At 49.5% G+C, this 123,512-nt stretch overlaps 7 protein-coding genes and 1 pseudogene across 11 annotated transcripts; 5 read left to right on the top strand and 3 right to left on the bottom strand.

Moving 5' to 3' along the window:
• Window positions 1-34,795: 34,795 nt before the first annotated feature.
• LOC118904507 (HLA class II histocompatibility antigen, DO alpha chain) lies at window positions 34,796-37,864 on the bottom strand. Its single transcript, XM_036870717.1, has 5 exons — window positions 37,719-37,864; window positions 36,297-36,545; window positions 35,563-35,844; window positions 35,330-35,465; window positions 34,796-35,099 (listed from the first exon to the last, which is right to left on the bottom strand). Exons 1-5 carry the CDS (start codon window positions 37,798-37,800, stop codon window positions 35,096-35,098), a joined length of 753 nt encoding a protein of 250 aa, XP_036726612.1. The 5' UTR covers window positions 37,801-37,864; the 3' UTR covers window positions 34,796-35,095.
• Window positions 37,865-44,049: 6,185 nt separating this feature from the next.
• LOC118904242 (HLA class II histocompatibility antigen, DP beta 1 chain-like) lies at window positions 44,050-46,068 on the top strand. The gene is given in 4 exon segments (XM_036870156.1): window positions 44,050-44,148; window positions 44,784-44,862; window positions 44,865-44,897; window positions 45,788-46,068. Coding segments are annotated over 4 exon segments (492 nt in total).
• An 11,943-nt stretch (window positions 46,069-58,011) lies between these two features.
• Window positions 58,012-86,300, bottom strand: COL11A2 (collagen type XI alpha 2 chain). Its single transcript, XM_036870558.1, has 66 exons — window positions 86,022-86,300; window positions 83,193-83,342; window positions 82,848-83,058; window positions 82,210-82,372; window positions 80,560-80,751; window positions 79,676-79,753; window positions 78,996-79,058; window positions 78,135-78,314; window positions 75,962-76,021; window positions 75,820-75,861; window positions 75,526-75,588; window positions 75,168-75,242; window positions 74,613-74,699; window positions 74,295-74,351; window positions 74,075-74,128; window positions 73,934-73,987; window positions 73,773-73,826; window positions 73,541-73,594; window positions 73,302-73,355; window positions 73,165-73,209; window positions 72,988-73,041; window positions 72,513-72,557; window positions 72,272-72,325; window positions 72,034-72,078; window positions 71,878-71,931; window positions 71,591-71,635; window positions 71,305-71,358; window positions 71,131-71,175; window positions 70,955-71,008; window positions 70,485-70,592; window positions 69,402-69,455; window positions 69,073-69,126; window positions 68,929-68,973; window positions 68,791-68,844; window positions 68,624-68,668; window positions 68,432-68,485; window positions 68,279-68,332; window positions 67,999-68,052; window positions 67,499-67,606; window positions 67,263-67,352; window positions 67,041-67,094; window positions 66,727-66,834; window positions 66,488-66,595; window positions 66,292-66,345; window positions 66,136-66,189; window positions 65,845-65,952; window positions 65,574-65,627; window positions 65,269-65,322; window positions 64,987-65,040; window positions 64,790-64,843; window positions 64,338-64,445; window positions 63,891-63,944; window positions 63,675-63,728; window positions 63,505-63,558; window positions 62,916-62,969; window positions 62,537-62,644; window positions 62,389-62,442; window positions 62,191-62,244; window positions 61,852-61,959; window positions 61,645-61,698; window positions 61,302-61,337; window positions 61,047-61,100; window positions 60,667-60,934; window positions 59,994-60,106; window positions 59,421-59,627; window positions 58,012-58,688 (listed from the first exon to the last, which is right to left on the bottom strand). Exons 1-66 carry the CDS (start codon window positions 86,101-86,103, stop codon window positions 58,548-58,550), a joined length of 5,211 nt encoding a protein of 1,736 aa, XP_036726453.1. The 5' UTR covers window positions 86,104-86,300; the 3' UTR covers window positions 58,012-58,547.
• Window positions 86,301-87,491: 1,191 nt separating this feature from the next.
• RXRB (retinoid X receptor beta) lies at window positions 87,492-94,197 on the bottom strand. 4 transcript variants are annotated; one of them, XM_036868841.1, is made up of 11 exons: window positions 93,759-94,197; window positions 93,353-93,467; window positions 92,846-93,093; window positions 92,212-92,368; window positions 91,671-91,850; window positions 90,361-90,533; window positions 89,837-89,966; window positions 89,504-89,636; window positions 89,297-89,400; window positions 88,873-88,978; window positions 87,492-88,761 (listed from the first exon to the last, which is right to left on the bottom strand). In XM_036868841.1, the coding sequence occupies exons 1-11, from the start codon at window positions 93,951-93,953 to the stop codon at window positions 88,614-88,616; spliced, it is 1,689 nt and encodes a 562-aa protein (XP_036724736.1). In that variant the 5' UTR covers window positions 93,954-94,197; the 3' UTR covers window positions 87,492-88,613. The 4 variants fall into 4 exon arrangements, with proteins under 4 accessions (XP_036724736.1, XP_036724737.1, XP_036724738.1 ...); XM_036868842.1 differs by having other exon boundaries at window positions 89,297-89,388; XM_036868843.1 differs by lacking the exon at window positions 93,353-93,467.
• A 150-nt stretch (window positions 94,198-94,347) lies between these two features.
• Window positions 94,348-98,393, top strand: SLC39A7 (solute carrier family 39 member 7). Of its 2 annotated transcripts, XM_036868846.1 has the most exons (8): window positions 94,348-94,455; window positions 94,767-95,175; window positions 95,265-95,433; window positions 95,595-95,648; window positions 95,784-95,927; window positions 96,076-96,216; window positions 96,410-96,606; window positions 97,506-98,393. In XM_036868846.1, exons 2-8 carry the CDS (start codon window positions 94,771-94,773, stop codon window positions 97,776-97,778), a joined length of 1,383 nt encoding a protein of 460 aa, XP_036724741.1. In that variant the 5' UTR covers window positions 94,348-94,455; window positions 94,767-94,770; the 3' UTR covers window positions 97,779-98,393. The 2 variants fall into 2 exon arrangements, with proteins under 2 accessions (XP_036724741.1, XP_036724742.1); XM_036868847.1 differs by lacking the exon at window positions 94,348-94,455 and having other exon boundaries at window positions 94,862-94,913; window positions 95,281-95,433.
• A 206-nt stretch (window positions 98,394-98,599) lies between these two features.
• HSD17B8 (hydroxysteroid 17-beta dehydrogenase 8) lies at window positions 98,600-100,716 on the top strand. The gene is made up of 9 exons (XM_036869008.1): window positions 98,600-98,668; window positions 98,863-99,080; window positions 99,167-99,283; window positions 99,396-99,488; window positions 99,591-99,676; window positions 99,768-99,852; window positions 100,057-100,099; window positions 100,265-100,339; window positions 100,523-100,716. The coding sequence occupies exons 1-9, from the start codon at window positions 98,623-98,625 to the stop codon at window positions 100,537-100,539; spliced, it is 780 nt and encodes a 259-aa protein (XP_036724903.1). The 5' UTR covers window positions 98,600-98,622; the 3' UTR covers window positions 100,540-100,716.
• A 1,654-nt stretch (window positions 100,717-102,370) lies between these two features.
• On the top strand, window positions 102,371-106,226 carry RING1 (ring finger protein 1). The gene is made up of 7 exons (XM_036870442.1): window positions 102,371-102,524; window positions 102,647-102,781; window positions 103,494-103,654; window positions 103,755-103,970; window positions 104,680-105,069; window positions 105,252-105,525; window positions 105,807-106,226. The coding sequence occupies exons 2-7, from the start codon at window positions 102,704-102,706 to the stop codon at window positions 105,906-105,908; spliced, it is 1,221 nt and encodes a 406-aa protein (XP_036726337.1). The 5' UTR covers window positions 102,371-102,524; window positions 102,647-102,703; the 3' UTR covers window positions 105,909-106,226.
• An 11,036-nt stretch (window positions 106,227-117,262) lies between these two features.
• LOC118904241 lies at window positions 117,263-120,435 on the top strand (annotated as a pseudogene).
• Window positions 120,436-123,512: the final 3,077 nt, after the last annotated feature.

Here is a 123,512-nt window from a genome sequence, read left to right as displayed (position 1 = left end):
GAGGAGACCAGGCATACAATCTTGGAAGACTGTCTGTGGCTGCATACCCTTCTGTTCACGTCATTTAAGTATTTTTAAATTGTGGTTTGGGAAAATAAAGACTTCAACTCTCAAAAGGTGAGTTTCTGACATTGTACCTGTGGAGGCAATTTAATGTTCCCTATAGACTGAATCCAGAACAGTCTAAATGCTATAAAAGTAGGCGGCCTGGCTTATTCCCTTGACTGCAGAGCAGGCTGAGACTGGGCAAGAGTGGCTCTGGACCTGGTTTACACCTCCCTCTTTACCACCTTACTAGACAACTTACAAACGTTCATGGATTTCCTGATGGTAAGTCTGTTGGTGAAGAGTCCTTTCCCTGGTTCCTGACCCTTGAGGTTGCCATTTAGCCCTTTGATTTACTTTTTCCCTTAGTCGAAATTACTAGTCCAAACCTTAGCTCTATCCCATCCTCTCCTTGAGGCACTGTAATAGTTCCAGGAGTCTGATCCCCATTTTGGTTGGAATTACTGTCCTCCAAAGTAACAAGCACAGTCCCCAGCACAACCAGAAGGAACAATTATGGAGTCCTACCGTGGGCAGTATTTATTACCTCCCATGCTCTTTCCAGCTCTTGTAAGCATGGGTTCCACTGCTTCTTTTTTTTTTTTTTTTTTTTTTTTGCTACTTCTTGCCGTTTGCTCCTCTTTAATGTTTCCATAGTAATCATTTATTCAGAGTTTCTTTGATTGTCTTATTTTTCAATAAACACCATTACATCAATAGATCTAGATGTTGTCAAACTGCTCAATCAGGAGGTGTGGCGGTGAAGATAAAGACAAGGCCCTTGCCTTGTTTTTGAATCTTGCTTTATCAGTGCAGTTAACTCATGGTGCAGTTATTGGGCTGATTTGCTCTAAGATGAAGGCATGACAGTCTTCCAGATGATTCTAATTGCACCCAAATGTGTGCACCCCAGTCCAAGCCCTGCCAGCCTTGCTCTTGGATTCTCTCAGCACTATCCTGACTGAAAAGCCCTGCTTCCCTGAGGGGCTCCCAGGACAAGAACCAAAGCTGGTTGGAGTTACTCTCTGAGGCTTGCCAAGAATAACACGGGGGGAGGACTCGCTGATCAATGAGAAAAGGACTCCCAGAGAGCCAGGAAGGGGACTGGGAATGGTAGACGGAACTGATCTGATGATTCCATGATCTCCATCTTCTTTTCCCTTTCCTGGATCGTCACCCTAGTTCAAGCTCTGCAGAATCCCACTAGCAGGTCTTGCTGTCCCCGTAGTTTACATTCTGGGAGCAGGGAAAGGGGTGACAGACAACAGATCACAGTTTTTAATAAAAATTATAAGTTCTAGCAGTGCAATATGCAAAGATCTGTGAAGAATTTAGGAGGGTTCTGATCTGAGAGATTTCTGGGAACTGTTCAGACATATCTGGGAAGGATGAGTAGTGTTTGTCAGGAAGGGTGGGAGTAAGCACTGCCAGCAGAAGAAAGTGATGATAGTTTCCTGGTGGTCTAGTGGTTAGGATTCCAGGCTTCCACTGCCGTGGCCTGGTTCAATCACTGGTCAGGGAACTGAGATCCTGCAAGCCATGCAGCATGACTCAAAAAAAATTAACAGTGATGGTAACTGCCTGAGAGCAGGTGGTGCTGAGGCAGCAGAAAAGGATGCATGCTTCCAGATAAGGCCAGAAAGCCGGGCAAAGCTAGATCAAGGAGGTCACTTAGGCCACAGTAAGAATTTGAATTTTTATCCTGAAGACTTTTAGTAACAGCTCTCATCTATCAAGCACTTACTGTGTACCAAGCAGTGTAGTAAAAACAAACTGTAAACTCATTTGGTCCTCATTATGGTCCTTTGAGGTAAGTCTTTTTTTCTTTTAATTAATTTTTTATTTTTATTTTTGGCTGCATTGGGTCTTCGTTGCTGCGCACAGGCTTTCTCTAGTTGCAGTGAGCAGAGGCTACTCTTCATTGCGGTAGGCCGGCTTCTCATTGCAGTGGCTTCTCTTTGTTGCGGAGCACCAGCTCTAGGTGGGCAGGCTTAGTTGCTTCACCGCATGTGGGATCTCCCCGGACCGGGGATCAAACCCGTGTCCCCTGCATTGGCAAGCGGATTCTTAACCACTGCGCCACCAGGGAAGTCCCTGGGGTAAATCTTATCTCCATGTAACAGATGAAGACCTGAGGCAGAGAGGTGAAGGAACTTGCCCAAAATCGCAACACAGCCAGTGAGTGCTGGAACTGGCGTTTGAACCCAGCAATCTGGCTCCAGGAACTGCTACACTAGAATTCCAATACTGTGGGCTGGTGGGAAGCTAGGAGACATACCTACCTGGAAGAAATTGCAGTGGGAAGAGTCACATTGGGCTAGCGGGGCATTGAGAATGGATGCAGAGTGACAATTTAGAAAGCATCGGTGGTGGTGGGTCCCAGCAAGTGAGCATAGTGGTTTGGAATGGAGAGGTAGCAAAGCGCATGAAAAGACGTGGGTAGATTTGAAAACTATGTAGGAAATAAAATGGATGGGACTATTCTCTGAAAGTTCTTATTTTATCTTCACATACCAAAGGAAGAGCAGAGGTGTGTGTGTGTGTGTGTGTATCCCTCAGAGCTTTCCAGTACTGGAAGTTTGATGGTTCCTTGACTAAAAGAATGCCACCTGGCTGACTGTCAGGTTTGAATGCAACCGCCGCGAGGCTCGCCTAAGGGGCAGGAGTGCTAAGGCCCGTGTTAATCGCCACGGAGGGTCTTTGGCGCCACCTGGTGAGCATGTTACCAATGACATCCTCCTGAATCTCTGTTCCAGATATTTTTGTGCCCACCCTCCCATCTTTTGTTTTTCGTTTTTTTGTCCGCGCTGTAGGGCTTGTGGGATCTTAGTTCCCCTACCAGGGATCGAACCCGAGCCCTCGTCAGTGAAAGCGCAGAGTCCTAACCTCTGGACCACAAGGGAATTCCCCCCATCCTCCGACGTTTAGGTCTTTCTTGCCTTCTTACCTCCTATACTTCAGCTCTTGAAACATGAGCCTTCACTTTTCTGACCCAGAGACCCTTATCTCCCTTTACCTCTGAAACATCCCTGGTTCTTTGATACCCCAGTTCCTAGCGCTCATCCTCTGTAGACAGCCCCTCTTGGTCGGCTTCTCTGGAGTCCCTGCCTCAGCCTTCCATGAGATGTTGTCCATCATGTTACCGTCCTTGCCCTCTTCTCCTTATTTGCACAGTATTTCTAAGCAATTTCATCCTTTCCTCTGGAGGCAACTCCCACTCATAAAATCTATCTCTTGTCTAGACCTTGCTCCAGAGTTCCAAATCTGTTTTTTAGCGACCTCATAGCAATGTCCCATAGGCTCCTGGCACTCAATGCATACCCAGAAAAGATCCTGTCTTTTCTCCCACACATTTTCCTCTGTGAGTTACCCATTTATGTCACAAGCATTCGTACAGAACTCATTAATGTGCCAGACACTTAGAATGCCTTTAAAATTAAGTCCTCATAGGGAATTCCCTGGCGGTCCAGTGGTTAGGACTCCACGCTTTCACCACCTTGGGCCCGGGTTCGATCCCTGGTCGCAGAACTAAGATCCCGCAAGCTGTGCTGCGCAGCCAAAAAAAAAAAGTAAGTCCTCATAATAATCCTATGAAGTAGATACCCATCACCGCTTCACAGATGAGAAAACTGAAGCTCAGAACCATTCTGTTCTACAGCGGATAAGTAGCAGAACCAGTATTACTAAGGTATCATTACTTTCCCTGGTGAACTGCCTGCTGGTCTCGCCCTTGCTCTCCGCTTCTCTGTTTAGCCACTGAACCCTCCTGAGCCTTCTTCTTCTCTCCTTTCAGTGCGCCCCCCCCCACCCCTGGCTGGACTGTCACAACTCTCTTCTTCCTAGTCTTTTTTTTTTTTTTTTGCCATAGCGCGTGGCATGTGGGATCTTAGTTCCCCCAGCAGGGATCAACCCACGCCGAGTCCTAACCACTGGACCACTGGGGAATTCCCCTCTTCCTAGTCTTCTAGCCACAGTCCTATTTCCATGGAATCCATCCCCCACACTGTTGCTGCCAGGGAGATCCTTTAGAAAAGAAATCTGGTCATGTTGCTTATTACCTTTAAGGATTAAACTCCTTTGCAAGGCCTCTCTCTAGCCCTTGTCATCTCTATAAAGTTATATCTCTCATCCACCCTTCCTTGAACCCTGTGCTCAACTCAGAGCTGAAGAGAGGCCTTCCCAGATTCTCCCATACTGTTTATTGCCACTGGACCTTGGCACGTGCTGTTCTGTCTGCCTGAAATATGCTCCTTCCCCCATCAGCAAATCCTACACAATCTCCTACATAGTGTTAACTCCACTATGAAGACTTCTTTTTTCCTTAATTAATTTATTTATTTATTTATTTATTTATTTTTGCCTGCGTTGGGTCTTCGTTGTTCCCCTTGGGCTTTCTCTAGTTGTGGCGAGCAGGGGCTACTCTTCTTTGCGGTGCGCGGGCTTCTCATTGCAATGGCGGAGCACGGGCTCTAGGCGCATGGGCTCTAGGTGCACGGGCTTCAGTAGTTGTGGCTCGCGGGCTCTAGAGCTCAGGCTCAGTAGTTGTAGCACACGGGCTTAATTGCTCCACAGCATGTGGGAATCTTCCCGAACAAGGACTCAAACCAGTGTCCCCTGCATTGGCAGGCAGATTCTTAACCACTGCACCACCAGGGAAGTCCTATCATGGGCACTTTTCATAGTGATCTCTTTAGTCCACAGAACATCCCTATCACATATGTATTGTTCTTATTTTAGAGATGAGGAAATAATAACAATGTGTATAAGATCGTAGAGCTGGTGAGAAGGGGTAGTGCTGATTTCAAAGTTTATATTCTTTCTTCTATGCCCAGAGTTTCTGGTTATATTATAGATATGAGCAAAAAAGGAATTCAGAAGTGAAATTTTTGTTAACTCCACCAACCGGAACTGAAGAATAAGGCTGGAGATACACACACACACACACACACACACACACACACACACGTCTGTCTGTTTATTGATCTATCAACATCTTTTTTTTAAAAATAGATCTTTATTGGAGTATAATTGCCTCACAATACTGTTAGTTTCTGTTGCACTACAAAGCAAATCAGCCATATGCATACATATGTCTCCATATCCCCTCTCTCTTGAGCCTCCCTCCTATCTTCTCTATCCCACCTCTCTAGGTCATCGCAAAGCACCGAGCCGATCTCCCTGTGCTATGCTGCTGCTTCCCACCAGCCGACTATTTTACATTCGGCAGTGTGTATATGTCAATGCTACTCTGACTTCACCCCAGCTCCGCCCTCCCACCCCATGTCCTCAAGTCCATTTTCTATGTCTACCTCTTTATTCCTGCCCTGCAACTAGGTTCATCAGTACCTGTTTTTTGGGGGTTTTTTTTAGATTACATATATATATGGAATACGGTATTTGTTTTTCTTTCTGACTTACTTCACTCTGTATGAAAGACTCTAGGTCCATCCACCTCACTACAAATAACTCAATTCCATTTCTTTTTATGGCTGAGTAATATTCCACTGTAGATATGTGCCACATCTTCTTTATCCATTCATCTGTCAGTGGACATTTAGGTTGGTTCCATGTCTGTCTATTGTAAATAGTGCTGCAATGAACATTGTGGTGCATGTCTCTTTTTGAATTATGGTTTTCTCAGGGTATATTCCCAGTAGTGGGATTGCTGGGTCATATGGTTGTTCTATTTTTCGTTTTTTAAGGAAACTCCATACCGTTTTCCATAGTGGTTGTATCAATTTACATTCCTACCAACAGTGCAAGAGGGTTCCCTTTTCACCACACCCTTTCCAGCATTTATTGTTCCTAGATTTTTTGATAATGATGGAATGATAATGGCCATTCTGACCGGCATGAGGTGATACCTCATTGTAGTTTTGATTTGCATTTCTCTAATAATTAGTGATATTGAGCATCTTTTCATGTGCCTCTTGGCCATCTGTATGTCTTCCTTGGTGAAATGTCTATTTAGGTCTTCCACCCATTTTTTAACTGGATTGCTTGTTTTTTTGATATTGAGCTCCATAAGCTGTTTGTATATTTTGGAGATTAATCCTTCCTTGTTTCATTTGCAAATATTTTCTCCCATTCTGAGGGTTGTCTTTTTGTCTTGTTTATGGTTTCCTTTGCTGTGCAAAAGCTTTTTTAAGTTTCATTAGGTCCCATTTGTTTATTTTTGTTTTTATTTCCCTTTCTCTGGGAGGTGGGTCAAAAAGGATCTTGCTGTGATTTATGTCATAGAGTGTTCTGCCTATGTTTTCCTCTAAGAGTTTTATAGTGTCTGGTCTTACATTTAAGTCTTTAATCCATCTGGAGTTTATTTTTGTATATGGTGTTAGGTAGTGTTCTAATTTCATTCTTTTACATGTAGTTGTCTAGTTTTCCCAGCACCACTTATTGAAGAGGCTGTCTTTTCTCCGTTGTATGTTCTTGCCTCCTTTGTCATAAATTAGGTGCCCATATGTGTGTGGGTTTATCTCTGGGTATCCTATCCTGTACCAGTGTTCTATATTTCTGTTTTTGTGCCAGTACCATACTGTTTTGATTACTGTAGCTTTGTGGCATAGTTTGAAGTCAGGGAGCCTGATTCCTCCAGCTCCGTTTTTCTTTCTCAAGATTGCTTTAGCTATTCGGGATATTTTGTGTTTCCATACGAGTTGTAAAATTTTTTGTTCTAATTCTGTGAAAAATGCCATTGGTAGTTTGATAGGGATTGAATCTGTAGATTGCTTTGGGTAGTATAGTCATTTTCACAATATTGATTCTTCCAATCCAAGAACATGGTATATTTCTCCATCTGTTTATGTCATCTTTGATTTATTTCATCAGTGTTTTATAGTTTTCTGAGTACAAGTCTTTTGCCTCCTTAGGCAGGTTTATCCCTAGGTATTTTATTCTTTTTGTTGCAGTGGTAAATGGGAGTGTTTCCTTAATGTCTCTTTCTGAGTTTTCATTGTTGGTGTATAGGAATGCCAGAGATTTCTGTGAATTTTGTTTCCTGCAACCTTACCAAATTCATTGATTAGTTCTAGTAGTTTTCTGGTGGCATCTTTAGGATTTTCTATGTATAGTATCATGTCATCAGCAAACAGTGACAGTTTTACTTCTTTTCTGATTTGGATTCCTTTTATTTCTTTTTCTTCTCTGATTGCTGTGGCTAGGGCTTCCAAAACTATGTTGAATTAGAGTGGCAAGAGTGGACATCCTTGTCTTGTTCCTGATCTTAGCGGAAATACTTTCAGTTTTTCACCATTGAATATGATGCCTGCTGTGGGTTTGTCAAATATGGTCTTTATTATGTTGAGGAAGTTTCTCTCTAGGCCCATTTTCTGGAGAGTTTTTATCATAAATGGGTGTTGAATTTTGTCAAAAGGTTTTTCTGCCTCTATTGAGATTATCGTATGTTTTTTATTCCTTAATTTGTTAATGTGGTGTATCAATTTGATTGATTTGCGCATATTGAAGAATCCTTGCATCTCTGGGATAAATCCCCTTTGATCATGGTGTATGATCCTTTTAATGTGCTGTTGGATTCTGTTTGCTAGTATTTTGTTCAGGATTTTTGCATATATGTTCATCAGTGATATTGGTCTATAATTTTCCTTTTTTGTGTGATTTTTTTTTCTGGTTTTGGTATCAGGGTGATGGTGGCTTTGTAGAATGAATTTGGGAGTGTTTCTCCCTCTGCAATTTTTTGCAAGAGTTTGAGAAGGATCAGTGTTAGCTCTTCTCTAAATGTTTGATAGAATTCGCCTGTGAAGCCATCTGGTCCTGGACTTTCGTTTGTTGGAAGGTTTTTAATTACGGTTTCAATTTCATTACTTGTGACAGGTCTGTTTATATTTTCTAATTCTTCCTGGTTCAGTCTTGGAAAATTGTACCTTTCCAAGAATTTGTTCATTTCTTCGTGGTTGTCCATTTTATTGGCATCTAGTTGTTTGTAGTAGTCTCTTATAATCCTTTGTATTTCTGCAGTGTCAGCTGTGATTTCTCCTTTTTCATTTCTAATTTCATTGATTTGCGTCCTCTCCCTTTTTTTCTTGATGAGTCTGGCTAAGGGTTTATCAATTCTGTTTATCTTCTCAAAGGACCAGCTTTTAGTTTTATTGATCTTTGCTATTGTTTTCTTCATTTCTATTTCATTTATTTCTGCTCTGATTTTTATGATTTATTTCCTTCTACTGACTTTAGGTTTTCTTTGTTCTTCTTTCTCTAGTTTTTTTTTGGTTTTTTTTGTTTTTTTTTTTTTTATTCACACACACACACACTGTATTTTATTTTTACAAGACATAAATAGACTGACACCAAGCATTGTACATGGATGACCACAACAAAAGCAACAATGATTGCAATTACCAAACATGAAACACACTCATACTATGTCATAATATTGACATTCAGTCCAGTAATCCTCCACTGTAACAGCTCCTTTACTTTGCAGTGAAAATTGATTTGTATATTCTTTGCCTCTGAGTCCTTGTGGGATTTTTTTTTTTTTAAATTCAGACAGAAAGTCACAAAAATTATACTCATCCTCATCAGTTCACTCAGTCCCATGTAATTAATTTTTTTTTTTCATCTTGATCCTTTGTTAGCACTTTTATGAGTTCATCAGTTTTTCATTAGAGTTCTGAAAATGCTTATTCATTCAGTTCAGCAGTACAGTCAGTTACCAGAAACCTGTACTTGTCAGAGTCTTTTCCATGAATTTCTTGAAGATGAAACCCTTTTATAGGAACATATTTGCAAAATCATCAGAGTACACCCAGAACTGTCTGTAAATGACAAAAGACTTAAAAATGACCACGGTTAAAGATTTGATGAAAGTTCATAATAATGCAGTTGACAAGAAAATTAGTTATTTCTGAGATATACATTTTAAAGTAATAACTAGGATTATTACTTATAACATTATACCAGAACATATAAGATTTTTAGAAATTTCATGTAATGTCTGAAACATTTATATTAACATATTTCCATACATATTTCCATACAAATACAAATATAAGATTTTTAGAAATTTCATGTAATGTCTGAAACATTTATATTAACATATTTCCATACATATTTCCATAGAAATACAAATATAAGATTTTTAGAAATTTCATGTAATGTCTGAAACATTTATATTAACATATTTCCATACAAATAACCCAATGAAAGTTTAGTATTAGTTGTTTTGTTTGTTTTTTTATACTGCAGGTTCTTATTAGGCATCAGTTTTATACACATCAGTGTATTCATGTCAATCCCAATTGCCCAATTCAGCACACCACCATCCCCACCTCACCGCAGTTTTCCCCCCTTGGTGTCCATATGACCATTCTCTACATTTGTGTCTCAACTTCTGCCCTGCAAACTGGCTCATCTGTACCATTTTTCTAGGTTCCGCATACATGCATTAATATACGATATTTGTTTTTCTCTTTCTGACTTACTTCACTCTGTATGACAGTCTCTAGATCCATCCATGTCTCAACAAATGACTCAATTTCGTTCCTTTTTATGGCTGAGTAATATTCCATTGTATATATGTACCACAACTTCTTTATCCATTCGTCTGTTGATGGGCATTTAGGTTGCTTCCATGACCTGGCTATTGTAAATAGTGCTGCAATGAACATTCGGGTGCATGTGTCTTTTTGAGTTACGGTTTTCTCTGGGTATATGCCCAGTAGTGGGATTGCTGGGTCATATGGTAATTCTATTTTTAGTTTTTTAAGGAACCTCCATATTGTTCTCCATAGTGGCTGTATCAATTTACATTCCCACCAACAGTGCAAGAGGGTTCCCTTTTCTCCACACCCTCTCCAGCATTTGTTGTTTGTAGATTTTCTGATGATGCCCATTCTAACAGGAGTGAGGTGATACCTCATTGTAGTTTTGATTTGCATTTCTCTAATAATTAGTGATGTTGAGCATCTTTTCATGTGCTTCGTGGCCATCTGTATGTCTTCTTTGGAGAAATGTCTATTTAGGTCCTCTGCCCATTTTTGGATTGGGGTGTTTGTTTCTTTGATATTGAGCTGAATGAGCTGTTTATATATTTTGGAGATTAATCCTTTGTCCGTTGATTCATTTGCAAATATTTTCTCCCATTCTGAGGGTTGTCTTTTCGTCTTGTTTATGGTTTCCTTTGCTGTGCAAAAGCTTTGAAGTTTCATTAGGTCCCATTTGTTTATTTTTGTTTTTATTTCCATTACTCTAGGAGGTGGATCAAAAAAGATCTTGCTGTGATTTATGTCAAAGAGTGTTCTTCCTATGTTTTCCTCTAAGAGTTTTATAGTGTCCAGTCTTATATTTAGGTCTCTAATCCATTTTGAGTTTATTTTTGTGTATGGTGTTAGGGAGTATTCTAATTTCATTCTTTTACATGTAGCTGTCCAGTTTTCCCAGCACCACTTATTGAAGAGACTGTCTTTTCTCCATTGTATATCTTTGCCTCCTTTGTCATAGATTAGTTGACCATAGGTGCGTGGGTTAATCTCTGGGCTTTCTATCTTGTTCCATTGATCTATGTTTCTGTTTTTGTGCCAGTACCATACTGTCTTGATTACTGTAGCTTTGTAGTATAGTCTGAAGTCAGGGAGTCTGATTCCTCCAGCTCCATTTTTTTCCCTCAAGACTGCTTTGGCTATTCGGGGTCTTTTGTGTCTCCATACAAATTTTAAGATGATTTGTTCTAGCTCCGTAAAAAATGCCATTGGTAATTTGATAGGGATTGCATTGAATCTGTAGATTGCTTTGGGTAGTATACTCATTTTCACAATGTTGATTCTTCCAATCCAAGAACATGGTATATCTCTCCATCTGTTGGTATCATCTTTAATTTCTTTCATCAGTGTCTTATAGTTTTCTGCATACAGGTCTTTCGTCTCCCTAGGTAGGTTTATTCCTAGGTATTTTATTCTTTTTGTTGCAATGGTAAATGGGAGTGTTTCCATAATTTCTCTTTCAGATTTTTCATCATTAGTGTATAGGAATGCAAGAGATTTCTGTGCATTAATTTTGTATCCTGCAACTTTACCATATTCATTAATTAGCTCTAGCAGTTTTCTGGTGGCAGTTTTAGGATTCTCTATGTATAGTATCATGTCATCCGCAAACAGTGACAGTTTTACTTCTTCTTTTCCAATTTGTATTCCTTTTATTTCTTTTTCTTCTCTGATTGCCGTGGCTAGGACTTCCAGAACTATGTTGAATAATAGTGGTGAGAGTGGACATCCTTGTCTCGTTCCTGATCTTAGAGGAAATGCTTTCAGTTTTTCACCATTGAGAATGATGTTTGCTGTGGGTTTGTCATATATGGCCTTTATTATGTTGAGGTAGGTTCCCTCTATGCCCACTTTCTGGAGAGTTTTTATCAGAAATGGGTGTTGAATTTTGTCAAAAGCTTTTTCTGCATCTATTGAGATGATCATATGGTTTTTCTTCTTCAATTTGTTAATATGGTGTATCACATTGATTGATTTGCGTATATTGAAGAATCCTTGCATCCCTGGGATAAATCCCACTTGATCGTGGTGTATGATCCTTTTAATGTGTTGCTGGATTCTGTTTGCTAGTATTTTGTTGAGGATTTTTGCATCTATATTCATCAGTGATATTGGTCTGTAATTTTCTTTTTTTGTAGTGTCTTTGTCTGGTTTTGGTATCAGGGTGATGGTGGCCTCATAGAATGAGTTTGGGAGTGTTCCTTCCTCTGCAATTTTTTGGAAGAGTTTGAGAAGGATGGGTGTTAGCTCTTCTCTAAATGTTTGATAGAATTCACCTGTGAAGCCATCTGGTCCTGGACTTTTGTTTGTTGGAAGATTTTTAATCACAGTTTCAATTTCATTACTTGTGATTGGTCTGTTCATATTTTCTGTTTCTTCCTGATTCAGTCTGGGAAGGTTATACCTTTCTAAGAATTTGTCCATTTCTTCCAGGTTGTCCATTTTATTGGCATAAAGTTGCTTGTAGTAGTCTCTTAGGATGCTTTGTATTTCTGCGGTGTCTGTTGTAACTTCTCCTTTTTCATGTCTGATTTTATTGATTTGAGTCCTCTCCCTCTTTTTCTTGATGAGTCTGGCTAATGGCTTATCAATTTTGTTTATCTTCTCAAAGAACCAACTTTTAGTTTTATTGATCTTTGCTATTGTTTTCTTTGTTTCTATTTCATTTATTTCTGCTCTGATCTTTATGATTTCTTTCCTTCTGCTAACTTTGGGTTTTGTTTGTTCTTCTTTCTCTAGTTTCTTTAGGTGTAAGGTTAGATTGTTTACTTGAGATTTTTCTTGTTTCTTTAGGTAGGCTTGTATAGCTATAAACTTCCCTCTTAGAACCGCTTTTGCTGCATCCCATAGGTTTTGGGTCGTCGTGTTTTCATTGTCATTTGTCTCTAGGTATTTTTTGATTTCCTCTTTGATTTCTTCAGTGATCTCTTGGTTATTTAGTAACGTATTGTTTAGCCTCCATGTGTTTGTCCTTTTTACGTTTTTTTCCCTGTAATTCATTTCTAATCTCATAGCGTTGTGGTCAGAAAAGATGCTTGATATGATTTCAATTTTCTTAAATTTACTGAGGCTTGATTTGTGACCCAAGATGTGATCTATCCTGGAGAATGTTCCGTGCGCACTTGAGAAGAACGTGTAATCTGCTGTTTTTGGATGGAATGTCCTATATATATCAATTAAATCTATCTGGTCTATTGTGTCATTTAAAGCTTCTGTTTCCATATTTATTTTCATTTTGGATGATCTGTCCATTGGTGTAAGTGAGGTGTTAAAGTCCCCCACTATGATTGTGTTACTGTCGATTTCCTCTTTTATAGCTGTTAGCAGTTGCCTTATGTATTGAGGTGCTCCTATGTTGGGTGCATATATATTTATAATTGTTATATCTTCTTCTTGGATTGATCCCTGGATCATTATGTAGTGTCCTTCCTTGTCTCTTGTAACATTCTTTATTTTAAAGTCTATTTTATCTGATATGAGTATAGCTACTCCAGCTTTCTTTTGATTTCCATTTGCATGGAATATCTTTTTCCATCCCCTCACTTTCAGTCTGTATGTGTCCCTAGGTCTAAAGTGGGTCTCTTGTAGACAGCATATATATGGGTCTTGTTTTTGTATCCATTCAGCCAGTCTATGTCTTTTGGTTGGGGCATTTAATCCATTCACGTTTAAGGTAATTATCGACATGTATGTTCCTATGACCATTTTCTTAATTGTTTTGGGTTTATTTTTGTAGGTCCTTTTCTTCTGTTGTGTTTCCCACTTAGAGAAGTTCCTTTAGCATTTGTTGTAGAGCTGGTTTGGTGGTGCTGAATTCTCTTAGCTTTTGCTTGTCTGCAAAGCTTTTGATTTCTCCATCAAATCTAAATGAGATCCTTGCCGGGTAGAGTAATCTTGGTTGTAGGTTCTTCCCTTTCATCACTTTAAGTATATCATGCCACTCCCTTCTGGCTTGCAGAGTTTCTGCTGAGAAATCAGCTGTTAACCTTATGGGAGTTCCCTTGTATGTTATTTGTCGTTTTTCCCTTGCTGCTTTCAATAATTTTTCTTTGTCTTTAATTTTTGCCACTTTGATTACTATGTGTCTCGGCGTGTTTCTCCTTGGGTTTATTCTGTATGGGACTCTCTGCGCTTCCTGGACTTGGGTGGCTATTTCCTTTCCCATGTTAGGGAAGTTTTCGACTATAATCTCTTCAAATATTTTCTCTGGTCCTTTCTCTCTCTCTTCTCCTTCTGGGACCCCTATAATGCGAATGTTGTTGCGTTTAATGTTGTCCCAGAGGTCTCTTAGGCTGTCTTCATTTCTTTTCATTCTTTTTTCTTTAGTCTGTTCTGCAGCAGTGAATTCCACCATTCTGTCTTCCAGGTCACTTATCCGTTCTTCTGCCTCAGTTATTCTGCTATTGATTCCTTCTAGTGTAGTTTTCATTTCAGTTATTGTATTGGTGATCTCTGTTTGTTTGTTCTTTAATTCTTCTAGGTCTTTGTTAATCGTTTCTTGCATCTTCTCAATCTTTGCCTCCATTCTTATTCCGAGGTCCTGGATCATCTTCACTATCATTATTCTGAATTCTTTTTCTGGAAGGTTGCCTATCTCCACTTCATTTAGTTGTTTTTCTGGGGTTTTTTCTTGTTCCTTCATCTGGTACATAGCCCTCTGCCTTTTCATCTTCTCTATCTTTCTGTAACTGTGGTTTTTGGTCCACAGGCTGCAGGATCGTAGTTTTTCTTGCTTCTGTTGTCTGCCCTCTGGTGGTTGAGGCTATCTAAGAGGCTTGATGGGAGGCTCTGGTGGTGGGTAGAGCTGACTGTTGCTGTGGCGGTCAGAGCTCAGTAAAACCTTAATCCACTTGACTGTTGATGGGTGGGGCTGGGTTCCCTCCCTGTTGCTGTGGAGGTCAGAGCTCAGTAAAACCTTAATCCACTTGACTGTTGATGGGTGGGGCTGGGTTCCCTCCCTGTTGGTTGTTTTGCCTGAGGCAACCCAACACTGGAGCCTACCGGTGCTCTTTGGTGGGGTTAATGGCAGACTCTGGGAGGGCTCACGCCAAGGAGAACTTCCCAGAACCTCTGCTGCCAGTGTCCTTATCCCCACGGTGAAACAGAGCCACTACTCGCCTCTGCAGGAGACCCCCCAACACCAGCAGGTAGGTCTGGTTCAGTCTCCCCCAGGGTCACTGCTCCTTCCCCTGGGTCCCGATGCACACATTACTTTGTGTGTGCCCTCCAAGAGTGGGGTCTCTGTTTCCCCCAGTCCTGTCAAAGTCCTGCAATCAATTCCCACTAGGCTTCAAAGTCTGATTCTCTAGGAATTCCTCCTCCCGTTGCCGGACCCCCAGGTTGGGAAGCCTGACGTGGGGCTCAGAACCTTCACTCCAGTGGGTGGAATTCTGTGGTATAAGTGTTCGCCAGTCTGTGAGTCACCCACCCAGCAGTTATGGGATTTGATTTTACTCTGATTGCGCCCCTCCTACCGTCTCACTGTGGCTTCTCCTCTGTCCTTGGACGTGGGGTATCCTCCTTGGTGAAGTCCAGGGTCTTCCTGTCAATGATTGTCCAGCAGCCAGTGGTGATTCTGGTGCTCTCGCAAGAGGGAGTGAGAGCACGTCCTTCTACTCCGCCATCTTGGTTAATCTCAACACACCCATTCTCTCTCTAGTTTTTTTAAGTGCAGGGTTAGATTGTTTATTTGAGATTTTTCTTGTTTCTTTTTTTTTTAATATTTATTTATTTATTTATTTATTTATTTTTGGCTGTGTTGGGTCTTTGTTGCTGTGTGCGGGCTTTCTCTAGTTGCAGTGAGCGGGGGCTACTCTTCGTTGCAGTGCACGGGCTTCTCATTGCAGAGGCTTCTCTTGTCGCGGGGCACGGGCTCTAGGCGTGTGGGCTTCAGTAGTTGTGGCACGCAGGCTCAGTAGTTGTGGCTTGCGGGCTCTAGAGCGCAGGCTCAGTAGTTGTGGTGCACGGGCTTAGTTGCTCCGCGGCATGTGGGATCTTCCTGGACCAGGGCTTGAACCCATGTCCCCTGCATTGACAGGTGGATTCTTAACTACTGCGCCACCAGGGAAGCCCATTTTTCTTGTTTCTTGAGGTGAGATTGTACTGCTATAAACTTCCCTCTTAGAACTGCTTTTCCTGTCTCCCATAGGTTTTGGGTCGTTGTGTTTTCATTGTCATTTGTTTCCATGTATTTTTTAATTTCTTCTTTGATTTCTACAGTTACCTCTTCGTTATTTAGTAGCTCACTGTTTAGCCTCCATGTATTTGTGTTTTTTACTGTTTTTTTTTTCCTGTAATTGATTTCCAGTCTCATAGTGTTGTGGCCAGTAAAAATGCTTGATACAATTTCAATTTTCTTAAATTTACCAAGGCTTGATTTGTGACCCAAGATGTGATCTGTCCTGGAGAATGTTCCATGTGCACTTGAGAAGAAAGTGTATTTTGCCACTTCTGGGTGAAATGTTCTATAAATATCAGTTAGATCTATCTGGTCTATTGAGTCATTTAGAGCTTGTGTTTCCTTATTTATTTTCTGTTTGGATGATCTGGCCATTGGTGTAAGTGGGGTGTTAAAGTCCCCTACTATTATTGTGTTACTGTCGATTTCTCCTTTCATGGTTGTTAGCATTTGCCTTGTGTATTAAGGTGTTCCTATGTTGGGTGCATAAACATTTATAATTGTTATATCTTCTTCTTGGATTGATCCTTTGATCATTATGTAGTGTCTCTCCTTATCTCTTGTAACAGTCTTTATTTTAAAGTCTATTTTATCTGCTACAAGTATTGCTACTCCAGCTTTCTTTTGATTTCCATTTGCATGGAATATCTTTTTCCATCCCTTCACTTTCAGTCTGTATGTGTCCCTAGGTCTGAAGTGGGTCTCTTGTAGACAGCATATATATGGGTCTTGTTTTTGTATCCATTCAGCCAGTCTGTGTCTTTTGGTTGGGGCATTTAATCCATTTACATTCAAGGTTATTATCAATATGTATGTTTCTATTACCATTTTCTTAATTGTTTTGGGTTTGTTTTTGTGGGTCTTTTTCTTCTCTTGTGTTTCCCACTTAGAGAAGTTTCTTTAGCATTTGTTGTAAAGCTGGTTTGGTGGTGCTGAATTCTCTTAGCTTTTACTTGTCTGAAAAGCTTTTGACTTCTCCACTGAATCTGAATGAGATCCTTGCTGGGTAGAGTAATCTTGCTTGTAGGTTTTTCTTTCATCACTTTAAGTATATCCTGCCACTCTCTTCTGGCCTGTAGAGTTTCCACTGAAAAATCAGCTGATAACCTTATGAGGATTCCTTTGTATGTTAGTTTTTGGTTTTCCCTTGCTGCTTTTAATATTTTTTTCTTTGAATTTAATTTTTGTTAGTTTGATTAATGTGTGTCTTGGAGTGTTTTTCCTAAGGTTCATCCTGAATGGGAGTCTCTGTGCTTCCTGGACTTGGGTGACTATTTCCTTTCCCATGTTAGGGAAATTTTCAACTATAATCTCTTCAAATATTTTCTCAGACCCTTTCTTTTTCTCTTCTTTTTCTGGGACCCCTATAATTCAAATGTTGGTGCATTTAGTGTTGTCCCAGAGGTCTCTGAGATTGTCTTCAATTCTTCTCACTCTTTTTTCTTTATTCTGCTCCTCAGCAGTTATTTCCACCATTTTGTCTTCCAGCTCACTTATTCATTCTTCTGCCTCAGTTATTCTGTTATTGATTCCTTCTAGTGTATTTTTCATCTCAGTTATTGTGTTGTTCATCTCTGTTTCTTTGTTCTTTAGTTCTTCTAGATCTTTGTTAAACATTTCTTGTATTTTCTCAATCCATGTCTCCATTCTCTTTCCGAGATTCTGGATCATTTTTACTATCATTTCTCTGAATTCTTTTTCAAGTAAATTGACTATTTCTTCTTCATTTATTTGATCTTGTAGGTTTTTACCTTGCTCCTTCATCTGTCATATATTTTTTTGCTGTCTCTCTTTTTTTTTTTTTTTTATGAGTGGGATTGTGTTCCTGTCTTACTGAGGCTTCCAACACTGGAGTTTGTAGGCTGTTGGGTAGAGCTGGGTCTTGGTACTGAGATGAGGAACTCCGTGAGACCTCACTCTGATGAATATTCCCTGGGGTCTGAGGTTCTCTGTTAGTCCAGTGTTTGAACTTGGAGCTCCCACCACAGGAGCTTCCACCCAACCCCAGGCTCGTGAACCAAGATCCCGCAAGCCACCTGGGGCAGCAAAAAAAAAAGGGTGGGGGGGTAAGGCCTTGGCTGTGGAGGGCAGGGCCAAGCAAGGGTGAGGTTTGGGTGGTGGGTGGGGCCAATGCTCAAGACCTACAGGGCTGGAAAAAGCCCTGGGGGCTGTGGGGGGTGGGGCTTAGGCTCAAGGAACAGAAGGGGCCCAGGCGTGGCCCCCACCCCTCGTCTCAGAGGGCAGGGGATATCACTTGGGAGCCCAGCAGGCTTTGTGGGTTCGAGTGGGTGGGGCAAACACCCTCCTTTCCTCTCCTGCTCCTCCCATCTGGGATGGCCCCTCCCACCTCCCTCTCCTGATCTCCCCAGCCTTAGGTGCACCAATCCTGTCTGGCCTCCACTTCTCCTCCCCCCCTCAGTCCCCCTACGTCCTACCTATTCACTTTGGGGTTCCTCCCATCTCCTTGGGTGTCAGAGTCCCCCACCAGCAGCCGGCAGGTGCCCTAGTTGTGGGGAGATGCTAACTCTGCGTCTTCCCACACCTCCATCTTGACTCTGCCTCCTCAACATCTTTTTAAGTGTAGCTTTGCCCAAGATTTCACCATTCTGTAGAAAAATAATTTTTTTTCACCAAGCCCAACTAAATTGAGCTTAGCTGAAGAAATATTAGGAAGTGTGAAGACACAAAAGGAGAAATGAAACAACCTTGTTCCATCAGTACAGGTGAGGGAATCCCCAATGATGACTTTTGCTGCGTGAAGAGGAACCAAGATGAGTGGTAATTATTCACTTTGAGTGGTATTCACTCAGTAATATCACTGAGTAATATCTGAATGGTGACTATTCATACCTACCATCCTTCAGGCTTGGCTTAGAGACTGGGACCTTTGTGAAGGAAAAAGGCTGCCAGGGTATAGGTGGTGGATGTGAAGGAGATGGGGCTCTGACCAACTGGACAGGGTCCACAAGAGGAAAGTTGGGGAGGGGGATATCTCGCCTTGTATTGACTGTGTAAGAAGGAGTGAAAAAGGATGAAAAAATTATAGACCAGGGCTTCCCTGGTGGTGCAGTGGTTAAGAATCCTCCTGCCAATGCAGGGGACACAGGTTCAATCTCTGGTCCGGGAAGGTCCCACATGCCGCAGAGCAACTAAGCCCGTGCACCACAACTACTGAGCCTGAGCTCTAGAGCCTGTGTGCTGCAACTACTGAGCCCACGCACCACAACTACTGAAGCCCACGCACTCTAGGGCCCACATGCTGCAACTACTGAAGCCCACATGCCTAGAGCCCGTGCTCCACAACAAGAGAAGTCACCTCAATTAGAGAAGCACGAGCACCACAAGGAAGAGTAGTGCCTGCTCACTGAAACTAGAGAAAGTCCGCGAGCAGCAACAGAGACGCAGCCAAAAAATAAATTAAAAATAATAATAATTTAAAAAATTACATGAACTTTGTAAGATTTTGGAAATTTTGTATCTTCTTTTTTAAAATATTTTGATTAATCTTCTCTCTTTTCTGATTGGGATTGACAATAAAAATCTCAAACATGGATAAAAGTACAAAATTACAAACCATCTTAATTTTTTTTTTCACGCACACACACTGTATTTTATTTTTACAAGAGATAAATAGACTGACACCAAGCATTGTACATGGATGACCACAACAAAAGCAACAATGATTGCAATTACCAAACATGAAACACACTCATACTATGTCATAATATTGACATTCAGTCCAGTAATCCTCCACTGTAACAGCTCCTTTACTTTGCAGTGAAAATTGATTTCTATATTCTTTGCCTCTGAGTCCTTGTGGGATTTTTTTTTTAATTCAAACAGAAAGTCACAAAAATTATACTCATCCTCATCAGTTCACTCAGTCCCATGTAATTAATTTTTTTTTTCATCTTGATCTTTTGTTAGCACTTTTATGAGTTCATCAGTTTTTCGTTAGAGTTCTGAAAATGCTTATTCATTCAGTTCAGCAGTACAGTCAGTTACCAGAAACCTGTACTTGTCAGAGTCTTTTCCATGAATTTCTTGAAGATGACACCCTTTTATAGGAACATATTTGCAAAAGCATCAGAGTACACCCAGAACTGTCTGTAAATGACAAAAGACTTAAAAATGACCATGGTTAAAGATTTGATGAAAGTTCATAATAATGCAGTTGACAAGAAAATTAGTTATTTCTGAGATATACATTTTAAAGTAATAACTAGAATTATGACTTATAACATTATACCAGAACATATAAGATTTTTAGAAATTTCATGTAATGTCTGAAACACTTATATTAACATATTTCCATACAAATAACCCAATGAAAGTTTAGTATTAGTTGTTTTGTTTGTTTTTTTATACTGCAGGTTCTTATTAGTCATCAATTTTATACACATCAGTGTATACATGTCAATCCCAATCGCCCAATTCAGCACACCACCATCCCCGCCCCACCGCAGTTTTCCCCCCTTGGTGTCCATATGTCTGTTCTCTACGTCTGTGTCTCAACTTCTGCCCTGCAAACCAGCTCATCTGTACCATTTTTCTAGGTTCCACATACATGCATTAATATACGATATTTGTTTTTCTCTTTCTGACTTACTTCACTCTGTATGACAGTCTCTAGATCCATCCACGTCTCAACAAATGACTCAATTTCGTTCCTTTTTATGGCTGAGTAATATTCCATTGTATATATGTACCACATCTTCTTTATCCATTCGTCTGTTGATGGACATTTAGGTTGCTTCCATGACCTGGCTATTGTAAATAGTGCTGCAATGAACATTGGGGTGCATGTGTCTTTTTGAATTACGGTTTTCTCTGGGTATATGCCCAGTAGTGGGATTGCTGGGTCATATAGTAGTTCTATTTTTAGTTTTTTAAGGAACCTCCATATTGTTCTCCATAGTGGCTGTATCAATTTACATTCCCACCAACAGTGCAAGAGGGTTCCCTTTTCTCCACACCCTCTCCAGCATTTGTTGTTTGTAGATTTTCTGATGATGCCCGTTCTAACTGGTGTGAGGTGATACCTCATTGTAGTTTTGATTTGCATTTCTCTAATAATTAGTGATGTTGAGCATCTTTTCATGTGCTTCATGGCCGTCTGTATGTCTTCTTTGGAGAAATGTCTATTTAGGTCTTCTGCCCATTTTTGGATTGGGGTGTTTGTTTCTTTAATATTGAGCTGAATGAGCTGTTTATGTATTTTGGAGATTAATCCTTTGTCCGTTGATTCGTTTGCAAATATTTTCTCCCATTCTGAGGGTTGTCTTTTCGTCTTGTTTATGGTTTCCTTTGCTGTGCAAAAGCTTTGAAGTTTCATTAGGTCCCATTTGTTTATTTTTGTTTTTATTTCCATTACTCTAGGAGGTGGATCAAAAAAGATCTTGCGGGGCTTCCCTGGTGGCGCAGTGGTTGGGAGTCTGCCTGCCAATGCAGGGGACACGGGTTCGAGCCCTGGTCTGGGAAGATCCCACATGCCGTGGAGCGGCTGGGCCCGTGAGCCACAGTTGCTGAGCCTGCGCGTCTGGAGCCTGTGCTCCGCAACAAGAGAGGCCACGATAGTGAGAGGCCCGCGCACCGAGATGAAGAGTGGCCCACGCTTGCCACAACTAGAGAAAGCCCTCGCACAGAAACGAAGACCCAACACAGCCATTAAAAAAAAAAAAAAAAAAAAAAGATCTTGCTGTGATTTATGTCAAAGAGTGTTCTTCCTACGTTTTCCTCTAAGAGTTTTATAGTGTCCAGTCTTACATTTAGGTCTCTAATCCATTTTGAGTTTATTTTTGTGTATGGTGTTAGGGAGTATTCTAATTTCATTCTTTTATATGTAGCTGTCCAGTTTTCCCAGCACCACTTATTGAAGAGACTGTCTTTTCTCCATTGTATATCTTTGCCTCCTTTGTCATAGATTAGTTGACCATATGTGCGTGGGTTTATCTCTGGGCTTTCTATCTTGTTCCATTGATCTATGTTTCTGTTTTTGTGCCAGTACCATATTGTCTTGATTACTGTAGCTTTGTAGTATAGTCTGAAGTCAGGGAGTCTGATTCCTCCAGCTCCGTTTTTTTCCCTCAAGACTGCTTTGGCTATTCGGGGTCTTTTGTGTCTCCATACAAATTTTAAGATGATTTGTTCTAGCACAGTAAAAAATGCCATTGCTAATTTGATAGGGATTGCATTGAATCTGTAGATTGCTTTGGGTAGTATAGTCATTTTCACAATGTTGATTCTTCCAATCCAAGAACATGGTATATCTCTCCATCTGTTGGTATCATCTTTAATTTCTTTCATCAGTGTCTTATAGTTTTCTGCATACAGGTCTTTTGTCTCCCTAGGTAGGTTTATTCCTAGGTATTTTATTCTTTTTGTTGCAATGGTAAATGGGAGTGTTTCCATAATTTCTCTTTCAGATTTTCATCTTTAGTGTATAGGAATGCAAGAGATTTCTGCGCATTAATTTTGTATCCTGCAACTTTACCGTATTCATTAATTAGCTCTAGCAGTTTTCTGGTGGCAGTTTTAGGATTCTCTATGTATAGTATCATGTCATCTGCAAACAGTGACAGTTTTACTTCTTCTTTTCCAATTTGTATCCCTTTTATTTCTTTTTCTTCTCTGATTGCCATGGCTAGGACTTCCAGAACTATGTTGAATAATAGTGGTGAGAGTGGACATCCTTGTCTCGTTCCTGATCTTAGAGGAAATGCTTTCAGCTTTTCACCGTTGAGAATGATGTTTGCTGTGGGTTTCTCATATATGGCCTTTATTTTGTTGAGTTAGGTTCCCTCTATGCCCACTTTCTGGAGAGTTTTTATCATAAATGGGTGTTGAATTTTGTCAAAAGCTTTTTCTGCATCTATTGAGATGATCATATGGTTTTTCTTCTTCAATTTGTTAATATGGTGTATCACATTGATTGATTTGCGTATATTGAAGAATCCTTGCACCCCTGGGATAAATCCCACTTGATCGTGGTGTATGATCCTTTTAATGTGTTGTTGGATTCTATTTGTTAGTATTTTGTTGAGGATTTTTGCATCTATGTTCATCAGTGATATTGGTCTGTAATCTTCTTTTTTTGTAGTGTCTTTGTCTGGTTTTGGTATCAGGGTGATGGTGGCCTCATAGAATGAGTTTGGGAGTTTTCCTTCCTCTGCAATTTTTTGGAAGAGTTTGAGAAGGATAGGTGTTAGCTCTTCTCTAAATGTTTGATAGAATTCACCTGTGAAGCCGTCTGGTCCTTGACTTTTGTTTGTTGGAAGATTTTTAATCACAGTTTCAATGTCATTACTTGTGATTGGTCTGTTCATATTTTCTGTTTCTTCCTGGTTCAGTCTTGGAAGGTTACACCTTTCTAAGAATTTGTCCATTTCTTCCAGGTTGTCCATTTTATTGGCATAAAGTTGCTTGTAGTAGTCTCTTAGGATGCTTTGTATTTCTGCGGTGTCTGTTGTAACTTCTCCTTTTTCATGTCTGATTTTATTGATTTGAGTCCTCTCCCTCTTTTTCTTGATGAGTCTGGCTAACGGCTTATCAATTTTGTTTATCTTCTCAAAGAACCAGCTTTTAGTTTTATTGATCTTTGCTATTGTTTCCTTTGTTTCTATTTCATTTATTTCCACTCTGATCTTTATGATTTCTTTCCTTCTGCTAGTTTTGGGTTTTGTTTGTTCTTCTTTCTCTAGTTTCTTTAGGTGTAAGGTTAGACTGTTTACCTGAGATTTTTCTTGTTTCTTTAGGTAGGCTTGTATACCTATAAACTTCCCTCTTAGAACTGCTTTTGCTGCATCCCATAGGTTTAGGGTCGTCGTGTTTTCATTGTCATTTGTCTCTAGGTATTTTTTGATTTCCTCTTCGATTTCTTCAGTGATCTCTTGGTTATTTAGTAACGTATTGTTTAGCCTCCATGTGTTTGTGTTTTTTACGTTTTTTTCCCTGTAATTCATTTCTAATCTCATAGCATTGTGGTCAGAAAAGATGCTTGCTATGATTTCGATTTTCTTAAATTTACTGAGGCTTGATTTGTGACCCAAGATGTGATCTATCCTGGAGAATGTTCCGTGCGCACTTGAGAAGAACGTGTAATCTGCTGTTTTTGGATGGAATGTCCTATAAATATCAATTAAATCTGTCTGGTCTATTGTGTCATTTAAAGCTTCTGTTTCCTTATTTATTTTCATTTTGGATGATATGCCCATTGGTGTAAGTGAGGTGTTAAAGTCCCCCACTATGATTGTGTTACTGTCAATTTCCTCTTTTATAGCTGTTAGCAGTTGCCTTATGTATTGAGGTGCTCCTATGTTGGGTGCATATATATTTATAATTGTTATACCTTCTTCTTGGATTGATCCCTTGATCATTATGTAGTGTCCTTCCTTGTCTCTTGTAACATTCTTTATTTTAAAGTCTATTTTATCTGATATGAGTATAGCTACTCCAGCTTTCTTTTGATTTCCACTTGCATGGAATATCTTTTTCCATCCCCTCACTTTCAGTCTGTATGTGTCCCTAGGTCTAAAGTGGGTCTCTTGTAGACAGCGTATATATGGGTCTTGTTTTTGTATCCATTCAGCAAGCCTGTGTCTTTTGGTTGGAGCATTTAATCCATTCAAGTTTAAGGTAATTATCGATATGTATGCTCCTATTACCATTTTCTTAATTGTTTTGGGTTTGTTTTTATAGGTCCTTTTCTTCTCTTGTGTTTCCCACTTAGAGAAGTTCCTTTAGCATTTGTTGTAGAGCTGGTTTGGTGGTGCTGAATTCTCTTAGCTTTTGCTTGTCTGTAAAGCTTTTGATTTCTCCATCAAATCTAAATGAGATCCTTGCCGGGTAGAGTAATCTTGGTTGTAGGTTCTTCCCTTTCATCACTTTAAGTATATCATGCCACTCCCTTCTGGCTTGTAGAGTTTCTGCTGAGAAATCAGCTGTTAACCTTATGGGAGTTCCCTTGTATGTTATTTGTCGTTTTTCCCTTGCTGCTTTCAATAATTTTTCTTTGTCTTTAATTTTTGCCACTTTGATTACTATGTGTCTCGGCGTGTTTCTCCTTGGATTTATCCTGTATGGCACCCTCTGCGCTTCCTGGACTTGGGTGGCTATTTCCCTTCCCATGTTAGGGAAGTTTTTGACTATAATCTCTTCAAATATTTTCTCTGGTCCTTTCTCTCTCTCTTCTCCTTCTGAGACCCCTATAATGCAAATGTTGTTGCATTTAATGCTGTCCCAGAGGTCTCTTAGGCTGTCTTCATTTCTTTTCATTCTTTTTTCTTTATTCTGTTCTGCAGCAGTGAATTCCACCATTCTGTCTTCCAGGTCACTTATCCGTTCTTCTGCCTCAGTTATTCTGCTATTGATTCCTTCTAGTGTAGTTTTCATTTCAGTTATTGTATTGGTCATCTCTGTTTGTTTGTTCTTTAATTCTTCTAGGTCTGTGTTAATCATTTCTTGCATCTTCTTAATCTTTGCCTCCATTCTTATTCCAAGGTCCTGGATCATCTTCACTATCATTATTCTGAATTCTTTTTCTGGAAGGTTGCCTATCTCCACTTCATTTAGTTGTTTTTCTGGGGTTTTTTCTTGTTCCTTCATCTGGTATATAGCCCTCTGCCTTTTCATCTTGTCTATCTTTCTGTAAATGTGGTTTTTGTTCCACAGGCTGCAGGATTGTAGTTTTTCTTGCTTCTGCTGTCTGCCCTCTGGTGGTTGAGGCTATCTAAGAGGTTTGATGGGAGGCTCTGGTGGTGGGTAGAGCTGACTGTTGCTGTGTCGGTCAGAGCTCTGTAAAACTTTAATCCACTTGACTGTTGATGGGTGGGGCTGGGTTCCCTCCCTGTTGGTTGTTTTGCCTGAGGCAACCCAACACTGGAGCCTACCTGGGCTCTTTGGTGGGGCTAATGGCAGACTGTGGGGGGGCTCACGCCAAGGAATACTTCCCAGAACCTCTGCTGCCAGTGTCCTTGTCCCCACGGTGAAACAGAGCCAGCCCCCGCCTCTGCAGGAGACCCTCCAACACTAGCAGGTAGGTCTGGTTCAGTCTCCCCCAAGGTCACTGCTCCTTCCCCCAGGTCCCGATGCGCACACTATTCCGTGTGCACCCTCCAAGAGTGGGGTCTCTGTTTCCCCCAGTCCTGTCGAAGTCCTGCAATCAATTCCCACTAGGCTTCAAAGTCTGATTCTCTATGAATTCCTCCTCCCGTTGCCGGACCCCCAGGTTGGGAAGCCTGACGTGGGGCTCAGAACCTTCACTCCAGTGGGTGGACTTCTGTGGTATAAGTGTTCGCCAGTCTGTGAGTCACCCACCCAGCAGTTATGGGAGTTGATTTTACTCTGATTGCGCCCCTCCTACCGTCTCGCTGTGGCTTCTCCTCTGTCCTTGGACGTGGAGTATCCTCCTTGGTGAAGTCCAGTGTCTTCCTGTCGATGATTGTCCAGCAGACAGTTGTGATTCTGGTGCTCTCGCAAGAGGGAGTGAGAGCACGTCCTTCTACTCCGCCATCTTGGTTAATCTCTCATCCATCTTAATATTTTTACTGTTGAACTTATTCTTGATGTTCCTGAGATGACTATAGGCAGTGTGATAGTAACTTTTGACTACAGAACATTTTCTCAAAGGATAAGATATTGAGGAAGCAACTGTAGGGCTTCCAGGTTAAAATGAGGCTGTGCTTTGAACCTGGGGATGAAAAAGTTGCTGGAAGAAATGGCCAAATTTTATGTGTGTACTTAATAACCATGTAATGTAACAACAACGAAAAAGGCATTACATCATGCTTACTTTATTTTAATTTAAAAAAAGAACAAAAGATTAAAATTATTTATATTTAAAGTACAAAATATCTATTACAGAGGAGTAATTATTCAATCAGTAGCAGGTATCAACTCATGGGTTCAGGAATCCAATGATCTCTCATTTAATTTCCTGCTATTTTCAAAAACAGCACACAAACACACACACACACACGCTTTATTATGAAATATTATGAAAATTTCAAATGTAAAGAAAAGCTGGAAAAAGCACAAAGAATACTTGACTACCCGTAACATAGATTCAACAACTATCAAGATTTTGCCATATTTGTTGCAACTGCAAGTGTGTGTGTGTGTATCTGCATCCATTTCAAAATAAAGACATCATGGCATTTTATCTCTAAATACTTAAAGTTGTCTTGCTACATAACCACAGTACAGTAACCATATTGAAAAAAATTGAAAATAATTTCCAAATATCACTGGTTACCCAGTCTATTTTCCCATTTGTCTCAAAAGTGTCTTTATATCTGTTTTCCCCCAAAGATGTTGCCAAGAATCACCCACTAAATTTTTTTTTTAATTAATTAATTTATTTATTTATTTTTGGCTGTGTTGGGTCTTCGTTGCTGCATGCGGGCTTTCTCTAGTTGCGGCGAGTGGGGGCTACTCTTCCTTGCAGTGCGCGGGCTTCTCATTGCAGTGGCTTCTCTTGTTGTGGAGCACGGGCTCTAGGCACACGGGCTTCAGTAGTTGTGGCACGCGGGCTCAGTAGTTGTGGCTCGTGGGCTTAATTGCTCCACGGCATGTGGGATCTTCCCGGGCCAGGGCTCGAACCTGTGTCTCCTGCATTGGCAGGCGGATTCTTAACCACTGTGCCACCAGGGAAGCCCTCACCCACTAAATTTGATTGTAATGTCTCTCAAGTCTCTTTTAATCGCCCCCTCCTCTTTTTTTTTTAATGTTGTTTTTAAAGAGACCAGGTCAATTTTATTATAGAATATCTCACATTCTGAATTTGTATGATTATTTCTTCCTGGCTTCATTTGACTTATTCCTCTATCCAATGTATTTTCTATAAACTAGAACTTTGAACAGAAGGCTTGATCAGATTCAGATTAAAGATCTTTTTGACTATAATTCTTCATAGGTGATACTGTGTACTTTTCATCTCATCAAGAAGCATGTGATGACTGTGTTGTTGTCTCATTATTGGTGAAGCCAAGTTGGATTGCTGAGCTGAGGCAGTGACAGCCAGATCTTTCTCCTCTGTGAAGATATTTTCTCCCTTTCATCAATAGCAAACAATCTGTAGGCATGATACTTTGGTGTAATGGGACTCTCCCATTTCCAGTCATCTGTTCTCCTAACATCTAGACGCCTTCCCTGAAACAATTCTCATATTAGGGTTGCAAAATACTGATTTTATCATTCTATTTTTTCCCAGCTGGCCATCATCTGAAAGAAAGACATTTTCTCAACCAGGGAACTATAGCGTTCCTTCTGAAAAGTCAGGATATCTGCTTGTTTTGTTTAAGTACCAACTTTCTTTGTTGGAAATAGAATATTACACCCAGTGGTGATAGAAAAGTCTTGTTGTTGTTGCTTGTTTGCTTTATCTTTATTTGATTATTATTAGGGACTCATGCATTTTTATCCATTCAATGTGTTTAAGTTGATTATAGTAATTTTTTTTAATCCTCAAATTGTCCCAAATTTGGCCAGTGGGAGCCCCTTCAAGGTGGCTGCTCTTTTCTTTTGACATGACTCTGGTAGTCTTTGAGCACTTTCTTGTTTTCTGAAACAAGCTTGCTTTGTGATTTCCCTATCCTAGACTTGAAATAAGTCACTTCTCTAAGCAATTCCAGTTCCTTTTATTGGGTAATGGTATTAAGAAACAACAACCTGTGCTCTAAGGATGTCCATCGCTCCTGAAGGACCATTGCTTCCAGGTTCTTTCATTTGCTAGAGCTAGAAAATATATATATTTATAAATCATTAGTTTAAATTGATGTTTCTAATTCAAATTTAATATTAGGGTTTTAATTCAGCTACTTTTTTCTTTCCTTATATACACTAAAATCATGGTTCCCAAATACATTACATCATTCCTGAATTACTTTATCCTATAATATATATAAACATAGTTTCAAAATAACAATACAGGGCTTCCCTGGTGGCGCAGTGGTTAAGAATCTGCCTGCCAATGCAGGGGACACGGGTTCGAGCCCTGGTCCGGGAAGGTCCCACATGCGGCGGAGCAACTAAGCCCGTGCGCCACAACTACTGAGCCTGTGCTCTAGAGCCTGCGAGCCACAACTACTAAGCCTGTGCACCACAACTACTGAAGCCCGTGTGCCTAGAGCTGGTGCTCTGCAACAAGAGAAGCCACTGCAATGAGAAGCCCGCGCACTGCAATGAAGAGTAGCCCCCGCTCACCACAACTAGAGAAAGCCCGCGTGCAGCAACGAAGACCCAACGCAGCCAAAAATAAATAAATTAAATAAATTTTAAAAAAAAAATAACAATACAATACTATTACTAATGATAAAACTACTGAATGACTATCAACGTTTTTAGTACTTCTTTTTGTCCTTAGAATATAGTCCACTAAGAATATACAGTACTGTCTTCTAATAGGAGTTAAAATAAGTCTTCTCTCTTGGTTCAGTTGTTTATGTTTGTTTTTAATTTTAGGGCTTTTTGTTTCATGTTTATAAAAATTGTAAAGCATTTGTATATTTCAAAAGTCAATATTCACTTTTATCCCTGTTGCCTCAAACGCATTCCCTCAACTCTGCTCTTCCCCCCCACCATTTTTTTTAACAATTTCTGGTTTATCTTTTCAGTGTGGCTTTCTGCAAACATATATCTTCCCTCTTTCTTACCCCAAGGTAGCACACAGTATGTATATTCTTTTGTATCTTGCATTTTTCCACTGCACCCTAGGGATCCCTCCATATCAGCTTAAAGAGATCTTCCTCATTCTTTCTAACAGCTTAATGTTTCTCCTCCTCATGGATGTACCATAGCTCTTTCAACTTTTCCATTCTTGTTGGACATGTTTCCAATCTTTTGCTATTACCAAACATGGCATGTCATTTTTGAAAGGCAGATTGCTATATACTAAAACCTGCATACCTATGTTTGGCATTTCCTTACCCACATTAAAATATGTTTTAGGAAAAAAAAGTTACTTACATTGATTGGTTTTTAATTAAGTTATTAACATCCTTCAGAACATTTGAGTTCCATGGAACAATTTAGGAAACACCATGGTAGGTGTGCAAACTCATAGCTTTGACAGATGTAAGTGTTTAGTGCTTGGCACATTGGAGGTGCTCAATACATGAAAGCTAATAGTAATCATAAAAGCAATCATGTCAATAACAGCAGAAAGTTTTTAAATGTTTTCTTTATTTGGGTGTGTCATCAAGGAATTTGAGAGCTGAGCAGACTACATCTTACTCTTTGGTCAGTTACTGAGTAACTGCCATGTTCCAGGCATTATGGTAAAAACTTGTACCTGGAGCAGAGCATATACTGCAGGCCTGAGGGAAGGAATGAAGGAAAAGTGGAAATCCAACCGAGTCTCTGGAGTGGCACTGGGGCTCTAGGGACGGGGCAAAAGAAAGTCTCTGGGGGGCAGAAATGCCATGGAGTCTTCTCCTGGGAAGACGAGGTTTACTCAAATTTGGAGCCTCCACAGGAGGTGGAATCAAACCACGAGACAGAGCCAAACCACATTAGTGGAAATGACTGGAGATGAGGGGAGAGATGGAGAGAAGGGAGGAAGTGACATCTCTACATGATGGGTCACTCCCCCGAAGGAGGAAAGAAAGCCCGAGAGGAGGGCCTCCATTCCAGGAGAGATGTCTGTCCAGAAAGATAAATGGAGTCTTGCGATCGAGAAGGACTGGAGATGGGTGGTTTATTTAGCAAAGCTGATCAGGGAAGCCTCTGAATTTTTACCACATGTGTTGTGAATGAATGATGAGTTGGAAGCATTGATGTTAAGATCACAGGCAGGAGGATTCTAAGGAAAGAGGGCGTGGCTGTAACTTAATGAAAGAAGGAAGGCTGGAGTGGGGTGAGGTTGGAGAGCCTTAGCCAGTAAGGAATTGAGAGTCTCTCCTAAGTGAGAAAGTCTGAACAAGGGGAGTTGCATGAATGGTTGGGAGAAGTAACATCTCATCAGTAATTCCAAAACCTGGTCATTCTTCTAGTTGGATATAAGAAACAGAAGGTCCAACACAGAGGACAGGTAAATGTTGACAAGGATGGTAAAGGGTGGTCCCAGGAAGACAGCTGTCTCACTGAGAGCAACTAGTTAAGATCGAAGCCGACACAAGGCCTGGGAGTTTTATCTGACAATAAAATGGACAGAATACCCAGGGTAGCTGATTGTATTGTGAGGAAATTTGTAATTCATTTATGATAGGTACCAAGAAAACCAAGCAAAGAGAAAACAGGCCGATTATTCATCCCAGGGAAAACACAAAGTTGTCTAGGAAAGGAAGAGCAAGCATGGTTTACTCTGTAGTTTGGCTATGAATACCCTTCACAAGATCATAATAATATAAACACTGAACACCAACCTAGCCAAAATTACAACATAACTATATTAAAGGAAGAGGTGCATGTGTGTGGTGTGAGGATGAAAACATTTAAATCCTCTTCTTCCATAGCAGGAAGTAAAGAGAAAAGGCCTGAAGCTGAAAAATCAAGATATAGCAAAGCAAGCATACTATTTAGAGACAGAAGGTCAGTATCAACAGAATTAGTTAAAAACAGTTGAAAACTTATCAACTCTGGGGACAAGAACATGATAAGAGAAGGGGCTAGAGACTGGAATTTTTTTTAAGCAAATCTGGTAGAACTATTGGATTCTCTAAACTATGTGGATAAAATTACGTTGTTAAAAATTAAAATTTTAAGAAAGAAAGTAGATTAGAAGAGGGGATGTGGGTGCAGCCCATGCAGAATCCTCTTTCAGAGAAAGTGACTGGGAAGAGCTTGCGGGGAGTGGGTTATAGGACAGAGAGATTTAATGTTCTCAGTATATGAGAGTGATGATATGTTTATTATCTGTGGAGAGGGAACACTGCAAAGGGGGAGAGTTTGAAACTACAAAAGAGAAGGAGACTGTCTATTCTAAAAGAGACTGAAAGAAGTCAGATCAAGAATGCAGAACAGGGCTTCCCTGGTGGCTCAGTGGTTAAGAATCCGCCTGCCACTGTAGGGGACACGGGTTCGATCCCTGGTCTGGGAAGATTCCACATGCTGCGGAGCAGCTAAGCCTGTGCACCACAAATACTGAGCCTGCGCTCTAGAGCCCGCGAGCCACAGCTACCGAAGCCCGTATAACACAACTACTGAAGCCTGCGCACCTAGAGGCTGTGCTCCGCAGCAAGAGAAGCCACCGCGATAAGCCTGCGCACCACGACGAAGAGTAGCCCCGGCTCGCTGCAACTAGAGAAAGCCTGCACACAGCAACGAAGACCCAGCGCAGCCAAAAATAAAAAATAAATTAAAAACAAATAAATTTATTTAAGAAAAAAGAATGCAGGACAATTTTTTTTTTTAATGAGAGATAATTTACTTTGAGACTAGAAGAAAAAAAATGTGAGTGTGGAGGCAGATACATAAACCTAAAAGATTTGGAATTGCTCCATATTCCTTCCAAATTGTTTCTAGTGATTTCTGGGTAATATATGCATAGTGAAAAAAAGCACACTTCTGGTCAAAAGAGGACACTTTTTTTTTCTGAAGTATAGTTAATTAACAATGTTGTGTTAATTACTGCTGTACAGCAAAGTGATTCAGTTATACATATATATACATTCTTTTTTTTTAATATTCTTTTCCATTATGGTTTATCATGGGATTTTTTGTTTTTGTTTTTTTTAATTTTATTTATTTATTTATTTATTTATGGCTGTGTTGGGTCTTCGTTTCTGTGCGAGGGCTTTCTTTAGTTGCGGCAAGCGGGGGCCACTCTTCATCGCGGTGCGCGGGCCTCTCACTGTCGCGGCCTCTCTTGTGGCGCAGCACAAGCTCCAGACGCGCAGGCTCAGTAATTGTGGCTCACGGGCCTAGTTGCTCCGCGGCATGTGGGATCTTCCCAGACCAGGGCTCGAACCCGTGTCCCCTGCATTGGCAGGCAGATTCTCAACCACTGTGCCACCAGGGAAGCCCTATCATGGGATATTAAGTATAGTTCTCTGTGCTATGCAGTAGGACCTTGTTGTTTATCTAGTCTATATATGAGTTTACATCGGCTAACCCCAAACTCCCACTCCATCCCTTCCCCAACACCCCCCCTTAGCAACCACCAGTCTGTTCAAAACAGGACACTTTTAATGACTTTATTAAACATTAGGACAGAGATTAGAGAAACACTTTTCCAAGGATGCATCAAGTTAAGTTTTAAGTAAAAAATCAGCAGAGATCAGGGCACGATGGGGACAGACATCTCTTGTGGTGTCTTCTGAGATCTTCTTCTTTCTCTGAGAACGAACTGACTCCTCACCTCAGAGGTGGGTGCCAGCCCACCATGTTTGTACTATGGGATCTTGGTTCCCCGGTCACAGTACATTGGGCTGGGGTGGACACTTTCGCCAAGTTTGGGCAGTCGTTTGTTTTTTCAATAATTTAAAATTGTGACTGGGAGACACAGTCTCTGTGGGTGGCCACAGCTGAGGTGACGTACAAACACAGGACCTATACGGTTGACATGTCAGCTGAAAAGGACAGTCAGTCCATAGGGAGAGAATATGGCTGACGTACCGAGGGATCTAGAAAACAGGGACCATATGGCCCAGAGAGAGAGCAAGAGGGACTGCTCTGGATTCTGCTGGCTCTTCCGTTCTGAGTTCTCTTCCTTGCAGGGCCTGGCTCAAACCCACCCTTGGGTTCTGGATACCACTCTTGTGTCTATTGTAAATACCCTCTCCTTTTGTCTATAACCATTTTAATAGGGTTTCTGTGACTGGCAAGCAAAAACCTTGATTAGAACAATCTTCTCCCGCTTCCATCTGACTTCTCTTCTGGCCATCGATTTCCCCCCATTTATTCTCTCTTGGGAAATCCACAGAGTCCCCATAATCTCTTGGTTTCTCTCTTTTCTGGGACCAAATGCTCCCAATTCCAACCCCCATCTTGCCCCTACTCACCTGTATCTTGCTCAACTTTTTTTCTTTTTTTTTGGCTGTGTGGAACAGCATGTTCCCTGACCAGGGATCGAACCTTTGCCCCCGCATTAGAAGCACAGAGTTTTAACCACTGGGAAGTCCCTTCCTCAACTTTCATGCCCTAAAAAACCCAGGTTTTCCAGAAAGTCCTCCTGGACTACTCAGACCTCAGGGATCCCCTCTTCCCATGACCTCCAATAGCACCAGACTATGTCCATGGGTCCCCGTTCCCAGACCACAGCCTGGGTCCAGGATGGCTTCATTGGCACAATCTAGAGCATGTTAAAATATTACAGACTCCCTGTCACCACTCTCCCCAGCCCCGAGATTCTAACTCAGTAGATCTGGGAGAAGCCTGTACTTTTTAAAAGGCTCCCAAGTGACTCTTCCCTGTATTCCAGTTTGAAAACCACCAATCTGTATCACTCATTTGGTACTTGACATAAACTACTTTGTATAGTTAGTTACCGCTTTGTGTGCATTTTAAATTTTGTTCACAGTAAACTAAAACCTTCCAGGCCACAGATTTAGAGAGCATTCAGGTGGATCTCTCCTAGATCTCCCTCTTACCAGATACCTTGCTGATCTACTCTGCTACCCTCCTACCTGATATGATTGACCCCAGACAGAAGATATGGCCATCCTACCCAAGCCTTGGGCCTCTTTGTCATGCTTGGGACTCTAGGGAATGTAGAAAAAGGAGATGACATTGTAGATCATGGCTGGATACCAATGGCCTCTTCATGACAGAGTAAATCTGGACAAGACTGAAATTTCCATGAACGTTTCCTCTCCTGGTGCCCTGTAGAACTGTCATTTGTTGCGGGGAGTTGCAATGAACAGGATACTCTGCATCCCTTTTGGGGCAAATCTGAATTCAGGATGTTAATTTCATGATGTCCATGTGAAACGGTCCATTCACAAGTGACACACAAGGGGCCCCAAAGTGATGAGTCAAATGGAGCAAGACGTAGCTAGACTGGCCCGGGAATGACTGTCAATCCCCAGTAGCAGGTGGTCATGCTCAGTAGTCATCCCCAGAAGTCCCCACTTCCAGATCCCAGCATCCCTTACACACTGAAAGAATTGGCCAAGACCTGGTAAAATGAATACAATGTAAACACTGTTTAAAATTTTACTGCTGCTAGCCAGGGCTTTGGGTAGAGCAAGAAAGTGTGTGTGTGTGTGTGTGTGTGTGTGTGTTTTGGGGGTGGGAAAGGGAACTCCTTGGTGCCCCACAAGTCCCTGCCATGAGTACGGGAGCCAAAAAGGAGGAGACCTATAGGACAGAGGTTGATCCCATTCAAAGTCAGCACGGTGGGGATGAATGTGGTAGACTCTGGCACTGAGCATTCAAGGGCTGTCGACACTTGCCAGGAAGCTGTAGGGTGTCTCCCATACCTGTTTCTCTCAAAGGGCCATTACCTAAAGTAGCAAAAACCATATGACCAAGGTTGTCCCAGCTCACACTTCTGGGATCCCATCTCTGCCCACCTCCCCCAAACCTGATACCCTCGCCTCACCTCTGCTCTTCTATTCCCTGCCTACCACTCGTCCCTGACCCCACCCCTCCCCACAGAATCTCTCATCCTCCACCCTCGTCCCGTGCAGAGTCATCTGCTTTCCTCCCCACCAGACTCCCGGGTCCTGCGCACCTGGGGGTGCTGGACAGGCATGTGCCCGTGATGATGAGGGTGATGCCCACGAGGAAGCTGGCCAGGCCAAGGGCCAGGCCGAGGGTGCAGACCAGGGTCTCTGTGGTGTCAGGCAGCAGGGTAGGCACCTGGGGCTCTGGGAGAGAAAGGGAGGGTCAGGGGTCGGGCAAGGGGATTCCAGAGTGAAGGACACACGGGTGTGAGAAGGGGGGCCTGGGGAGGCGGCTTCGTACCCCAGTGCTTAAAGAGAGGCTCGTCCAGTCCCCAGTGCTCCACCTTGCAGTCATAGAAGTCGTCCACCGAGGGCACAAAGGGCAAGTAGTGGAACTTCCGGAACAGATGGTCGGGCTGGGCATAGAAGCTGGTCTGGGCCACCCCCTCGGTGATGGTCTGACCGTTGCGCAACCAGGTGATATTGATGACAGGGGGGAAGATGTTCTCCACGACGCAGATGAGGACGTTGGGCTGGCCCAGCTCCACGTGAGACTTGGGCAGCACAGTCACACTTGGGGGCACTAGGAGGAACCAGGCCCTGAATCCCACAGGCTCAGCCCTCCAGCTGGGCCTTATCAGGGCTGGGATTGAGGGGTGTTTCTTCCTATTAGCCTTCCGAGAGCAGGGAATGGTCTAGGATGGTGACACCAGGACAGAAGCAGGGGGACAGAGGGATGAGAGATTGTGGAGGGCAGAGGGGGCCCCAGGGAGTCCTGTATCTGCCAGGTCCCTGATGGGGAGTCCAGCGGGAGGGGTCATTTCTCAAGAGGAAGAGGTTGCTGAAGGAATCTGAGAAGATCTAGCACCTCCTGGGAAGGAAAGGGCCTGAGCACAACAGTCTCAGATTCCGAGAGTGGAGCCCAGGAGTCAATAGAGGCCTGTGGTGGGGGGGAGGGGGGGGAGGAGGCTTCTCTGGGCCTCCCCTGCCTGCCGGGGGCTTGGTGGAGGGGGGCACAGAGGAAAGGCCAGGTACCGTTGGCGGCTCTGGTACGGTTCGAGCGCTCCACCAAGACGTCCAGATGCGCTTTGATCATCGTGATACTGGCCAGCCCACTCTGCGGGTCAAAGTACGCGAAGTTGCCAAATTCAGGCAGACGCCACACAGCCTCCCTCTTCTTCAGGTCCACAGAGAACAGCTGCTCTCCATCGAAATCATGGGTGAACTGACCCGAGCCATCATAGGACTGGTAGAAGGCTGGTCCGTAGGAGCCCATGTGGTCAGCTGTATTGAGTGAGTTCAGGGTCGGGGGAGAAAAGAAAAGGTATCAATCTCATCCATCAGATGTGATGTATTGAGTCTCTGAGCTGTGCCCCATCCTTGGTTCTGTGTGGGGGCAGAGTCCCGTTCTGACGCTGAGCTGGTCCTTGGAGAGTAGAAGGGTTGCCCAGGGACGGAAGGGAGAGGATGGAGGGAATGGGCACATCCCCTGCACACTGGCCAGCACAGAGGCATGGATGCAGCCTGGCATACCGGGTTGGGAAGAGGAGAGGTTGCCTAAACTCAGGCTTGGGATCCCCAGAGTTAAATCTTGGCTCTGATGGTCTGCCCCAACTGTGCTACCACGTCCTGTGTGTGTGAGATAAGAGGTGAGTAGGGGGGTGATGAGGAGAAAATAAGTAAGGTTAAGAGCATCCGTGGAGCTTTGGTCACAGAGATGCAGTGTAAGTGGATGTGAGGGAAAACAGGTGATAGCTGGCAGGAGTAAGAATTAAGATTTGTGACTAGAGACTGAAGGGATAGAAAAAGGCAGCCCAAGGTATTGCAAAGAGCAATGGAAAAGGAGTCAGAAGTTCAGGGTTCATGTCCCAACTCTTCGGTCTCAGAGCATTATGATCAAATGTGCCTCTTCCCATGACTGAGGCTCAATTTTCTAGAAATTGGGAGTTAGGTGTTCGTTGATAAGATGCCTTTATAATTCTAGGAAATTATTTGTGCAATGATCGTGAGAAACCACCATGTGCCCAGCACGATACCAGGCCCCAAGGAAATACAGGCAAACCAGCTGTAGACCCTGCACACAAGGAACTCAAGTCTAGAGCAGGATAAAGACAGATAAACAGCTACCTATTGACCTGGTGATAAATACAGCAATAGAAAATGGGCTCGCCCCAAGCCAGGAAGTGGTACAGAAATCAGGATGCTGGGCAGCAGTAGGACGGAGGTTTGGGTCTCAGAGAGGAGGGAGGAATGAGGAGGCACCTGAATGTGATGCTGGGCTGAGCTGCACCTGTATTTTAGGTCCAGGACAGACCTGATAGAGGTGAGAGGGATGCGGGTAACAGAAGTTGCCCATAAATCAGAGGAAAGGAACTGTTCACTCTCTGTACCATCTGGCGTGTAACCCCACGCCCTTAATCTCCTCTCCTCTCCTCACCCAGCACCCTCTGCACTCACCCTTGATGGCCCCAGCTTCCTGGGGGCTCAGGAGGGTCATCAAGGCGTGGAGTCCCAGGACCAGCCCCCCACTGAGGACCATTGTCCCCTGGTGCTTTAACCAAATGAGTCCAAGTCAGTGTGGGGGGTAAAAGAAGAGAGGGAAGGTAAAGAGGAAGAAACAGATTCTAGGATGGGGGAGCCCCCTGCTGTATTCAGCCAATCAGAGAAATTCTCTGAGTTAGCGTAGCTGTTGCTGGGGAAAGAAGTATAGGAAAGAGCCTGGGTGAGAAGATGGAAGAATTCATTGGGCCCACGAGCACCAGGGAGGCTTGGTCCACAGGAAGTCAAAGGGATGGGAGGGGCTTAGATTAACTGTTTCTCCATCCTCCAAGAAGGGATCTTGCGAAGGGAGAGAAAAGGCCATCAGAGCACCGCACAGCTGAGCTCAAACAAATCCTCTATATTAATCCATAGTGTAGGGACTCCTACTCGTCCTATAAGTTTCTGTGGACCAATTTGGAGTTAAAAAATAAAATAAATTTGGGGATTCCTTGGCGGTCCAGTGGTTAGGACTCTACGCTTCCACTTCAGGGGACATGGGTTCAATCCCTGGTCGGGGAACTAAGATCCTGCAAACCACATGGCGCAGCCAAAAAAAAAAGGAAAAAAAATTTTTACTAAGAAACTTTAAAAGGGAAACGCTGGCTACACAGTAGAAAAAATCTTTTAAATCTTTAAATCATGTTTTAAAATATTACTTTATTTCATTACGTGAGGAAAACTGTATAATCGTTAGAGATATTTAGAGTGAAAAAGAGCCATAAGGAGTTCCAGTGGACCTTTCTGAGGAGGGCAGAGGGTGCTGGGTAACCTCCATGAGTCCCTCCATGTCCCCTATGCCCGTGTCTCAGCCTGGAGGTTGCCCTGTGTGGATTGCATCACCCTTACTTTTGGCTTCTAATTGGGAGGCATTGGCAGAATTTAGTCTAATGTAAAATATATATATAAAGTTAACTATCCTGGTAAAGAGAAGTCTAACCAAATATCGGAAGGCAATGTGTCAAAAGTGATGAAATAAATGATTTTCAACTTGGAAGGGATCTAAGAAATCATCTGAGTCTGTGTTTCCAAACCTGGCCACACAGGAGGATCAGCCACGAAGTGTGTTAAAAATACAGATTCCTAGGTTCCATCCTGACCTGAGTTAGAGTAGCTTTTCCAAAGTAGGGCCAGGGGACCTGTGTGTTTAGCGTGCTCCCTAGATGATTCTTGGGCAGCCAGTCTATGGACTGCTTTTTGGCACAAACAAACAAACAAACAAAAAACCACCTGCTCTGATGCTCTTTCCTACACTGAGTGGCGTTGATTTACAATATTGTGTTAATTTCTGTTCTACAGCAAAGTGAATCAGTTATACATATACATATCAACTCTTTTTAGATTTTTTTCCCATATAGGTCATTACAGAGTATTGAGTTCCCTGTGCTATACAATAGGTTCTTATTAGTTATCTATTTTATACATATTAGTGTGTATATGTCAATCCCAATCTCCCAATTTATCTCCCTCCTTTCCCTCTTGGTAACCATAAGTTTGTTTTCTACATCTGTGACTCTATTTCTGTTTTGTAAATAAGTTCATTTATACCATTTTTTAGATTCCACACATAAGTGATATCGTGATATATGTCTTTCTCTGTATGAGTTACTTCAATTAGTATAACAATCTCTAGGTCCATCCATGTCGTTGCAAATGGCATTATTTCATTCTTTTTTATGGCTGAGTAGTATTCCTTTGTATATATGTACCACAGCTTCTGCATCCATTCATCCGTCGATGGACATTTGGCTGCTTCCATGTCCTGGCTGTTGTAAATAGTACTGCAGTGAACATTGGGGTGCATGTGTTCCATCATTGTTTTTTTAAAAAGTGTTGTCTGTACCTCCCCCATCTTCCCTCTAACCAGATAAGCACCTTAGCATGCTTTCAAATACGTTCAAATACTTCTCCTTCACCAAGGTATTTGATCAGTCTTACTTCCCATACCTTTTTGGCACCTCCTGAAATTTTCTCTTATTGGAATACTTCCTCCAAAAGTGTTTTAAATGTATTTGTGTGGCAAACCTTCTGAAGCTTTGTATGCTTGAGAACATTTTTATTATATCATCACTTTGAATAACGTTTAGCTGTTGTATTAAATTCTAAGTTTGACTTTTTTCTCTTTAATATTTTAAATAATATTATCCCAATGACTTTTTTGCATCCAGTGTTGACATTAGGAAATCTGCTGTCAGTGTGTCTCTCCAGAATCTTTTAGAATTCTCTCATTGTCTGCTATTTTAAAATTTGTTATATTGTATCTAAAATGGGTTTGTCCATATCTTACTGTAGGCCATTATGGAGCCTCTTTATGTTTTTTTAAATTTTTTTTTTTTTTTAATTTATTTATTTTATTTTTGGCTGTGCTGGGTCTTCGGTTCGTGCGAGGGCTTTCTCTAGTTGCGGCAAGTGGGGGCCACTCTTCGTCGCGGTGCGGGGACCGCTCTTCATCGCGGTGCGCGGGCCTTTCACTATCGCGGCCCCTCCCGTTGCAGGGCACAGGCTCCAGACGCGCAGGCTCAGTAGTTGTGGCTCACGGGCCCAGCCGCTCCGTGGCATGTGGGATCTTCCCAGACCAGGGCTCGAACCCGTGTCCCCTGCATTAGCAGGCAGATTCTCAACCACTGCGCCACCAGGGAAGCCCCCTCTTTATGTTTTAATTCTAAGAATTTGTCTCTTTTATTTCTGCAACTATTTCTCCTCTCTATTTTTATTTTTATGAAATTCATATTACCCACATTGGGCACGTCTCTCTTTCATCTCTTTTGGCTTTTCTTCTCTGTTTTCAATTTCTTTATCCTTCCATCTTTTATTCTAAGAGAGTTCTTTAGTCTAGTCCTCCAGCTTACTAACTGTTTTTCAGTTGTATCTCTCCCAATATTTATTCTCATTAATGTGGTTTTTCTTCTGACTATTATATATATATACATATATATATATAGCTTGTTTGTTTTGTTTTGTTTTTGTTTGGCCGTGCCTCTTGGCATGCGGGATCCTAGTTCCCAGACCAGGAATCAAACCTGTGCCCCACCCCCATCCTCACCCCCCCACCCCCACCCCCATCCTCACCCCCCCACCCCCACCCCCCCGCAGTGGAAGCGCCGAGTCTTAACCACTGGACCACCAGGGAATTCCCGACTATTAAATATTTTTACACCTAGAACTTCTATATAGTTTTCCCTATATCCCCTAGGTTTTTTTTTTTTATACAATAGCTTCTCTTATTTTTGTAAATGCATTGTTTATGCTCATTTTAAGTGGCTAGTCTATATTTACTAATATTTCTTTTAAGGACACCTATGGGCCTGTTTGTTGTTTTTCTTTGGAGGTGGTGGTGCTCCCTGAAGTAAGGGAGTTACTATTTTGGCCTGTGAACCAGGACCGGACCAGAGGGGAAGTGAGAAACAGGAAATGGCCTCCTCCTCCGGCTGCCCCTTATATGTAATGTATAATAATATTATGACTTCAAGGTTCCTGTATCAAATCCTCATAGCACCTCTTAATTTCTAGTTCCAATTCACCACCAAGACCATGTGTAAGAGAACAGTGAAGTAGTTTATGTTAAAATTCCCCAAATTCAGACAGATACTCATCTGTATCTCCATACTTTGCTCTCGACCCTATGGGAGAGATCAGACCTTGATCCACAACTGCGATTCAGACATGAGTAAACTAGCTAACATATTGGGGTCTCCAAAGGTGCTCACAGATGCCCCTGAAAGAAGTTAAAGGGAATAAAGTAAAGCCTGGCGGGGTCGGGGGGGCAGGGCTGTCAGAAGAGTAGTGGCTACAGTGCAATATGACGTAGTATCAAAGATGACGTTGAATCACTAAGGGCTTAACAACGTTTCTATGGGAGATGCCTTCAAAACATTATGTCTGGGCTTCACTGGTGGCGCAGTGGTTGAGAATCTGCCTGCCAATGCAGGGGACACGGGTTCAAGCCCTGGTCTGGGAAGATCCCACATGCCACGGAGCAACTAGGCCCGTGAGCCACAACTACTGAGCCTGCGCGTCTGGAGCTTGTGCTCCGCAACAAGAGAGGCCGCGATAGTGAGAGGCCCGCGCACCGCGATGAAGAGTGGCCCCCACTCGCTGCAACTAGAGAAAGCCCTCGCACAGAAACGAAGACCCAACACAGCCAAAAATAAATAAATTAATTAATTAAACAAAAACAAACAAACAAAAAAAAAGTCTACTGCAGAGAAAGACAAATATCATACGATATTGCTTATATGTGGAATCTAAAGAAATGATGCCAATGAACTTATTTACAAAATGTAAATAGACTCATAGACATAGAAAACTAACTTATGGTTACCAAAGGGGAGTGGGGGAGGGATAAATTAGGAGTTTGAGATTAAAATATACACACTACTATATATAAAATAGATAAACAACAAGGACCTACTGTATAGCACAGGGAACTATACTCAATATCTTGTATATATGTTAAGGAATGTAAAAAAAAGAATATATATATAAAAAACTGAATCGCTTTGCTGTACCCCTGAAACTAACACAAAACTGTAAATCAACTATATTTCAATAAAAATTTTTTAAAAGTAGGTCTCCTAGAAGATGGGGCACCTAGAGTAGGAGGGGCACCCAGGGGGTCTAGAGGTGATCAGAATTCTGGGTGAAATAAAAGGGGTGTCAAAGGAGGTCAGCAGCAGCATAGAGACAATGTGAGGAATAGTTCAGGGTAAATCAGCCCCGTAGTGAAGAGCAGCCATCCTTGTTCCCTCCACCTCCTGCTCTCGGCTAAGGAAGGACGCAGGGCAGAGTGAACATTCTCAAGACCTACCTCCTGGCAGGTCACAGACTGCAGTATCTGTACCCACATTACGTGTCCGGGATACATGCTGCTAGGGACTTGAAAGTATAGCGAGACCAGGGACAGGCCCTGGAGTCGCAAAGAAGGCACCAGAGATGTCCTGCTCTGACACGCAGGTATTTATTGGTCTCTGGTATTTCTCAGGAAGGATGCTGTGTGGGAAGAAGTCCCAGAGGAGACCGGGGCTTATAGATCAGTGTGGGGATCACCTTGTCACCATACTTCAAATGTCGACATGTATTAAGTGCTTTCTATGTGTCAGGCCCTTTGCAAGGTGCTAAGTGTGAGTGGAATCACAGATGGGCAGGATTTGGAGGAGTCTTTGGAGACTCCCATCATTGGTGCTGAGGAGCACAGAGATTCAAAGGGACTGGAGGTTTAAAGTAGATCTGACAAAAATAAATAAATAAATTAGAATTCCCTGGCGATTCAGAAGTTAGGACTCTGTGCTTTCACTGCTGTGGCCCTGGGTTCAATCCCTGGTCGGAGAACTAAGATCCCGCAAGCCGCGCATGCAGACAGTAAATAAATACATAAAGTAGATCTGATGCTGGGGACTCCCCTCTGTCCTCTTCTGTCGCAGAAAGGTTGTCACCTGCAGTAGGACAAACAGTGTGGTTAGGACTCCCCGGTTAGCAGTGCATCCTTCATTCCTTTACACCTGCTCCCTGCTCCCTTCTATTTCTCCCCTCACAGGCCCCTAAGGAGAAGATGATCTTTCCAGCAGATGAGGACCAGTGAGAAGTCAAGAGGTACCCTAAGGAGATGCCATGTCACTCTCTCCAGCTCTCTCCACCTGTCCACCTGCTTGTTTTCCTCTTAGACCTGAAGGTTCTCTAGGGTAGGACTCTTTATGATTAATGCTGGAAAGGACCTCAGAGATGATTTAGTTAAATCCTCCATTTATGGGGTAGGAAAACTTTGGACCAGGGGGGTTCTGTGATTTCTCCAAGGTCACATGACCGAGTCCAAGAACATTGTATATTCTATCATTTCACACTGGGAGGTGACGGGTTTAGGGGTAGTCATCAAAATACCTTTACATCGACAGGAATAACACTGAATTGATGTGTCAATGCCTTGAGAGAGAACTACAAAGAGGTTGGAGGTGAGGTGAGGGGATAGAGAGAAAACACTGAACACAAAGTTGTAATTGTGACTCTGCTCTGGACAGAAGGCAGAGGGAGGCCTCTGAGTTCTCCAGTCGGACACTCTGCCGAAGGAGGATGGAGACTCAGGAGAAAAGAGGCAAAAGACCACTATGTGGTCCTGGATGCAGCCACTCGACGTCACAGGGAAAGTGGGCAGAGTCTCTTGGGGGCATGGGAGCTTCTCCCAGCCCAGCTCTGCCCTGGTCTCTACCTTCCGCAGAGCTGTACGTGTACAGAGGAGGAGTGACTGCTACTGGGAGTGATGGACCGCTACTGGAAGTGATACCTTTATAACAGAGTGGTGTACATCCAGTTTGACAGTGCCATGGGGGCATTTGTGGCTGTGACCAAGATGGGGCACATCACTGCATGTTCACAGCAGAGCTTTTTACAATAGCCAAGACTTGGAAGCAACCTAAATGTCCATTGACAGATGAATAGATAAAGAAGATGTGATATATATAAAATGGAATATTACTCAGCCATTAAAAAGAATGAAATAATGCCATTTGCAGCAACATGGGTGGACCTAGAGATGATCATACTAAGTGAAGTAAGCCAGACAGAGAAAGACAAATACCATTTGATATAGCTTATATGTGGAATCTAAAAATAATGATACAAATGAACTTATTTATAAAATAGAAACAGACTTAGAGAACTAACTTATGGTTACTGGTAGGGAAGGGGGCAGGGAGGGGTAGATCGGGAGTTTGGGATTGACATGTACACACTGGAATATTTAAAATAGATAACCAACAAGGACCTACTGTATAGAACAAAGATCTCTGCTCAATACTCTGTAATAACCTAAATGGGAAAAGAATTTGAAAAAGAATAGATACATGTATATGTATAACTGAAAAAAAATGGAAAAGAATATGAAAAAGGATATATATGTATAACTAAGTCACTTTGCTGTACAGCAGAAATTAACACAACATTGTAAATCAACTGTACTTCAATAAAATGTTTTTAAATGTAAAAAAAGAAAACCCTGCCAAGAATTGGAACATCCAGAGGGAGTTCCTGGGACTGAGACAGAGCGTGCGTGGACGTGATGTGCAAACAAACTACACCTGGACAAGGGTTTCACCCTGAAGCACGGAGGTGAAAGGGTGGGAGGGAGAGAGAAGACCCTGGAAGGGGTGGGCTCGGGCAGCAGAGGAGGGGAGCACTCTCCATCCCATCTCCAAGCCCCAGTGGGTCCCAGGCTGGGTGGCCTGAGCCCAGAAGGCTTCACAGTGCATGGGGGCCAGACCAGCATGGGAAAAGGCCAGACTCCCTGCTAATTAAACACACAAAAAAAGATTGGGTTTGTGGCTCTTGCTACAATTTTCTTTTTTTTTTTTTTTGGAGTTGGGGGGAGGTGGGTAGAGGAGACCAGGAAACATACATTAAATGAAGAATGAATCAAGCTACTTCTTTTCTTCTCTTTTTCTAATGAGGATATCAGACCAAGAGATCAAAAGAATGCTACTGGCTGAATATATTCTGATTCTAAGATCATGTTTGGCAGGATGATACATCCCTTTGAACAAGGTAGGAAAATGTCAATTTAGGTAGCTTCACAACTGGTTCAACATTTCTGTTCAAAAAATAGTAGTTACCAGCCTATACGTTTCTGGTGAAAGTGTTATAGAAAGTGTTATAGTGCTGACTTTGACCCTCTCCTGTTCCTCTCTGCTCTCTCTTTATTGTGTCTGACAAGGCCCTCCTTGGAAAAATTGAATGTTTTACTCTGTTTTTCCTACTCTGTCCCCCATCTTCTGCCTTCAAATAGCTTAATGGATGATATATTCATCTTTAACATCTAAAAGTCAATTTGGCTTAAAAATGGTGAATCACTGTATTGTACAACTGTAACTTATATAATCTTGTACGTTAACTATACTTCAATTTAAATTTTTTTTTTAAATGTCAATTTGGCAAGAAAATCACTCAACGCACTGCATTAGCTGTCTCCGTTGTCATAACAAGATTCTTTCCCGCACTCCTAGTCCAACCTAAAGTGAACGTCTCCCCCTCCAAGAAAGAGCCCCTGCAAGCCCACAACCTGCTCATCTGCCATGTGACTGATTTCCGTCCAGGCCACATGCAAGTCCGCTGGTTCCTGAATGGACAGAAGAAAACAGCTGGGGTTGCGTCCATCCACCTGATCTATGATGGAGACTGGACCTCCCAGCTCCTGATGATGTTGGAAATGACCCGTCAGCAGGGAGACGTCTACCCCTGCCACGTGGAGCACCCCAGTCTGGACAGGCCTGTCACCGTGAAGTGAGCTACTCCTTTATGACCCTCTGGACTCCAAGCTCTGGGGTCCACTCACTACGCCTCGGGGCCACACCACCCCGTGTTTTTCCTCCTCAACCCCCTGTGGTCTGGGCTGGGAGCAAAGGAGAGCTGGTAACTCTAGTGTGCGTTTATCCCTGCCCTGGGAAATCCTAAAGACTCTCTCCTTGTTAGAAAAACCTCAGAAAGTAACCACCTTCGTGACTGGCCCTCAGACATGAGAACCAGCCTCTCCCCTCGGTCTCCCTTCAGCCCCTGAAGCTGGGACCTGACGGGCTGACATTGGCTCCTGTGGAAGTCTCCACTCCAAGATCCAGAACTTTGGGGTGATTGCCACATTTTTAAAATTAATTTTTATTGGAGTATAGTTGATTTACAATGTTGTGTTCGTTTCTGCTGTACAACAAACTGAATCGATTATACATATACATATATCCCCTCTTATTTAGGTTCTTTTCCCATATAGGTCATTACAGAGGATTGAGTAGAGTTCCCTGTGCTGTACAGTAGTCCCTTATTAGTTATCTATTTTACATATAGTAGCGTGTATATGTCAATCCCAATCTCCCAATTTATCCCTCCCTCCCTTTCCCCCTTGGTAACCATAAGTTTGTTTTCTACACCTGTGACTCTATTTCTGTTTTGTAGCCACATTTTTAAACCTAGTTTAAAAATCATTTTGACTGTTACCTTAGAATACTGAACATTCCATCCTCTGCTTATAAGCAGAACCAATAGATTAATATAGGGTTTGACGAAAAGAAGACGGTCTCCCTGACTTTCTGTTTGGCCAAGAATTCCTCCTAATGTGGTGTCATCAGACTGCAGTCATAAAGCTGTAAGTTAACTCAGGATTCTAACCATCAAATCAGGTTTTGAACCTTGCCCTCTTGGGGATAGAGGGTTGTCCCAAGGAAACATGGAAGATAAATGATTTAGTACTTCTTTCCTTTCCCTGTTTTATTGGACAACTATAGGAAATTAAAACTGTGGATGGGAGAGGGAAGGACTGGGAGTCTGGGATGAGCAGATGTAAACTATTATCTATAGGATGGATAAACAACAAGGTTCTACTGTATAGCACAGGGAACTATATTCAATATCTGGGATAAACCATAATGGGAAATAATATGAAAAAGAATATATATATGTATAGCTGAATCACTTTGCTGTACAGCAGAGATTAACACAACATTGTAAATCAACTATACTTCAATAAAAAATAATAAAATTAGGGTCTTCCCTGGCTGTCCAGTGGTTAAGACTCTGTGCTTCCAATGCAGGGGGCACAGGTTTGATCCCTGGTCAGAGAACTAAGATCCCACATGCCACGCGATGCGGCCAAAATAATAATAGTAGTAAATAAATAAATAAATAAAAGTGAAAAATAACAATAAAATTTTAAAAATAAATAAATAAACATAAAACTTTAAAAGAAATAAATAAAACTGTGGGGTAATTTTTAATTTTTATGAGAAATGGTCTAAGATTTTTGAGGGAAAAGTCAGATTATCCATTGAAAAGAATCTGAATTTTACATGTTCTGTAAAGCTAGGGAATGTTCAATAGGCTCCCATCTCCACCTAGTGGCCGACAGTGGGATTTAGCCTTGGAGCAAGAAATCAAGGGATTTGTGAACAATTTGTTGGAATACTCCAACATTTTTTTAAATATATATACATTTTTTAAATTTTTATTTATTTGGCTGCGTTGTGTCTTCGTTGCTGCGCGCAGGCTTTCTCTAGTTGCGGTGAGCAGGGGCTACTCTTCGTTGTGGTGACTTCTCTTGTTGCAGAGCCATCAGGGAAGTCCCTACCCTGACTTTTATACGTGTAACCTTTTCTCTAACTTTTTCGTAAAGAATGTTGGAGTGGGACTTCCCTGGTGGCGCAGTGGTTAAGAATCCGCCTGCCAATGCAGCGGACACGGGTTCGAGCCCTGGTCTGGGAAGATCCCACATGCCGCGGAGCAACTAAGCCCGTGCGCCACAACTACTGAAGCCCACCTGCCCTAGAGCCCATGCTCTGCAACAAGAGAAGCCACCGCAGTGAGAAGCCTGCGCACCGCAACAAAGAGCAGACCCTGCTCGTGGCAACGAAGACCCAACGCAGCCAAAAGTTAAAAAAAAAAAAAAGTCGGGATAAATATGGCCAAATGTAGCGGCTTTGGCAGCACCAGCACTTCTGCAGTTTGGCTGTGCCTCGGACAGCAGCCATGAAAATATACTAATCATTGCTCTGTTGCAATATTTATATTTTTGTTAAATAATTGAATATAAAGAAATATACCAACAGAAGGCAACCCTTCAAAATTAACTTTAGAAAGAAGAAGGTCTACAAAAGTAGAGAGTCATAGTATCTATAAAGTGAGTGTGATCATCAGAGAACATCTAGAGCAGCCCTGCCCAATAGAACTTTCTGCTTTGATGGAAATGTTTATATCTGAGCTGCCCAATAGAGCAGCCACTAGCCACATGTACTCTTGAGCACTGAAAATGCCATTGGCTGGTGCAACTAATGGGCTGAAATTTTCATTTAATTCTAAACTAGTTAAATTTAAATTATAGCCATATGTGACTAGTGGCTACCATATTGGACAGGCAGAGTAGAGTTTACAATCTTTCTCTTAAAAAAAAATGTAGGCCCTCTCTTAGTAGCCTTTACTGGAGGCTGTAGGATAAGCTGCTAGAAAAATGAAAAATGAAAAAGAATTTGAGTGACTTCCCTGGTGGTCCAGTGGCTAAGACTCTGCGCTCCCAATGCAGGGGGCCCAGGTTCGATCCCTGGTCCGGGAACTAGACCCCACATGCATGCTGCAACTAAGAGTTTGTATGCTGCAACTAAAGATTCTGCATGCCGCAGCTAAAGATCCCACGTGTGGCAACGAAGATCCCGCGTGCCACAACTAGGACCTGGCGCGGCCAAAATAAATAATAAATAAATAAATATTAAATTTAAAAAAAAAGAATTTGAGAAGCCAGGGAAGGTAGAGATAAAGAGTCTTTTCTGGTTATGGATCATTAGATTTGGGGATAGCAAAATCTCAAAAACATAAGAGGCCCACTAGCAACTTAATACATTTACAAAAGAGATTAAAGAAGCATCAAAAACCGTCCAATTCTAGCAGACACAGAAGCTACAGCCATAGAAAGAATCTTGGCAAACCCTCAACTAATGCAGTTGAGAAGTGCTGGGAACGAAGCCAAAGGGAATCCCCAAGACAAAGAGCTTACAAAATTTTAAGAACATGTTTTCTCAGTACATACAGGAAAGGAAGCACTTCAACACACCTCCTCTGATTCACCCTCTGAGTTTAAAGAGCTTTGCCCTGAAAATCAAGCCAGATCCTCTCCCAGGACAGCACAAATAACTTCAATTTCCTTCCCTCCAGATCTGTTACAGTAGTAGATCTGTCTGGAAACACTACACTCTATTAAAACTTTGGACAAAGGACAATATTGCAGAATTCTAGGAACTTTGGGATACAGGATCAACAGGAACTTTTAATTAGGAAACTTAATCTAATAAGAGGGCTATTTTGACTGTTGGGGCATGTGGAGGAGAAAGTATCTAAAGGAATAAGTTGTGATAACATTAAATGAGGTTACAGAGAAACAAAAAAGTTCCTATGGTGATTTCACCTGCCCTTGGGTATGTTGAATTTACTACTGCAATTCCGGGAAATAGAAAAGCTCCCACTCTGAACCTCTGGAATTTCACTTCCCCACCAAAAAATGTAAATATGAAACAGTGCCAAGTCTCTAACAGAGTATGTAAAAAAACAATTATGATAAAATAGTTGGAGAAACTTGAGATAATCCATCCCACCAACAGAACTCTTTAACATCTCATTTTGGCCAGTCCAAAGGTAGGTGAATCTCAGAAGTTAATTGTGAATTATAGCAATATTAAGAATAATAGTTAGGGACTTCCCTGGTGGCACAGTGGTTAAGAATCCACCTGCCAATGCAGGGGACATGGGTTCGAGCCCTGGTCCAGGAAGATCCCACATGCCGTGGAGCAACTAAGCTGGTGCGCCACAACTACGGAGCCTGTGCTCTAGAGCCTGTGAACCACAACTACTGAAGCCACGCGCCTAGAGCCCGTGACCCACAACAAGAGAAGCCACCGCAATGAGAAGCCTGCGCACCTCAACGAAGAGTAGCCCCCCGCTCGCCACAACTAGAGAAAGCCCGCACACAGCAACAAAGACAATGCAGCCAAATAAATAAATATAATAAAAATGAAAAATACCATATAAAAATAATAGCTAATTCTTTTTTTTAATTTTTATTGAAGTATAGCTGATTTACAATGTTGTGTTAGTTTCAGGTGTACAGCAAAGTGAATCAGTTATACATATACATATATCCACTGTTTTTTTTTAGATTCTTTTCCCATATAGGCCATTACAGAGTACTGAGTAGAGTTCCCTGTGCTGTTCAGCAGGTTCTTACTAGTTATCTATTTTATTTAGAGTAGTGTGTATATGTCAATCCCAATCTCCCAATTTATCCCTCCCCCCAAATAGCTAATTCTAAATATTACTCAGTGATTAAAAAAAAGAATGAAATATTGGACAATAAGGTCCTACTTTATAGCACAGGGAAATATATTCAATGTCCTGGGACAAACCATAATGGAAAATAATATTAAGAAAATAATGTGTAGGGCTTCCTTGGTGGCACAGTTGTTAAGAATCCGTTTGCCAATGCAGGGGACACGGGTTCAAGCCCTGGTCTGGGAAGATCCCACATGCCGCAGAGCAACTAAGCCTGTGCGCCACAACTACTGAGCCCGCGTGCCACAACTACTGAAGCCCGCATGCCTAGAGCCCGTGCTCTGAAACAAGAGAAGCCACCGCAATGAGAAGCCCGCACACCGCAACAAAGAGTAGCCCCCGCTCGCCGCAACTAGAGAAAGCCTGCACACAGCAACAAGGACCCACAGAGCCAAAAATAACAAATAAAATAAAAAATAAAAATAAAAATTATAGTGACTGTTAAAAATAATAATAATGTGTATATATATATGTATAACTGAGTCACTTTGCTGTACAGCAGAAATTAACACAACACTAAATCAACTATACTTCAATTTTTAAAAAGTAAAACAAAAATTTTTTTAATTAAAAAATAAAGAATGCCATTTGCAGCAACCTGGATGGACCTAGAGAATATTATACCTAGTGAAGTCAGAGAAAGACAAATATTATATGATATCACTTATATACGGATTCTAAAAACTAATACAAATGAATCTGTATGCAAAACACACTCACAGACATAGAAAACAAATTTATGATTACCAAAGGGAAGAGGGAGGGAGAGACAAATTAGGAGTAGGGAGTTAACAGATACAAATTACTATACCTAAAATAGATAAGCAGCAAGGATTTACTGTATAGCACATGGAATTATGCTCAATATCTTATAATAACCTATAGTGGAATTTAATCTGAAAAAAATATATAACTGAATCACTTTACTGTACACCTGAAAGAAACACAATGTTGTAAATCAACTATCAATAAGTTTTTTTTAAAGAATAATAGCTAATTCTTTTTTTTTAATAGCTAATTCTTAAATCGTGCTTACTAGATGCCAGGGATTGTTCTAAGTACTTTTTATATATTTCACTCATCTAATTTTTTAAAAATAGGGCTTCCCTGCTGGTGCAGTGGTTAAGAATCCGCCTGCCAATGCAGGCGACACGGGTTCGAGCCCTGGTCCGGGAAGGTCCCACATGCCGCGGAGCAACTAAGCCCGTGCGCCACAACTACGGAGCCTGCGCTCTAGAGCCTGCGAGCCACAACTACTGAGCCTGTGAGCCACAACTACTGAAGCCCGCGCGCCTAGAGCCCGTGCTCCGCAGCAAGAGAAGCCCCCGCAGTTAGAAGCCCGCGCACTGCAACGAAGAGTAGCCCCGGCTCACCACAACTAGAGAAAGCCCATGCACAGCAACGAAGACCCAATGCAGCCAAAAATAAAATAAAATAAATTTTTAAAAAAGGTTTAAAAGAATAAATACACAAAAATAAACAAAATGTGGTTAGCATTGTACCTGATATTATTTCCTTAGTAAAAGATCTAAGTCAATCCTTGATTAGCGTGTATGCATTCATCTGGCTGTTATATTCTTCTCAATATCAATAAACTATGTCCATCACCAGTTTGCTTTCCCTTGGCTGCCCCAACAAGTCTCATTTATTATATGAGCTCAGTAGATTTTTTTTCCCCTGAGGCACAATCCAATAAAGCAGAAGTTAAAGAGATGACCTAAACCTAATGCGAGTATTAAAATTGTTCATTACACTTATGACACATTAACCAGGAGTGAATTGAAAACAATTATGCCTGTGAGGAACGTTATGGGGGTGGTAGAAATAGCCTTTATCTTGATAGTGGTGGTGATTACACAATGAATATGCTTGTTAAAACTCATAGGACAGTACAGCTAAGGAGGATGAATTTCATTGTATGTAAAATATATCTCAGTAAACCTGATTTTTTAAAAAGCAACTGCAACCCAAAACTATGTCTTCCCTTATTGATTTTACGATTAAAAGGAATGAACCATAAAACCATAAAATTTTCAGTAATTGGGGGAGAAAAAAATCTGCCTAAGATCAGGGAAAAGCCCTCGCCCTTGAAACACCCCTACCCCAAAAAAGAAGACCAGAAATTAATTGGCATGTGTGAATTCTGAAATCTGCATCTCCTACATCTGTATTAAACTTGGATCTCTTCATCATATTACTAAAAATGGATCCAAATCATATGGATCTTTAAACAGGATACCTTAGGGCTGTGCTCTCTGATATGGTAGCCACTAGCTACATGTGGCTATTTAGATTAATTAAAATTTAATAAAATTAAAAATACAATTCTTGTGGGACTTCCCTGGCAGTCCAGTGGTTAATACTCTGTTCTCCCAATACAGGGGACACAGGTTTGGTCCCTGGTTGGGGAACTAAGATCCCGCATGCCGTGTGGCCAAAAAACAAACAAAAAAATAAAATAAAATTCTTTAGATGCACTAACCACTTTTCAAGTGCTTGATAGCTACATGCAGCTAGTGGCTGCCATACTGGATCGCACAGATGCAGAATATTTCCTTCATCACAGAAAGTTCTAGTGGACAGCACTGCTCTAGAGGGCAAATAGACATATAGACCACTGGAGTTTAAGGATTGGAGTATTGAATACATATCTGTATGGCATGGGTCTCTGAAAATTCAAGTGGCTGACATTTCTAATTAAAACCATCTTGAGATGATACACAGTCTAACTATTCTACTTATACTCCAACAAGACCAATTATCTTCTCACTCAGAGGCAAGCACACCAATAGAGATAACTCATGGTGAAGTCAGGGAGGAAAGTGTGACACAGGAACAAGCTCTAGGTGCCTGTAACAGCCTGCAGAAACTTCAAGAAATCCCTAGAGGGAAGTTTGCCAGCAAAACAGAATACATAGCCTATTTGTTTTTAAATTTCTGCTTAATACTTTGCCTAGTGCTCGGGGGTAGATAATATTGGAAACCCCTCCCCTCAGGGCAAATACGTTCTTAAACGATTGATTTTTATGGAAATTGTGGGACTGCTTTATTGGTAAAAGCAGCCACTGGAGAATCCCCCCTTTCTGGATCTAAAGAAATTATTTAGAGACATGGCAGGCAGAGAATTGTTCCCCTATATCCATAATTCCACAGTTCCTAATAGAACTTTCTGTTTTATTTGGGCACATGGACTTCCAGAATAAGTCCTAGTTTCCCATCCTTCTTTCCAGTTATGTGTGGCCACACGTAAGTTCTGTCCAATGCTCTGTAAGGAGAACTGCTGTGTGCAACTTCTAGAAGGTGGCCTTATAAAGAGGGTGATGGGTCCTTCTTTCCCCTTCCTCTTTCCTGCTGATTTGAATGCAAACCTGAAAGCTGGAACTCAAGCAGTCATATTGGACCTGAGAAGGAAGAGCCATGTTGAGGCTGGTGGAACAAGAAGATGGAAAAAAGTCTGAATCTCTGACACTGTTAAACACCATACCAGCCCTGGAGCTCAACGTGAGAGAGAAATAAAAGTCTATCTTGGTTAAACCACGATTGTTCTCAGGGTATCTGTGTCTCACAGCTCAACCTAATCTGAACCAATATATACAGCATCTCTTGTTCGCAGCCAGGCTATAACAAGAGTAGATTCATGGAAATGTAAAATGGAGCTCTCAAAGTACATATCACCCTCAAGCATCAGATACAGTAAAATGATGGATTGGTTTCCTTCAGCCCCAGTGCAGGACTGTCACTAAAAACTCTCTCACAGCTGCTTATCTTCTTGGTAATCACACCTTACATGGTGCCTTGTCCAACATGGCACCCTCCACGGTGCTTGCCAGTAAAGAGCCCAAAAACTGTGACTGACAGGATGGAGAAGGAATCCCAGATGCTGTTGTGTGGGCCCATGAGCATCTGTTGAGTTTGCTGCCATATCAAAGGATTTCAGAAAGGAGCTGGTATAGATTTACTTATTGTAATAAATCAATAAGACAATACAGTGGCTGATATACTTTCCAATATCCATGTTGCATCCCGAGCTGCCAGGTAGGAGACTTAGTATCTTCAAAGCTTTTGCAATAGCCATAAAATCACTCTTTAGGGCTTCCCTGGTGGCTCAGTGGTTAAGAATCCGCCTGCCAATGCAGGGGACATGGGTTTGATCCCTGGCCCGGGAAGATCCCACATGCCCCGGAGCAACTAAGCCCATGCGCCACAACTACTGAGCCTGCGCTCTAGAGCCTGTGCTCTGCAGCAAGAGAGGCCACGACAATGAGAAGCCCATGCACCGCAGGAAGAGTAGCCCCTGCTTGCCTCAACTAGAGAAAGCCCATGCGCGGCAATGAAAACCCAACACAGCCAAAAAAAAAAAAAAAAAAAAAAAACACTCTTTAAAGACACAGCAAAGTGGAATTGAGCTTTTCTACCGCTAAGTGGTGTCAGGTATGTCTAATGAATGAATGTTGGTGAATGTCATGTTTGATAGTGACATAAACAGAACCACAACAGCTATAACCAAAGCATGTTCACGTACTTTAGGCAAAGAAAATGTGTAAGAATTCACGCAGTGGTGCCATATTTCACTGACTTGATGACCAAGGGAAGACAGAGATATGTAGGCCATGGCCCTCTGGGATATGTCGTGCTCCCAAGTACAGTTACCTAAGTTGTCCAAATTTTACAAGTTGTTTTTTGACCATAAGTCACAGACGCCACAAATATCAGCTCAAGGCTGAGAAGCAGCTCCAAGATGTGACAGGCTAGAGGACATGCCCCCAGCCTTCGTGCTATAATCTCATAGTCCTCCCCACTCCTAGTCCTCCCCTCCTAAGCCTCCCAACCTGTTGTTGGCTGTGTATGTGTCTAGGACCTTCACACCCTCCTCCAACCTGGGGGGCCCAAAGTCACTCCCCCAAGTCTCTATTTCTCTCTCCTTTATCTCCTTTATCTCCTCCCCATCCCATCTAGAAGCCTCCACTGTCCACAAGCCACTGGAGCCCCTGCCAGTACCCACATGTCCAGATTTCAGGACGCTTGCACTACCCACGCCCAGTCACACCCCAAAACTTCCACCTCTGGGTGCTTCCCCTCATCTTTCCTTAGAGCCAGGCCCCAGCTTGCTGGAGGAGGGGGCAGGAGATGCCCCACTGCAAGGAGAGGGCTGTGGTCCTGGCGTCCTTGGCTGCAGCTTGGCACAGAATTGCTCATAAAACCGTTATACGGGGTTGCTTGGCATACTAGTTAAATAGACTTTTGTGCATGGGCCTGGGGACCTAACCGCCGTGTATAAATGTTAGTTGAGTAAATGCATGGCTTTTTTTCCACGGAGAAAAGCTCTCTGAACTCAGAGCATCTGACCAAAAGTGACCTTTGGGAACACTCCCCTCTGTGCTCCAAGGGCGACCTCTGTGGGTTTGGCTCCAACTGCAAAGAGAGCTCCGGAGAAACCTCAGCTCTGGCCCGGCTTGTCTGGGAGTGGGTGCGGGCGAGCGGTGTGAGGAGCATCTATTTAGGTCTGATCTTCTGTTCAGCTGAGGCCTGGGATTGGGGGGAGAAGGGTGCCTGAAGCCATTGAGATGGAGGGGAGGGCGTGGCTGATCCCAGAAACCACATCCATCGCCTGATTCCATATAGACGAGGGCCAGGGGCTTCTGCTCCATTCGGCTTCCTCCTGGGTTGGGGGAGTGGGAATGAGGGTTCAGTTGGTGATGCAGGAGGGGCGGCGGTTTAGGGACGTCTTAGGGCGCGGAATCACTGCGCTTGCGCTTTAGCCGGGCGAGGTCTCCGCGCCGCCACCAGGGGGCCGCAGAGGCAGAGAGATGCGCGGAGCCCGAAGAGCAGGCGCGCGGAAGGGGGTTTTCACCTGCGCTCGGTTTTCCTGCCCAACCGCCGCCGATGCGAGGCCGGACTTCTAGATGCCCATAGGAGAGCTCCCTGGGATCGATACTGAGTTAGCTCCAACACTTCAGGGTTTCAAAGATCGGGGCTTTGTCCTTGCCGTCGGGGATCCGCCAGGAGGAAGAAGTACGGGGGCGCTGCCTACTGGGACTCCGGGTCTGGGGTGCAAAGCAGCCCCTCCCCGACCCGCACCGGGGGTTTGCGGAAGAGAAACAGGGACACACATACGTGCACACGCTCGTACACCGTCCCCCTCCCGCACCAGCAGCCCGAGGAAAGGGGCGTCGTAATCAGGAGGCCCTGAAAGAAGTCTTCATCTCCTGCCAGGACGGGCGGGAGGCAGGATGTGCTGTGTGAGGATGGGAAGCCCAGGAGCTGCCAAGAATGCCCGACTGTGCAGCCAGCCCTGAACAGAGGAGACACCTGACCCAGAGGGCTCAGAGCTGCTGCATAAACCCCGAGAGGGGCCGCCGGCGGGCGGCACGGAGTCGGAGGAGACACTGGGCGAGGATTATGCATCTTGACACGGCACAAAGCCTGGAGTAATGTAGACCCTAATACACACAAGCATGAGGGGCCCCAGCCGCAGCCCTGGCTTTTTATGGCAGGACATGCAAGCCTGTACCAAAGGGACTGGGGCGGTAAACGCTGTCGTGAAAGTGAGCCTCAGTCTCATCTGCAAACAGTTCAGGCTAAACATCTAAGGCTCCTTCCAGCCCTGAGGTCCCTAAAGCTGGGGGGTGATGGGGTGTTTGAGGTGAAACCAGGGAGGGCACGCACACCCTCACACCGAACCAATCCAGCGCCAGCGTCAGGCAGAACCCTGGACCCCCACCTGCTGTCACTGGGGGATCCGTTTGAGATTCTGAACTCATATGCCAGGCTTTATGAACTCTCTCTGCACCCTAACACCCCAGCTGGACAGGCCCTCCAGGAAATAGGGATTAAGCCATTCATTTCTGGTAACAGCTCAGCCGGGAAGAAGGGGCGCCGCTGGATGAGAGTGGGGGTGGGGATTGAAATAACAACACAAGCACCACACACATACACCCCAGCAGGAGACAATCACATTTTTTAACCGTCAGTCAGAATGGACGCAGGTCATAGTGCTAGACAAGGCCCTGGGAGTCCCATCCAGATGCTGCACATTAACCCTTTAATTGCAGGATCAGAGAAGGTGAGGGGGCACCCAGGGGAGGGATGGGGGTGGCCAGGATGGCAATGGTGTACTGGCGGGGCTCAGGGCCACGGCGATTTCCCAGCTAACGTGGAAGAATTTCAATAGTTCAACAGTCTGCTGACCGCAGGCCCTGCACACACCCCTCACTGTTCCATTTCTCCCCTGAGGGACTGGCCTGGTCCCCAAGTAGCAGGCATTCCTGCGAGCCCCAGACCAAGTGAAAGACAGCAGGCATGCGGGTCGCGGAGCCAAACACCTGGTAGGTAGAGATGAGCGAGCCCCACCCTGGGCAGAGAGAGGCAGAGCCCTGAGACAAAGGAGACCATGTATTACAACGTTCACAGTGGGTGCTGCAGGTGGGGTGTGAGGGAGGCGGGGTTCGGCCCCCAACCCCCCACAGTCTCTGAGGAGAGCCCTGAGGCAAAGATGAGGGTGCCAGGCTCACCCCTGGAGAGCCCTGTCTCCAAAGTCCGCTGATTTTTGTTGGCATTTCTCTCTTTATCTTTTTTGTCATTTTGTTTTCCACTCTTTAAATAATTAATATAATTACTTTTAAATACAAAATACACAGTGTCCTTTCTCTTCCACGTGTTTGGGGTGATTGGGAGGTAAATTTTAAATAAGGGTCTCAGCTGTCGAACAGGGCACAGGCTCCAAGTGGGAGGGCCGCGAGCCCTAGGTGCACCCCTCCCCTGCACTGCCCCTGACTGGGGGCTCTCGGTGCCCTGGCCCAAGGCCCCCTAGATGGCGAGGAGCCCTTCTGCGAGGTGGCACAGAGCCGATGCTGTGGGATTCCAGGTGGGCCTGGTGTCGATGCACAGGGTCAGACAGAGGAGAAAGTCTTAGCCCATGAAGCAGACAGGCCCCAGCAGCACCCCTCCCCGCCTCGGGGGGGCCCCCAGGTCTGAGAAGGAGGCGTCCAGCACTGGCAGCTGCTCCAGTACAGGTGTTCGAACCTCCAGCACCGTCCGGCCTTGCTGGGTCTTGAGGGGGAGACACCAGAATGAGAGTGAGCATGGGGGAGGCACACAGGGCCCGCGGACACCCCAACCTCAGGCCCAGGCTCTCCGCTCCTTCAAGTGCCCTGAGATGCTGTTCCTCTCATCTGTGTCCCATGTTCAGACTTTGCTAAATTTTCTTCCTAAAGTTTCTTCCAGAGAGTCAGGCTTGGGAAAGCTGGGAAGGTTGTGCATGTGTGTGTGCATGCACACGCATGCAGTCTTGAGCCAGTCTGAGCAGCTTTGGGTTTGTCTTTGAGATTATTTGTCTGTAGTGGTTGTGTGAGCCTGTGTGACTCCACGGGGACGTGTGTACATGTGCTTGTGGGTGTAAGTGTGTGATGACAGCTGACACAATTCCACGTGTGTGTACCTGTGTGACCCTTTCCAGGAGACTCTGGGGATGTATATACGGATTGGGGGTGTCCATGTGCCCTTCCATGGGGAGGGGGCATTGTTTATACCCCGTGTGTGCAGAGGGCAACCTGTGTAACTGTGCTTACAAGCCTGCATGACCCACTCTGGAGACACTGCCATGTGCACACAGGTGACACCCACCTTCCATCCTTCCATCCTTCCATCCTTCCTGCCCTTCCTGACACCAGGAAGCTGGCCTCCTCCTGCTCTCCCCGAGCGCCCCTGCCCAAAGGGTCTTCCTACCGCCTCCTCCAGCCTGAGTCTGGGACCCGCCCCCACCCAGCTCTCCCTGGTTCCCACCTGACAGCCGTCTCTGAATTCCTTGACGTAGGGGCTGGTCTCCGGGCTCAGCTCATCCTCATTGGCCCCTCGGAGCTTCAGGGGGCCATCCCAGACCTCCCCAGAGCAGGGGTACGAGATGTTCTGGTGGGCTGAGACGCTGAGCAGCCGCAGGAAGGTGAGCTGGACCACACCGACTGGGGAGCCTTCGGAGTCCACGTAAGAGAACTGGCAGGAGAGAGGGCTGTAGTCAAGGATGGACACGGGCCTGCAGAGCAGCTACAGAAGCAGGGCGGCTGAGCCAGGGTCATGGGTGGGGAATGGGTGGGAGGAAAGGGCTGGGGGAGAAATAAGGGGCCGGGGTGGAACCAGGGGATAAATAAAAGGCAGACAGACTTTTGTCTTAGGTTGTCAGGGGAAGAAGATGAAGTGAGCATCAGAAGACTGGTGAGAAGGAACGGAATAAGAGAAGAGTCAGCAGGCTCTGCAGGGTCAAAGGTCAGGGAACTTGTCACACAAACCCAGAAACCACTAGGCCCAGAGGGGGGCTCCACTGTGGTGCAAGGGACAGGGCAGTCAGAGGCCAGATCTCACCTGCGTGACATCATCCCTGGGCGTCACACAGGTTTCCCCTCCTGCCGTAAAGTTGCAGAAAACCCGGAAGGCATCCCGAGCACAGCCCTGGTTGGGGTCAACCCAGTACTCTCCTGTCGAGTGGGGGGGAGGGTCAGGGCCCCCGAGGTCTTGGACCCAAGATGCTCTTTGCCCCACTTCCCTCCCACTGCTCCAACCAGCCGCCCCCACGTGCCCTCCGACACCCAGTCCTCCGTTCCCCCACCAGACCCCCAGAACACAGCTCTGCTTTCCCGCATCACCTTATGCCCCTGTCCGTCTCTGCCTCCCCTCCCCCCAGCAGCACCCCCAGGCTCGCAAATGGAGGGGGTAGGAGCGCTGACACCCTCACGCTGGTCCAACGTGTGGCTGTAGGCTTGCACACGTGTCTGTGTGCGTAAATGCCAGCATGTGTGTCCACGAGTCTATGCTTATCAATTCCTGTAGACCCCGAGCAGGTAACGAGCTGATGAGCCTGGTAGGACCATGTCAGTTGCTAAATACGGAAATACCTCTGACCCAGTTGGTAAAGAGCTGCTGCCCCAAGCCCCTCCACCCTCACCCCCACCCCACAGCTTCCCCAAGCCTCCCCCGACATCCATCCTGCTTGTTTACGTCCACGCGGTTGTTCACATGTCGTGTCCCTGGCACTGACCGTCAGGCAGCTCTGGGTGGCAGAGCTTCAGGTCCTGGCAAGTGCGAGCGGGGCTGTCCTGGGTCCCCGTCGGCCGCCTCATCTGCTCAATCTCCTCCCGCAGGGAGTCCAGGGAGCCAAAGATCTCCTCCAGCCCCCCAGGACTGCCCGGGGCCCCCCCAGTTGGCACGGCCTCATCTTCCTGCATCAGCTGGCTTCCATCCACTGAGCGCCGAGTCTTCTTGGGCATCTGGATGGGCAGGGGCTGGATCACCTCGCCGGGGGGACCCTGGTGGAGGGAAGGGCGGAGAGGGCAAGAGACAGGTCAGGGTGAGGGCCATGCGGAGAAACACCCAGACAGAGGGGGACCGTCAGAAGAGCAGGACCTGACACTGACTCACCGGGTGTCCTGGAGGGCCCTGGACGCCCTTCTCTCCCTTAGGTCCGGCTGGGCCCTGCCAAGGGAGTCAATGAAGTCATGGAGGGGTCAAGAGGTCAAGAATGCAATCAAGGTCACAGAAGGGTCAAATCAGTCTCTGGGCTGGGAATGAGGGGCTCCACTGGCAGGGAGTATGTTTGTCTTGAAGAGACAGTGTCAAGTCCACCTATGGAGGGCTGGGGGGAGGGAAGGTCAGAGCTGGCTTGGGGTCACTCACTGTGGCTCCTTTGGCTCCTTTGGGGCCAGCAGGTCCCTGTGAAACGAGGAACAAGAAAGAGATGGTCACCACAGGGGAAGATCAGAACAAGGAGAATTGGAGAGGCAAGGTCATGAGTTCACAGGACCCTGGAGCCATCACAAGAGGGGCAGGCATGGGGGACATGGGGACATTCGGGAGGCCCTGGAAGGACAGGAGTGGAAACACTGAAGGTGTAGGAACATATGGGGGACACGGGGGCCTATGAGTGTTATGCTGGCATTGTCATGGAAGCCAGTGGGAGATTATGGAGGGGGGCAGCAGGGTTTAGAGGACTGAGTTGAGGAACAGATGGGGTACTCACAGGGAGGCCAGGGGACCCTCCAGGACCAATAGGGCCAGATGCTCCTGGGATGCCCTAGGAAAGGGAGGGACCTGGTTCAACTGGGTCCTCCTCCCCTCCCCCTCCCTCACCCCACAGCTGAGTATCCACCCCCCACCCTCCCACACCCCCATGAATCCCCACCCTCACCCCGCCCTCAGACCTCCCAAGACCACGCCCTCTACTCACCGTCTCCCCCTTTGGCCCTGTGGATCCCTGAGGACCAGGAAGCCCTCGATCACCCTTCTCTCCCTGCTCCCCCGGGGGGCCAATCAGTCCAATGAGACCTGGGTGACCCTGGAAAAGGGGCCAGGTGGTCAGGGGGATGCAGAGAGGAGACACATGGATGGGGAGAAGGAGAACCACAGGGGTCAGAGCCCAGAAGACAAGAGAGGGACTTGGGCCGGGTCTGAGGAAAGAGCGGGGGCTGCCACGGCCCTGACTGAGGAAGGGCTCCCCAAGAGCACAAGGCTCCCCCGGAGGTTTCAGGGGTGAGGCTGAGACACCTGGCTATGTGCGGTCACTCACCTTCTCTCCCTTGGCCCCAGCATCGCCCCGGAGGCCAGGAAGCCCTGGGGGTCCCTGTGGGGAGACAGGAAGTCACTCTCTCCTGGGGGAGGTGGGACCACACTCTCCCCCCACCACTTCCCACTTCCTCCAAGGCTGGATGCCCACTGCCCCAGGGACCCCCCCCGACCCCCCCCCCACCTATCCACAGTCACTCACCACAGGGCCTGGAGGCCCAGCCTGGCCTGTGGCCCCGGGACGGCCTTGCTGACCCTGCAGATTTGAGGGGACCACGGGGATCAGGAAGAGTGTCTCCACACCGTGCGCCTCCCCCTCCCCAGCCAAGCCTCTCTGCTCCATGACTCACCACTGAACCCGGGAGCCCCCGCAGACCATCAGGACCAGGTTTTCCTGCTGGGCCTGCAGGACCCACAGGGCCTGTCTTTCCCGGGGCGCCCACAGCACCAGGATCCCCCTGAAACACACCCAAAAAAGTGTCCTGAAGGGCAGAGGAGGGGGTGTGGCTGGGGGCAGGGGGTCCAAGGTGGACGGGGGTGAGGCAGGGAGGAGGGGTCAAACCCCAGGGACCCCTGGGGCAGGGACAAGTATAGGGAACCCTGTCCCCACAGGGGGCTCGGCGTGGGGATGGTGGATGTGGGGGAGGCATTTGGAGGCTGAAGTGTGAGGACCAAAAGGGTGGAAAGATGGAAGGGATGTTCCAGCATCCAGGGCTGCGTCTCCCTCACCTTGGCTCCCTTCTCTCCTTGTCGCCCCTCAGGACCAGGCACACCAGCAGGTCCCTGCAGGTGGAGGCGGCAGTGAATAGGCAGGCTCACCTCTCTCCCCCTCGCTGTCCTCCTGGTGCACACACACACACGTGTACACACACACACACGTACACACACACACACACATACCTGCGCATGCACAGGCACAATCGCAGAGGCCGACTCACGGATGGGAGAGCCGGTACAGCTGTATCAGCTGTTAAAATACTGAGTAGTTCTGTGCATTTGGTGAAGAGCCTCTTGCCCACACACCACCAGCAAAAACAGGGTTAATCCCTGACCCAGCAGGGACCTCCCCAGGAAAGCCAGCCCCTTCCCTCCGTGTCCATTCTGATTGGTTGGTACACAACACCACCCCTGGCAAGAACAGACAGAATATACAGGAACAAATATACACAGCACGCTTACGAACACACATGGTCACACACATACACACCTCACCCAAGGACAACCGGCACACCAGGCGTCTCCCTCCACATCCCACCTGCCACTGCCCCAACTGCCATCCAGCCTGCCCCGCAAGGTCCCAGGAGACCACCTCACTTACCCTCTTTCCAAGTGGTCCAGGAGGCCCATTCTCCCCAGTGGGACCAGGGGATCCCTATGGAGGGAGGAAGAGTGGTGGGTGAGGGACCCCTCAGGCATAGGGCATAGTGGAGGAGAAACAGGGCTGAGGGCCTGGGCTCAGTGGTGGGGTAGGGGTCACCAGGCACTCACAGGCTGTCCTGGCTCTCCATCTTCTCCGCGGTCACCCTTAGCACCATCCTGGCCCTGCAGGGATGAAGCAAGGTCAGAGGGGTCCCCTGACCTGGTTGGCATCACCCCCCAAACTGCCAATCCTCCCATCCCTCCACCTGCCCTACCATAACCCCGGTTCCCACGCCCATGCCCATCGGCCACACCGAGCCCCTCCCCTCCCCAGGTAAGACTCACCCGAGGGCCACCTTCTCCAGGAGGGCCAGGGTCACCAGGAAAGCCAACAGGACCCTGATCCAGAGGGAAACCAAGGGTCAGGGTCACAGCCCCCTAAGCCCACCCAGGGCCAACACAGACCCCCATGGCCACATGCCACACTCTCCCTCTCTACAGGCAGTGCCCACCTGCACCACTTAGGAAGAGGGTCTCCGGCACCCCCTTTTCCCCACCTCCTGCACTGCCTGCCCTCTAAGGCTTTCAGGTTATTACCTAGGGTTTCTCTCACTTTCTCTCTGGATCCCAGACCCCGTACATCCCTCCCAGGAGACCCCCTTCGCAAAGCCTTCCTCCCAGGCATCTCCCACACTCTTGGGCTCCCCAAACTCCAAGATCCTCACACTCACACCCATATCCCCAGATCTCCATTCACAGGGGCCTCCTCGCAGCCCCTCCCCCCAAACTCACAGGGTTCCCTTTGGGGCCATCATCACCGGTGGGGCCCTTAGGCCCTGGTGGTCCCGCCTCTCCTGGCTGCCCCGACTCTCCTTTCTCCCCACGTTCCCCGCGTGGACCCTAGAGGATGAGCAGAGGTTACAGATGGTCCCAAAGGGGGTCCCAAAGATCAAAGATCCAGCCCGTGCTTCTAAGAAACCTTCAGCCTCCCCCTCGTGCCTCGCTGACATCGGGGTGCACACAGAAAGTCAAGCCCATGGTGGGAGTCCCTGGCCCCTCCTCCCTTCAAGGAAAGGGGGACAGAGCCCACCGGGATCCAGGGACCAGGCCTCACGGAGAATGACCGGGAGCACAGACTCATGGGCTGCGCAGGAGTTCCAGCTCCAGGAGGTCACAGGAAAGGTGGGGGTGGGATTGAGGGGGTGAAGGGGATTGCAGAGCAGGGCCTCAGAACTACCACTCACCTTGACCCCTGGCTCGCCCTGGACTCCCGGAGATCCTGGCTCTCCTGGCTCCCCCTGCAAGGAGATTGCGGTCAAAAACCTTCACCTCCCCCCCAAAAAAATCCTGATATTCCCCCTCACTCTCTTTTGACCCCCCCAAAATTGGCAAAAGTCCAACCCTCATCCCCCCAGACCATCTATGTACCCCTTCCCAGTACCTTCTCTCCAGGGGGACCCAGGTTCCCAACACCTCCAGGGGGACCTTGTGGACCCTGGAAGAGGAATAGAAATAGGGATCATTGCTTATGGGAGGGGGTGCCATGAGGGGGCAGAGCCTGGAGGAGGGCCTGAGGTCAGAGCAGTGAGACAGTGGGCGACCTTCCCAGGGTCCACTGGCTTCTCTTGGCATCTGAGCTGAGACTAGAGTTTACAGTCTGGGGAAAGGGAGGCAGAGGACTGGCCACACTGATCTGGAGGGACAAGGGGCCAAGAGGACTCACATCGGCTCCATTGGGTCCAGCTGGGCCTCGAGGTCCTGGGGGCCCGGGTGGTCCCTGAAGAAAAGATACACGTGATGGGAAGGGAAGTGAGAGAAAGCGAGCCGTGGATGCACGTGAGTGGTGGAGGGTTAGGGAGGCAGAGGTCCTGGCGGGGAGGGAGGCAGCCAGGCCAGGGAATGGCATGCAGGGAGCTGGGAGTCAGCGGCAGTGGGATGCTGGGGTGGGGGCTGGATGAGCAGGGGTGTGCCTAGTGGGTGGGGCTGGAATCAGTTGGGATCACACCCTATCAATGGGGTCCCACTCACCATAGGGCCCACGTCTCCTGTTTCTCCCTTCTCCCCCGAGGGGCCTGGCAAACCCTGCGCAGGTGTACACAGCACAGACCCAGGTGACCAAACCACCTGGAGCACAGCCCTCGGCAGAGGGGTCCCCCCCCACCCAGATCCCACGTACCCCCCACCACCCAGTCCTCTGCCCCCAGACCTCCTTTGTCAGCAGGGGGCTAGGGGGTCTGGGGAGGACATCAGCTCCAGTGTGACCCCGCCTCTCAGCCCCTGTCTCCACCCCCCAACTCACCTGTAGACCAATGGGTCCTGGGGGCCCATTGAATCCTCTGGTTCCCTCATCACCTTTGGCTCCAAAGTGTCCCTGGGGACCCCGAGCTCCAGGCTCCCCATCTGCCCCCTGAGGTGGGAGGAGGGCAGGACAAGGACACAAAGATGGTCGTGGGTCAGGTGTGTTCTAGCCACAAGCCCCACACAGAGCCAGGCACCAGGCCTGGAGCCCCCCCACTCCCACCCCCAACCCCAAGGGCAGAGGGAAACTGAGGGTGGAATCAAGGCTGCAGACAGGACATCGGTCACTCACCGCGGCTCCAGGCTGCCCCACGGGACCAATGGGTCCAGGGGGTCCAGGAGGGCCCTGGGGGAGAAAGAAGAGTCAGAGATGCCAAGACAAGAGGAGCGACCAGGTGGAAATGAGGTTAAAGGCCAGAGGTGAAAAGTCAAAGGAATGGACACTTACATGTTCCCCCTTGTTCCCTTTAGTGCCCTTCTGTCCGGGGTCTCCCACCTCACCCTGGGGGTAGAAAGCAGGTGGGACATTAGAGAAAGGAGTGGGTGGGGCGGGGAGAATAAGCAGACAGGGATTGCGGGCCATGCCCAGACCAGCGATCTCATGGGGAAAGAAGACTGAGTCCAGGGTCTGTGGGCTCCCTCACCTTGTCTCCATCCTCTCCTGCCATGCCTGGGGGGCCAGCAGGGCCAGGAAGCCCCACGGGACCCTGTACCCCATCGCGGCCAGTCGGACCAATGGGGCCCTTCTCACCCTGTGAGAAATGAAGGAAGGAGTCATGACCCAGAGATGGCTGTCCCCCTCAAACACCCCTACAGGAAATCCCCCGTAACCCATCAGCTCACAGACCCCTCCCCAGCATCTCCCCAGGGACCCCACACTCACCGGAACACCTTTCTCTCCTGCTGCTCCAGGGGGACCTTGCGGCCCTGGGCGCCCTGGGGGGCCAATGGGTCCCCCAGATCCTGCTGCACCTCGCTCCCCAGGAGAGCCCTGAGACAGGAGATAGAGTCAGATCCCCCCCCAAGGAAGAAACCACAGCCCACCTACACCAGAGGACCACTGACCATGGTTCCCAGGAGAAGAGCCCAACATCAGATGCCTTATGGCTGACCCTGCCTGGTCCCGCAGCCCCGCCAAAATCCAGATGCCGCACCGCATCCTTCCTCCCCTCTGCCCCCCAGGGACCCCAGACTTACTGCAGGGCCAGGGGGACCAGCCGGACCTTCATTTCCCTTCAAACCAAGTCCGCCCTATGAACCAGAGATCAGAGGCAACAGACATGAGACAGGAAGGGGGGACATGGGGTCCAGGAGATATGCGGGGAAGGATGGGGGGGGGAGACAGGAGTAGGGTGACGCTGAGGGGTGCCGGGAAGCCTGGTGACTTATTACAGGCAGCCAGGTTGGAGTCACACTCACAGCAGTGCCAGGGAGGCCTCTCTCTCCCGGGAAGCCCCTCAGACCAGCGGGACCATCCTTCCCTGGGGCCCCAGGGGGCCCAGGGTCACCCTAAAAGGAAACAGAGGTGATGAGCCACTGCCACACTCCCAAATTGGGCAGAGAGATCTCTATTCCCTCAAATCCCCATTTGCCTGTTCTCTTAGGCACCCCAACCCTAGACCCCCAAGTTCCCCCCTGCCGGGCCCCTTACTGACCTTTGTCCCTTCTTTTCCAGCTGTTCCAGTGAGTCCCTGCTCTCCAGGGGGTCCCGGGGGGCCTGGGTGACCTCGCTCCCCCATGGGCCCGGTTTCTCCTGCGGCTCCCTGGGAAAGAGACAGAGAGACTCCAATCTCAGAGCTTTCGCCTCACTCTGTCCACCTTAAAGTTTCCCTTAGAACCCCTTCATGTCTGCCCCAAAGCTCCTGGGAAATTCCCGGAGCTCTCCTAGGCCTCCGCTCTGGTTTTCATTCCCCGGTGTGGAGTAACCATACCACCTGGTGTCCCTGAGGGGACCTTCCTCTTCTCCAAGATGCTAGAAGATGAGAACTGGTTCAGGAAACAGACTGAAATTTGGGATCCCTGCTCCAAATCCCAGCCCCAGGGGCCCAGCTCAGGCAAAGGAGGGGCAGGGGCCCGTGACCGGGAAAAGGGAGAAGAGAGGCAGATAGACTAACTCCAGGGTCTGGGGTCCTTTCTCTCCAGGGAGCAGGCATACCTGGGGTCCCACCACTCCTGGGGGGCCAGGGGGGCCGGTCTTCCCTTGGAAACCCTGAGAGAGGAAGAGAGGAGAGGGCAGTCAGAACACACAGTCAGGCGTGGACATTGTGGCACGGACCCCAGGCTCCCGGAGGGAGGGCAGGGTCACCAGCAAGTCCTTGGCTGTGGTCTGAGCAGCGCTGAGATGCGCTCCACTCAGCCAGGAGAACCTTCCCAGCGGGACTTCCGGACAGGACAGCTCGGGAGTGAGGGTCTGAGGAGGCCGGGGCACCACTTACCACTTCTCCTCTCTGGCCTGGGTGTCCCGGCAGCCCATCCTTCCCAGGGGGGCCCTGGAAGAGGTTCAGATGTCAGGTGAGCTCTAGGCTGGGAAGGGGGATGGGGAAGGATTCACAGAACCAAGGCGGGTCAGAGGTCAGAGGTCAGCTTACTGGAGGTCCTTTGGGGCCAGGAAATCCGTTGGGGCCCTGAGGTCCAGGGAGACCCTAGAGACAAAGCTGGGTTGAGTCAGGAGAATGGGGAGGGGTGCTGGGCAAGGGACCTCTCCCTGAGGTGAGAGGGAGCCGGCCCCACTCCGGCTCCCTGGGGAGCGCTGGGGAACAGGGGGCTCAAGCCACACTCACCCTCTCTCCGGGGGGCCCGTGGGGGCCATCACCACCCGATGTTCCCTGTGGGGGAAACAGTCAGAGAGTGAGAGGAGCTGCTTTCTAGCCAACCCTGCGGCCAGAGGAGTTGAGGGCAGCTGGGCTACAGGGCAGAGGGTGGGATGAGCCCTGCCAAGACCACCAACCTTAGCTCCAGACTTCCCAGTGGCACCTCGGGGTCCCCGCTGACCCCGTGGACCCTAGAGAGAGGACAGGGGAGTTGTCAGAAAAGCCCCAAAGCACCTCTTTGGATCTTGAGCCGCACGTCTCTCCCCTGCACTCACCGTGGGGCCACGTTCTCCCCGAGGCCCTGATTTCCCTGACAGGCCCTGGTGGGAACAAAGCGGAGACAACACATCACCCAGGGCGTGAGGCCCCCGCTCCCAGAGCTGCCCCTCCCTCTGCACACCCACCCTTCCCCAGCTTACACGGGCTCCCTTCTCTCCACTGGCTCCAGGAAAACCAGGAAATCCCAGAGACCCCTGGTGAGGATGGAGGAGGGGAAAAATTGACACGTCACAAAAGGGGAGGGCCAAGGAAGGGCCAAGGTGGGTCAGGAGAGGTGGTGGAGGCAGCAGGGTGGGAGATTCGGGCTCTGCCAATAACTAGTGCTTCTGGCCTCTGTTCCCTCATCTGTAGAATGGGGGTGGGCTAAATTCTCTCTAGGGTCCCCCGCTGCTATGTCAGTCTGTGCTTCCTGTAATTAGGGGTCAGGGAAGGGAAAAGGAGGAGGGGCACATGCGGGGCAACGAATCACCTTGGGACCCTGGCGTCCGGGGTAGCCAGGCAGACCAGGAACACCCAGCTTGCCCTGTGGATGGACAGGGCGCGATCAGGAGCGAGAGGAGCCACGGATGCCACTCCATCCCTGGAGATCCCAACCCTCAGAGATGGGAGCCAGCCCCCACCCAGCAAACCCCCAGCCCCTGGCCCCTCATTTCCCACCTCCCAGGATGCCTGGCTTTTGTAACCTCTCCTTGCTGAGAGTGGATTTTCCCCAAACTCTAGGGCTGGAATCTCACCTCCCCTGTGTCTTAAAATCTGCAGCTCAAGTCCTGCAGGCGCTGTGATCCAGCCCCTGCCTACCTGTCAACCTCAGCCCCATCTTCCCAGCACACAGTCCTGCCCCACCAAGACCGGCCCCCTTGCAGGACCCCCAACCCCGCCTCACTCCTTGGCTCCACTCTGCACCACCTCGGGGCCCCCCCACCATCCACCCCTGCCCCCTGAGGCTTCAGGACCTGTCTGAAGGTCCTGCCAAGGCAGCTGTGGAGCGGAAGTGGGGAGCAGGGACTCTGCAGCCTGACTTTTGGGGCTCAAACCCTGGCTCTGGCCCTCACTGGCTGTGTGATGAACTAGTATCTAAACCTCCTGATGCTTCAGGACTGTAGTAGCGCCCACCCCACAGGACTGACAGGACAAGTTGTCACGGTGCTGGCACACGGTGAGGGCTTGGTGAGAGTTAGCTCTGAAGATGTCAGAGCTCACCTCCTCTCTGACTCTCTTCCTTCTCGGAATGCCTACTGCTCGGAGTCTGGACACATTTTCACTCTGCCCAGCACCTTCAGGTATCCTATGACGGCCTCTCTGCCCTGTCCCCATCAATCTGTTGTAAAGTCTTCACGACAGAGACTTTTCCTTGACTTCTTATGTATCCCCCCCCTTCAACGCATCAGTGTCTAGGAGGCGCCATATACACAGAGAGGAGCATAATGCATGGTCATCTTTGATTGACTTGCAGACTTCAGCTGTTGGCACCCCACCCCAACCCTGATCCCAGCACCCCGGGCCCCATCCCCCTAGAGCATGTAGACCAGACCCCTCACACCCTCCTCATCACCTTCTCGCCCATGAGCCCAGGGGGGCCAGGGTCTCCAGTGGGTCCAGTGCGTCCCTTCGGCCCCTCGGGACCATCCTCTCCCCTGGAACCAGGGACTCCAATCTCGCCCTGGGTGAGGGAGTTGGAGAGGTGAGTGATAGGGACTAGGGGAGGGGCTGAGCCCCGAGAGGAGAGGCAGGCCCCAGTGAGGCTGAGTGGGGTCGGTGGGGGTCCCCGAAGCTACTGCAGGACAGGGAGCCCCACAGGGGCAGGGAGAGTGTTGTGATTGGCGAGCTGGTGGGTCACAGAGCATGGGGTTGGGTTCCTGCTCAGATCAGGCTCTAGAGGGCGATCAGATCCTCTAAAGGGAGCCTGGAGATGAGGAGTCTGGGGTATTGGGGGGGTGAGGGGAAGGCTGGTAACTGGGGGGCTCCAAAGGGGAGGATCATCAGCACTTAGAGTTGGGGGGCCAGTGTGGGGTTTCTACTCACCCTGTCACCTTTCACACCCATGTCACCTTTGAACCCAGGAAAGCCATCCTCGCCCTGAGAAAGATTGGGGTGAAAGGACACCACAGATGATGGAGGGAGGGGGTGAGGCAGAGGTGGACAGAAAGGCTGGTGTGGGGCAGGTGGAGGGGCTGGGAAGTTAGGGGCGCATTGCTCACCTTTTCACCCTTGTGACCCTTCAGACCCCGAATTCCATCCACACCCTGGAATTAGAGTGGGGGATAGAGACCGAGAGATCAGGGGAGGAGGCTGGGCTGGCAGGACCAAGCTCCTGGGGCCCCAGCTGGCTCCCCTGACCCCAGCCTTTATCTCCCAGCCCAGTGGTTCGTTACCTTGACGCCTCGAGGTCCTGGGTATCCCAGAGGACCCTGAGGTCCAGATGGACCCTGAAAAAAGACAGAGCGGCATCAATAAAGGGGTCTCAGGGTGTCACCATGGGGGCCCCCTAGGGGTGGGGGAAATGGAAGTTACAACATTGGAGTCTGGAGAGGGTTGAGGGGCATGGGACAAAGGACTGTCAGAGCCGTGTGACGAGATGAGGAAATCCCAAGGACTTGGAGGCCCAGGGCCTGGGTGGAGACCCCTCCAGGAGATGAGAGGGGGCGTGGAAGATCTCACCTGGTTTCCTTTGGTTCCAGGGGGACCTTCTTTGCCCGGGTGACCCTGGAGGTAGGGGAAGGAGAGCGTGACCACTGGCCCCTGTCACCTCCTGCACCCCTCCCTACACTTCTTCCACCCAAATGCCCCCCTGGGACCTAATGAAGCTGACCGACCATTGGCAGCACCACCAGTGACCTCCCAGTGCAAGGGACACACAGTATGGACACTCACTGAAGGTGCTTGAAAGTCATTCCCTGGGGTGGAAGGTCAAGGGGGATTTGTATTAAGAGGTGGGGGCCACTCACCGGGGGTCCATCTGAGCCAGGCATGCCAGGAAGCCCTGGTTTCCCTCGAGGACCCTGCAGGGAGTTGAGGAGGCTCAGTCCCAGCCAGACATTTGGGGCCCACCCTACACCCCGCCTTGGCCCATCCACCATTCCCCCGATCACTTAGTCACTTACCTTCTCTCCATGAGGGCCGATGGCACCCTGGGGCCCAGGGAGACCCTAGACACAAGAGAGAGAAGTCACAGGGGCCCCCCCAGGAGTGGGCCGCTCTCTCCGCCAGCAGCCCCCATTCAGAGCATGAGCAGGAAAGACTTGAGACCCTTCATTTCCTGTCCCCACCCGGGATCTGGCCCACTGTGGAAGCCCAGGGGAAATCGCTAAAGCTGGGGAGGGGATGGACAGGACCACTCACCTGGGTCCCAGGAGTGCCCTGTTGTCCAGGAGGTCCTGGCTCTCCCTGGGGTCCCTAGAAACATGCAACCAGGCAGGGGTCAGAAGGAGATGGTGACAGAACAAACAGGGCAGAGAGCCGAGTCCCAGCAGGGACAGCCGAGATGGCAGGCAGGGGGTTGAAATGGTGACAAAGGGAACAGGACTTTGGCAGAGACCCCAGGGGCTAAGGGTCGGGTGGGGTCTCCATGCCCATCACTCACCAAGCTTCCTTTGGGACCATGGGGACCATCCATGCCTCGGACTCCCTGAAACACGAGAGGGGCATGAGCAGGCTGGAAGGTGGCCCTGGGCCCTGGAGGGACCTGTGGTTTCTGAGGCCAGGCCATCCCAGAGGGTGGGACGGGTCAGGCGCACAGCAGTTCATCCCAAACCTAAGCAAACACAGCCGGTCCAGATCCACAGGGCGTGGGGTTCTGGGGCCCTGGGGCTGTGGGTTTGTGGGGGTTTGTTTTGTTTTTCTTGAGGATTTTTTTTTTTTTTTTTTTTTTTTTGGCTATGATGAGAGCCTTTGGTGCACTACAAGACATGGTCCTGCAAGGGCACCAGGGGCTGAAGGCTGAAGCAGGGCTAGGTGGGGGCCAGGGAGGAGGAGCCGGAGGGGAGGGAGGAGGGAGCCAGTCAGGGAAGGTGGAGAGAGGGAGAGGGCAGGGTCAGAAGTCAGGGACAGTCACTTACCAGGGGCCCAGGAATCCCAGGTGGACCTTTGGGGCCAAGGAGACCTCGGGGTCCCTGCATTCAGGTGAGGGGAAGATAGGACCCGCATGGGTGAGAGAAAACGTGTCCCTTTCATGCCCGCGTCCCTCCTCTGGCATCCCCAGGGCCACCCCCATCCCCAAACCCCTTGATACTCACCGACTCTCCAGGCAGCCCCCGAGGCCCAATCTCCCCATCGTCTCCCTGGAGGAGGAGGACATGGTGAAGCAGGCTCAGCGTCCAGACCTCTCCCATACCCAGCCCCCGCCCCTGCCCCCGCCGTCCACAACACTTACCCGATCTCCATCCTCGCCGGGGGGCCCAGGAAGGCCCTGGGCACCAGTATCACCCTGGAAAATGGGTGAACAGGTAAGAGGGGGTGCAGAGCCCCCAACACAGGCAGATACTGACTGTCTTCAATTAACCAACCAATTTCCTTCACTGAGCTCCTGCTGGGACCCTCAGCCTCCTACCTCCCCTCCCCTCCACAGAAGATCTACCCCCTCATCACAACACACCACGCCCCTATACTCACCCTGTGTCCTTTCTCCCCAGGTAGCCCTGGGAGGCCATCAAATCCTCGGTCACCCTGGGGAGAAGAGGGGCAGCCCAGGTGAGGTCCCAGTCCCTTTCCCACCCCACCCCTCTCTACTGTGTCCTGAGTAGGGAGGGGCTGCTTCATGGGGGTACTCGGTTATCCCTAAAAACAAACGAGCTCAGGTGGGGCTGGGAGTTATGGGTGTCAGAGAGGGGCCCAAACCTGTTACCTTCACTCCAGGTTCCCCAGGCATCCCTCGGGCTCCATCAGCACCCGCTCGGCCCTGGGGGTGCAGGGGAGTTGTCAGAGCCAGCGGGAGCACAGTCCTCCACACCCCATGCCCTGTCTCCCATCCCCCACCCACACCCATCCTACCCCCAGGTCACTCACCCTTCGCCCAGCCTTGCCAGGGGGGCCCATGAGGCCCTGAGGTCCTCTGGGGCCCTGGGAGGGAGAGGCAGGGGCAGGGTTAGTGGGTATAGACAGAGGGGGGTGCACTGGTTTGGGGATCAGGTGGGTGGGGGCTGTCACCTGAGGTCCTAGGTCTCCAGATTCTCCTTTCAGTCCAGGGCTCCCAGGTTGTCCCTGTGAGAGAGAAGAGAGGGTGGCTGTGCTGAAGGACACACCCATCGGTGGCCTCAGAGCCCTCCCCCAAAGAAGCAAAAAACTTGCAACTTGGTCCTTTTCCAGAACTATCCATACCCCCACACACAAATAAAGAATCCCCTATCCCAACACCCCACTCACTCACCAAGGGTCCAGGGCGGCCCGTGTATCCCATGGGACCCGGGGGTCCTCGGAGCGCCAGCTGGGGGAGCAGGGGAGATGGAAGAGCTAAGCAAGAGGCAGCTGGAGAACTCCGGACCCCAGGTCACTTCCCAAAGTCACCCTTGTACCCCTGATCTTCATTCCACTGCCCTGTATCTTCCCCAACCTCCCTCTCAACCCCAAACCAACCCAGACCTCCGCCTGCCCTACATTCACTCCAACCTACCCTTCCAACTCTTCCTAGAGTCTTCCCCTTCCCACCACACCCTTCCCCCCACCAAGATCCCCCAGCCTTCCTCACCCGTGCCTGCTGCAGAATTGCCTGGGCCTGGGCCTCCTGGGCCGCCACCACGGGACCCTTGTCACCCCCACCACTGCCAAACCGGAACTGCGGGCCAAGGAGAGAAGGTCTAGGGTCTTCCAGGAAATCCACATGACCCTCCCAGCCAGAGGCATCATCCAGTATGTCTGCCCCATTTCCCAGGTTCCAGGACACCACTTCCCCCCATGCCCCCCTCCAGTGTCTCCCATGGGTTCCAGGTAATCACTTAGAGGTTTTCAGAAACTCAACTCCTGTCCTCCTCCTCCACTCTTGAGCCTCTTCTTCCCCAAAGACTCTCCTTTGGTTCTAGACCCCCTGAAATTTAGGATTTTCTGCCCAATTCTAGATGCTCCATGTTTGGCTCCAGGTCATCTAATGAGGCCCTAAACCCTCCACCCCTAAGATCAATCTCTTTGGGTGGATGGTCTTTAGAGACTCCTCCTTGGCGTTCCTGCTCCTCTGGTTCTTGGTGACACAACACAATTCTCCCGCCCTCCCCCCTCAGCTCGTTCCAAAGCCCAGAAGACAACTCACTGGGAGCATGAGGGATGTGCCGGGAGGGCCAGGGGCCCCATCTGATCCAGGGAGCCCTGCTCGGCCAGGGGGGCCCTAGAGTGGGGAAAGAATGAGAAGGATATGGCCACAGGGGATTGTTAGGGTCCTGGCATCATTTTGAAACCCTCCTCAACAGAATAAATATAGACTTCCCTACATCTTTCCCAAGCTCTCCCCACACCCCATGGAGAAAAATGATGGTGAGACACCAGACTACTCCCCTCCCCGACCAGAGTCTAATTCTTTTCTAATGAGAAATTACTGAGCATGGTACCCCTACTGGGTACCAGTGGCTCCTCTGCAGCCCTCCTCCCACCCCCATAGGATGTCCTCATACCCTCTCGCCTGGGTCTCCAACTGGGCCTGGATTGCCTTGGATGCCAGGGGGACCAGGAAATCCCTGAAGGACACAAGAAGAGGGGGTCAGGTGTGGGCGTTCGGATAGAAGAGGGGTATGTGGCTGAGGGGTGGTCTCTACAGAAGAGATCTGGGGATCTGGGAAGCTTTGATTGGAAGGGTGTTCTGAGTTCTAAGAAGGAGGCCTGGGCCTATGTGGGGAAGGCACAGGTGAGCGTGTAGGAAGCATCTCTGTGAAAAGAATGGAGGCTAGTGGGTCACAGCTAGAACTCACCGCAGGGCCTTCTGGACCAGGGGGCCCCTCCACTAACATACCCTGTGGAGTCAAAGGTTAAAAGTCAGAGGCTATAGGGCTAGCACCCCCACCTCCTTCCCTTCATCCCACTGCCCTCAGCTCGGTGACCACAGTGACTTACAGGTTCCAGCACCGCAGGCTCCCCCTTCTCTCCTTTCAGCCCCTGGGGACCACGGGCAGCCTGAGAGAGACACATATGTAACCCCCAGGGGGGCCCATAAGCAGCCAAGACACCAGGACTTCCCCCATCCCTGTGGCAGTCTCAGGTCCTCTGGAGACCTCCTGACCCTACCCCCAAGTCCACCCCTCCTCCTCTAAGACTCCCTCTTCACAGACCTCCCAGGTCTGCCAAGGGAGACCTCAGGGCTCCCCTCCCCACAATTCCCAGCTCCACCTCAGCAAACACAGTCTCCTCATCTCCCTGAGAACCTCTCTCAGGAAGGTCCCCAGACACTTCCTGGGATTCCAAACCCCCAACCTTCCCAAACTCTCTTCTGGAGGACTGCACCTTATTCCCCAAACTCCCTGAGAACCTTAAGAAACCATCAACTTCCTCATCTTTACCCCACCTCACCAAATAAGAATCTCTCTAAGATTGTGGATAGATTTTTACTTGGGTTTAGGGGAAGGTCATGCATCCATATGAGGATCTGATGTAATCTATGGAGTCTTTCTCCAGAAAAGAAAAAGTGTATGCCCTTATGCACAGAATTTTACTTAGAGCTTCAAAGGGTTCACAAGTTTAAAACTCCCCGGAGATTAGACATCCATACTGTAAGTAGATCTGGAGAGCAGTCCACACTGATATCTCAAACTTAGACCTCATAACTGGATTTTGGGAAAATACAGCTCCTGGGCTCAGTTGCTCAAGCCCCAAGCCAAGCCCCTCAAGTCCTCCCAGTTACTCTCCCAGAAAGGATGCTACACCCTTCCTCGGACCCTTATTTATACTTCAAGCCCACCCGTCGCCTCTCTTCCACACTTCCACTCCGATGCCCACTCCCAACTCTGGGGCCAGAACCAAGATAAGGACAAGGAGAATGGAGGATATTCACCACCACCCCCCAACTCTCCCAACAAAGATCTTCAAAATGCCCCCCTCTACCTCCATCCTGATCAAGCAACAGTGATCAATTTCCAAACTCTCCCATATCCCAGATCAACCCTAAATTTCCAGAAAGCAGCATAAGGGAAAGGCAGCAGAGGGTCAAGGGTGGAATTATTAGAGCAGGGAGGGTAGGATGAGGCAGTGGGGTAGAGGAAAAAGATGAAGTGAGTAGACAGGAAATACCCCACTGACAGGGAGTGGTTGAAACATGGGACACAATTAGGGGAGACAGAACAAAGGGACAAACACTTGGAAGCAAGAATGATACCAGGGCCAAGAAAAATTAAACATGGCCAAGACGGCTAGAAAATGAACCAGATAAACAGGAAGTGGTGGGACAGACAGGAAGCAGCCAAGGAAAGAGGATCCAGGAAGTGGACCTTCAATAACAACATGGCTACCACAACCAAGAGAGAAAAGAAATTCACAAAACAGACAGAAAGTAACTCCGGGAAATGGATTATGACAATGAAAGGCAATTCTTCCAGCAAACACAAACATCAAGGCTAGTACACACAGGAAGTGGCCGTGATAAATATCTAGGCCCACAATGGAAACTTTATGATTTGGATGACCTGAGACACATAGGAAGCGGCTGATTATCAAAGGATAAGAGAGCATGAAAAACTAGAGCCAAAACACAAAGAATAAGTCCCTTCCAGTTCAATCTGACACAGTCACCAGAACGGGTGCCATGACTGGAGAAGACAGGAGGGGAGCCATTGTAGAGAAGGGGAGAAGACAGGAGGGGACAGACAGGAAGGGGCCTGTAGGTTAGAAAATGTGATAGAGGAAGTTAGATCATTTGGCAGCAACATGGACAAGAAATTGTTTCGACCAAGAAGAAATGATTGAGACAGACTGAAAATGGACACAAGGTAGGGGCTTATTGACCAAAAGCTTTATAAAATCCAGCTTGATGGAGACAGGAAGTGACCAAGAAAGACAGAAAGTGGCCATAGGATTGAAAAAAAAAAAAAAAGAAAACAAAAACAACCAATTGCCCTGGACAGAAGGATTCATAGAATAAGACTTTTGGCAAGGGAAGGCAGGAAGTGAACAGAAAATGTAAAACCACTAATGGGAAGTAGCTCACAGACAAGAGACAACAATCAAAAACAACAGGAAGCGATTCTTGTAGCTCCCACTGGAAGTCAAGGATGGAAGAGGAGCTCCTTTCACTTACGGCTCCCAAGTGGGCTGTCTCCGCAGAGAGTGCAGGGCCAAGCTCCGTCTCCTCACGATAATCGTCCCCATAGCCATAGGTGTAATCGTAGGGCCCTGCTGTGGGGTCTGTGCCACCCTCCCCATATTCCTCTGTCAGGAACCTGTCGGCTGTGGAGGGGACCTGGAGATCTGTCTGCTCCTTCCCGGGGATGGGGAGGGAGAGGGGTACATGGGGGCATTAGGGCCGAGAGGAGGTTTTCCCTGGACCCCAGGGTGTGACAACTTCCAGCCCAAAGGATTCTTAAGGGTAACAGGGACTGGCGTTTTCCTCCCAAGAAGAGCAAGGGGAGCCGTTGTAGAGAAGGGGGATGGCCATCAAAGCCCCCCAATGTGGAGGGAGGTCCAGAAAATGGGCCCGGTTGGAAGAAATGATGGGTAACAAGAAGGGTGGCCAGAGGGCTGGACACAGAGTGGACAGTCCATGGACATAATAATCGATGAAAGAATCCAAGGAATGACCAAAGAAATGGATGGAAAGAGGGGGAGAAGAGGAAAAGTGACAGCATTGGACAGAAAATGGCTCCTGGGAACGGAAATATGACAGAAAGTAAAACCATTTGACACAAACAGGGAGAGGAAGTTACTCCAGAATCAAAGAATAATGGCAGGAGACATGGACACTGGAGAAAAATGACTGTTCTGAGAGAGGAAAGCAGACCGATAGGTCTGGAGTGACCAGGAGACAGAAGGACACGAATGGAGATGACAAAGAGCCCTCTGGCCAGAGGAGGCGCTGGTTCATCAAGACGACGTGGGGCAAGGGGAGTGGGTCACAGATGCCCACCGACCCAGCTGGGGCGAGGGTGGGGGATGGAGTTACCTCCTCAGGGGGTGGCAAGGGGCGTGACTCCAGGTTTCCTTCCTCTTCACCTGGGGTGGGGTCCTAACCCCAGGGGGAAAGTGTTGGGAGAGGAGCACAGGGCGGGAGGAAAGGAGAGAGGTTAGCGGAAAGGGAGGCCAAGCAGCAGTTCATCCCCCGGGGGCAGTGTCTGTCTGTGCTGGGGGGTGGGGGCAATCTCAGATCTTGCAGCCCCTTAGGAGGGGGGACGCTTTGGGGAGAGTGAATCTCCGAAGTCACAGAGGTTTGGGGGCAGAGATCTGGATGCCCTGGCTCTACCTGCCGGTAACCGCGGCCTCTGGTCCTGGGGGGGCCCCGGGTAGTGAGGGGAGCTGCCATCCGAGCTGGGCGCCGGGAGAGGGGAGGCTGGCCCCGAGCTGAGCCAGAACCTCCACTTCGAGAGGGGGACGCCTGCCCGGCCGCTGATCTCTTGGCAGGTGGGGTAGGCTTTCGGGGAGGGGTCCGACGCCCCCTGGGGGGAGGGGGAGCCCTGTGGTTGGGGCTTGGAGGCCACTGCAGCAGAGAGACACGGGAGGGGGCAGTGAGGGAATGCCCACAGTCTAAATACAAGGTGGCTCTCCCTGCATGTGGGGAGGGGAGGAAGGTGTCATAGATGTTTGCAAGGGGTGGTGGGGGGAACGGGAGAAGTCCCTCAAGTTTACCTGATAATCAGGGGTGGTCCCCGTAGTCATCACGTCGTAATAGGGGGGCTCGTAGTCATAGTAGAGAGACTCAGTGGACTGGGGTTAGGGAAGGGGCGGTGGGAATAGGTGGGAAGGGGGGGCAGGCAGGTGAGGAGGTGGCGTGGGAGTTGGGGATGAAAGGAGGGGTGGGAGTCAGGAGAGAGAAGGGGTGGTGGGAAAGGGGGATGGGTCCCACACGTGGGACAGAAGCAGACGTGATTAAGAGATTGACCCTCCAATCTTCAGACCACTGACCCCTGTCACTGTCAAGACTCCACCCAATTCGTACCCTCCCTTCCCTTCCCCCCACCAGTCCCTTATCCTGCACCTCCCCGTGCAGGGGGCCAGAGAGAGGGCCCCGTATCCACACTTGCACAGACCTACTCTACCTCCTACTCCTTCCCCTCTTCCCCTCCTGGTCTTATCATTTCAACTTTCTCCCTGTTTCTGCCTCTCCCCTCCTCTGCTCTCCCATCCTCTGTCCCCAGTTCTCTCCCCAACTCTCCATGGTCTAGCAATCTCTTAATTCGAGGAAGGGATGGAAAGCCCAAGGGCACAGTCCCAGGAAGACCAGCAGAGGAGGAGACACAAGGAGGGAACACGGCTCCCAGCCACGAATTCTTCATGATGACTTTTTATTTTTAAATGAAAATAAAAAGGTTGATGAATGAGGACTGGGGGTGGGGGGGGGCGGGTGATGGGAATAGAGGGTACGGCTGGGGAGGGGCACAAGGGAGGGGAGAACAGGAGCCCAAAATAGGATGGGGAGCTCTGGGACATCGGGGGAATTCCCCTGGGGAGATGTGAGGGTGTCTTCCCTCCCTGGGGTGTGCTGCAGTTTGGGGTTCACCCAGCTCCCTCACCTGTCGCTGGGGTTCCTGGTTTTGTGACCTATGAAGTCTTGGTGGTTGCTGCTTCGGAGATCTCTGGGCTCTGTGAGACTGTTGTCTCTGAGGTCTCTCCCTCCAACCCCCCTCACACTCCAGCTCTTTCTGTTCACAGGATTCATAGGCAGCTTGCACCCCCGGGATGATGGCAAGCTCCTGAACATCACCCTACAAAGACAAGAGGAAGGGACACCAATGGAGGGAGGCAGAGTGGGCTTCCAAGAGACACAGGGTAGAGTCTGGGACACGGGGTCGGAGGCCAATCCGAGATAAGACTATATAATGGAGAAGGTCATTACCAGCCCTCCCATGTGTACAGTTCTTTTCAGTTTTCAAAGGACCTTCTCATTCATAATCCCATTGAACCTTCACAACAACTGGACAGTTGGACAAGGATTGAAGTCAGTAGAACAAGGATCTTTATGCCTATTTTCCAAGCACATTCCATTCATAAAAGTTCAAAGAGACAATGACTGGTCCGAGGTCACTCGAAGTGGTAGAATCAGGACTAGAATTCAAACCTTCCAACTGTAAGTTCAACTCTTGGCCTACACCCTGCCCATGTGGCCATGCATGAGCCTGTTCACAAGGGCTTCTGGAGACAGTGGCCCAACCTTAGTTGCTTTGACCTTCCAATGACAGTGATGATGAGAATTCTCAGGATCTCTGGAAATGGGGGGAAGACAGTTCTGATTTCCAATGGCATTTATTTGTGCCCACGTGTGGTGATAAGCGCACCCTGCATTGTATTCTAGTTTGGGGATACTGTCTCATCTCCACAGTGGAACTGGTAGTTCCTTGGGATGATTGAGATCTGATATTATTCTTCTGTGTTCCCCCTTAGTGTTGGGCCAGCAAGTATTCAGAAAATGTTGACTGGCTGGGTGGGTGAATGGACAGATGGATGGGTGGATGGATAGATGGGTGGGTGGGTGGGTGGGTGAATAGGGGCTCGAACACTTGACTGAATGGGAGCGTTGATGGATGGTGAATGTATGTGTGGGTGGATTGGTGGGTAAATAAATGGGAGGTGCAGAGTAGATACAAACAGTATGTAGGTAGATGGATGGAAGTGAAGAAATGGTAGGGTGGAGAGTGCGGTGGGTAAATGAGTTGCTAGATGCATGCATGTATCCTTCTATGCATGGGTAGATGGGGCGGGTGAGTGGATGGATGAGTGAATAGGTGGATGGATGGGTTAAAGAGGATGGATGGACGGAAGGATAGCTGAATAGATGGGTGGTTTAAAGCAGGGAGTGGCTGAGCAGGGGAAGAATGGGCAGGTGGGAGGATACAAGACTGAATGCTTGAGTAGGTGGGTGAGTGTGTGAATGGATGCGTGGGTGAATAGATGGGCAGATGGATCAGTTGAAGAGATGGATGGATGGGTGGACTAATGAAAACCGAGTGACAGAATAAGTGACTGTGGACAGTCCTGCCACATAAGTGGGCACCTAATTCTCCTACAGAAAAAAAATTAGCCCTGAAGATAGGAAATGGAAATATAAATTTATGAAAGGAAAAGTGAAGGGTAGGACATAGGAAGACAGAGTACTGAGGTCAGAAGGGGAGTGGATACAAGGCATAGAACCAGAAGTCACTCCTCTCTCTGGCTGCTCTGGTTACCTCAAAGACTTCTTCATCCAGGATCTGAGCACCAAAGATGATCACGCCTCGGGTGTCCAAAACTGGATGAGCACTTCGGGGGAGGGGCCGGGTGACTCGCTTCTTGCAATCAATTATGAGGGTGACCGACTGGCCCTTCACAGCCACAGCCACACGGTGCCATCTGGTCATAGGGACAGGGTGGCGGGAAGTTCAAGCAACTGACTGAAGGGGGTAAGTCAAGAGGGCTGAGCAGCCCTTGATGGAAGAGTTGACAAGCCAATGATAACAATAGTAGTAATCACAGTTAACTACCATGTACCGAAGGCTTACAATACACCAGGCACCATCCCATCACTTTCTCATTTGATTCTCACAATTCTATTATCCCTATTTTTCAGACATAGAAACCGAGACTAAAAATAGTCAAGGAACTTGCCCAAGGTACAAGCTAGTCCTACTTGCAAGGATTTAAACTCTAAAGCCCAAACTCTGGGCTAGAAGTGATTAGGCAGAAGTTTGGGCAGTGGGTTAGTGAGTGGTGGCCCACAGGGTCGGCAGGGTTTCCTAGATTAGGGGGTGGGGGCTCTGCGGGCAGGGGCCAGAGGGGAGCTCCTGAAAGGGTAGGCCAGACAGGCCAGAGGAGCAAACTGACTTACTTGCCATCTGCTAGGCTGAGGCCTCGGAAGACGGGCTGAGCAGGGGGTTGAGGCCGTCCAGTCTGGTCCTCGTACAGGAAGCGGACAGGTTGGCCAAGCTCCAGGCCCAGTTGTCGGACGCCCTGGGCACTATAGACAGTCAGGAGGGGAGCCTGGAGGCCAGGGCGGGTCCGGACAGCAGTCAGTAGAGAGAAGTCTTTGGGAAAGCCTCCTGGTACCCGAGAGACACACACAGGTGGAGTGAGAGGCAAAGCAAGACATTAACCCCTTCCCTTCTTGTGTCTGATCCCAGACCCTACCCTGTGACCTCGGCCAACTCTCCCTCCTCCAGCGTGTCACCCATACCTGGGAAGAGCTGGCGGGTGGGCGCACTGAGCTGGGCGGGTCGGGACACTCGGTAAGCCACATCAGCTGGACAGATGCCTCTCGCCCTCCGGACACCGTCAGGGAGGGAGGGGAACCTCAGGGCCCGCAGCACATCCACGGGGGCTGCACCTGGGAGAGTCCACGAGGGTCAGGGGAAGGGACACACTCTCAGGAGGGCCCACACGGGGGACATTTGGGGTCTACAGCTCAGCTTCCTGGGGCTCAAACTCCCTGGAAGATAAAAGTCACCTCTCCCTTATTTGCTCCTGAACGGGGCCTGAATGGATGGAAAACGAAAGTCACCTGGAAAAGGGCAGCGCTGAGCCGGTATTCAGCTCCATGCCCACCACTGTCCCCGCCTCCCAGCCTCTGTCTCTGTCACTCTCTCCCTATCTCCGTCTTTCAGCCTATGAATCTCTCTCTATTCTCTCTTAATCTCTCTCTCCCAACTCTGCCTTCCCTTTACTCTAGCTCTGTCACGCTTACTCTCTCTGTCTCTGTATCTGTTGGTCTTTCTCTCTCCCTGGCTCTTCTGTCTTCCTCCGTTTCCCTCACACTCTACCCAGCTTTTCCTTTCTCCCTCTCTTCCTCCCTTTCCGTATCTCTTGGTCTCTGGGTCTCTGGCCTCAGTCCCATGTCTCCAGCATAAACAACATCTGGGCAAACGATCATCCTGGGCACGGGAGGTGCAGGGGGGCCACGAGGGAGGGAACAGAGAAGCAGCTCTGTGGGGAGGGGACTGCAAGCTGCTGGGATTCCCGTGTTTGGGGAGGTGGGGACACCTCTGACCATGCAGAGGAAGGAGATACAAGAAAGAGCCACCCCAGGAGCCGGTGCCCCTGGCTCGGGAGATGGGCTGGGGTGCAGGGGCGGGTGGGGAGCCTGAAGCTGCCACGCGGAGCCGGAGCAGGTCCAGGGCCTGGAGCCACACATCTGTGGATCCCATCAGAGTCCTTTGCCCAAAACCCGGGCAAGCTCCCCACAACTGGAACTTCGACCCTGCCCCCACCGCCCCCCCCCCCGCCACGGTCCAAAGATTCAAGACCCAGGCCACCAGCCCTGTCCACCTAGAACTCAGCTTCTGAGGGTTCAAACTCCTGAGAAGACAGAGGTCGCCTCTTCCTCACTTGCTCCCCAATACACATACTTCTCACTCCATCAGCTCGATTGGAAAAATCCCAGAGAAAGTTCCAGCAAAACCCTCATAGAAGTGTGGGGCAGGGCAGGGGCCAGAGTGATCAGGAGAGCAGAGCTGGGTGGGGTAGGTGAGGTGGGGCGGGCAGGCAGAGAAAAGGCCCTTTGAGTCCAGAAGCCGGGAAACCACGGCCTTGCCCCCTCCCACTCCCCTGCCCTAGCCTGGCCCCCACGTGTGGCAGCTCCGCAAACACCAACACACAAGGGCCGCTTTGAGAGACGAAGGGTAAGTGAGACAGAGACACAGAGACTCACAGAGACCCCAGGCCAAGGAGACCTCAGAGGGCCCCACCCTCCACCAAACCCCAGAAGAGTACAGTTCCATCCTATAGACAACCTACCCACAGGTCTGCCCACCCATCTTCCCACTTCAAGCCACATACGTGCCCCACTGTCTCTGGCCTCAATCTGCCCCAGTCTCCCCAGTGGTGGCCCCATCACCCTCACCACTCTACCTCTGGCCCCCAAAACGCCCTTTTCTTTACTCTGATGAATTCCACACTAACCTATTTCCCGCTAGGGTCCCACCTCTACCCACTCAGCCCCCAAATAAGAGACAGTCATCTCAGCCATCCCCCTGCCTCCATGTTAAAGGTTCCCTTTTCTCTCTAAAAAAGACTCCTAGAGTCTACAGACATCCCACACTTCAATTTTCTGTCCCTGAGCCGCATGCTCCTCCTATCTTGAAAGTTCTTCCTTCTGTAATCTAATCTAATCCTTTATGCTGATTTTCTGACCATCTTCTCTCCAAAGCAGAGAAGAAATGAATAGTCAAGTTATATGCAAATCAGCCTCCAGTGTTTCCACGGGGGGAGGGGGCTTGCTCCAGCCTGCCTAGTACCCAGGTACTCCCAGCCTCCTCCTCTCCAACATCAAACCCCCTTTCCTAGGAGCCAGGACTTCTGGATCCTGGGAAAAAGAAGGAAAAGCTTGGGATTGTGGATGCCAGGGTCCCAGGGGAGCCCGGCTGGCCAGAGGGGGAGGGGCGGGGCAGGAATGCAAAGAGTTGGCTCCTGCCTCAGACACCTGATCCTGGCCTGTCCAGCGGCCGTCCTGTTGGCAGCCAGCCCCAGTGCTCCCCAGAGCCAGCCGCGTGGCAGCATCGAGGGCACGGGGAGGGGGAAGGGGATCCTGTCGGGGAAGCTGATGGGACAAATAGTCCAGGTATCCCTCCTTTCTCTACTTTCGAGGCTCTGCTCTGACCCAAGGATGCTCCCCCCCTCACCCCAGAGATACAGACAGAAAGACAGAAAACAGACATGCGCCTCTCACCCATCAACACTGGCATCTACTCCTGACTCCAGCAGTAGCTGGACCACAGTGGCCCTGCTGGAGGACCCCACCATCCAGCCCCACTCACCGCCCTCAGGTGATGCTCTGCCATTCAGCCTTACCTGCCCTCCACCAGTCACTTCAAGGAGGAAAAGAGATCCCCACCCTGGCTCCAAGGAACCCAGGTGTCCTGCCCTCCAGTCTGGACCCCTGACCCCCTCCAAAACCCATTCTTGGACCCAGAAGCTGCCCCCTGCTCCTCAGGCATCAGCTGTCCCCTGTCCCGAGGTGTGCGGAGCTCCAGCCTGATTCCGATGACCCAGGCGCTGGGACTCCCCTTACCTGCCCAGGCGGGGGCCGCGCTCAGGCCCAGCAACAGCGGTACCAGCAGGAGGAGGCGATGGCAGCGGCTGCACCGCTCCATAGCTGGCGCCCGGAACGCCAGGTCCCAGGGACCGCCAGAGGCGCCGGACACCCCGAGGCTGGCAGGAGAGAGCGAGCAGGCTCGCACGCCGGGGTCTCGGGGAAGTCGGAGGCTGCCGGGTGGCGACAGCTCTCAGTGACCCAGCTCCATGCAGCGAGGCGCCGTCGGGGCTCCGGCGCTGCTCCCTCCTCGGTGGCCGCCGCTCCTGTGTGTCCCCGGCCACCCCGGCAGCCCAGAACCCCCACCCCGCTCCCGCCCCCGGCCCAGCCCCTGCCTCCAGCCGCCCGCCCACAGCCACCGAGGGAAACCCCACCCCCGATCTCCACCTGGTGTGGGGGGGCGAGTGGGAACCCTCCCTCGCTGACCCTCGGACTGCTCTCCTCTGCTTCTCGCAGGGACTCAGTGGCCTGTACCTTAGGATTCTCTTTTCGGGAACCCCAATATCTCTTCCCCAGTCTCTTTCTTTGGGGGGGGGCAGACGTCCAGTCACAACACCCCTCCCCGTTACTCCCCCTTGGGGGCCCAGAGCCCCCTTTCAGCAGAGTCCGGGGCGGGATTTACGGCACAGTGGGAGGGGAGAGGCGGGCCTGGGGGTCGCTACCTCCCCTCACCCCGTTGGGTCTCCATAATTATTTCCCCTCGGCCCGGCCCGCCCGCTGTAATTACAGAGCCTGGCCCGGGGCACGGTATTTATAGACACGGCTATAGATAGCGACTGGGGACCTGCAACCGACGGCCGCGGGGAGCGGGGGTGGGGGGCGAGGCGGGAGGGCGGTTAGAGGGGAGGCCAGAGACTGGACAGACCCACACACAGGCTAATCAGGTCCCAAGAGATGGAAGTAGGGGGACGACGTAAGAGCGCCCGGGAGCCCAGGTGGAAAGGCACCCAGTGGAGAGGCGGGGGCGCGGGAAGCCGCCGACGCTGGTTGGCAGAGTACGGGAAACGGGGTCACTCGGGGACGAGGCCGCCTCCAGGCGGGCAACACCGGAGTAAGCCGCGGCGCTCGGCGCCCAGTGCGCCCCCACGAACGGGCACGGCGCCGGGTCTGCCCGGAGCCCGCGGCGCGGCCGGAGGGAAGCCCGGAGCGAGCCGAGGCGCCGCCGCCCGCTGGCGCTGGGGGGGCGCCCTTGAACAAGGCGCCTTTGAGAGTCAGCCGCCCCCCTCCCTCCGGCCGGCCCCGCCCCCAGGCTGGCACACCCTCTCCCCCCCCCCACCTCCGCGACAAAGCGCGCCTTGTGTCCCCCACCCTGCGCCCGCCTCCCAGGCCCCAGGGAACTTAGGCGGCGGCGGCGGCGGCGTCCAGGGAGCCGGTCCGGAGCTCCCGACCGGATACCCTCCCACACGCGGCCCGGTGCGGCGCTGCCCCCACCCCCCATAGTCACCTCAGTCCAGAAAACATCGATTTTAATTTGAAAGCGATTTTATGTGAGTGAAAGAGAGGGGAAGGGAACCCCGGAGAGAAGAGCCGCAGGGCAAAAATCATGCAGCCCCTGCACCCCATCTCTGCAGGCGGGCCATCTCCCCTCAATTCTGAGGCCAGGAGCTTGTGTCCCCAGCCTACAAGGTGTGTGCCCCGGGCTGGGGCGAGAGCTGGGAGGGGAAGGGTCTGAGGACTACTCACCAAGCCGCTCCCCCCCACACCGCCCTCACAGCCCAGGCCCCTTCCCCAAGCCAGACGGGAGAGTGGGGGAGGGGGCTGGGAAGGCCAGTGCTGAAGAGCCAGCCCCGCAGACCATCTCAGGGCCCTGCCTTTCCCAAACACCACCTCCACCACTGGCATTTCTTAGTCAACCTGGGAGAGTACAGTACTTCTTTGAGTCTAACTGCAAGTCTCTATCCTCAGAGAAAATTAAAAATAGCAGATGGGCTCCTACATCTCCACCCGCCCCTTAACCACCACCACCTTTTTCTTTTTCAGTCTGACTGCAGAAGGAGGTGAAGCGTTGAGAGGGGGATCCGGACAGGGGACAGCGACAGAGCCCCTCCTTATTCCAGAGAAGCCCCCATCTGCCAGTCTTGGTTGGAGGAAGGCCTGTCAGAGCCTGACTCCCATGTCCATCCGTTTGGGGGGCCTGCCCCCCAATATCCATCTCTGCGGGAGTTCCCATTTCCATTCTTCAGATGGGGGGCTAAGTGAGGCAAGACGAGAAGGAAGCCAGGTCCTGGGAGCAAGGCCAGTGCTCTGTGCTGGGGGAAGGAGAGGCCGTTCCAGGCCAGGGGTAAGAAAGCACCCCCAGATCATGGCAGAGCCAGACAAATTCAGAGACTCAAGGCCACTGAAGGGAGAGGTCCAGCCCTCAAAGTAGTCTGGGGTCCCCTCTGACTTGGGATGTCAAGCAAACCCTTGCAGGGTTTAGGGACCCCCCCTTGGAGGTCTCAGTTCTGCCCTATGCTCCTCACCCCACCAAGATTCTAGGAACATGGTCCCTCCCCACCCTGCCCCAAGGCTCAGAGTCCCTTGCCCATGTGCCCTCCTCAAGCGTGAGGAACACCACATCTGGGTGTGGGGTCAGGCCAGCTGGTGGGGAGCCTCAAGCATCTCCATGAGGAAGGTGTCGATGGGGGTGTCACCAATGAGCTTGAAGAAAAACAGATGCTCTAGACACTTAAGGCCTATGGACCTGAGAGCAGGAAGACGCAAGAGCAGCTTGGCAAACCTGAGGAGGGAATGGGAGATGTGGAGTGAGAGCTAGAGCCACATGGCACTACCCCCACCCCAGCAGGAGCCTCGGTTCCCACAACCCCTCAGCCCCACAGCGCCTTCTCACCGGCCCTGCTGCTCAGGGTACTTCTGTTTGCAATAGGTCTCCAGGGACGCGTACACTTTCTCCCGCAGGACCTCTACCTCGCTGGGGTTGGAGAGGCCCTTGGCATCTGGGATGGCAGGGAAGAGAGGAGGAAGAGGAAGGAGGACAAATCAAATCAGGACAAATGTGGAGGTGTGGCCCACACGATGTCCCTCTTGGGCCCCACCTACACGCCCTTCACCAGATGCCTGGCAAGGGAAGCAGGGCACAATGGGTTTGAGGGATGGGGTTGCAAAGGGAATGTTATCAGCAGATGTGGGTTCTTCTTGGTCAGCTGTGAGATTTCTAGGTTGAGGGGGATAGCTGGGTAACTTAGGAGTCTCCGAAGAAGAGGAGGCTCCAAGGCTGCCTTGGTCTTGAGAGACGGGGGTAATCCTCCTCTTACCTGGATTGAACAGAATGATTGCCCTCAGGCAGCCAAGTTCTGTCTTGTCCATCCTCATGTCACGCATTTTGGACACTAGCTCTGTCAGCACCCTGGAGAGGGACCTGCAGGTCACTCAAAGGTCACAGCTCAGCCAGCCTTGGACACGGACCAGCCTATAGCCCCACCCCCTCGACCGACAGGCCAGCCCAGCCGAGGGCCACTGACCGATCAAAGATGGCTCCCACGCCTGCGGAATGGGCTGAGTTGCGGTGCACGTGAAGACCTGTGGCGAGGAGGATGCCGTCTCGGACATCGATGGATCGGTGAGAGAAGGAGGCAATGAGGAGCTCGTTCCAGCCTGGGGGTTGGGGGTGGCAAGGGTGAGGAGCCAGGGATCGGGCCATGGGATTGAAAGCACATCAGGGGAAGAGAAGAGGTGGCGAGGTCAATGAGACTGGCTCTCTGAGTATGCAAGGTAAGGCCGCTGGGGTCCCTGAAGGTCAGGAGGTCCAAGAGGGGTCAAATGACAAGAGATTCAAGGAGTCCAAGGTCACTGACCTGCCCGTAGCAGTATGACCTGGTCATCCAGAGGCAAGGAGGAAAAGTGTGGGATCCTCTTTGCCCACTCAACAAGTGTGAAGAGCTGTTTGTCAGCTGCCTGGCAGATGTTAGTCACAGGGTCATTTGGCTGCAGAGGAGGAGGGGTGAGAGTTATGGAAGGTTTGGAAGTACACTGGGAGCCCCCCTCCACCCCATAAGAGGCTTTTGACACCCCCTCCTTATTTGTAGTCTCTCTTCAAGCCCCACCTGAACCAATTCCTCCTCTTCTAGCATTCAGGAAAACAATTATTAATTTGGGACTTGCCTGTGGTTCTGTGAGTGGGTTGTTTTGGGAGTGGGGACGGAGGATGTTATCACGCCTACCTCAGATGTCTAAGAGACCTTGTTTGGCGGCACTTCCGGTCCCCGGCAGTGTTAGATGGGTTGTGAGGGGGAGGGAGGGGAGGGGGAGATAGAACAGACCTAGACTCCCGCCTCCCCACCCCCATCAGGAAGAAGAGTAGATTGACCCCAGCACTCACGCTGCTGCCGCTACCCGCGGTTCCCCCAGGACCCTCAACGCCCTGGTCACTCTTCTGCTCCACAGCAAGCTCTGCCTCCAGGATCCTGTCCACAGGCATCTCCTCGGGGGCTCCCCCAGCCCCCTCCCCATCCCCATCCTTGTCCTTTCCCCGCTGACGCTCCTCCTGTACCGCTGCAGGAGAAGGAGGAAGGAGAAAAAAGTAGAAAGTCAGCAGCCAGCCATGAGGAGATTCCAAAATGTCCTTAGGGCCTTATCAGGGTCTCATGGCCCTTAGAAGATATTTATAGAAATTGGGGAAGTCACTTGAAACCATAGCAGATTTGTAGCAGTCTAGAAGCAGGACTTATAAAAGAACAGATAAATAAACCCAGAAGAAGTAAAAGGGTGGGTAAAGGAATTACGGAGAAAGCTAGCACTTAAACTGAGAGCCTACTATATACTAGGAAATGTGCCAAGCACACTTTCACATTCAATCAAGTATTATAACGACCCTGTGAGCTCTTGACCCCATTTTTAAAAATAATGATTTTGGGGGAGTTCATTAAACAGCTTGCCCAAGTTCACACAATACATGGCAAGTCATATGTCCAAATCTAAGCGTGCCTGATGGCAAATCTGGTGTTCTTCTGACTCAACAAAAAAGGAGGAAAAGGAGCACTGGCCTGGGCCTTCAGAGGTGTGCGTTCTGATCCCAGACCTGCCACTCTTTTGTTGCATGACCTTGGGAAAGCCAGGCTTCAGGCTCATCTTCTCTAAAATGAGGGATGTGACCAACATATACTCCCTAAAGTATCTCTCTCAGAATTCCAGAATCAGGCTTAAGAAGAAAAGATAGAGATTAAAAAAAAAAAAAAAAAGAGGAAAAGAAGCCCTGAGGTCTTCAGTAAAGGCTGCAGCTTAAGAGGGTAGAGTCCCAGAGTTTGGAGGAGAGAACACAGATAATAGGGAGATGGAGACCAGAGTGGAAGCACTTGGTCAAAATGAGGAAGAATTACTCACGTTAGAGAAGGGGAGCTAGAGAAACCCATCATGGGGAAGGAAAACTTATCCTACCCTAGCACCAGACCAGGGAGGGGTCAGAGGGGCAGGCCACAGAAGCAGAACCATTGAGAAGGAAACTCAAGGCACCAGGTCAGGGTACCAGAGAGGAGGGCTGATGAGCAGGGGAGAGGGAATCAAATATCGCCCTCTGGAGGAGAGAGAGGAGTCCAGCTTTCCTAAGAGGTATAGTCCCTGCAGTCTCCCCTCCCCCTTCTTCCTCTCCTCCCACAGGGTAGACTGCGAGGCCTGGGTGGGGCAGGCCCTTACCCTCCCTCTTCATGCCGGTGGCCAGGCACTTCTGATAGCGGCAGTACTGACAGCGGTTCCGCTGGCGCTTGTCCACCGTGCAGTCCTTGTTGTCCCGGCACGAGTAGGTCAGGTCCTTACGGATGGTGCGCTTGAAGAAGCCTTTGCAGCCCTCACAGCTGTAAACCCCGTAGTGTTTGCCTGCGAGAGGACAGGAAGAGCAGTAAGACTGCACCCCGTGCCACTAGGACTCTTGCCCACCTCCCCCCAGCAAATTTAGTTGAAGTCTGCTCTGTGTTTGCCAAAGAGAGAGACGGGGAACCAGGACATGAGGGATGATCTAGTCCCACTCTTCTCACGGTTCGAAAACCCTATGCCAGCCCCCTCCTCCCTCTGACCACCCCCCCCACACACCAAATCTGAGCCGCAGGGTCCTTAACTGTCATCAGGCCTCCCCCAGCTCACTTGCTCTAACCAAACCTCAAGAGCCCCTGGGAATCCCACAGGTGATGGTAAATGGTACACGCTCTCTTCCTCTCTGCTGGTCCTCTGAGCCCCATACCTGAGCTTCGGTCCCCGCAGATTGCACATAGACGTTTGCCAGCCCCAGGGCCACCTGGAGGGGGTGGACAGTGCAGGCCCCGGACCCCTAAGACTGGTGGCTTCACATCTTCAGGGGGGCCAGACCCACCCCCAGGGAGCGACACTGTTGAGTTAATCTGGGTTGGGGGAAATAGGGAAGTCACAGGGAGACTCATTGGGAAGGATAATCTCTCAGAGGGGAGGGACATCATTCCCTACCACCTAGGCAGGGCCCTGCATTACACGCTACAAAGGACATTACTTACACTGCAGTGCCCGGGAAGGGCCACCCCTGGAGTACAACCCCGAAGAGATGAGACATAAAGGTCCCCCTGAAATTGTGCAACACAGCGGCCCTGAAGGGCTTGTATCTCAGAAGGGGAGATGGGACCAAAAGGGCAAAAAAATCATTGATATATGAAAAGGACATCAAGAATAGCTGGGTTCTTTTACAGGGTTGGGGAGGAGGCGTGCACTGAAAGCTCAGTCACCTCAAGAAAGGCCAGGGGTCACACAAGGACCACAAGCCTGGGGAAGTTCACACAAGGATCTAGGTCACAAGGAAAACAAGGAAATGAAAGTGGAGAGGCAGTAAGGGGGTCACGACCTCTCACCTGGGGACTGCTGACAGGCCCGGAGAATCCTGGGGGAGCTGGAGGGGGCAGACCAGGGGACCCCATGGAAGAGCTGATGACCGGGAAGGGGGAGCTCAGTGGCGGGGGTGGCATCGGGGGTGGGGGTGGAGCCCCAGAGCCTCCAAGGGATGCAGCTGCTGAAGGGGGTAAGGGTGGCCCCGGAGGAGAAGGGGGAGCGGCCCCCTGGGGAAGGGGATTTGGAGAGGAACTGTCTGGGCTTCGGGAGTCTGGGGAGGGGTACACACAGGCACAGACACACACAGACAGAAGAGACAAAAAGAGAAAATGAGTCTTCGATCATCCAACCGGAGCCTTTAATTCTCTCTCTGATCCCCGCACCGCGCCCCCACCTCACCCCACCCCTTCCCAAGTCCAGAGGCACCCTGCTGTCAAACAACGGCTTAACTCCTAATCGTGGTGAGAGAAGGGGGTTGACAGAGGAGGATCGTTCAGGTGAGGCAAATTCCAAACAATGCATTTGATCACCCCAAGCCAGACGCATCTCGTGTGGGTGGGGCAGCACGTGGGGTGGACCAGTCAGCCCCTCCATTCCCAGCTCGTAGCCAGAACGTGCAGGGAAGATAGGCAGAAGAGACCCCTCCTAGGACATAGAATTTGCCTTCAAACGTCCAGAGTCCTCAATCTCGAGGACTAGTGTCCCACGCCTGGGACCTCCGTAGTGCAGGGCCTCAAGCGGCCACCGCTAGGAGGGCGGAAGCTCCCCCTCCCCGCCCCGCCCCGGGGGGAGGGCACTAAGGCCCTCGGGAGGGAGGGGACGCGTGTTTACAAACAAGGGGGCGGGAGCGCCTGGGAAAGAACACCAGGGGAGGGGGGGAAGGGGTTGCTGATAACGCGGTCACTGGCTTGCCGGTCCGTCCGCTAGGTCACTCACCCCGCCCGCTGTCGCCCATCCCGTCCCGTCCAGCCTCCCCCGGCTCCGGCTCCGGGGTTTGTTGTTCTCCGGCTGCCACCGCCGCCGCCGCTGCTGCTGCGGGATCCAGCCAGGGCCGTCGCCGCCGCCACCGGGACGCGACCCCACAATGCATTTCTTTTCGCACCCCCACCGGCCCACACTGCCCTGCGGCATGCCGCTGGGGGAGGAAGGGCGGGCGAGCAGCCCAAGACATGATTCCTGGCTGAGTGTAGGGATACCGAAGAGGTACCAGGGATTCCCAAGGATTGATCGCTGGACTAGCTGAGCACGAGGAAGCCCCAGAGAAAAAGTCTCTGGCCTTAACCGGGTCGAATTAAGCGCTTCGCTCTGCGCTGTAGCAAAATGACAGCGCCGATATGGCAGCCATCTTGGTATAGACGGGAAGTCTATGCGCTGGTTCCCGCCTCCTCGTCTGGTTGGAAACGGAGGAGGCGGTCTCCTCCCGCCTGTTAGCCCGCCTAGCCCAGTGTCCCCTCAAATAACCTCCACACCCGCGCATGCGCGCCAGGGCTAGAGGGCTTCACTACTGCCGGAGTGCCGCCATATTGGTGAAGGTACTGGGACCGAGGTTGAACGGAACTCCCTGTTCTCGCGGGAGCTAGAGGCGGGACTGCCACGTCCGAGCAAACCGGGAAAGGAGAGGATTCCGGAGCCGGTGAGAATTCCCTGTTTTTCCCTACCGTCCTTTTCAGGCCTTTTTCTTCATTTAGTGGGTCATAGAGACGAGGGCGCAGAGAGTCCGTATAGTGGAGGATCAAAGCCTAGAGCGGTGTCCCGGGGGCCCTGCATCAGGGATGGGGTTCCGGATAAAGAAAACGAGTCTTGGGAACAATGTGGGTGGGGACAGGATGGAATGGGGAAGCAGCCCATAGAAGTGGACAGAGGGCGCGAACGGAGTAGAGCGGACCCCTCATAGATATAGAGTTGAGGGTCAAGTGGAGTCACTATCTCTGTCCCTCTGGTCAGCGTGATGGCCAGAGGCCTGGGGGTCCCCCACTGGGTGGCCGTGGGACTGCTGATCTGGGCGGCCTTGGGGCTGCTAGTAGCCGGACACGGGGGTCATGGCGACCTGTACGAAGACCTGCACGAGGACTTCCAGGGCCACAGCCACAGGCACTCACATGAGGATTTCCACCATGGACACAGCCATGCCCCTGGCCACACTCACGAGAGCATCTGGCATGGGCATACCCACGGTTACGACCATGGGCATTCACATGAGGATTTGCACCATGGCCATAGTCATAGCCACTCTCATGAGAGCCTCTACCACCAAGGACATGGACATGATCATGAGCACAGCCATGGAATCTATGAGGAGTCTGGGGCTCCAGGCATCAAGCAGGACCTGGACACTGTCACTCTCTGGGCCTATGTGAGTCCCCCAGGGATGGGGCAGAGGGGAGCTGGTTCGGGATTGTTGGGAAACCCCACACCACTTGACCCCTGACTCTCCCTCACCAGGCACTGGGGGCCACAGTGCTGATCTCTGCAGCTCCATTTTTCGTCCTCTTCCTTATCCCCGTGGAGTCAAACTCCCCTCGGCACCGCTCTCTGCTCCAGATCTTGCTGAGTTTTGCTTCAGGTGGGCTCTTGGGAGATGCCTTCCTGCACCTCATCCCTCATGCTCTGGGTAAGTAATCTCTAGCTTTTACCTCAAATCTTAATGTATTTCATGCTTTGGATAAGTGGGTTCTTTCCCCTTTGTGATCCCTGACCTTCCAATATTCTCCCAAATACACACCCCTTGGGTGGGGTATTTCCTCATCTGGCTTTGTCTCCCCCTTCCTCCAGAACCTCATTCTCACCACCCTCTGGAGCAGCCTGGACATGGACATTCCCACAGTGGTGAGGAAGGGGCAGGTGAAGACGTGGGGTTGGGGTGCTGGGGAAGGTCTATCCCTCCCTATTCTTCTCTTGTGCTTGGGGAGGAAGAGTCTGAAATCCAAATCTCCTTTAATGTCTCAATGTATCCATTCCTAGGCCAGGGCCCCATTCTGTCTGTGGGACTGTGGGTCCTCAGTGGAATTGTCGCCTTTCTCGTGGTGGAGAAATTTGTGAGACATGTGAAAGGAGGACATGGACACGGACATGGACACGCTCACAGTCACACACATGGAAGACAGGGTGAGCCCAGGAACAACTTTCCTGAAAGCCACCTTGCCATCTCTGAATCTCCTCATTTTACGGTTCTTAGGTGGGAGAAGACTACCCTTATGAGGACATACTGGCAAATTTCTGTTCTCCACTCTTACCAACTCCTTTCTTCCCTCAGAGCGTCCTTCAAAGGAGAAACAGAGCTCAGAGGAAGAAGAAAAGGAAGCAGGGGGGTCGAGGAAGAGCAGAGGAGGGAGCACAAGGCCCAAAGACAGGCCAGTGAAACCTCAGAACTCTGAAGAGGAAAAAGCAGGTTCAGGTGAGGGCCAGGGTTGCATACGCTTGGGCAAGGGGCATCATCATGAATCACATGGAACAGCACTGTGGGTGATGGCAGGTGTCTGGAAAATACTGGGGCTGGATGTGAAGTGGTCTCTGGGGGGCTGATCAGGGCTGAGACTAGGGGTGATGAATACCTCTAATTGTTTCATCTTCCTTTTCTCCTGTAAAAGACCTACGTGTATCAGGGTACCTGAATCTGGCTGCTGACCTGGCACACAACTTCACGGATGGTCTGGCCATTGGTGCTTCATTTCGAGGGGGTCGGGGACTGGGGATCCTGACCACAATGACTGTTCTGCTACATGAAGTGCCCCATGAAGTTGGGGACTTTGCCATCTTGGTCCAGTCTGGCTGCAGCAAAAAGCAGGTTGGTGATGGTGTGCACCAAACATGGTTGCCTCAAGCCCTTTATCCCCCGCTAACCCACCCCAAACCCAGACTGCCACCCATTAGTTCCAAACAAGTTGTACTACAGGCATACCTCGTTTTATTGCGCTCCTTTATTACACTTAGCAGATATTGCGTTTTTTACAAATTTGTAGCAACCCTGCTTGAGCAAGTCTATGGATACCATTTTCCCAACAGCATTTGTTTACTTCATGTCTCTGTGTCACAGTTTGGTAATTCTTGAAACATTTCAAACTTCGTTATTATCATATTTGTTATGTTGATCTGCGATCAGTGATCTTTGATGTTACTATAGGAAAAAGATTCCAACTTGTTGAAGGCTTACGTGATGGTTAGCGTTTTTTATCGGTAGAGTATTTTTTAACTAAGCTACGTACATTGTAGGCATAATGCTACTGCACACTTACAGGATAGTGTAAATATACTCATTGGGAAACCAAAAAACTCATGTGACTTGCTTTATTGTGATGGCCTGGGACTGAACTCACAATATCTCCGAGGTATGCCTGTATTGTTGACAACGGATCCTCTAGAAACGAGGGGGAAGAAGTTCTGTTTCTTTGTCTTGTAGCTCAGTAGTTCTTGAACTGTGGTCCATAAGCCATCTGAATGTTTTATGGGGGTCTTTCACACCATGCCCCTGACCCTGACCTATTGGGTCAGAAGGTCTGTGGAAAGGACCTCTTTGATCTAAGATTTTTCAGTGTCTATTCTAGATCCCCCTCTTTTTGCTTTACTATTTAGTTTCTAAAGACATGCATCCTATCCATGTACACTTATACCCCTCCAGCCACGTCTAAACCACTGATAACCTTTAGATGTTGGTGAGTGCCTCTCTCTCTCTTTTCTGCCCACCAGGCGATGCGTCTACAGCTACTGACGGCAATAGGGGCACTGGCAGGCACAGCCTGTGCCCTCCTAACTGAAGGAGGGGCAGTGGGCAGTGAAGTTGCAGGTGGCACAGGTCCTGGCTGGGTTCTGCCATTCACTGCAGGTGGCTTTATCTACGTAGCAACGGTGTCAGTGTTGCCTGAGCTGTTGAGGGAGGCATCACCATTGCAATCACTTCTGGAGGTGCTGGGGCTGCTGGGGGGAGTTGTCATGATGGTGCTGATTGCCCACCTTGAGTGAGAGGTGGGGTAAACCAGCCCCACCCCAGCCCCAAACCTCTAGCCTCTAAGCCCTCCAGGTCAGGGGTCTGTGGAAGTTGGGGGCCCTGGCCTGGGACATCTGCCAAAGGAGGGAGTTGTATCCTAGGGAGGTGGCGACTTTGGCTTGAAAGCTATCAACATTTGGCAGTCTTACAGGGGCTGCAGAGGTGAGAATGACAGCCCAGAGGGACCATAGTGTTGGGCATGAGCTGACCATGTTGTTGGGTTTGGGGGCTAAGTGGGGCCATGAAGAAGGCTGGAAGAGAGAGGAGTCATGGCAGCCTACCCCATATCCCCCACCCCACCTATTCACAGAGGACCAAGCTGCCACACACTGGCTTCTCCAGGGTCCACCTCCCTCTCTCCCACCTGTTGGTGGAAACTCCAGGGAAGACCAGAGCCCTGAAGTGGGTAGCAGAAGTCGGGGATAAACGTCAATCGTGTGTCCTGATTTGGGAGTGATTGGGGGGGAGGGGGGCTAGTTGCTACTCTCATGGCCTGATTTTTTTTGTTTGTTTGTATTCTTTTATATCACTGTTTGAATGGAGGAGGAGGGGTGATGACCGGAAATAAAGTCCTTGGATCTTCCGCTCCACGCGCAGTCTTTGTCTTTTTGGGGGGAATGGGGGCCCCTCTTCTCCCGGCTCCACTGGCCCCCAAGCTTTGGTGTCTGGCCACGCCCCCGCGGTTGGAGGTCCGCCTGCCGGGGTGGCCGCCAGTGCTAACGCTGGCGGGTCTTCGATTGGTCCGGCTTCGCTCTCGCCGCGCCTCCTCTGCGCTCGGATTGGCTCAGTGCTGGGGGGTCCGCCCACTCGCCACCCGCCATGGCGTCTCAGCTCCGGCTCCGCTTCGCGCTGGCCCTGGTCACAGGTTGCGGGCGGGGGGAGGGGGGGGGAATCCTCTCCCAGGGCGGGTTGGTGTGCTAGAGTGACGTCGGGGCGCGCCCTCGGACTCTACAGCCGCTGTGGCCTGTGGTCCGAATTTTACTAACTTTGCGCCCTGTTGACCTCTGACCCCTGCCCACTTCTCCCTCCCCCCCTCCCGCGTGTTCTCTCCCATCTCAGGTGCTGGTAGCGGCATCGGCCGAGCAGTCGGTGTGCGCCTGGCCGCTGAGGGGGCCACTGTGGCCGCTTGCGACCTGGACGGGGCAGCGGCACGGGAGACGGTGCGGCTGCTGGGAGGGCCGGGGAGCGACGAGGGGGCACCGCGCGGGGCCCACGCAGCCTTCCAGGCTGACGTGTCCGAGGCCGGGGCCGTCAGGCGCCTGCTGGATCAAGTGCAGGTGAAAAAGCGAGACGACCTCGCCCCCTTTAAAGCCCTAACGTTGCTCTACAAGGTTTTTTGGTGTGTAACCTACCCCTTACATAGGCCTGCTTTTCTCGTCCGCCATCTGTCGTTGTGTCCTGTGCGGGCATCACCAGGGATGAGTTTCTGCTCCACATGTCTGAGGACGACTGGGACAGAGTCATAGCTGTCAACCTCAAGGTGGTGATCTCTGAACCCATGACTTCTGGGCCCTCTAGCCTGGGGAGGGAGTTGGAGGAGTGTCACCCCTGCTGATCCTTTCTGCCTTGTTACTTTCTCCCCCCACCCGCAGGGCATCTTTCTAGTCACTCAGGCTGCAGCCCAAGCCCTGGTGTCCAGTGGCTGTCCTGGCTCCATCATCAACATCAGTAGCATCGTAGGGAAGGTCAGGCTGAGTTGGGACGAGGTCAGCCAGCTAAGTGGGCACAGAGAGGAGAGCCCCTCCTTGGGACTCCCAACTTAACCCCAATCTCTGGCTCACCCAAAGGTGGGGAACGTGGGACAGACAAACTACGCAGCATCCAAGGCTGGAGTGGTTGGGCTGACCCAGACTGCAGCCCGGGAGCTTGGACGGTTGGTCAGACACCTGGGGCCATGTGGAAGGTCAGAGGGAGGGTCAGTGTTCAGTCCTCTCTGGAGTCAGCAGCCACTTTCCTTTCCACAGACATGGGATCCGCTGTAACTCTGTCCTCCCAGGGTTCATTAAAACACCCATGACACAGAAAGTGCCACAGAAAGTACTGGACAAGGTAGGAGACTGTGGGTGGAGGGCAGAATCATTCAGAGAGCCAACCTCTCTGGGCTTCAGAGAGAGGATGCTGGGCCCAGTGAGGGGCAAACTGTAGATATTCAGCAAGTGTAAAAGGAATGAAGACCGAAGTCACAGACTCGGTCTACAAAAAAGAAAAAACCCATGAAAAAACTTCCACTCACACATGAGTGTTTCCTTACAGGTGACTGGAATGATCCCGATGGGACATATGGGGGACCCTGAGGGTGAGCACTGACTGCAGAGGGGGCCTGAATGAAGAGATCCCAAAGTTTGTGGTATCTGAGAGGGTCTCACCAGGATTGGTGGTTGGGGGAGGGGTGATTCTGATAGGAGGCTACTTTGGGTCTGTGAGTGAGTAGGATTCTGCCCTCTCCCCACCATTCCCATAGATGTGGCAGATGTGGTCGCATTCTTGGCATCTGAAGACAGTGGATACATCACAGGGGCGTCAGTGGAAGTCACTGGTATGAGGCCATCAGGGGGAGGAAGAGGGCAGAGAAGTGGAACCCAGAAAGCAAATGAGGGGAGTCTGGAGCCACTGAGGGAAGGGCAGAAGTTCCCATAGGCCAAGGACAGAAGTGGGTGCCTCCCCCCCAGCCCATTTGTCTCCACCTATACATCTGTCCAAATGTTTCTGCCCCTCCCAGGAGGTCTTTTCATGTAACTGCCTCAAGGACCCTGGACTCTGCTCACTATCCCACCACTCTGCCGGGCCTCCTGCTGATGAGGACTCTGAGTTCCCAGGCTACAAAAGGGGTGGCAGTGTATGGCTCAGGAATGCTGAATATGGGAGGCAGGGGCGCTTGTGACCCTAATAAATTCCAAATCCTCTTCCCTGCCACCTCCGGTTCTTCTTGTGTCCAAGTCCTCAGACCCTTCGCCACCTCCCCCTCCTTTCCCTTTCGCGAAGGATTGTTCCCTTTCACTGCCTGGTCTCCCAGGGCAACCCCCGCCGCCGGGTATGAGAGGAGAGAGTGTGTGTCACTGTGTGTGCGTGACACTCTGGGTCTTTTGGAGGGAGGGGGTCTCTGCCCCACCCCCTTCCACTGATCCTGCAGCCCTAGTCCCCTCCCCCAATTCCCTGGGTCCTTATGGTCCCCAAGGGTGATTTGTTCATGGCCCCATCCTAGTATCCAGTCTAGCCTTGGGAGGGGGTCTTGGAACAGGTGGCCCTCCCCCACCCCTCTCCTTTCTCTGAGTCCCCCCCCCTCCCCTTTCTCTCCACCTTACAATAGCTGCAGCCGGCCGGGGGTCGGATGGGGGGGATTAGGGGAGGGGGCCAGGATTAGGGGAATGGGCCAGCCGATGAAAGGGGCTGGAGGAGAGCAGAAGGGAGGGAGGGGGCTGGGAGGAGGAGGAGGAAGGGGAGGGGGTCCGCGCTAATCGACTCTGGAGCCCACATAAGGACTGGCCACGGACTGAAGGAGAGGACAGGGAAGTAGGGGGGAACTGGGGGAGGGGGCGAGGGGACCCACTGCTGCCTTGTCCCAGAAAGAGGCCACCCCCTGGCAGTTGCAGCCCAAGTCCGGGAGCCCCAGTTCAAGCTGGAGGAGACAGGACGCCCATCACGGTCTCTTTTCCCCCGTATCCCTCTCATCCCCTGCCCTCAATGGGGATCGCTCTGCCCCTTCCTCTTCTCTTCCCTCCCGGTCCCCTTCCTTTACTGAGAAGTCCTGGAGGAGACTTCTGCCCGCTTCCCACTCCAGACATTCGGCCCCTTGTGCCCCCCACCTACACGCGCACAACCCCTCCCCGATAGGGGCCCCATCCTGTGTGTGTGTGTGTCCCTGCTTCCGCGTGGTGTCTCCATTCCCCCATACCTCCCGTGTGCCTCCCTCCCCCGCCCCGGGCCGCGGCTCCTGATTGTCCAAACGCAATTCTCGAGTCTCTAGCTCTGGCCGAGAGTTGAGTCTGGACGTCCCGAGCCGTCGCCCCCAAACCTCGAAGGGAGAGCGGGTCGGAGGGTATAGGGAGAGCCAAAGCGGAGGGTGGAGCAGGTCACCAGGGTGGTAAGGGAATCCCGGGCACGTCGGGACTTAGTTGCGTTCACAGGACTGAAGGACTGTAGCGGCAGAGGCTCCTCTGCAGCTTTTTTTTCCCCGGAATCCCGGGCTGGGGTTATGGAGAAGTTGTGTGTGGGGAGGAGGGGCGCCCTTCCCCAGAGCCGCCAGGGGACGCGGAATGGGGGAGGTGGCCCCTTTTCCAATTCCCTCTGTCCCCTCCCGGGGTCCGAGCGATCCCAGGCCCCGCCCTCCGGAGCGGAGGCCCCGAGTGGGGGCCTTGGAAGGGGATAGTGGCTGAGGTCGGCCGCGCGACGGTGCTGGCCAGGGGACGGAAACCGCGGTCCCCACGTGGCGTGGGACTCTGGGGACGCCGGCTCCTCGCGGGGGCCGGGGGGAACCCGGGCGTCCACGTCGCGTCCCACCCGCGCCGCGACTGGCGGGTGACGTCTCCGCCGGCGGGGGGTGGAGTGGAGTGGAGGGGCAGGCGGAAGTGACGTAGGGCCCCAGCGCCCGGGCCATGGCGGCGGCGGCGGCGGCAGCGGGAGCTGCTGTCTGAGCAGCGGCTGCGGACCGAGCGAACTCGGCCGGGGAGCCCGGGCCCCGGGAGAGGCGCTGCGGCGGCGGGAGCGCGGACGGCTGGAAGCTGGTAAGGGGCCGCGCCGGCGCGGAGTGGGGGGCGGAGGAGGGGAGCCTAGGGAGGGCGGGGTCTGCGCGAGGGGCGGCCCCCCTAACACCCTTCCTCCCCTTCCCCCTTCCCGCACTCCCCAGCCTACCTCTTCTCCTCCCCGGCGGTGGAGACCTCGTGGGGGTCTGTGCCCGGTCACCATGACGACGCCGGCGAATGCCCAGAATGCCAGCAAAACGTGGGAACTGAGTCTGTATGAGCTCCACCGGACCCCTCAGGTGACAGGGATTCTCCCTTTACAACTTACTCCCTTTCCCCAGACCACTCCATCCCCAGACCCCCATCTCACAGCCTCTTTTCCATTTTTTGCCCCATTCTGCCCGATTTCACACTCCCTGGCCCTACCTTTGAATCACCTTAATCTTTCAAAGCACTTTCACATTTATCTCATGTAATCCTCAAAACAGACGTGCCAGAGAGGTAGAGCAAGTATTACTATCTTCATTTGAAAGATAGTAAACAGGCTGAAATTACCTTCCCCGTTCCTCAGTTCCGCATCATAGGTCAGTGCATTTAAGACTCACCTTGGGAGTTTATTAAAAATGGAATTCCCGCTGGCCCCTACCTGTAACATTGTGATACAGTAAAGGGATGGGACCCCAGAATCTGCATTTTTAACCTGCATCCTAGGGGATTCTGATATAGGTAGTACCAGGACTGCAGTGTAAGAAATTCTGTTGACCAAGTAAGTCTTCCACAGATGGCAAATCTGTGCCATGCCCATCCCCAGGCCTATCACCAAATCTCAGATCCTCCTATTCCAAAGCTCCTGCTCTTAGAATTCCCAATTTCCTCAAGTGGCCAACGTGAGGTACCCAGATTCTGATATCTCACTGTATTTCTCAAGACTCCAATTTCATGGACCACTTGTTTCTAAAACCCCTTTCCCCCCAACCCACCCACCACCTTTCCACTCATCGACGCCTCCAGGAAGCCATCATGGATGGCACAGAGATTGCAGTTTCCCCTCGGTCACTGCATTCAGAGCTCATGTGCCCCATCTGCCTGGACATGCTGAAGAATACGATGACAACCAAGGAGTGCCTCCACCGATTCTGCTCTGATTGCATTGTCACGGCCCTGCGCAGCGGGTAACAGGAGGGACAGGTTTGAGATGGGGGGAGGGGGCAAGAGTTGGACCCTCCATGCCCTGGTGATTGACTCCTCAGGGCCTCCTTTCTCCCATACCAGGAACAAGGAGTGCCCTACCTGCCGAAAGAAGCTGGTATCCAAGCGGTCTCTGCGGCCAGACCCCAACTTCGATGCTCTGATCTCTAAGATCTACCCCAGCCGGGAGGAATATGAGGCCCACCAAGACAGGGTGCTCATCCGCCTCAGCCGCCTGCACAACCAGCAGGCGCTGAGCTCCAGCATTGAGGAGGGGCTGCGCATGCAGGCCATGCACAGGTTCGGGGGCCACGAAGAAGGTGGCAGCGGTGCTGATGGGACAGATCCGTGGGTCAGACTCCTGGGGCTGTCTTTGCTTCTAAGCCTCAGCATCCTGAGTGCTGATCACAGTCTTAACTGTCACGCCTGGAGGTCATGGATGTAAACTGTAGCTTCTTAGCAACTGGTACTACTGTTCTTAAGGAAATAGCTCATCTTCTAACTTTCTAGAAGTTAGAACAGTAGAGTGCTTTTTGAGCATAAGCTCTGAGTTCACACTGCTGGGAATTAAATCACCTCCTAGGCCAGCATCACTCAGTCTTTAATGTGTATCCAAATTACCTGAGAGTCTTGTTAAAAATGCAGATTCTGATTCAGTAGGTCACAAGTTGGGCCTGAGATTCTGCATCTCTACAAGACTGTGCTACTGCTTCTTGGACCACGCTTTGAGAGGCAAAGAGACTATGGTCTCAAACTAGTTATTTAACCTCTCTAAGCCTCAGTTTCCTCAGCCATAAAATAGAGATGATATAATTACCTGTGTCCATAGGATTTGTATAATTTGAGGCAATCAGTGCAAAATACTTAGCAATGTGCTTAGCACGTAGTCAGTATGTAATAAATATTAGGTATCGTCATTGAGATTTCCCTGATCTCTTAATTCTCTGAAGTTTAAAATGTAAACCCTTTATCCTTGGTGCTTTCTAACCTCGACCACTTGTTTCCACAGGGCCCAGCGTGTGAGGCGGCCGATGCCTGGGTCAGATCAGACCACAACGATGAGTGGGGGGGAAGGAGAGCCTGGGGAGGGAGAGGGGGATGGAGAGGATGTGAGCTCAGACTCCGCCCCTGACTCTGCCCCAGGCCCTGCTCCCAAGCGACCCCGTGGAGGGGGCGCAGGGGGAAGCAGTGTAGGGACAGGGGGAGGTGGCACTGGTGGGGTAGGTGGGGGTGCCGGTTCTGAAGACTCTGGTGACCGGGGAGGGACCCTGGGAGGGGGAACCCTGGGCCCCCCAAGCCCTCCCGGGGCTCCCAGTCCCCCAGAGCCAGGTGGAGAAATTGAGCTCGTGTTCCGGCCCCACCCCCTGCTCGTGGAGAAGGGAGAATACTGCCAGACTAGGTGAGAGCCTCGTCCTTCCCCAGACCACTGAGAAACCAAAGGTCTCATGATCTTCCATCAGAAGTGGGCTTCGCCCAAACCCAGAAAGAATCCCTAACCCAGAGGCCCTTTGGGAAATCCCCAACTTCCCTTCTCCATTTGAGGCTTCCTGTGCCCTCAACCTGCCCTCTCTCCCACTCCAGGTATGTGAAGACAACTGGGAATGCCACAGTGGACCATCTCTCCAAGTACTTGGCCCTGCGCATTGCCCTCGAACGGAGGCAGCAGCAAGAGGCGGGGGAGCCAGGAGGGCCTGGAGGGGGCACCTCTGACGCCGGAGGACCTGATGGGGGAGGCGGGGAGGGTGGGGGTGCCGGAGGAGGTGACAGCCCTGAGGAGCCTGCCTTGCCCAGTCTGGAGGGTGTCAGTGAAAAGCAGTATACCATCTACATCGCCCCCGGGGGCGGAGCTTTCACGGTGAGAGCCTCTGAGGGCAGCGGTGTGAGAGAGGAGAGGAGGGAGAGTGGCCTGGGGAAGCAGAACCGAGATCCTGACCTCCTAACTGACCAGCCCTCTTCTCCCTCTGCATCTCCCATCTCCCTTCTCTGTCTGTCCTTCTTCCCCATCATCCGTGTCCCTGCTTTGCCCCATTTATTATTCCTTATTCCTTTTTCTTTTCTCCTCTCATTCATTTCCTTTACCATCTTTCCCAACTTACTTTTCTCTTCCCTCTCCTCCCCCTTCCACCCCCTCTGTAGACATTGAATGGCTCGCTAACCCTGGAGCTGGTGAATGAGAAGTTCTGGAAAGTGTCCCGACCACTGGAGCTCTGCTATGCCCCCACCAAGGATCCAAAGTGACCCCTCAAGGGGACAGCCAGGGTATGGGGACCATGGGGTGTCCCTGAGTCCTGGCCCACCACCCAGCTTCTTTGTCCCCCAGAGCCCCCCAGCCCAGCCAGCCAGCAAGAGGACACAGATGAGGACACGTGGCTTTTATACAAAGTATCTATATCAGATTCTTCTATATTGTACAGAGTGGGGCCTGTGCCCCCATCTACTGCCTTTTCTATTGCCCCCAACCTCCCATCCATGCAAGATGTTGGGAAGGGTGAAGAGCCTTTCCCTTCATGCCCTTCTACCAACAACAACAAATTTGCTTTTTTTTCCTCTTTGAAACCTGTGGTTCTGTGTCTCTATATCAGGGGGGTTACTAGAAGGAGAGGAAAACAAAGATCGGGGAGGGAACCCTAGAAATCATGTAGAATCAGCCTTGGAAATGGGGAGGAAATGTCAAAGGGTATTCACGGTGTGTAGATCCCATTTTCCTGAACCTTCAAATCAGCAAATGTGAACGAAAATAGGAAGGACCTGTGAAGCTGTAAGAGACAGGGTGGAGAGCGGAGAGGTGTGAAGTCAGATCCCAAGCTTTCCCCCTATGACTTGAATGCCCAGGCTGAGATCCCGGGTTTCAATACCACAGGGAAAGCAGGAAAGTGGCTCAAGAGGGTGACACGGCAGGCCCGAGATGTCTGGAAGGGGAATAATTCCTCGTCCCTGCGAGAAGCTGGTTTCTAAAGCTGGAGAGAAAAGGCGCAGATGGGGGGAGGGCTGCGAGAACCTCCCTGCACATATCCCGCCCCCGGGTAGCCTCCCGAAGAAGACGGGCAGGGCCGGGGACTACAGTTCCCGGGAGCGAGCGAGCTGGTCGGTGCCCGCCGAGTCGCGGGGCCGAGCCGAGGGAGGGCTGCCCGGGAGTTGTAGTTCTGTGCCGGTCCCGGCGGCAGCGGAGAGCAGAGGTGGGGGCGGCCAGTAAAGCGCTCGCTGCTCCGCACCCCCCACGCCTCGAGTTCCGCGGGCGGGGCCCGGGGTCAGGGGCCCACGTAGCGCGCCGCGCCCCGGCGAGGTGGGGTGGATCGCCTCTTCAGGAGGGACTGACGCCGCCTCCCGCCACCCACTTTGGCCTCTCTGCCCCTCGCTTCCTGTTTCCGTTGCCCTTCGCGCCCCCACCCTGCTCCGCCCCAAATTCCCGAAGCTCGCTCAGTCTCGGCCCTAGCGGCTGAGGAGTCAGCCTCGGGGTCTGACCCGCCGGCTCGAGGGCACGTCACTCCACGCTTGGCATTTCTCGTTTGCTGCCCCTCGTCCCTTTCACCCTCAGTACGACGGACGCAGGGGGTACCCTCCAGCCCCGGTGACCGGGCGCCCACCCCCGAGACCTCTCGCCCTGTAGAAATAGACAACACCCACTTCACCCTTGTAGAAGCCCCTTTTTACACCCGCCTCCCTGGAGCCCCGAGCCTGGCTCCCCTTTTCTCCCACCTCAGGCATCCAAGGGGGGCGACGCTCCCGGGATGTGAGGGCGGGAGGAAGGTGGGCGTCGCTCCCGGAGTTTCAAGGGAGAGAAACCGATGGGGAGGAGTCGCGGGAGTCTGGAATGAACCTGGCTTCTCTTCTGGTTCCACGGGCTGCCCGGAGCGACACTTCCTCACTCTCCTCGTTCGCGCCAGCCCTACCCGACCCAGCAGCCCTTCTGCCTGTTCCCCCGCCCTCTGGCTTCACGCTGGAGCCGCCTGCGGGCCTTGGTTCCCCGGTCTCTCCTCTCCTAGTGCCCCAGGCCACACCACGGCCCACCCTCTCCGCCGTTCCGCTCCTCGTGCTCCTCCTCGGACCCCTCTCTGCTGCCAGTGCTCTGTCGCCCTCCTCTGCCCCCGAGACGCTGAACTTCACAGGCTGCCTGTTTCTTTAGATGGCACCATGTGAGTGACATACAGAACTGTTGCTCCAGGTCCATCTCCCCTGCCCACAACAAAGAAAAAATGACTACCTGACCTGACCAGGCGTTCCTCTTCCCCAGGGCTGGCAGAAGCGGGGAGGGGAGGGGGTTGCTCAAGTTCTGTTCCACCCCCACTCCCTGGGATAGCTCCCCAAGTCTTTCAGCCTCTGTCAGTGAAGCCTGCACCTTTGGGTGAGGCAAAGTGAGAGACACAAAGTATACAAAAGGGAACCTGATTATTTTGTTGAGAGACAAGATACAGAGGATAAAAGGAGAATAACAACCCAGAGGAGCAAGGTGGAGAAAGAAAGACATTAGATTCAGACTGATCGGGGTCCAAATGTCCACCTCGCCACTTACAAACCACGCGACCTCGCATAGGAAAGGGACTTGCGAGGTGGGGCCCGCAGTTGTGTATTAACAAGCCCTCCGTGTGAATCTGATGTGCTGGGGCCCAGAACCCCTGCAGCAGATGCTCTGGTCCTTACAGAGTGAATGACAAGTGTCCCCTGCAGGAGGGATGCCAGGCCTCAGGGCAGGGGGATCACTGGGAGCCGCAGGGTGGTTAGGAAGAGATTCTCAGAGGAGGTGCCATCAGACTGGATGGACGGGAGGGGAAGAAGGAAGTAGGTGGGGGGCCTGGGGGGGAGGGGAGCCTCTCTCTCTGTTAGTCTCCCCCTCATTTTATCTCTTTCAGGCTTCTTGGTCTCCAAACCATAGCAGATTATGTGTCTAAGTGCAGAAGCTGAGCCCCAGAGCCCAGGGCTTCAGGAGACCCCTGCCCCGGTGAGGCCTAACTCTGAGGGTTTGGTTGTCGCCCGGCTGCCCTCAAAACCCTGGCGCTCACGGGAAAGTTGTGCCCTGGGTTCCTCAGGGCGGGGCTCAGCCTGCCTGCGCCACCTTGGTCTCTCTGCCTCCCCCTCCTCCTGGTTGCTCTCACCTTCATCCCCCTCCCCTACAGGCTGGGAGCCCAGGCAGAGGAGGAGAAGGCAGGACAGACCTCCAGCTCCCCATCTACCCCTTGACCCCTCTGCTGTCACAGCTGACCCTGTCCCACGTCCCTCTCAGCAGCCCCTGCCCCCACCCCAAAGCCCTTTTCTGGCCTGGACTGTGGAGCCTCCTTTTCTCATGCTCCCACCCCTCCCAGCACCGCCTGGTCCATTTGAGTGAGAGGCCCTTTCCCTGCCCCCAGTGTGGGAAGTGCTGCAGCCACGGGGCCACCTGCCCCTGCCCCTGCACTCCCACACAGGTGACAGTCCCTATGGCTCTGGCCTCCATGGCTGTGGCTTCACTCAGAGCCCCCTTCTGCTTTGACAACCGTCCACACCCAGTGGGAAGGACAGGGATGAACAGAGCGGAGAGGGAGGGGGGTTGAAGCAAAGTCAAGGCCCCTGTGGCAGTGCCACCCGCCAACCCCACAGCACACCAGGAGGGCAGCCCTGGGGACAGACTCCCTCCACAGTCGGAGTGACTGCCTCTTCTGTGGGAGGCATAATGGGGCACGGCTCCCTGCCCACCCCATCCCAGCCAGAGCCACCACATTAGGTGATCAGAGTGTCTCACCGGGACGTACTCAGAGCTGGAATGGCCAGGTCCACCTCACTTCCAGTCCACAATCTAATCCCCCAGGAAAAGAGCTTTTCCTGTTTCTTAGAAAGTAATCTGTACTTCCAATCTCCTGTCCTCCATCTGAGAAGTTTAACCAGGCTGCCTGAGACCTACTGCCATCACGGACGGATCAGATTCCCCGGGATTTTCTTGACAGGATTTTTTAAAGCGATAACTGAATCCCCAGAGATCTCCATGACAACCCCCACCATCAAATTCTAGTCGCCCACAAATCCCACCCAACCCCATCACTTCCCCCAGAGGCCGCTGGGTGCTTCTTGCCTCCGGTGCTAAAGCTACACCCAGCACCCCATTGGATGAGGCCATCTCTCTCCCTGTGCCCACTCCTGGACCCACGGGCCCTGTTTCAGGGCTTTCTGTGACCTTCACTGCATTTCACACTAAGAATAAAGCCCAGACGGAGGCTGCTCTTTCCAGCAGCACCGTGGGCCTCTTATTGAAAGGTGAAAATAGGCAGAGGCATGTATCCAAGGAGAAGGCAGGGAAATGGAGGAGATGGAGACCAGCGGAAGAAGACAAAGGAGGTTGGAGGAGAAAGTGGGAGGTTCTGGGTGTGGAAAAAATAGAACAGGGCTGTGTGGGAGAAGACAGACAAGAAACACCTGGCCAGTACAAGCACTTCCTGGCATTTGCACTTCTTCCACAAGATTCCTCACTTGCTGTCTTCTTCATGTGCTGGGAAACTGGTTTTGAACAAGAGTCAGCAGGGAGTCCCACGGAGCATCCCCTCCAGATTGGCACCCTGGGGCCCAGCGTGGCCCCGAGGATGGCACCATCATCATTCACTCTTTTTTGTTTGTTTGTTTTTGGGTTTTTGTTTTTTTATTTTATTTATTTATTACTTTTGGCTGCGTTGGGTCTTCGTTGCTGAGCGCAGGCTTTCTCTAGTTGCAGTGAGCGGGGGCTACTCTTCGTTGCGGTGTGCGGGCTTCTCATTGCAGTGGCTTCTCTTGTTGCAGAGCATGGGTTCTAGGCACACGGGCTTCAGTAGTTGTGGCACGCGGGCTCAGTAGTTGTGGCGCATGGGCCGTGGCATGTGGGATCTTCCCGGACCAGGGCTTGAACCTGTGTTCCCTGCATTAGCAGACAGATTCTTAACCACTGTGCCACCAGGGAAGTCCCCATCATTCACTCTTATAGGAGGTTCTGCTGGGGGAGTTTCCCCCTTCGGCGGCACCTGCAGTAAATTTATTGTTACTGTTCATGTTCAAGGATAAGGTAGACCTTAGTTCTTGTATTAACTTCCCCCAAAGAAAACTCTTTAGAACTTGGCAGATTTCTCCCGATGATGTATCAGAGAGGCTGCTTATTGCCACATGCAGGAAGGGATGAAAGAACCTCAAAGGTAGAAGGATCACTTGGGAGACCACTGGTCAGTCTCACCCTTTCAGAAACTATGTATTGAGTCCACCATGTGTCAGGACTGTTCTAGGACCTGGGTACCACAAACAGGTGTGTGATGTGGCCCCTGCCTTTGAAGAATGTGATCTCAGGTGTTCGTGGTGAGCATCTCAATACTGAATCCAGCATCTAGTCCTAACAAGTGTATCCACTATTATATCTCTCAAGTCTGTCCACTCTTCTCCATCCCTCCACCTCCCTGGGCCAGACCAACACTGGGACTGTCTGGCTCTTCTCTGAATCACTGAGATCGCTGGAGAGGCTGGAAAGGCCTTCTCTGAAACAAGCGGCACGCCTGAGTAAGAGAGACCTTTCTGAAATGCAAATCTGATGGTTTCAGGCACCCTGCTGAAACACAGTCAATGGTTTCCCACCGACCTTAAATTAAAGACCCAAGTCCTTAACCTGGCCTCTAAGGCCCCTTGGGGTGTGGCCCCGCCGGCCTCTCCAGCCTCGCCTCCCACTACTCACCCCTGTCACTCCCTAGCGCTCTACTCTACCGCGTCGTGCTTCCTCCCGCAGGCTGAGCCCTCCACCCGAAAGGCTGCTTCTTCCATTTCTCTTTTAAGTTAGCTCCTGTGCATTCTTCAGATCTCAGCTCCTTTACCACATCCTCAGGGAAGGTACTCAGACCTTCCTTTCGGGTCAAATTCCCCTCCTCTGAGCTCCCACACCAAGGCGCACTCTTTCTCCGAGGTACTGTGTGTGGTCGCAGATCTACGTTTTTTGGGGATTACTCGATTGGTGTCTGGCTCCCCATGGAACGTAAGCTCCCTGAGGGCAGGAACCAGGACTGCAGATGCTCACTCTTGCCATTCCCTGGGCCTGGAACTGGACACTCTATGAATATGGAGTTGAAATATTGGTTGAAAGGATGCATGCATGCCTGGATCTGGGGCAGGGGATGCATATTTCAGGATCTCAGGATGGATTGAGGCTGTGATTCTCCCTCCAGCAGCTGCAGCCCAGGAGTCCCATATGTCATTTCCTTAACACCATTCCTTCCTCCATGCTTCCTGGCATTGTCCATCCACGGTCGAGGCTCCGTCCCAGACTCCTCCACCTTGCCCATGAGACCTCTTCTCCCTTTTACTTCCTAATGCCCCTTCCTGGTTTTGCCTCCTTGGCTTCAGAAGGCAGCATGGAATAATATGGCAACAGCGGAGGATTCAGAATCAGAAATCTGGGTTCAATAACTAGGTAAAAGTATTAGCGGTGTGACCTTCAGCTGGCTTTTAAACCACTCTGAACCCTGGCCTTCTTATCTGTAAAATGGGAACAACTTCAGAATCAAGCAAGATGGAGGATGTGGAAAATCTAAAAGCACCATCACCTAGAAATACTGATAAAAAGGGAAAAAATTAAACATATACCTGAGTTCTCAAAAGGAAAGTAAAATCCCAGGTGCTAGAAACAAAGAGGAAACTGAAAGCCAGAGGGTGAGCTGACTGTGGCTACGGTTACTAGGAGGGGGCTGGGAAGGAACAGGTTCTGTCAACCTGTTCTGTTTCACCAGCCACCCAGAGACAGATGAGGTCTCAGTCCTGAAAAGGTGTGGAAATTAGATGAAAGACAGCCAAAGCTGACTCAAGAAGAAATAGAAAGCCTGACAGCTCTATAAATTCTAATAAATTGAATGAGAAATTTTAAGTACACACACACACACACACACACACACACACAGACACACACTACCCAAATGGCTTTATAGGTATATTATTCTGCTAACTCTTCAAAGAACTGTTTATTTATTTATATAGACTGTCCCAGACAATGGAAAAAGAGGACCAATTGAACTTATAAGATTGAAAATCCTAAATGAAATATTAGCAAACTGAATCCAATGGAGTTGGTGCAAGTGCATGTATATATGCACGTGTGTATGTGTGACCAAGCAGAGTTTATTCCAGGAATACAAGGATGGTCTACTTTAAAAACCTATTAATGATATTTACAACATTGACATATTAAAAGGAAAGAATATGATTGTCCCAATAGGTAGAGATGCACCTGGATAAAGTTTAACACTAATGATTTAAAAAACAAATCTAGCTAACTAGGAATAGAAAATAACTTCCAACGTTAATACAAAGATACTAGTTTTTACTGCTTCTATTCAACTTGTGCTGGGGGTGGTGGTGGTCTGAGGTAGCACAATAAGAAAAAGTAGAAGTAAAGTCATAATTATACATAGATGATTGATTATTTACAAAGAAAATTTATGAGAACCTACAAACAATTAAAAGTAACCCCCTTTTGGGGGGCAAGATGAATATTCAAACATCAATATGGCTATACAACAGCAATAAACAAATTTTGTTTTAAGAAAATACCATTTGTAATTGCAACAAAAACTATAAGATACTTAGGAATCAATATAGCAAAATATGTGCATTAGCTTTATGGAGAAAATTATAAAACTCTATTGGAGAACATGAAGAGAAGACAAAAAAGAATGGAGAGATACGTCATGCTCATGAAGAGGAAAATTCAATATACAGCTGATTAGTTTTTCTCAAATCTATACGTTTAGTACAATTCTAATCAAAATCTATACATTTAGTACAATTCTAATCAAAAGTACTAGAATTTAGTACAATTCTAATCTAAATTCTATTTAACAAGCTGTTCTTAAAATTCTTGTGGAAGAGTAAATGGCCAAAAAAAGTCAAAACAAGTTTGAAGTGGAAGAATACCAGAGTGTTTGCCTCACCGTATATCACAGCTTTAAAGCTGGAGTGATTAAAGCAGTGTAGTCCTGACACATGGACAAATAGATAGACCACAGGTCCAGAATCAGACCCGCAGAGATATGAGAACTTTGTACATGACAAAAGGAACATAAGTCAGTGGAAAAGGATGGACTATTTCTTAACTTGTCTGGGGTTAACTGGCTATCCAAATGAAAAACAAAATGGATCTGTGCATTACAACAGATCCAAAAATAAATTTCAGATACCTTAAATATGTGAAAAAGAAAACTTTAAATTCTTCAAAGAAAATACAAGAGAATACATTGATGATATCAGCATAGGGAAGGATTTCTTAAACAAGATACAAAAACACAGGCAATAAAAGATTGACACATACAACTACATTAAAAAATTTTTTTAACTTCTATGAGACAAGAAACAACAAAACAAAAAGACAAGCCACAGACTTTGAGACTATTTACAACCTATATGACCAGTGAGGGATGGGTATTCAGGATTTATAAAGAACGCTTGCAGATCAATAAAAAAAAAAGGACAAGGCAGGGGGAAATGAGCAAAAGCTATTAACAGGTGAGTCATCAAAGAGGAAGCCATATAGCTAATAAACATAGGAAAAGATGCTCAACTTCCCTAATAATGCAGAAATGCAAACCCAAACCATGAGATACTACTTTACTAAATCAGCAAAATTAAAATAACTCTGATAACACCAAGTGTTGACAAAAATGTGGGATATTAGGAACTCATCCGTTTTGGCTTGAAGTGTGAACAGCTGTAACAAATTTGAAGGGAAATTTGGCAACACTTAATGCTGAAGATACACATACCCTAAAACCCAGTGCTCCGGCTTCTAGATGTATTCCTTAGAAAAACATTTCTAGGGGCTCCCCTGGTGGTGCAGTGTTTGGGAATCCGCCTGCCAATGCAGGGGACACGGGTCGAGCCCTGGTCCGGGAAGATCCCACATGCCACGGAGCAACTAGGCCTGTGCGCCACAACTACTGAGCCTGCACTCTAGAGCCCACGAGCCACAACTACTGAGCCCGTGAGCCACAACTACTGAAGCCCGCACGCCTAGACCCCTTGCTCCGCAACAAGAGAAGCCACCACAGTGAGAAGCCCGCGCACCGCAACGAAGAGTAGCCCCCGCTCGCCACAACTAGAGAAAGCCCGTACGCAGCAACAAAGACCCAACATAGCCAAAAATAAATAAATAAAATAAATAAATAAATAAACAAACACTGATCATGCATAACTCTTAAAAAAAAATTTCTACATATGTACAAGGAGGCAAGGATAAGAATGGGCATTGCAGTATCATGTGATTGTCAAGAAAGCGTGGAAACATCCTAATCTGTCCTTAAGGTAAAAGAATGGATAAATAAAGTATGGTTTATTCTTACAGTGGACTGCTACACAGCAGTTAAAATAAATGACTTATTTACCAACATATAAGTAAAAGAAAGTTGCAAAAGTGGATGTTGTATGATATTTATGTGTTTTAAAATACACAAACAATGATACATGTTAAAAAAAACAAACAAAAAAACTATTTGTTGGGACTTCCCTGGTGGTGCAGTGGTTAAGAATTCGCCTGCCAATGCAGGGGACAAGGGTTTGATCCCTGGTCTGGGAAGCTCCCACATGCCGTGGAGCAACTAAGCCCGTGTGTCACAACTAATGAGCCTGCGCTCTAGAGCCGGCGAGCCACAACTACTGAGCCTGCATGCTGCAACTATTGAAGCCTGCGCGCCTAGAGCCCTTGCTCCGCAACAAAAGAAGCCACCACAATGAGAAGCCCGCGCACCGCAATAAAGAGTAGCCCCCGCTCGCTGCAACTAGAGAAAGCCTGCGCACAGCCATGAAGACCCAACACAGCCAAAAATAAATAAATACATTTATATTAATAAAAGCCTATTTGTTAAAGTAGAAAATATGCATGGGAATAATTCCCAGTGACTTCAGAATGATAATTACCACCTAGAAAGGAGAGGAATGGGATGAGCTTTAGCTATAACTGTAATGCTTTTTTAAATTACTATTTTTAAAGACAAAGATACAAAGCAACAGAGGCGATGCAGCCATGAAGATTTGCTCCATTGGGTTGTTGTGACGAGCTTCTATTGCTTAACTTCTCCCCACCCCCCAAAACTGTGTGTTTTGCAATCTGGCAGAGACACAACCTCAAACTTTCTCAGGATTCGGTTGTAGTCATCTTTTGTTTCTAGGATAGAAGGTAAGAGATTGCAGAAGCATTTCCCTGGGGCCAGAAGGATGTTAATTATGAGAGCAGAAGTTCAGGGTTTCAGGTTGTGCTGTGCCAGAACTGAGGGCCGGATCCCAAGTGACAAAGGTGCCCAGGTGTGGTTTCATAAATGTTGCACATGATAGGTGAGGTCCCCTAAAGTCTGTGGACCAGAGCAGGACCCTGTGGTCCAGATCTGAGCATGACACTGTTTGTGATCATATTCATATTCACTTCAAATTCACTTTTACATATTCCCTTTTGAATATGCTAAGTTTGTGGTACCTTTGAGACATCCAAGTAGGGATGCCAGGTAGGCAGTCAGATCCACAAGTCCGGAGATCAGAGGAAAGACATAAATTTGAGAGTGATCAGCTGATAGCAACTGAAGCCATAGGTTAGGAGTGATGGATCTCCTGGAGGCAGAGTGTAGCATGAGAAAGGAGGGGTCTAGGGCTCAGGACACTTGAGGATCTCCAGTACAACCAAATAGAGCAGGATGAGCCAACAAAGGAGCAGGGAGCAGCCAGAGGGAGAGGGGAAAACCCAGGAGAGTGCTCAGTCCTGGAAGCCAAATAAAGACTGTGTTTCAATAAAGAATTGGTCAAGGGCTTCCCGGGTGGTGCAGTGGTTAAGAATCCGCCTGCCAATGCAGGGACATGCGTTCGAGCCCTGCTCCGGGAAGATCCCACATGCCGCAGAGCAACTAAGCCTGGGCGCCACAACTACTGAAGCCCACGCACCTAGATCCTATGCTCTGCAACAAGAGAAGCCACCTCAATGAGAAGCCCGTGCACCGCAACGAAGAGTAGCCCCGGCTTGCTGCAACTAGAGAAAGCCCACGCACAGCAACGAAGACCCAACGCAGCCAAAAATAAATAAATAAATAAAAGAATTGGTGAAAAGCATTGAATACTGGAGGGAGGTCAAGCAGAAGAAAACTAAATAATGGATTTAATGAAATGAGGGTCATAAAAAAAACCACCTGTGTGGCCTGGGAGAGGTGGACACCAGCCCAAGAGGGTTGAGGAATGAGTGGAAGTGAGGGACTAGAGAGAGAATTTTCCCCCAACTTTTTATTATGAAAAGTTTCAAACATACAGAAAAGTTGAAACTATAGTATAATGATCACTTGTACATCCACCACTTAATTTAAAATCGTTATCATTTATATGTACATACAAATATTTGCATATTTAGATATAGTCCTTGAACCATGTGAAAATTGAGGAAATCGTGATGCTTCACACTTGAACACTTCAGCACACATTGAGCACATTGCCTCAAAATAAGGACTTCCTCCAGCTAAGGAAATAACAGTCAGTCTCTAATACCACCTGTATACAGAATATACTCAGATGAACCCCCAAATGTCTTTTATACATGTCTTTTCAAATTAGGATCCCATCAATGTACATGCGCTGTGTGTGGGAGAGTGAGGCTGGATGAGGGGATGGAGAGGTACAGGGAGTGGTCAGAGGAGGAGGTGAGGTGGAGGTGGGGGTTGGTTTTTCGTGCTTTATTTTGAGAGGGAGAGGCTGAAGATTCAGGAGGGGAAAAGGGGGAGGGTAATCAAGGAAATGGGATGCAGTCACAAGTAGGGAAACTGGCTTTGGGCAGGAGGAGGGCACTGCCTCTGCTCCAGTGGTTCTCAAAGTGGGGTCCCCAGCCAGCAGCATCAAGCATCACCTGGAAACTAGTTACAACTGAAAATTCTAGCCCCCCACCCACCCACCCGCTGAATAAGAAACGTGTTTTAACACGCCCTCCAGGCAATTCTGATGCGCCAAGTTGGAAAACCATCGCTCTTTTCTGAAGGAACAGGGAGAGATGGGCACAGGTGCTATGTGGATTTGGTAACAGGTGGTTGAAGGAGTCCACCTCTAATGGCTTCAGTTTTCTCTGTGATGTAAGAGCAAGATCATCAACTGAATGTGAGGTGGAGACAGAGAGGCATCTCATAGGCTCCAGGATCAGGGAGTTTAATGTAGCCAATGACCAGCCTGATGTGACTGGTTAACAAAGCAATGCCTCTTAGGGACCACGAATGAGGAGTGGTGACCATTTCCTGGCTCGAGACTTCCTCCAACACTTCTTAGCTTGAAGAATAAACTCCTGAGGAAAAGAGATCATTAGGCTCACCAGGGTTGAGGTTTTGCCTGAGAGATACAAAGGATGGAAATATAGCAGGGCAAGGCAGTTCAGGATACTGTCGAGAGAGTTGATGAAATGAAGGACCACACAGGTGTAGCCACATGAGGTGGGGCTGATGGGCTAGAGGAAGGGAGGCATCATTGACCCGGAGGTCCCGGGAGACTGAGAAATGGTTGTGAGAGGAGCCGAGACTGAATGGGGGAAGCTTAGGAGATGGGGGTTGAGTGATTCTGGAGGAGCTGCTGCAGGTGACAAGGTCCAGGGTGTGACAGTGAGGAGGGGTGGCCAAGTCGGAGTGGAGAAGGTCCAGGGCATGAAGTCACCAAGGTGTTGAGATGTCAGGTGGGCAACAGGTCCTCTCCTTGGACAATGAGATGGGAAGAGACAGACAGTTTGCCGAGTGCCAGAGTCCCCCTGAGTGAGGTGGAGAGGTCTGGGAGGGGACAGACAGTAGCAAAAAGGAAGACAGCAATTTAGCCCAATGGCTGAGCCCCGGAGGCAAAGGGTTATTTTAAAGCAGAAACTGGGGGTGTGGGGGTGGAGGACGAGGGTCTGGAGTCAGCCATCTGGAGCAAGGAAAGCACCCTCACCTATAAGAAAATAAACAGCTGTCATTTCAGAAGCCTGCAGAGGAGGTAGTACCCTCCAGGGAGAGTTCAATTTCGGTTAAAGCCAGGAAGTGGAGGGAGCACTCCAAGGAGAAGCGAAGGGTAGGAGGAGACTCCCAGCTTATTAGAGGGCACGAGGGTGGGTTCAGGAGGGGGCACGTGGGTCAGAGCCAGAAAGCACAGAGTGTGGTGGAGACAACAACGCGGTAGAGTAGGTGGGCCAGGGAGTTTACATTTTCACTCTTAAATATAAAAACACGGATGGGAGGCAGGCTGGATATCATCTCATTAGTCTCTGGGAAGCTATAAGAAGTGATGGTTCAGGATGTGGCCTCTAGAGAAGACCTGCTGGATTCAAATCCCAGCGTTGTCATGCACGACCTTGGGCAAGGTCTCTGGGCCCCCATTTCCTCTTCTGTAAAATGGGGATAACAATAGTTCTGACCTCACAGGGTTGTTGTGCTGAACCAGTGACTTAGTGTGTTAAATGTTGAGAACAGTGTCTGGACAGTCATTTCAGATAACTCGGTGGTGGCTCCCAAGCCCAGGAGAGCAGCCTCTTGGCTCACCTGGCCCCTGCCCTGTGCTAGGTAGGAAAGCCAAGTAGCCACCCATTGGATGGGAACGAGGAGTTTGATGAGCTGCTGCAAATGCAAGAATGACTCCAAGATCAGAGACACCCAAGAAGATCCTGGTAGAAAAATGGACGCTTTGGGGGCAGCAGCTTGAAGACACTGCCTACATCTGGGAGGGAGGCTTGGTTCCCCAAGATCACAGAAGGTTTCATTGCTACATATCAGGCCAATTATGGCTTCTCTAATGATAGCGTGTCTAGCTCTACCGCAAAAATACAAGACGTCAATGCTAGGGATGCAGAGGAACTTCCACAAGAAAAACCTCAAACCCACTGATCCCAAAAAGAAGGGAGAGAAAAGGAAGAATCAAGATGGTCTCATGTCCACAAAGATAGAAATACAAATGTATTATATATCTGACTTGCCTCTAGACATTACAGTAGGTGAATTTACACAGCTGACATCCAAATTTTGCATTATTATGAGCGATCGTCAGAAGAATTTAAGGTCAAGTTTTACAAAGATAATCAAAGAAATCTTAAAGGACATGGGCTTTGCTGTTATTTGAAGAGGAAATCTTTGGATCTTGCATCACAGCTCTTCGATGAAGATGAAATTGGAAGCTATAGGGAGGAATGGACAGGGAGTTTGGGGTTAGTAGATGCAAACTCTTACACATAGAGCGGATAACAACAAGGTCCTACTGTATAGCACAAGGAGCTATATTCAATATCCTGAGATAAACCATGATGGAAAAGAATATTTTAAAAACTATATATGTATAACTGAATCACTTTGCTGTACAGCAGAAATTAACACAACATTAAGAAGCTACGAATTACAGCTCAAAGTGGCAACGTTTCAGCTGAAGGAGTGATATGATGCTTCAAAAAAGAAGAATAAGTACAAAATCTACAAGAAGAAGCTGTCTCTGCAACAGAAGCAATTGGACTGGAGACCTGAGAGGCAAGATGGGCCAACCAGAATGTACCAAGAGTGAGTTGTCATCATCAAAAATATATTTCATCCAGTGGATTCAGAGGATGATGCATTGGTGCCGAAGGAGATCAGAGAACACCTCTGAGTAGAGTGTTCCAAGCCTGGACAAATTAAGAAGCTCCTTTTCTTTGGTAGGCACGCAGCTGATGTGGAGGAATGCAGAGGAAGCTGGTTATTGTATTCAAACCCTTGATGGAAGGTGGTTTGATGGCCATCAAATCATTGCCCACGCAGGGGATGGGATTACAGACTATCGGGTTGAGGAGACCTCAGGAGAGAGGGAGAGTTGAGGGTAAAGGGGACTATCCAAAGGCTAAGTGTGTGTATGTGAACTGAAAATAGTTAATTCTCCTGTGTGCGGTGATATACCAAGAGAGGTGGAGTGAGAGGGCGCTGCACCACAGGGAGCAGTGTTTTGTCACTATCATTGTAGAATTGCTGGTGCATGGTAACAATAAAAAGTCGATTTTAGTATTATTTAAAAATTCTCTACAGACAACTGCCTTGGAAGAAATACTGAATTTCACTTTGAGGCTAGTGAAAAGAAAATGTACTTTTCCCCATCCTCATTCACAGATCCTTTGGGATGCTGTTAAGAGCCTTGCCTTAGAGCCAGCGATGTCTCAGAGTGGAAAGGAAGCCAGGTCAGGAGAACACATTGCTCCCCGCCCACCAGTCTTCTGACCCTTGGTCCCTAAATCCTGGAATTGTCCTGGCTTCTGTCCTTTCTAAATCCTGCCTGTCCAGCTTTTCCCTCAGTTCTGTAAAGATCCTTCTAATAATTTACTCTTACTTCTTAGAGTTAATTTGCTATTTCTCTGCAGACAGCTCCTTCCTCAGCTCCATGACTCCCAGCCTGGAGTCATGGAAGAAGAGGTGAATTGGGGCACAGAAAGTTCGAACCACTGAACGGCTGTGTGGTGTTGGGCTCATTACTTACTCCAGCGCATGAACCAGGAAGAACACCTCCAAGGACAGGTGTGTGAATTCGGTGAGATGACATATCTGTTCTGTGATTTCAGGGACCTTGATTTATTCTCTGCTGAATCTACAGTGCTTGTCACAGAACACAGAGAAGGGGATCAATACATATGCCTTGGTTTAATGAACACTGTATCTGAAAACACTCTATAAACTCAAATGCAACATGAATTGCATCCATTTTCCTCAGGATGGAGAGAACTGATCTATTCTTCCCTTCAAAGTTGTCTTGGTCTTCCTTTCTCCTTCTTTCCTTGAATCTTTACCCTAAATCTATGTTGGAACCCAGCCAATTTGCCTGCTTCCCCTCATACCTGATTTCCTAAAATCTGAAAAGCCACCCTTCTTAAATGGAGGGTGGGTGGGTCCATATTGATAGGATGGGGAGAAAGGAGGAATCCCTTATTTCTTTTGTCCTCAGGGTACATGTCCACATTAACTAGCTCTGAAATTGATGCTGAGATGGGCACCCCCATTTTATGCAGAAACAGAGCTGTTGAACACAGAGTAGATATTTCCCAGAGAGTCCAGTTAAGAAATAACTCAGGACAAGCTGAAGGCACAGAGGTGTAAAAATAGAGGGAAATGATATTTCTTTAAAGGACAGAGATCCCTTAGCATTGGGGCACTATTACAATCCATAAGGACACCTCCAAGTCCTTCCTATATGACACTAGGTAAAGACAGGGACCGATGTACCAGATACAGACACGAGTCTTACAGGTTAGCAAAGGGAAGGAGGATATTGACACAGTCCCGTCCTAAGGAGTGATCCCTGATGCTTCTGGGTCTGTGAGGCCAGTGTGTCTGTCATCAGCAAAAGGAAAAAAGTGAAGAAGTTTGAGGGGCGGTGATGTTAGCCAGAAGTTATGAGTTTCAGCCTGGGGATCACAAGGACCCATCTAAGCCACAGGACTGAATGTTGTTAGACTGAAGGAAAAGTCCCTCAGTTGCTTCAGCTTGAAGGGGGCATGAAGGGGGCGCTTCAGCAGTGGCCAACAGTTTGAGAGAATGAAGAACTCCATCCCCTGGTCGATGCTGCCCCCTGGAGGTCGATATAGGTATCGCGGCTCCCTTTCACGCGATTCTGTCGCCTTTTCATGCCCTCCTGAGACCGTTGGGTCAGAGGGCTCCTGTGGATTCCCGGAGCAGTTCAGTGTTCCCGAAAACTGTGTGCTCCAATGTAACTTTAATGCCTCCAGGTTCCAGAATATGAGCCTCCTCATATTCCAGCAATGCTCTTCAGTGAGGCCTGCAAGAAACCGTGCTTATCAGCCCAGCGTATATACTTGGGTTCAGAGATGGACAGGAGAAGAGAAGGGCAGAACTTCGAAAACCACGGTGCCAGCATGCACAGCCCTTCTCCCATCGGAGTATTAGTTGACTTTCGATGAAGACACCTGTCTCGGGAATCTCCCTCGTGGGATATCCAGAGACCCCCTTCTCTGAGAAACTGCTCTGTCAAAGCAGCCTATGTCTCCCTATTCCCAAGTCCCAAATCCTGGGCCCTTCTGTGCTCCTCGAGCTGGGGCAGGAATCAGGTCAAATGTGAGAATATCTGGATCCCCCTGGTGGTGGTGGGGTTGGGGGGTAGAAACGGGACAGGAAGGTGGAGGCGCCCAGCGGTGAGCTCGCGGTCCCCCAGAGCCCAGCACACCACCTCCCAGCACTGGGTAGGCCTCAGGGAACGTCTGGGGCGAAGAGTCAGGCAGGGTAAACCTGGAAGGACGCCGAGTGGAGGGGGAAAGTGGTGGTGACACCGGGTGAGGTCAGTTAAGGACACTATCCTGGTTCCGCCCCTGAGGCGTCTGAGCCAGTCAGGAGCCGCCCTCAGTCCCCAACATCTCTGCACCCTCCCCGGCTCTTCAGACTTGGTCCTTGAGGCTGAAGCTCAGAGATATGGGTCCCAAAGCCAATCAGAGCGCTGCTCTCAGAGATGGGGCGGAACCCAAAAAAAGCGGGAGCCGGAGAAGGCGGCTCCAGCGACCCTGCCACGCCCCCTCCGGCCGCAGCCAATCGGCAGGGCCCGCCGGGAGAAACCGTCCAGCTCCGCCTCGCTATGCGCGGTCCTCGCTTTCAGCCACCCGCACTCGGGCCACACGCGGAACGCCTTTGTACTCTTATTCTCTCTGCCTCCGCGGACGGGCTGGGCCTGCATCCAGAGTGCCGAAGCCGGGGCTGGGAGGGAATGATTAGGCCATAGGGGCGGAGGAAGCGTCTCCAAATTACCATTTTCCCCTGACTGCCCAGGCCTTCCCCCTTAGGACTTAAGGCGCCCCCATGTCTCCCCAGTCTAGAGTCTGAGTTCAAATGAGGTGTACAGGCAGTGGCACCAGGCAGGCGCCGAGTCACAGAAATGGATGAGATGATCACATTGCAAACCGGG

The sequence above is a fragment of the Balaenoptera musculus genome, chromosome 11 (assembly GCF_009873245.2).
Source record: "Balaenoptera musculus isolate JJ_BM4_2016_0621 chromosome 11, mBalMus1.pri.v3, whole genome shotgun sequence".
In the NCBI taxonomy this organism is placed as follows: domain Eukaryota; kingdom Metazoa; phylum Chordata; class Mammalia; order Artiodactyla; family Balaenopteridae; genus Balaenoptera; species Balaenoptera musculus.
Note: the sequence above shows the minus strand (reverse complement) of the source record. Positions and strands in the feature narration are given on the sequence as shown.

Coding starts and splice junctions, on each gene's coding strand:
- LOC118904507 (XM_036870717.1), bottom strand. CDS start 37,800: ATGGTCCTCAGTGGGGGGCTGGTCCTGGGACTCCACGCCTTGATGACC. Junction 35,845..36,296: donor CCGTACCAGAGCCGCCAACG/GTACCTGGCCTT, acceptor GGTTCCTCCTAG/TGCCCCCAAGTGTGACTGTG. Junction 35,466..35,562: donor GCCTCTCTTTAAGCACTGGG/GTACGAAGCCGC, acceptor TTTCTCTCCCAG/AGCCCCAGGTGCCTACCCTG.
- COL11A2 (XM_036870558.1), bottom strand. CDS start 86,103: ATGGAGCGGTGCAGCCGCTGCCATCGCCTCCTCCTGCTGGTACCGCTG. Junction 80,752..82,209: donor TGGATGAAGAAGTCTTTGAG/GTAACCAGAGCA, acceptor TTGTCTTTGTAG/GGTGATGTTCAGGAGCTTGC. Junction 72,558..72,987: donor CTGGGATTCCTGGGCCCCTG/GTAAGTGACTGT, acceptor CTCGTGTTTCAG/GGAGTCCGAGGCATGGATGG.
- RXRB (XM_036868841.1), bottom strand. CDS start 93,953: ATGCCGCAGGGCAGTGTGGGCCGGTGGGGGTGCGAAAAGAAATGCATT. Junction 90,534..91,670: donor CACCGGCATGAAGAGGGAGG/GTAAGGGCCTGC, acceptor CTTCTCCTGCAG/CGGTACAGGAGGAGCGTCAG. Junction 89,967..90,360: donor CCGCGGGTAGCGGCAGCAGC/GTGAGTGCTGGG, acceptor CCTCCTCTGCAG/CCAAATGACCCTGTGACTAA.
- SLC39A7 (XM_036868846.1), top strand. CDS start 94,771: ATGGCCAGAGGCCTGGGGGTCCCCCACTGGGTGGCCGTGGGACTGCTG. Junction 95,434..95,594: donor CCTCATCCCTCATGCTCTGG/GTAAGTAATCTC, acceptor CCCTTCCTCCAG/AACCTCATTCTCACCACCCT. Junction 95,928..96,075: donor TCACACACATGGAAGACAGG/GTGAGCCCAGGA, acceptor TTCTTCCCTCAG/AGCGTCCTTCAAAGGAGAAA.
- HSD17B8 (XM_036869008.1), top strand. CDS start 98,623: ATGGCGTCTCAGCTCCGGCTCCGCTTCGCGCTGGCCCTGGTCACAG. Junction 99,284..99,395: donor TCATAGCTGTCAACCTCAAG/GTGGTGATCTCT, acceptor CCCCACCCGCAG/GGCATCTTTCTAGTCACTCA. Junction 100,100..100,264: donor ACATATGGGGGACCCTGAGG/GTGAGCACTGAC, acceptor CCATTCCCATAG/ATGTGGCAGATGTGGTCGCA.
- RING1 (XM_036870442.1), top strand. CDS start 102,704: ATGACGACGCCGGCGAATGCCCAGAATGCCAGCAAAACGTGGGAACTG. Junction 105,070..105,251: donor GGAGAATACTGCCAGACTAG/GTGAGAGCCTCG, acceptor CTCCCACTCCAG/GTATGTGAAGACAACTGGGA. Junction 105,526..105,806: donor CCGGGGGCGGAGCTTTCACG/GTGAGAGCCTCT, acceptor CCCCCTCTGTAG/ACATTGAATGGCTCGCTAAC.